Raw genomic sequence first — 144,179 nt, 5'->3', positions numbered from 1 at the left:
CTATTGTTTAGGCATACGTGGAGTAGGACAAGCAAAAGAGAAAAAAATTAAAAGAAGGGAAAAATATGCAACTGGTTCAGCCTGGGATTCGAACCCAGGGCTCCTGTACACAGCAACAGCACCAAGCCACAATGCCACTTCCACTTTGTCGACATGGTAGGGGGAGTAAACATGATAACCTATTCCTATTGCTACTGTGCAGTTTAATTCGAAAAACAAAAGGTGTGCCGAGGGGGGTCGAACCCACGCCCTCTCACCAGGCACCACACACTGCTACCACTAGGCTACCGCTCGACACTGAACTACATAGGGGCAGCAAATCGTAAGAAGCACCCCTACTGCTAACTCTGCTGCCGATGACTTGCCGGAACAGGGGAGGGACCTCGTCGGCGATCTGCTTGCAATTGGACTAAGCGCTCGCTATGGAAGGATGCAGAAGCACCCACGGTTCCATTCCTGCACCTAACTACGCCCGAGGGGCCCTACAGCGACGGATCCACGGTGAGCGGCGCTCCGGCGACAGAGACGACGAGCTCACCCATCTAGCAGCTACGGCGACCGATCCATGACAGGGAGAAGGAGGGGGAATCACTACCTCAGGTACAGGTCGAAGAAGGAACGCCCGTAGAGGAAGTAGTGGAAGCAGAGCAACGACGCGGCGGAGATCGTCGGAGAAGGGGAGCCTTCGGGAAGAAGACGAAGCAGAGCTGCAGCGGTCGATCCAACTGTGGGAACGGGCTCGTGAAGATGCCCTCGAGCTGCTGGTCCCTTCGACGAGGAAGAAGAGGAAGCAGAACCACGGCGACGACGACCTTCATCCTTAGGCCATGGCGGAGCCGAGCTTCTTCTTACCTTGCTGCGATGAGAGAGAGAGAGGGGGAACGAGATCTGGACGGAGCGGCGGCGGGGAGGAACCCTAGCGATTGCACGGACGCCAAGGCTCTTTATAGAGAGAGAGGGGGTTGTGAGGGACGCGCGACGGCACCATGTGTGCGGCTCTCTCTCTGGGGAACAGAGGGGAACGAGAGAGAGAGAATGACAGGAGGGTCCCACTGCCTCGCTGGAAAGGAGGTTGACGACGAGGGACGCGCACCGGGCTGCGAGGGGAGGGGAGATGGGCCTCTAAGTGGGAGTAAGCCCACTTAGGTGCGCGAGATAGAGAAAGAGAGCACCCTGGACATCTTCCTATTTAATTAAAAGGAAAATAGGCACAGGGCAGTATAAAAGGGATAAAATCAAATGGAAAATTGCCCTGGACCTGAAAATGAACCAGCTATTTAAATAAAATACTTCCAACATTTTTGGGGCTACTTTCATAAATCCAAAACAGCATTTATTTATTCTGTTTTGTGATTTATATGCACCCTCAAGTCCAATAATAAAACTCCAAATCATCACATCATCATCTCCACAATTTACTCTAAACCCAAGACATTTTTAAATCAGATTTGGGGAAGATGGAATTTTGAACATGAGATAAAAGAAAGAGAGGGCTTTGAATTTGCAAAGGTTTTTTTTTGAAATAATGAAACCACAAACTCTCTTATGCCACACACCAACACACATGTGATCACAAGACCATCATCACAACATCCCATCAAACACCATGACAAGACAAGCACAACAATATATCCACACAACCAAAGAAGAACATAGTGCCACATGAAATCATACATGCATTAGGATCAAAAATGTTCATGACAAGGTGGACCCACATCAATAGTTTCCAAATCTGGCAACTACACATCTGGGGCATCACATACATATTCTCTGAAGATCTTATCGGTTGAACCTCATTGTCAAGGATTCATATAATCCCGTATGTCATTCCCTTTGTCTTTCGGTATGTTACTTGCCCGAGATACGATCGTCGGTATCCGCATACCTATTTCAATCTCGTTACCAGCAAGTCTCTTTACTCGTCCCTTAATACAAGATCCCTTGACTTACACTTAGTCACATTGCTTGCAAGGCTTGTGTGTGATGTTGTATTACCGAGTGGGCCCCGAGATACCTCTCCATCACAAGGAGTGACAAATCCCAGTCTTGATCCATACTAACTCAACGAACACCTTCGGAGATACCTGTAGAACACCTTTATAGTCACCCAGTTATGTTGTGACATTTGATGTACAGAAGGTATTCCTCCGGTGCCAGTGAGTTATATGGTCTCATGGGCATAGGAACAAATACTTGACACGCAGAAAACTATAGCAATAAAACGACACGATCAATATGCTACGTTCATAGTTTGGGTCTTCTCCATCACATGATTGTCCTAATGATATGATCCCGTTATCAAGTGACAACACTTGTCTATGGTTAGGAAACCTTCACCATCTTTGATCAACGAGCTAGTCAACTAGAGGCTTACTAGGGATAGTGTGTTGTCTATGTATCCACCCATGTATTTGAGTTTCCAATCAACACAATTCTAGCATGGATAATAAACGATTATCATGAACAAGGAAATATAGTAATAACTAATTTATTATTGCCTCTAGGGCATATTTCCAACAGATAGGGGGGTCTCATACGTCTCAAACGTATCTATAATTTTTGATGGTGTCACGCTGTTATCTTGTCTTGTTTGGTTGTTTTATGTACCTTTTATATCTTTTTTGAGACTAACTTATTAATTCAGTGCCAAGTGCGAGTTCCTGTTTTTTCCGTGTTTTTGACTCTTTTCACATCTGATTTTGGAACGGAGTCCAAACGGAAGAAAAACCCCAAAATGATTTTTTCCCGAACGGAAGAAGACCATGGGCTTTTGGGCCAAGCCAGGTGGGCTCCAGGGAGCCCACAAGCCCCCACTCCGCCACCAGGGGGGAAGCGGCGATGGGCAGGCTTCTGGCCTCCCTGGCCGCCCCCTGACCTAGGTCTTTGGCTATAAATTCCCAAATATTCCGTAAAAAATCAGGGGAGCCTCGAAAATACTTTTCCGCCGCCGCAAGCTACCATTTCTGCGAGATCTCATCTGGAGATCCTTCCCGGCGCCCTGCCGGAGGGGACTTTGGAGTTGGAAGGCTTCTTCATCATCATCATCGCCCCTCCAATGACTCGTGAGTAGTTCACTTCAGACCTACGGGTCCATAGTTAGTGGCTAGATGGCTTATTCTCTCTCTTGGATCTTCAATACAAAGTTCTCCATGATCTTCATGGAGATCTATCCGATGTAATCTTGTTTGGCGGTGTGTTTGTCGAGATCCGATGAATTGTGGATTTGTGATCAGATTATCTATGACATATATTTGAGACTTTGTTGATTTCTTATATGCATGATTTGATATCATTGTAAGTCTCTCCGAGTCTTGGGTTTTGTTTGGCCAACTAGATCTATGATTCTTGCAATGGGAGAAGTGCTTGGTTTTGGGTTCTACCATGTGGTGACCTTTCCCAGTGACTGTAGGGGCAGCAAGACACACATCAAGTTGTTGCCATCAAGGGTAAAAAGATGGGGTTTTTATCATTGGTTTGAGATTATCCCTCTACATCATGTCATCTTGCTTAAGGCGTTATTCTGTTCTTATGGACTTAATACACTAGATGCATGCTGGATAGCGGTCGACGTGTGGATTAATAGTCATAGATGTACAAAGTATCGGTCTACTTGTTTTGGACGTGATGACTCTAGATATAATCATTGCATAGATATCGTCACAACTTTGCACGGTTCTATCAATTGCTCGACAGTAATTTGTTCACCCACCGTCTACTTGCTTTCATGAGAGAATCCACTAGTAAACACTACGGCCCCCGGGTCTATTCACATCCATTGTTTACACCTCCACTTTTACTTTGCTTTGTTACTCTGTATCTTTCAGTTCTCACTTGGCAAACAATCTATAAGGGATTGACAACCCTTCATAGTGTTAGGTGCAAGTTTTTGTGTTTGTGCGGGATCTTGAGATACTCCTCCACCGGATTGATACCTTGGTTCTCAAACTGAGGGAAATACTTACCTCCGTTGTGCTACATCATCCTCTCCGCATCGAGGGAACACCAACGCATAAGGATCCCTGGTGCCGTCGACACACCCTTTTCTGGCGCCATTGGAAGTTATTTTATGCAGTAGCATAACGGACATCAGAAACATTTCTGGCGCCGTTGTCGGGGAAGAGAAAACAAGATCTATCAAAGTAGGTCTCACGAACTCTTCTCTTGCATTTACTTTTGTTGCCAGTTGCCTCTCGTTTTCCTCTCCCCCACTTTACATTTGCCTTTCTCCTTTGCCTTTTTTGTTTGCCCTTTTCTCTCGCTTGCTTTTTGTTCGCTTGTGTGCCATGTGCCCTCAATATGCTTGCATCTTCGCTTGCTGAAAATCTAGTGATATGGATCCTCATCCACTTGCTAGTCTCTTTAAGAGACCACTCGTGTGGAACAAATTGCTATTGAGTTGAGGGCAATTGACTATTTCTTTGGAGTTTTCCGTAAGATGCGTGAATCTGAAAATTGTGAGGAAGAAATTCATGAAGTGATTCACGAGGGCTCCTTGGATGAAAAGCATGATTGCAATGATTTCACTATAAATCCTATTAGTGACAATCATGCTAAAAATATGCAAAACCCTAAAGATGGGGATGCTAGTTTTGCTTTGTCCACTACTTGTTGCAATAATCATGATTGGGGTGATGATCTTTCTTATGCTCTTGAAAATTTGTTCAAACCTCATGATGAATATGATATTTGCAATAATACTGAAAGTGGGATTGGAGAAGTCATGACTTTATTTGATGATAATCCCACTATTTTTGAAGAGCATCAACTTTGTATGCATGTGGATCATGAAAAGAATATCCTATGGGATAGCTATATTGTTGAATTTGAATATGATCCCACATGTAATTGCTATGAGATAGGAAAATATTTTGGTAGAAACTTTCATGTTACCAAATTACCTCTCGTTATGTTGAGATTGCTATTGTCTCTTTATTCTTCCTTGCATATGGCAACTATTGGTTGTCTTGACAATCTGTTTTCCTATAAAATGCCTATGCATAGGAAGTATGTTAGACTTAGATATGGTTTTCACATGCTTTAGGATGCTCTCGTTGTGCTTCAATTCTTGTCTTTTGTGAGAGCATCATTGAATGCCTAGCTAAGGGCGTTAAACAAAAGCGCTTGTTGGGAGGCAACCCAATGAATTTATCCTTTTTCTTTCTGTTTTGTGTTTTCCACACTTTTGTAATTTTGTTATGATTGTGTTTTTTGTGTTTCTTTTTGCGTTTGTGCCAAGCAAAACCGTTATGATTAGTCTTGGGGATGATCGTTTGGTCATGCTGGAAAAGACAGAAACTTTCTGCTAAGGAAAAGAATTGTCATTTTTAAGAGCTTTTGAGTTGATTCTTTTTGCTGCTGATTTCTACGCAACTTCTACAGACTGTCGTAATTTTTCAGAATTTGTGAAGTACCAGAGGTATACGAAATATACAGATTGCTATAGACTGGTCTGCTCTTAACAGATTCTGTTTTTTGTTGTGTTGGTTGCTTATTTTCATGAAACTATGGATAGTATCGGGGCGTATTAGCCATGGAAGATTAAAAGTACAGTAACCCAACATCAGCACAAGTAGAATTTAAGTTTGCTACAGTACCTAAGGAAGTGGTGGTTTGCTTTCTTGTACTAATGATATCACGAGTTTTTGTTTAAGTTTCGTGTTGTGAAGTTTTCAAGTTTTGGGTTAAGTTCTTATGGACAAAGAGATAAAGAGTGGCAAGAGCTCAAGCTTGGGGATGCCCAAGGCACCCCAAGAAATTCAACAATGCCGTAAAAGACTAAGCTTGGGGATGCCCCAGGAAGGCATCCCCTTTCTCGTCTTCAATCCATCGGTAACGTTACTTGGGGCTATATTTTTATTCACCACATGTTATGTGTTTTTGCTTGGAGTGTCTTTTATCGTAGGAGTCTTCTATTTTTGTTGTGTCACAATCATCCTTTCTGCACACCTCGAGAGAGATACATGCACACAGCGTGATTTTGTCGAGCTTCACATATATATTTTGGTAGACAATTCAGCTCACATGTGCTTCACTTATATCTTTTGAGCTAGATACTTTTGCTCTTTGTGCTTCACTTAGAACTTTTAGAGCACAGTGGTGCATGGCTTGGTAGTTGATCTATGCTTTGAAAGTAATCTCAAAAGGGGTAGTTATCCAAAGGGATACGAAAACTTCCACCATCATGTGCATTGAATAGTTAGTGAAGTTTGATTCATCTCAATTAGTTTTGAGTTGTGGTTGTGGTAATATTGAAGTTATGATAGTAAGGTGTTGTGGATCTAGAAATACATGTGTTGAAGTTAGTGATTCCCGTAGCATGCACGTATGGTGAACCGCTGTGTGATGAAATCTGAGCATGATTAGTATATTGATTGTCATCCTTTGCGCGGCGGTCGGGATCGCGCGATGGTTTACACCTACAAACCCTTTCCCTAGGAGTATGTGTTGAATGATTTGTTTCGATTACTTATAAAACTTTTGCAACAAGTATATGAGTTCTTCATGACTACTGATGAGTCCATGGTTTAGATGCACTTTCACCTTCCACCATCACTATCTTCTTAGTCTCGTGCAACTTTCGTCGGTGCACAAAACCCACCATTAGCCTCCCTCAAAACAGCCACCATACCTACCTATTATGGCTTTTTCAAAGTCATCCCGAGATATATTGCCATGCAACTACCACCATGACATGTGCCACCACGTCTACATTGCCATTGCACGATCGTAAGATAGCTAGCATGATGTTTCCATTAATGTCTATGCCATGCTAGATCATTGCCATGGTACACTACCGAAGACATTCCATATAGAGTCATAGTTCCTCTAAGTTTTGAGTTGAAAGTTTGATGATCATCATTAATGGAGCATTGTCCCTTGTGAGGAAATAAAAGAGGCCAAAGAAGCCCACCAAAAAAAAAGAGGCCAAAGAGCCCACCAAAAAAATGATGAGAGAAAAAGAGAGAAGGGACAATGCTACCACTTTTTCCACACTTGTGCATATTAAGCACCATGATCTTCATGATTGAGAGTCTCTTGTTTTGTCACCACCATATAGCTAGTGGGAAATTTTCATTATATAACTTGGCTTGTATATTCCAATGATAGGCTTCCTCAAAATTGCCTAGGTCTTCGTGAGCAAGCAAGTTGGATGCACACCCACTAGTTTTCTTTAAGAGCTTTCACATACTCGTAGCTCTAGTGCATCATTTGTATGGTAATCCCTACTCATTCACATTGATATCTGTTGATGAGCATCCCCACAGAGCATTGATATGCCTAGTTAATGTGACTATCTTCTCCCTTTTTTTCTTGCAACCTCCACTACATTCCACACCATCTATAGTGCTATAACCATGGCTCACTCTCATGTATTGTGTGAGAGTTGAAAAGGTTTGAGAAAGTAAAGGTGTGAAACAATAACTTGGCCAATACCGGGGTTGTGCATGATTTAAACTCGTTGTGAAATGATGATAGAGCATAGCCAGACTATATGCTTTTGTAGGGACAACTTTCTTTTGGCCTTGTTATTTTGAAAGTTCATGATTACTTTGCTAGTTTGCTTGAATTATTATTGTTTCCACGTCAATAGAAAACAATTGTTTTGAATCTAATGGATCTGAACATTCACGTCACATAAGAGGAATTACAAAGGACACCTATGCTAGGTAGCATGAAAGCATCAAAAATTCATTCTTATCACTTCCCTACTCGAGGACGAGCATGAGTTAAGCTTGGGGATGCTTGATACGTCTCAAATGTATCTATAATTTTTGATGGTTTCACGCTGTTATCTTGTTTTCTTTGGTTGTTTTATGTACCTTTTATATCTTTTTTGGGACTAACTTATTAATTCAGTGCCAAGTGTCAGTTCCTATTTTTTCCGTGTTTTTGACTCTTTTCAGATCTGATTTTGGAACGGAGTCCAAATGGAAGAAAAACCCTGAAATGATTTTTTCCCGAACGAAAGAAGATGAGGGGGCTTTTGGGCCAAGCCAGGTGGGCTCCAGGGAGCCCACAAGCCCCCACTCCGCCACCTGGGGGGAGGCGGCGGTGGGCAGGCTTGTGGCCTCCCTGGCCGCCCCCTGACCTAGGTCTTTGGCCTATAAATTCCCAAATATTCCGCAAAAAATTAGGGGAGCCTCGAAAATAATTTTTCCGCCGCCGCAAGCTTCCATTTCCGCGAGATCTCATCTGGAGACCCTTCCCGGCACCCTGCCGGAGGGGACTTGGGAGTTGGAGGGCTTCTTCATCATCATCATCGCCCCTCCAATAACTCGTGAGTAGTTCACTTCAGACCTACAGGTCCGTAGTTAGTAGCTAGATGGCTTCTTCTCTCTCTTGGATCTTCAATACAGAGTTCTCCATGATCTTCATGGAGATCTATCCGATGTAATCTTCTTTGGCGGTGTGTTTGTCGAGATCCGATGAATTGTGGATTTGTGATAAGATTATCTATGATATATATTTGGGTCTTTGCTGATTTCTTATATGCATGATTTGATATCCTTGTAAGTCTCTCCGAATCTTGGGTTTTGTTTGTCCAACTAGATCTATGATTCTTGCAATGGGAGAAGTGCTTGGTTTTGGGTTCTACCATGTGGTGACCTTTCCCAGTGACAGTAGGGGCAGCAAGGCACACATCAACTAGTTGCCATCAAGGGTAAAAAGATGGGGTTTTTATCATTGGTTTGAGATTATCCCTCTTCATCATGTCATCTTGCTTAAGGCGTTACTCTGTTCTTATGGACTTAATACACTAGATGCATGCTGGATAGCGGTCGACGTGCGGAGTAATAGTAGTAGATGTAGAAAGTATTGGTCTAATTGTTTTGGACGTGATGCCTATAGATATAATCATTGCATAGATATCGTCACAACTTTGCACGGTTCTATCAATTGCTCGACAGTAATTTGTTCACCCACCGTCTACTTGCTTTCATGGGAGAAGCCACTGGTAAACACTACGGCCCCCGGGTCTATTCACATCCATCGTTTACACCTCCGCTTTTACTTTGCTTTGTTACTCTGTTGCTTTCATTTCTCACTTGGCAAACAATCTATAATGGATTGACAACCCCTTCATAGCGTTGGGTGCAAGTTTTTGTGTTTGTGCAGGATCTTGAGATTCTCCTCCACCGGATTGATACCTTGGTTCTCAAACTGAGGGAAATAATTACCTCCATTGTGCTACATCGTCCTCTCCGCTTCGAGGGAACACCAACGCAAAAGGATTCCTGGTGCCGTTGACACACCCTTTTCTGGCGCCATTGGAAGGTATTTTGTGCAGTAGCATAATGGACATCAGGGTCCTTTCAACACGACCTAAAAACCGTGGGGGATAGGCCCTCCAGTCACACACGCTACACAAAATGAGCTCGTGTGCGATCTACCTAGCCATTGCATACAATCATACACGCCCAATCATTTTCGTTCATAAGTACATTCCACAAAGTGTATCCTATAGAAATGTTTCCCTTCATATGTACATCCCACACAGTCAATCCATGGAATAGGTTTCTGTTTGTACGTACAACCCACATAGTCAATCAAAGAATAATGTTTACGTTCATATGTGCATCCCACACAATGAATCCCAGAAAACGTCTCCATTCGGATGTACATCACACACAACTTTCCCCATCAAATCGTCTGTGATAATGTTGCCATTGCAAACGATATTAACAATTTTATCATTTGCGTTCTTGAATGCATCACGCACGGTACATAGAATAAACTATGTGGCATAGGTTGTCCATCACACACACTTTTTATGTGGAGAACATTTGCGCAACGTGGCATAACACAAATAGTTTTCAAGAGGAAATTGTGTGTCATTGTTCATTGATCCAACATGTTTTCTTCATAGAAACTATGTGTGTTGTCTTAGGTCATCGCCGATGGTGTTTTCTCAATAACCGTTTGCAATAGAAAGCCCAATTAGCCGGCCAATTGTCCTATTATTAACATCCATTTATTAATCAAATTGAAATTTCATATTAATCACACAATATATTTCATCGTATTATGGAATAAGGATTTCGTAATTGAAATACATCAGAGTACAACATCATATAGCTTCAGCACTCAGTTACACCATATAGGCATATAACTAGCTACCCCATTACACAACTGCACCACCACCAAGTTTCATATGCAACATCTATAATCTTGGGAAATTAGCATCATAGACGGTAGATAGATAAATGAACCTCATCTGGAAAACTACTAAAGTGGAAGGCGAATATTGAGCCTTCATTGATGCTGAAGGTCTTTGCAACTTTAGGATAGTGTCTGTGGATGATTGGCTATCCATCCTTCATCCACTTGAGGAAGACTTCAATATTGTACCGTGGGTGTTGTATGAATACCTTCCTCGCCTCCTGACCATACATGTGGTTTGAGAGGTAATCGTGAGTGAACTGCTTTGGAAAGGCCTGAAAACAAGGATATGCATAAATATCTTCTCTAGATTTGAAATGGCGCAAAGGAATTAAAAAGACAAGGTATAATACTTAGGACCATCCTGTAGTGCACTTATGTCTTCTTCATTGTGCACACAAAGATCTTGTTGTTTTTTGTCGCTAGTTTCTTTACCCAAACAATCTGTTTGATTTTCTTGACTTGACTGATATTCATGGACAACTCATTTCACCATATGTAAAAAGAGTCGAACAGTGGGTCAAAACCTCTAACAGCAGGACGTACATGTGCAAGACCAAATTGTTAAAAACCTAAATTTTAGAATGGTTCTTGTAATTGCACAATAGTGTGTTATTAGACAAAGGACCATGCATGTGCAATCCTCAATTATAAAGGTGAGTGCTTCCCATTGTTTCCCTGCAACATATATAAGGTAATTATTGATCATATTAAGTGAAGGTTGTCATGCTATCAGTAAAATATGTTGATGAAAAATAAACACATTGCAGATTCAGCAAATTAATTTGAGCCACATGGAAAATCCATTTATCCAAACCAAGCATGATTAAGAACTAGGAAATATAGCAACTGTATATGTCTCTCACGTATTAAGTGCAGTAAAACTTGATTTATTCCTCACATGCATAACAATACAAAATTGTACCCACAACAATTGGACATAGCATTGCAGAATTGAACCAACAGTTAACTAAACACCACAACAAATGAAACAAACATTAAGTGAGCACCACATTGCACAATATAACATACTCCTAATAGAAGATCAGCCATTTAACCAAACCAAGCATGCTTAACAACTTGGAAAACATCAATTATATTTTTTTCTCATGTATTTAGTACAACCAAATTTGATTTTTTTTCTCACATGGTAGACAAAAAAATTGCACCCACAACAATTGAACATCGCATTACAGAATTGAACCAAACAGTTAACTAAGAACCACAACAAATGAACCAAACATTAACTAAGCACCACATTGCACAATATATAACATACTCGAAGATCACACACTTAACCAAACGAAGCATGCTTGACAACTTGGAAATATATAAATTGTATTTGTTTCTCGTGTATTTTGTGTAGTCAAATGCGATTTATTTCTCGCATGGAAGACAATACAAAATTTCACCCAGATGAATTGAACATCTCATTATAGAATTGAACCAAAAAGTTAACTAAACACGACAAAAAATTAACCAAACAATTAATAAGTGAGCACCACATTGCATGACATATACACTGGAGGATCACATTACATGGTAAAAGTACATAGGAGAATTCACTAGAAATTTTTAAGGAAAGGCATGAGCAGCAAATGCAACGGGTAAACAGAACATGCTTAACCGGCGTAGCTAGCTAACTAAACATAGGTCCTTATAGTGAGCTAATAAAACAAGCTACTCCTCATCGTCGGAGATATCGGTGATGATTGGCTCCTTGGACATGGAAGAGGGCAAGGCCTCCACATCGTGGGTGCCCTCTTTGTAGTGGTGAGTTGCGTGAGTCACTCTGGACACCAACCTGCTCGCTCACGAGTTGAGGTAAGCATGAGCATGCTGAGTAAACACCTTGTTGTCTTTGTCGATGGCACCGACAGTGGCCTCGAGAAAACGCCACGAGCTGTCATTTAAAGTAGCCAACCGCATCGCGATGTCGGCACGCGAGACGTCAACGGTGGCCTCGACAGCGAGGTGGTCCTCCAAGATCTGGGGTCGGCATGAATGGAAACCATCATGACCTCATCCGCACGCGCAACCGCGATTTGCTTCTCCGCTACCAAATGCTCCTTGAGCTCCTGGCTATACTACATGCATGATACGTCCATTTTGCATCATGAATATTTATTAATATTTGTCTTATTATTATCCATTATTCCCTATTATTAGGTAATTCTTATGCCTCTTCTCTCTGAATATGCAAGGTACATTACGAAGAGTGAAGTATATGGAAACTATAATTATGGTCTGAGAAACCGAGAAAAAGGTAGAAAAGTCAAGTTGCTCCAAATGACCTGAAACTTCCCAGGGATTTTTTTTGGAATATATAAGAATTGTAGGGGAAAAATATACCGAAGAAGGGAAGCCATCTAGGCATAAGCCAACAGGGCATGACCCCTCTGCCCGCACCATGATGGCTTGTGGGTCCCCTAGTGGCCGTCTAATGCCCCTCTTCTCCTATATGGTGTGTTCTACCCTATAAAAAATCAAGAGGTAACTTTCGGTACGAAGTGCCGCCGTCTCGAGGCGGAAACCTGTGTAGAGGCACTTTTGCTCTCAGGCAAAGCACTTACGCCAGAGGAATTCCTCTCCACGATGGGGAAATCAAAGCTATAGTCTTCACCAACGCTTCCTCCTTTGTAGGAGGTCCAATCTTCATCAACATCTTCACGAACACCATCTCATGTCCAATCCTAGTTCATCTCGTGTATTCAATCTTTGTCTCAAAACCTCAGATTGGTACATGTGGGTTGCTAGTTGTGTTAATTACATCTTGTAGTTGATTCTAGTTGGATCACTTGGTGGAATACACTATGTTTAGATCCTTAATTATTATTATTATACCTCTAATGTTGAACATGTGTATGAGGGTGAGTAGCTACTATTGTTCCTCGGGACATGGGAGAAGTCTAGTTATAAGTAGTCATATAAAGTTGGTATTCATTCGATATTTTGATGATATGTATGTTGTTACTTCCTTTAGTGGTGTCATGTGAACGTCGACTATATGACACTTCACCATATTATGGGCCTAAGGTGAGTCATTGTGGAGTAACAAGTAGATGATGCATTGCGAGAGTGACAGAAGCTTAAACCCCAGTTTATGTGTTGCTTCGTAAGGGGCTGATTTGGATCCTCATGTTTCATGTTATGGTTATATTTATATTAATTCTTCTTTCGTAGTTGTAGATGCTTGCGAGAGGGGTTAATCATAAGTAGGTTGTTAGTTCAAGTAAGAACAAGTCCTTAGCATTGGTCCACCCACATATCAATTTATCAAAGTAACAAACGCGAATCAACTCAATATGATGAACGTGACTAGACAGATATTCCCATATTCATGCCTGTCCTTTGCTATAAAAATGATTGGGGTACCTTGTTGCACCGTTGCAAATATTGTTACTTGTCACTTGTTACGAATTATCTTGCCACAAAACTATCTACCACTTTTACTTATAGCACTTGCAGAAGATTCCTTGCTGAAAACTTCTTATCATTTCCTTCTGCTCCTCGTTGGGTTCAACACTTGCAAAGGACTATGATTTATACCCTATACTTATGGGTCATCGAGACTCTTTTCTGGCGCTGTTGCCGGGGAGTGAAACGACTTTGGTAAGTGGAAATTGGTAAGGAGACATTTTTGATACGTGCTGAATTTTATTGTTTGTCGTTACTATGAACGGTTACCCCTTGAGTGGCTTGTTCGGGGCATCTTCGCCTTGAACAGAAGTTGAGGAAATTGTCCTTCAACCTGCTGAACCTACTTAAAATATCTATTATGAGATTCTTTCTGGTATGGTAGAGAAACAGCTCGCTAATCCTTATAACGGTTCAACTTATCCTGATTATAATTTAATATATGTCGATGAGATTTGTGGATTGTTTTAGCTTTTAGGTCTACCCTGAGACAAAGTCAACAAGAAATTTTTCCCTTTATCTTTGGAGGTAAAACCAATATTGTGGTACATGCTATTGGATGATATTGAATCATGTGATTGGAATTTCTTGAAATTGGAATTTCATCAGAAGTTTTATCCTATGCATTTGATTCATCATTATCGGATTTTAACTTATAATTGCTAGCCTCGTGAAGGAGAAAGCATCGCTCAAGCTTGGGGAGGCTTAAATCTATGATGTTTAAACGCCCAAGATGCGATCCTATCTTTATTTTGGCATGAGGGCCTTGACAGGGATAGAAGCACATCTCGGTGTTTCACAAGAATGTATATCATTATATGTACATGTAAAGAAGATATGAGTATATGGAATTGTCTTACAATCATGATCATCTCAATACAAACATACATTCAATCACCATTCAAAAGAGCAAGGTCCGACTACAAACGAAATCAAACGATAATCATGACGTCCATCCTTGCTATCCGTGGCGGCCAGCTTGGAACCCATCCAATGATAGATGAATAAGAAGAAGAATAAGAAACTCCAAATAGAACAATCATCATGCACACGTCAAAGTATCACTTTACCTGTACCTGCAGTTGTTCTTGTCGTAATGTGTGAGGAACATGGATTGAGCAATTTCATTTCCAAAGGTATCAAGACTAGCAAAGCTTACTGGGTGAGGTATGGTTAAGTGCTGAGGTTGTAACAAGCACTAAGCATTTACTTGAGTGGCTAAATTACCAGTACAAGAATAAGAGGGGGTGATCTACACATAAATGGATGTGAACTAATAATGATCAAGAAATGATCCTGAACACCTACTTATGAGTCAAAGAAAACCCCACTGTGTCCTCTCTCGGATGCGGAACTCACAGTAGAGATAGTCACGATTATGCACAAGGCTGGCATATTTTAATGGAGTTCACTTCAAGTTTTCTATGACCGGGTGTTAAACAAAGTTTCCAAGTTTCCACATAACCGTGGGCACGACTTTTCGGAAGATTAACCCTGTAGGGGTGCTCAAACTAGTCCATCACAAACTAACACAAGATGCATGGAATAACCTCAACCACGAAAGACTCGTAGTCTCCTCGGAATTCTGATGGAAACCCTCAACCTTGAGATAGCCCAAAGTATCCTCGAAATCCCGTGCAGAAGACATTTCAGAAAGGTAAAAGAAATCCAGCAAGGCCGCCCGACGTGCCGACGATCCCGATAGGAGCCGCGTATCTTGTTCTCAAGGAACAAGCGGATTGTCCAAACTTCTGGTAGGTCAATCATAGATTTGCCCCTGGTGACCACCGGCGGTTGACATGTTGGACCAACACTCATGAGGAGCACTAGCCCGGGGGTTGATTAATTATCCACGGGGTGATCAATGCCCTATGCAAATTTTATTTTTTGTTATTAAGGAAATAGTACCAATGTTGGGCCTTGCCAGAAGAGTTCTATCTCAAAACGAAAATCAAGGGGGTCCCCATAATAACCCCAAGCATGTTAGGAGTGCTCAATATGGAACATAACACCGGTACACAAGTAACTAGGATGGAAAATGTGGAACAAAACACCGAGCGAAAAGACCAAGACTTCCGACTTTTACCAAGTATGTATGTGCGTTAAATTAAGTAGCAATAATATTGTGATATAACAAGCAATCCATGTTGTCACATGGATAGCAACCACACCTGCAAATAGTAACGCTATAAGAAGGGCTGAGCAAGCAGTAACATAGCCAAACAAAGGTTTGCTGGGATGTGGAGGGTGTTAGAGGCTTTTCATGGCAATGTTGGGAGGCTTGACATTTAAGTGATAGGTAACGAGACATAACGATAGAAGCAAGACAACTATCATAGCAATGATAGTTGTGGTATCCAGGGAAATCATCATCTTGCCTGAGATCCCACTTGGAAGAAGAACCGATTCATGAAGTAGACGAACCAACATAGTCGAACGAATCCTCACACTCCGAAGTGGTTTTGAAATTCTATCGAGAAGAAACAATCCGAAAACAAACAATCAACACACGATACTATTGAGGAATGTTCCATGGGAAACAAAAAAATTCCTACGCACACACAAGACCTATCATGGTGATGATCATCTATGAGAGGGGAGATCACATCCACATACCGTTGTAGATCGCTAAGCGGGAAGCGTTAAGAACCGCGGTTGATGTAGTTGAACGTCTTCGCGATCCAAATCGCAAGCGTCCCACGAACTTCGTCCCGATTTAGTACCAAACGGACAAGACCTCCGTGTTCAGGACATGTACAACTCAATCACGATCTCCACCTTCTTGATCCAGCAAGAGAGACGAAGAGGTAGCTGAATTCTCCGGTAGCACGACGGCGTGGCGGTGATGATGGTGGAGCTATTGTGGCAGGGCTTCGCTGTGCCGTACCGAACTAGCTACATAGTGTCATGAAGTGGTGGAGGGGGGAGGGATGCACTATGGCTTGGGATGCCAAAAGCCTCTCTCACCTCCACAATATATAGTTGGGAGGGAGGGGTGGCGCCCTAGGGAAAAACCCCTAGGGTTTGGCCGCCCAAGAGGAGAGGGATGAGTCCTCCTCCAACACAACTTGGAAGGAGGAGTCCTCCTTCCCCAATTAGGTTTGGCCTCCTCTCCTTTCCTTCCTCCTCCTTCGGCCAAAGTGGCCCTTCTTGGGCTGGCCTCCAGCCCACTAAAGGCTCGTGCACCACCCTTGGGCCTATTTGGTTCTCTCCTGGGTGGGTGGCCCCTCACGGTAGAACTCCGAAACCAATTCATCACTCCCGGTACTTTATCGATAATGCCCGAAAACTTTTCGGAAGCCAAATGGATACTTCCTATATGTCAATCTCCATCTCCGGACCATTCCGGTAACCCTCATGACGTCTGAGATCTCATCCGGGACTCCAAACAGCCTTCTATTACCAATATCAATAATTCAACTATACGGAAATGTCACTGAACCTTAAGTGTGCAGACCGTGCGGGTTCGAGAACTATGTAGACATGACCGAGACACTCTCCGGTCAATATCTAATAACGGGACCTGGATGCGCATATTGTATCCTACATATTCTATGATCTTATCGGTTGAACCTCTATGTCAAGGATTCAGTTAATTTCGTATATTGATGTCTACTACACAACGTTCTTCTTGTAGACACGTGTTGGGCCTCCAAGCATAGAGTTTTGTAGGAAAACAGCAAGTTTCCCTCAAGTGGATGACCTAAGGTTTATCAATCCGTGGGAGGCGTAGGATGAAGATGGTCTCTCTCAAGCATCCCTGCAATCAAATAACAAAGAGTCTCTTGTGTCCCCAACACACCCAATACAATGGTAAATTGTATAGGTGCAGTAGTTCGGCGAAGAGATGGTGATACAAGTGTAATATGGATGGTAGATATAGGTTTTCGTAATATGAAAATATAAAAACAGCAAGGTAACAAATAGTAAACAACGAGCAAAACATTGTATAAATGCGTGGAAACAAGGCCTGGGGTCCATACTTTCACCAGTGCAAGTTCTCTCAACAATACTAACATAGTTGAATCATATATAAATCCATCACGTGCGACAAAGAGTTCACTCCAAAGTCACAAATAGCATAGAACAAACAAAGAAATTATTGTAGGGTATGAAACCACCTCAAAGTTATATTTTCTTATCAATCTTATGAGCTATCCCTATAAGTGTCACAAACAGCCCTAGAGTTTGTACTAAAATAACACCTTAAGATACACATCAACCAAAACCCTAATGTCACCTAGATACTCGAATGTCACCACAAGTACCCATGGGCATGATTATACGATATGCATCACATTATTTCAGATTCATCATGTTCAATCCAACACAAAGAACTTCAAACAGTGCCCCAAAGTTTCTACCGGAAAGTCAAGAGGAAAACATGTACCAACCCCTATGCATAGATTCCAAAGGTCACGGAACCCGCAAGTTGATCACCAAAACATACATCAAGTGGATCAGTAGAACATACCATTGCCACCACACATATCCCATCGCAAGACATACATCAAGTGTTCTCAAATACTTAAAGACTCAATCCGATAAGAAAACTTCAAAGGGAATACTCTATTCATCACAAGAAGATAGAGTGGGGAAAACTCCATATGATTCATCTATATTAATAAAGCTCGCGATACATCAAGATCGTGCCATCTCAAGAACACGAGAGAGAGAGAGAGAGAACTTGTACACATAGCTACTAGTACATACCCTCAGCCCCGAGGAGGATTACTCACAAATTATCATTGTGAGAAACAGAGATTTGTTGATGGAGAGGTACATCCTCGAAGAGATGGAGGCGATGGCGGCCACGACACCAGCGACGGGCGGTGCCCCTTGCCCCTCCTTCTTCCTTGTTCTTGGTGCTGCAACGGAGGAGCCTATCCTCTTCTTGGCAGCTGCGAAGGGAGATGCAAATTCGTGGCTCTTGGTGGCTCTACCAAAATTAGGGTTTTTCTCTCCTTATATGTGAATCTGTGGTGCTCTATGGCCCTCCAATGGATGGACCCTTAATCCAATGGCTCTCGGGCACCTCTAGAACCTTCCTAGTGGATCCTCACAGCCCTCATGAGTCTTCAAAGTCGTGGCTTGGCCGAATATATCAGATATGTTAAGAGTTGGACTCAATCACGTCAACAATTCTCGTGATCCCGTAATCAGATATTTTCCTTCGGTAAAACGGGTCTCCATATCGCAATCGAACTCCGTTTTGGACGAATTTGTAGTCCAGAATCATTGACATAAAATTCCCCAAAATTTCCTAGTTTTACTCTTTTTCTATTTGATGTCGTCTTCGGGGGGTCAAATTGACGATCTATAAAAATTGTTTATGGACAGTTTTAAGGAGAGTCAGAGTCCTCAAACAAGGCTCCTTTTGCGTTTTTTCGACAATTTCTAGTTAATTCCTACAAATAAAAGTGTGAAACAAGAACTTATGAAATTTTGCAACCATTAATAGGTTAGTCCAAAAAAATAATATAAAGTTGTAGTAAAATGATTGTAAAACATCCTAGAATGATAATTTAACAACATGGAACAAGCAAAAATTATAGATACGTTGGACACGTATCATATATCATTCCCTTTGTCCTTTGGTATGTTAATTTCCGCTTATTTGTGATGTTGTATTATCGAGTGGGCCCGGATATACCTCTCATCATACGGAGTGACAAATCCCAGCCTTGATCCATGCTAACTCAACGGACACCTTCGGATGTACCTATAGAGCACCTTTATAGTCACCCAGTTACGTTGCGACGTTTCATACACACAAGGCATTCTTCCGGTGTAAGTGATTTACATGATGTCATGGTCATAGGAATGTATACTTGACATGCAGAAAAGAATAGCAACAAAATAACACGATCACATGCTACGTTTATAGTTTGGGTCTCTGTCCATCACATCATTCTCCTAATGATGTGCTCCCGTTATGAAGTGACAACACTTGTCAATGGGTAGGAAACCTTAACCATCTTTGATTAACGAGCTAGTTAACGAGAGGCTCACTACGGACATTGTTTTGTCTATATATCCACACATGTATTTGTGTTTCCATTCCATACAATTCTACCATGGATAATAAACGATTATCTTGAAACAGGAAATATAATAATAACAATTTTATTATTGTCTCTAGGGCATATTTCCAACAGTTTCCCACTTGCACTAGAGTCAATAATCTAGCTTCACATCTCTATGTGATTTATAATGTAACGAATCTAACACCCATGCAGTTCTGCTGTTGATCGTATTTTGCTCGTGGAAGAGACTTAGTTAGCAGATCTGCAATATTCAGATCCATGTACACTTTGAAAATATTTATGTCCTCCTCCTTGATGTAATCGCAGACTGCATTGAAGCGTCGCTTTATGTGTTTGGTCTTCTTGTGAAACCTTGGTACCTTGGGTAGAGAAATGGCACCAGTGTTGTCAGAGAACAAATTTATTGGATCCAATGCACTTGGCATAACTCCAAGATCTGTCATGAACTTCTTCATCCATACACCCTCCTTAATCTCCTCCGAGGCAGCTATGTACCCCGCTTCGCATGTAGAATCAACTACAACGATTTGTTTGGAACTGCACCAGCTTACCACACCCCCATTAAGAATAAATACATCTCCGGTTTGTGACTTAGAGTCATCTGGATCAGTGTCAAAGCTTGCATCGACGTAACCCTTTATGATGAGCTTTTTTTCACCTCATATATGAGAAACACTTTCTTAGTCCTTTTCAGGTACTTAAGAATATTCTTGACCGTTGTCCAGTGCTCCATTCCTGGATTACTTTGAAACATGCCTGCCATACTTATGGAAAGGCTGACATCTGGTATAGTGCACAACATTGCATACATGACAGACCCTATCCTTGAATCATAGGGGACGACACTCGTTGTTTTTCTATCTTTTGCAATCACTTGGCATTGTGTCTTACTCAACTTTATACCTTGTAACACAGGCAAGAACGCCTTCTTGGATTGTTCTATTAGGCGTCTTGATCTATCTCTATTGATCTTAATGCCTAATATGTAAGAACCTTCTCCCAGGTCCTTCATTTAAAAACTTTTATTCAAGAGATCCTTTACGCTTCCCAAAAGTTCTACATTGTTTCGAATCAGCAATATGTCATCCACATATAATATTAGAAACGCTTGATACATCCAAAACGTATCTATAATTTTTTATGGTTTCATGCTACTTTTATGCTTTTGATACATTTTTTCATATTAAGTTTGTGATTTATTTGGACTAACCTATTAATAGTTGCAAAAGTGCACAATGTTCTTGTTTTACACTTTCATGTGTAGGAAGTATCAAAAATATAAGAGCAAACCTTGTTGGAGTCGAATTTGGACTTTCCTGAAATCTGTCAGAAAAATCTTTCAAAAGATTGCCGCATTACAGGTCGAAGACGGCCTCAAACGGAAATATCAAACACGAAAAAAGTGTGGGTAATTGTATGCTGATAACTCTAGACATACAATTCGGCCCATTTGGAGTTCGGACACTCGAGGAAAGCCCGTTTTACTGGAGAACAAATATCTGATTACGGGATTACGGGAATCGGTGACGTGGTTGAGTCCAACTCTTAACATATTTGATGCATTCGGCCAAGCCACGACTTTGGGGCCTCATTAGGGCTGAGAGGTGTCCCTAGGAAGGTTCTATAGGTGCCCAAGATCCCTTGGATCAAAGGGGCATCCATCAGAGGGCCAAGGATGATCGTCCCATCTCATATAAGGAGAGGAAAACCCTAATTTCTGGGTCGCCATAAAAAGCCACGATTTTTGCCTCCCCCATGGCCTCATCTCCATGGGATAGGGCTCATCTACAGCACCAAGAAGCCATGGAGGAAGGGGGTTAAGGGGTGGCGCCCCCCCCCCCATGATGGCCGACCGGCGCAGGAGGAGCCCCCTGCGCCGCTGACGGCCGCCGGCGGCGCTGTGCACCTCACGTGCTGCCCCTTCTCCATCCTCTCCGCCATGATGCCGCCTGCACCAACACCTCCATCGTCATCTCCTCCATAGCTACAGTGGTCCACTCTCTCACAAACATCTATAATCCCCTATGTAAACATGGTGTTTGATGTTATAAATTATTTGCAAATGATCTATTGCATCTATGTCATGTTTGTGTAGTTCCCTTTTGTCATATGATTGATTGTTGAATTTCCATGGATGGTTTGAGCTATATATTGAATTTGTTACATCCCTATGGTGCCCATCATATGTTTATGGGCGCATGGATCACATCATAAGGTTTGTAGTATATGGAGAAAGCTAGAGGGTGGGTTGCTTGAGTGACAGAAACATGAGCCCCAATCTAGAGATAAAAGCATATGGGATAAAGAGGACCTTTTGATATTAATGCTATGGTTGGGTATTTTCACCTTAATATATCTTCTAGTATTTACGGATGTTTGCTAGAGTTCCAATCATAAGTACTTGCAATCATTGGATTGTGAGAGCTTGTTAGCTTTGCCTCTCCCATACAAAAGAGGAATATCAACCTTGTATTTGACTATTTGATCATGGACAATTCCATCACAATTACCACCACTTTTCCGCACTCATGGTACTATTAGTTTATGGTTAATTAGTATATTTTATCGCTGCAGCACTAACATTTACTTTCTTGTATTTATTATCTTGCAAAGCTTTCTCTCATACCCGTATTGTCACTCTAGTTTTATCTCCTAGATATTGCAAAACGTTTAGTATGCATAGAGTTGCTTCAATGGTTGATAGAACCTGAGACAATATTTATCCCACATTTAGCTCCTCGTTGGGTTCAACACTCTTGCTTATCGAAGAGGCTACACATGACCCCCTATACATGTGGGATATCAAGACCTTTTCTGGCGCCGTTGCCGGGGAGCAATAGCGTGGGGTGAATGTTCTTGTTTGCACTTGTTTGCTTTGTCTCTAAGTAGTTTTACTTTCATTTTTAAGTTGTTCTCTATCATTATATGGATAGGGAATGTACAAAAAAAATAGTTGTACTAGTTATCTAAAAAGATTTTTCAAAAAGGAAAGTGATTGGAAAGATGAGTAATGGTTAAGTGGGGGTCGACCTTAAACACTTGTGTTCATGCCTATGAAACCAAAACAATTCTTTCCATGGAAGCTTTTTAGTTAAAAGCTTGTATATATTGTGTATATATTGTACATATTCCTGTATACAATAAAAATAAAATGTATAGATAACTTCTAGTTTGTCTATGATGCAACTTTCCACTTTGCTGCCTAGAAACAGATTTCCGTGCTTGTTGACGTGCAACTATTCCTGACTTGATGCCTCCACGGCAACGGAGCCAGAAAAGAGCTGCTTCTAGTTTCTCAACAATTAGGAATTGTCTTGCAATAGCCCACCAGCGCGTGGGATCGCGAAAGTTTTCGAGGGAATAGTATTCAACCCAAATTTGTTGGTTCGCCCGACGGGAAGTGAAAGAATATTCTCAAGTATTAGCAGCTGAATCTGTCAGATTCAACCACACCTGAAAGATTAGTGTGTGCAAGCAAAGTAATATGATAACAACGGTGCCAGAAACTATCTGGTGACAAGGCAGACTATTTCTAACGGTTGTATCAATGGCGCCAGTAAGTTGCCCGTGGACAGGAATATTCTTTCCCGGCAACGGTGCCACAAAAAGTATTGTCGCAGGTAGCAGCAGTGTAACGACTAACAGTAGTGGCTAGGAACAGCAGTAGTGACAGCAGTAGCAAGTAGCAGCAGTAGCAAGTAACAGCAGTAGCAAGTAGCAACAGTAGCGAGTAGCAGCAGTAGCAAGTAACAGTAGCAGCAACAGTAGTAGTAGCAGCAACAGCAACAGCAGGACAAAGCAAGTAACAACAGCAGTGGGACAAACTCGTAGGCAATGGATCGGTGATTTGTTGGATGACAGTCATCATGCAACAGTTATAACATGGAGAGATATGTGGCTAGCTCTGGTTCGTCAATGTGATGTAGGCATGCATTCCGTGTGTAGTCATACGTGCTTAGGGAAAAGAACTTGCATGACTTCTATTGTCCATCCCTCCTGTGGCAACGGGGTCCAAATGGATACTACGGGATATTAAGGCTCTCCTTTTAATAAAGAACCGGACCAACGCATTAGCACTTGGTGAACACATGAACTCCTCAAACTATGGTCATCACCGGGAGTGGTTCCGGTTATTGTCACTCCGGGGTTGCCGGATCATAACACATAGTAGGTAACTACAACTTGCAAGATCGGATCTAAAACACACATATATTGGTGACAACATAATAATTTCAGATCTGAAATCATGGCACTCGGGCCCAAGTGACAAGCATTAAGCTTGGCAAAGTAGTAGCAACATCAATCATAGAACATAGTGGATACTAGGGATCAATCCCAGTCAAAACTAACTCGATTACATGATAGATCCCATCCTACTCATCACCTCCCACCGAGCCTACGAATAGATTACTCACGAACAATGAAGAGCTTCATGGAATTGGAGAGGGAAGAAGGTTGATGATGACGATGGCGATGATCTCCTTGATCCGGAGCCCAAAACGGACTCCAGAGCTGCCCTCCAGATGAAGAACATGATGTGGCGGCGCCTCCGGGTCGCAAACGCGATGAAATCTTCTCTCTTGATTTTTTCCGGGACAAAAGGGAATAAATAGAGCTGAGTTTGGGGGCGGTAGAGCCACGTGGGCCCCACAAGCCCTGACGCCGTGGCCTGGGGGGGTGGCCGCGGCCACACGGCTTCTGGCCCACTGGCTCACCCCCTCTGGTGGATCTTTGCGCAGGTATTTTTCATATTTTCTAGAAATATTTTCCGTAAATTTTCTGGACGTTCCGAGAACTTTCATTTCTGCACAAAAACAACACCAAGGCAATTCTGCTGAAAACAGCGTTAGTCCGGGTTAGTTCAATTCAAATCATGCAAACTAGAGTCCAAAACAAGGGTAAAAGAGTTTGGAAAAGTAGATACGATGGAGACGTATGAACTCCCCCAAGCTTAAAATCTTGCTTGTCCTCAAGCAACTCAGTTGACAAACTGAAAGAGAAAGAAAAACTTTGACAAACTCTATTTGATCTTGTTATTGCAACTATGTCTAACTCATAACCAGAATTTCAGCAAGGTCACAAGTTAACCACATAATCAAGTGACACAAAGGTCTCACGGTAAACTAATATCAATGGCATAATAAGCTAGCAAGCAAATAATAACTAGTTTCAGATACCAACAATTCAATCAAAACCAGCATGAAGCAATATGAATAGGTGGTATCTCGCTAGCTCTTTCTGAGACCGCAAAACATAAATGCAGAGCACTTTCAAAGATCAAGGGCTGACTAAACATTGTAATTCATAGCAATGAAGATCCAGTCATAGTCATACTCAATATCAATCAAAAGCGAAGCATAAAAATGACAGAGGTGCTCTCCAATTGGTGCTTATATAAGAAGAGGATGACTCAACAGGAAAATAAATAGACAGGTCCTTCACAGAGGGAAGCATTGATTTGCAGAGGTGCCAGAGCTCAAGCTTTGAAAACAGAGATAATAATTTTGGGTGGATGCTTTCATTGTCAACGCAATGACCAAGAGTTCTCAATATCTTCCATGCTACTCATGCTATAGGCGGTTCCCAAACAGAAAAGTAAAGTTTTAACTCCCCCACCACCAATCAATCACACTCCATGGCTAGCCGAATCCTCGGGTACCGTCCATACTAACATCAATCCGGGGGGAGTCTTGTTTTACAGTTATGTTTTCGATTTAAGAGTGGAACTGGGCATTCCAATTACCAGCCCCTTTCTCGTGAATGACAGTGAATAAACACATGTCGAGGATAACACGCCTAACATGGAAGATACGAATAGCCCCCTTTCAACACATGAGTGGTTCGGGCATGCAAAACAGATTATTTCTTGAGGGTTTAGAGAATGGCACATGCAAATTTATTTGGAACGACATGTAGATACCGCAAATAGGTAGGTATGGTGGACTCTCATGGAAAAACTTTTGGGTTTATGGAAGTGGATGCACAAGCAGTATTCCGCTTAGTACAAGTGAAGGCTAGCAAAAGCCCGGGAAGCGACCAACTAGAGAGCGACAACAGTCATCAAGATGCAATGAGTTTGACTAACATTGAGTGCAAGCATGAACAGGATATAAATCACCATGAACACGAACATCATAGAGGCTATGTTGATTTTGTTTCAACTACATGCATGAACATGCGCCAAGTCAAGCCACTTGAATCATTTAAAGGAGAATACCATCCTATCATACTACATCATAGTCATCTCAAAATCTATGTTGGCATTCAAGACAAACCATTATAAGCTCCTAGCTAATTAAGCATGGCATCAGAAACTATGATCTCTCAGTTGTCATTGCAAACATGGTTCTCTCTCAACAAAGATGAATCTGGGACGAAAAGCTAGTCATATGTACCAAAACAAAATAGATAGAGTTCATACCAGCTTTTCCAGTCTCAGTCACTTCATCATATATCATCATTCACTACTGGAATCCAGAAATTTGCCGTCAGCCAGTTCTTTACCGTCTGCTGGCTGACGGCAAAGAACCTCTTTGCCATCAGTTGACACAATACAGACGACAAAGAACTGACACATGGCAAAAATACTATTTGCCATGTGTGGGTCCTTTGCCGTCTGCGAGCAGACGGCAAAGAGCCCCAGGGCAGACGGCAAAGGGGACGCGTGGGTCCCATGCCTGCCGTGTCCGAAATCCGGGGGCCTTTGCCGTCCGCGGGCCTTTGCCGTCTGCCATACGGCCCTTTGCCGTCGGGGGGCGGATGGCAAAGGGGCAGCCCTATAACGGCCGTTACCCCCCCTCGCTCACTGTCTCTCTCTCTCTCTCACCCCGACCACTCTCTCTCTCCACGGCGGCGACCCCCTCCCCGCGAGATCCCCTCCCCGCGGTGAGCCCACCCCCCCGGCGAGCCCACCCCCCCCCCCCCTGGCGACCCCCTCCCCGTGGGATCCCCTCCCCGCGAGGGCACCTCCCCGCGGCGACCCACCCCCACGGTGAGCACCTCCCCTGTGCCGCGCCCCCTGCCGCCGCCCCCTGCCGCGCGCCCGCGCCACCTGCATTGCGCCCCCTGCCGTCGCCGCCCCCTGCCGCCGCCGCCCCCTGCTGCGCGCCACCTGCATTGCGCTCCCTGCCGTCGCCGCCCCCTGCCGCCGACGCCCCCTGCGGCGAGCCCCCAGCCGCGCGCCCCCTGCCGCCGCCGCCCCCTACCGGTGAGTTTTTCCTGTTTTTCTTTTTTTAAAAGTTAATTACTTTAGTTAGTTTATTAGGTTAGTTTTTTTATTATATATAGGGTAATTTAGTTAGTTTATTTGGTTAGATTATTAGGCTAATTAGGTTAGTTAGTTAGGTTAGAAGAAAAAAGCAGAAGGAAAAAAAGCAGGAGAAGAAGAAGAAGAAGAAGAAGAAGAAGAAGAGGAGGAGGAGGAGGAGAAAAAAGAAGAAGAAGAAGAAGAAGAAGAAGAAGAAGAAGAAGAGGAGAGGAGGAGGAGAAAGAGGAGGAGAAAGAAGAAGAAGAAGAAGAAGAAGAAGAAGAAGAAAAAGAATAGAAGGAGAAAAAAAGAGGAGGGGGAGTAGGAGGAGAAAAAAGAAGAAGAAGAAGAAGAAGAAGAAGAAGAAGAAGAAGAAAAAGAGGAGAGAGGAGAAGAAGAAAGAAGAGGAAAAGGGAACCCCGGCACCCCGAAACTGACCCTCGACCCTCGACCCCTGACGCCCGACGCCACTGACCCCCGACCATCGACCTCCGACGCCACTGACCCCCGACCCCCGACCCCCGACGCCACTGACCCCCGACGCCACTAACCCTCGACCCCCGACGCCACTGCCCCCGACCCAGACCCTCGGCCCACGACTCCCGACCCCCGACGCTCGACGCCACCAACCCCCGACCCCCAACGCCACTGACACCCGACGTCACTGACCCTGGACCCCCGACGCCACTGACCCTGGACCCCCGACGCCACTGACCCCCCACAACCGACGCCACTAACCCCCCGACCCCCGATGCCACCGACCCTCGACGGCACTTACTCCCGACGCCACTAAGCCCCAACCCCCGACACCTCGTCTGCCTTCTTTTGAACGAGAAGGTGCTTTTCGGCCTTCCATAGGCCCACGGGGTCATAGTTTTGTAAATTATGAGTTAGGTCACATATTTTCCGATCATGTTAATTATAAAACATCGTATTTGTGTTGACCGGGTGAATTTCAATGTGCAGTTGTTCGACAACCTCCACGTGCGTTGGACGAGCTCCGCCCTTGCGTTTGTTGGTGAGCACAAATGACTTCTCCTCCTACCCCCTTAATTTGCTCTGTCCCGGTCTTCGTGCCGATCAAACTTGCTAGCTATAGGTTTCTTCAATCATGAGTATGCGTGACCAGTATGTGTCTCCCGTTCGAAAGGGCGACGTCTATAAATATGCATTTCTTTGCATATTTATAACCGCCATCCTTTCGAATTGTCCAACATTATCCATGGACAGCCCGAGTATGTGTAGATTGGGTTTGTTTTCCCGTATGCTGTGCTCCTGATCCGATGCAGAATTTCGTCAGTGCCTCCCCTGTTGTTCTCCGGGTACACATCCTCTCTGCTTATTGCCGAGACGTGTATCAGGAGAACAACGCGGAGGTGCTGCCGAAATTCTGCGTCGCATCTGGAGCAGAGCATGGGAAAACGAACCCAGTCTACACATACTCGGGTGGGATTAGGACCTATCTTTACCTATTAGCGTGTAGGTTGCATGGACGTAATAAAACTGACAAACTTGATTAGTGTATGAATATAGATGATGAATTATGCATTTATTTCTTGTGCCCCCATAGGAAGCTAGGCAACATGAGTGATCGTGCTTGGATGTACACTGGTCACCCTAGTCAGAAAGACATGACCCATGAATGGTTAACAAAAACCAGGGGGTTTGTGAGAGCCGCATTTGCAAATGGCCAGCAAAAAACATGGTGCCCCTGTCCCAACTGCGACAACTGGAAAAAGCAGACAGAGTTTGAAATGGGTAAACACTTGCAGAAGTGGGGTTTTACGCCTAATTATACGGTGTGGACTTTTCATGGTGAGTCTGACCAACGTGCCAGAGCTGAGGTGATTCGTCGTCGCACCGACGAGCATGGTACCGGGATTGAAGACATGGTGCAAGACTTTGATGATGCTCGGGATTCGGACGATGAGATGGAGGAATCTGCAAAGGCCTTCTATGAAATGCTGGAGTCTTCAAAACGTCCTCTCCACGAGCAGACTGAGCTTTGTCAGCTGGATGCCATCGCGCAAGTAATGGCTCTGAAGGCTCAATTCAACCTAGGCAGAGAATGCTACGACGCGATGATGACGATATTTGGACGCTTTCTACCCAAAGGCCATGTACTGCCTGCAAACCTGTACCAGTCAGAGAAAATCCTCCGTGTACTTAAGATGCCCTATGAGAAGATACATGCCTGTGAGAATGGATGTGCCTTATTTAGGCTTGAGTATGCGGCCTTGAACTATTGCCCCATTTGCAATTCTTCCAGGTATATTGTGGTAGACAACGGCATGGGTGAGAAGAATCAGACCAAAATCCCCATTAGTGTTCTTCGATATCTGCCAATCGTACCAAGACTTCAACGTCTTTTCATGGTCGAAGAGACGGCCAGACAGATGACATGGCACAAATTGGGCAAAAGAACCGAACTAGATGCGGATGGGAACAAGATGCTGGTACACACTTCAGATGGTTTTGCGTGGAGGCACTTCGATGCATTACATAAGGATAAATCGGAAGATCCAAGGCAACCTAGAGTTGCCATCAGCACGGATGGGTTCAATGTGTATGCTATGACGGCAGCACAATACAGTTGTTGGCCTGTATTTGTCATTCCACTAAATTTGCCACCCGGAGAGATTATGAAAAGAAAGAACATTTTCCTGACGTTGATAATTCCAAGGCCCAACTATCCGGGGAAGAATATGAATGTGTACATGCAGCCGCTTAAGGATGAGTTACAAGAAGCCTGGGATAATGGGATCAAGACCTACGACGCGGCTACCAAAACAAATTTCAAAATGCATGTGTGGTACATGTACTCGACGCATGATTATCCGGCGTTTGCGCTATTCGCTGGCTGGTGTGTGCATGGAAGGTTCCCGTGCACCACATGCAAGGCAGCTCTTCAGTTCCGTTGGCTGCAGGCTGGTCGCAAGTATTCTTGCTTCGACATGCATAGACAATTCCTGGATCCTGACCATAAGTTCAGAAAAGACAAGAAGAATTTCATCAAAGGTAGAGTTGTCAAAAACACTGCACCAGCTGCGTTGACAGGCCAATAGACCCTTGATCAGTTAAACGCTCTTGAGCCCGATCCTTTGCGTCCAGGATACTTCAAAGGGTATAATACGTAACACGCCTGGACTCACAAGTCATGCTTATGGGATCTCCCTTACTTCAAAGACCTCCTTTGCCCACACAACACTGACGTGATGCACACTGAAAAGAATATTGCGGAGGCCATTTTTGGTACATTGTTCGGCATAGAGGGGAAGTCAAAAGATAATCCTAAGGCTAGAATCGACCTGGAGGCTCTATGTGATAGACCGTTGCAAAACTTGCGACAACGGAAAGGAAAGCAAAGCATAGCGAAGCCAAAGGCATGGTTCAATCTTGAAAGGCCAGCTATGAGGGAAATGCTATTGTGGGTGAAAATGCGGTTGATGTTCCCCGATGGGTATGCTGCAAATCTAAAGAGGGGAGCGAGTCTTGAGAAATTGAAAATATTTGGGCTCAAGAGTCATGATTGGCACATATGGATTGAGCGGGTAATGCCGGTGATGTTGCGTGGCTTTATCCCTGAGGATGAATAGCTAGTACTGGCAGAGCTGAGCTATTTCTTCCGTTCTCTTTGTGCGAAAGAACTATCGCCTGGCGTGCTAGATGAAATGGAAGAGTTGGCGCCGGAGTTGGTCTGCAAATTAGAAAAGACATTTCCACCGGGCTTCTTTAATCCAATGCAACATTTGATTTTGCATCTCCCGACCGAGGCAAGAATGGGGGGGCCCGTTCAAAATCGATGGTGCTACTCAACTGAGAGGATGCAGAAGACGCTTCGAGCTAAGTGTAAAAATAAACGTAGAATTGAAGCATCGATGGCCGAGGCATTCATTACTGAGGAGGCGGCAAACTTCGTGACAGCACACTACGAAGCCAAAAATTATCATTTGCATAACCCGAAGCCTCGGTACAATGATGGCGATCGAGAAAAAGTTTGATCCAACCTCAGCCTATTCAAAGGTAAGCTCGCACCATCCGGTGCTTCGAAAGGGAAATCGTTGGATGTCGAAGAATGGCGGACCATTTCATTGTATATCTTCACCAACCTAACAGAAGTGCGGCCGTACATCGAGTAAGTTCTCGGTAATTTATTGTTCCGCAACTTCTAATTGCTTTGAACCACTCTTATTCCCGGATATTTGATATAGTCGATACGTCGCCGAATTCTCGGATGGAGCGGTCATCGAAAAGGATTCCGTCGAAGAGTATGAGCTTCTCGCAAAGCATGGAGGCGACTATCCTGGTTTCATCTCTTGGTTCAAACAAAGGGTAATTAATTACCATTAAGGGCCCATTTGACTTATTGGTCTAATTTGCGGCTAATGCATCCATTCTTTCGTATTAAACTTGTAGGCTGATGCAGAGTCTATGGACGCCTAGTTGAGACAAGTCGCTAATGGTTTTGACTATAAGGTTAATTCATTTGACAAATACAACATCAACGGGTATCACTTTCGTACCTTTGGCAAAGAGCTATCTATGCCCGACCTAAAGACTACAAATTGTTCTGTCTCTGCTATCGGCGAAGGAGACACCGAGTATTATGGAAGGGTTGAAGCAATTTATGAACTTCTATTCTATGGTGAAAACCCACCGACCGTCGTAGTCTTCAAATGTTATTGGTTTGAGCCGAGGGAGACTAGAAGGACTCATGAACATATAGGACTAGTCGAAATCAACCAAAACACCCACTTAGATGTTCCCGATGTCTATATTACGGCTCAACAGGCGACACAAGTTTTCTATCTACCGTGGGCCTGCCAAACTGATCCAAATCTCAAAGGTTGGGATGTCGTTTATGAAGTGCCACCACATTTTAGACCACCTACCCTCAATGAAGAGGATTACGAACCTCACATTAACCCAGACACATATGAAGGAGAATTCTTCCAAGAAACACGTATGTCCAAGAAACGTTTCAAGAACCGCTCTACTTCACCCCAGAACATTGAAGTAGACAGCGACAGTGAATCCGTCTTAACCCCTGAGCCCGAACAGGAAGAGCTGGAAGAAGAAGAGGTTACTGCTGCGGATGACCTGTCACTTCTTGACCGATTACATAATGGTGGCCTTCCACATGTTCTTCTAGATAGTGATGATGATGATGCATTTATTGATGATAGTGATGATCATGATGCATTTATTGACCCCGAAGCATATATAGACGAGGACGATTGTTATTAGTTCATGTCAGGTATTCAACTATTATACTATATATAAATTTTGAGTTCATGTTAGGTATTCAATTTTTATTAGTCATGTTGGTATTTATGTTGTACTAATTTCATTTACTCTTTGTCATGACAGGTGTTGAAAGATGGTGGGAAAGGGTCGAAAGCATGTCGGGGCTGCTTCTTCGTCGACGGGTGATGGGATGGGTACTTCCATTCCTGCCTCGCCTCTTCGGAGAGTGTTGCTCTCTACTATGCAAGGAGCGGCCCCCGTGAGAGGAGGTCGACCACCCGCGAAGCCGAGAGGCACTAAAGGTACACGTTGTATTCATGTTGGTATTTATGTTGTACTCATGTTGTATGCATATTGGTATTTATATACATTTTATTACTCATGTTGGTATTTATGTTGTACTAAAGGTACACGTGGCCGCGGGAGAGGTAGGGCTACACAGTCTCCGCCACCACCCCAAGCTGATTCACCTGAGCACAGGAGGACTTCTAGGGTGGATTCGTCTGAGGTGGAGGCTACACGGTCTCCGGTTCACGAGCCTCGGGTCGACGAGCCTCAGGTCAACGAGCCTTTGACCCACGAGACTCGTGTCCCAGAGGCTTCCTTCCACACGACTGCGGAGCACAGCAGGGATGAGGGTACGTCCCAAGAGACCCAGTGGGATCCCTGGCCAGAGCCAACTGGCCATGCTGGTAGCGACGAGGAGCTGGGTGAGGGGGATACCGTCTACCAGCGTGGTAGTTCGGGGCTCCCGCTCGTGCCAGCGACCCCCGAGCAGAGGTGCTCGATTAGGCCAAATGGGGACAAGTAAGTTAATTTACTCTTATTTAACCTTTTGCCTTCGCGTTTTCTCAAATATCTAATGTTTTGGCTTTAATTTGTCATACTGTAGGGGTTGGATTGTTGCCAAGGGTGTCCGCAAGCCCAACAGCGTCCTCGGTGTTCTTTGCCGTCAAAACTTCCCAGGGTTTGTTACGTTGCCCGGTCGGGAGCGAGAGGTAGGGATGACCTGGGAGCACTACTTGGGTGCCCCGGCCCCGCCGGAGGTGGAGATCGACGGTGTTTTGTGTGACACGAGGGCGGACATGGTGATCCGAAAGTTCTGGGTAATTTCTCTTTCACACAATTATAAATTAACCATAGCTATTTATTGTACTAATTGGTGTTGTCTCGTTTGCAGACCTTCTATAGGTGTGAGGAGGGATACGAGGACGACGCGGCAAAGGTTATCGAAACCGAATGTCGCCGCCTACTTCAAAACTTTCGGCACGAGGCTCGGGTGCAGGCTGTTCGAGACTACTATGCCACGCGGCGTATTAGGATTGATAAGGCGAAGTGCTGTGATGCTAAGATGGAGAAGGAGCATTACATGAAGGTAATTACATATTATTAAGGCTTTGTAGTTAGTTTCCTTGATTTGGTTCTTACGCACTCAAATTTCTCTTTATTAACTTAGGTGCCCCCTAGATGGTGTGTGGATAAGATGGATTGTTGGGAGGCCTTGGTGGACCAGTGGTGCTCCGAAACGTGGGAGACCAGCCACAACAACGCCAAGGAGAGGCGTGGCAAAATGGTTGGCGTGCCACACCATCAAGGGAGCGTCAACTTAATCCAATTTGGCGAGAACTGGGTATGTGGTTTGCTTCATGCCTCATGCAATTCATTCTTAATGCTATCTTGAGCCCTTTACCAATACAATTTTCTGCTCTCTCTCTTTTAGGCGCGTCACAATAAGACGGAGGCGCCACAGATGTACGACCTGTATGCGATGGCCCATACTGCCTCGTACAAGAAGGTCAATGCATTCTGTGAGTCTGACCTCGAGCATCCAGAAAACTTCACCAACATCTCCTCCCACGACAAGCTCGTGAAGTACAGAGATCACGGGAAGGCAAGGAAAGGGGAGGACTTTAACCCGAGCGAGGGGCCTATTGATCCAGAGTTGGTGATGATAGCTGGCAACGGGAGGCCCCATGGCTCGATCGCCATTGGAGATGGCCTTATACGTTGTCCTAGCACTCTCCGGCAGATAAAGGCACGCCAAACGAGCTCTTGTCCGGAGATAACACGTCGTCCACGGCCAGTCGAGCTCGCCATCGAGGTTAGTTTAATGGACTCAACTATCTTTCCGCATTATGTTGTGCGTTGGAACCAATATGATTACATTGCTAACAATGAGTTGTGTTGCGGGCTGCTATTCAGAAAGAGAGAGCGGCAATGCAGGCGGCTATGGCGGAGAAGGATAGGGAAATTAGGGAGCTGGAGGAGAGGACGACTACATTGGTGGAGGCGGAGAGGGCACGGAATGAAGCGTCTACCAGGGCCATATACGAGCTCTTCGTGGTAAGTTTCTTCTTCATGTTATTTCAAATCTTGCATTTGAATGTCCGTTTCATTAATAAATAAAAAGTTTGACTTGTCGAAACCAAATGTACAGTCTATGTGCGAGAAGAACGGCCAAGTCCCTCCGCCGATGCCAGTCATTAACGTGGCGGGGACGATGAGTTTCATTTCAGTGGAGTGATCTTAAGAGTGTCCTCATGCTAACTACACATTGCAAACGATGTTTGGTGCAGAATATGTCCCGAAACGCATCGCACGACCCTTCTACAGTCGAGCCTTCTCCAGGGCAGCCTTCTCCAGGTGAAACAAGCCAGAGCCACCGTGCTTCACCCTAACTCAGGTATGTTATTTCTAGTGTTTTAATAAAAAATAGCTAGACTTCCATCTAATGACATAATTAGCTTAGTTAGCTCCAAAATAGATAGACTTCCATCTAATGACATAATTAGCTTAGTTAGCTCCAAAATGGCCTATTTAATAAAAAATGACCTATACTTAGCTAATTATCCTCGAAATGACATAATTAGCTCCAAAAAGGCATTCTTAGCCAATTTAGCCCGAAGAAGGGGACAAGAAGAGAAAAAGAGGAAAAATGAAAGGAGGGAAGAGGAAAAATGAGGATAAGAAGGAGGAGAGGGAGGAGGAGAAGAAGAAGGAGAAGAAGGAGAAGAAGGAGGAGAAGGAGAAGGAGCTCCTCCTACTCCTTCTTCTTCCTCCTTCTCCTTCTCCTTCTTCTTCTCCTTCTCCTTCTTTTTTTCTTCTTCTTCTCCTCTTTCTTCTTCTTCTCCTCCTCCTCCTCCTCCTCCTCCTTATTTTACTTCTTCTTCTCTATCTCTTCTTCTACATAGCTTAGACTCATCCAAGAAAGGCTAAATTAGCCAATTGTCCTACGAAATGACATAATTAGCTTAGTTAGCTCCAAAATGTCCTATTTAATAAAAAATGACCTATACTTAGCTAATTATCCTCGAAATGACATAATTAGCTCCAAAAAGGCATTCTTAGCCAATTTAGCCCGAAGAAGGGGACAAGAAGAGAAAAATAGGAAAAATGAAAGGAAGGAAGAGGAAAAATTAGGAGAAGAAGGAGGAGAGGGAGGAGGAGAAGAAGAAGGAGAAGAAGGAGGAGAAGGAGAAGGAGCTCCTCCTTCCCCTTCTTCTTCCTCCTGCTTCCTCCTTCTCCTTCTCCTTCTTCTTTTCTTCTTCTTCTCCTCTTCCTTCCTCTTCTCCTCCTCCTCCTCCTCCTCCTTATTTTACTTCTTCTTCTCTATCTCTTCTTCTACGTAGCTTAGACTCATCCAAGAAAGGCTAAATTGGCTAATTATCCTACGAAATGACATAATTAGCTTAGTTAGCTCCAAAATGGCCTATTTAATAAAAAATGACCTATACTTAGCTAATTATCCTCGAAATGACATAATTAGCTCCAAAAAGGCATTCTTAGCCAATTTAGCCCGAAGAAGGGGACAAGAAGAGAAAAAGAGGAAAAATGAAAGGAGGGAAGAGGAAAAATGAGGATAAGAAGGAGGAGAGGGAGGAGGAGAAGAAGAAGGAGAAGAAGGAGAAGAAGGAGGAGAAGGAGAAGGAGCTCCTCCTACTCCTTCTTCTTCCTCCTTCTCCTTCTCCTTCTTCTTCTCCTTCTCCTTCTTTTTTTCTTCTTCTTCTCCTCTTTCTTCTTCTTCTCCTCCTCCTCCTCCTCCTCCTCCTTATTTTACTTCTTCTTCTCTATCTCTTCTTCTACATAGCTTAGACTCATCCAAGAAAGGCTAAATTAGCCAATTGTCCTACGAAATGACATAATTAGCTTAGTTAGCTCCAAAATGTCCTATTTAATAAAAAATGACCTATACTTAGCTAATTATCCTCGAAATGACATAATTAGCTCCAAAAAGGCATTCTTAGCCAATTTAGCCCGAAGAAGGGGACAAGAAGAGAAAAATAGGAAAAATGAAAGGAAGGAAGAGGAAAAATTAGGAGAAGAAGGAGGAGAGGGAGGAGGAGAAGAAGAAGGAGAAGAAGGAGGAGAAGGAGAAGGAGCTCCTCCTTCCCCTTCTTCTTCCTCCTGCTTCCTCCTTCTCCTTCTCCTTCTTCTTTTCTTCTTCTTCTCCTCTTCCTTCCTCTTCTCCTCCTCCTCCTCCTCCTCCTTATTTTACTTCTTCTTCTCTATCTCTTCTTCTACGTAGCTTAGACTCATCCAAGAAAGGCTAAATTGGCTAATTATCCTACGAAATGACATAATTAGCTTAGTTAGCTCCAAAATGGCCTATTTAATAAAAAATGACCTATACTTAGCTAATTATCCTCGAAATGACATAATTAGCTCCAAAAAGGCATTCTTAGCCAATTTAGCCCGAAGAAGGGGACAAGAAGAGAAAAAGAGGAAAATGAAAGGAAGGAAGAGGAAAAATGAGGAGAAGAAGAAGGAGGAGAGGGAGGAGGAGAAGAAGAAGGAGAAGAAGGAGAAGAAGGAGAAGGAGCTCCTCCTTCCCCTTCTTCTTCCTCCTTCTTCCTCCTTCTCCTTCTCCTTCTTCTTCTCCTTCTTCTCCTTCTTCTTTTCTTCTTCTTCTCCTCTTTCTTCTTCTTCTCCTCCTCCTCCTCCTCCTCCTTATTTTACTTCTTCTTCTCTATCTCTTCTTCTACATAGCTTAGACTCATCCAAGAAAGGCTAAATTGGCTAATTATCCTACGAAATGACATAATTAGCTTAGTTAGCTCCAACATGGCCTATTTAATAAAAAATGACCTATACTTAGCTAATTATCCTCGAAATGACATAATTAGCTCCAAAAAGGCATTCTTAGCCAATTTAGCACGAAGAAGGGGACAAGAAGAGAAAAAGAGGAAAAATGAAAGGAGGGAAGAGGAAAAATAAGGAGAAGGAGGAGAGGGAGGAGGAGAAGAAGAAGGAGAAGAAGGAGGAGAAGGAGAAGGGGCTCCTCCTAGTCCTTCTTCTTCCTCCTTCTCCTTCTCCTTCTTCTTCTCCTTCTCCTTCTTCTTTTCTTCTTCTTCTCCTCTTCCTTCTTCTTCTCCTCCTCCTCCTCCTCCTTATTTTACTTCTCCTTCTCTATCTCTTCTTCTATGTAGCTTAGACTTATCCAAGAAAGGCTAAATTGGCTAATTATCCTACGAAATGACATAATTAGCTTAGTTAGCTCCAAAATGGCCTATTTAATAAAAAATGACCTATACTTAGCTAATTATCCTCGAATTGACATAATTAGCTCCAAAAAGGCATTCTTAGCCAATTTAGCCCGAAGAAGGGGACAAGAAGAGAAAAAGAGGAAAATGAAAGGAAGGAAGAGGAAAAAGGAGAAGAAGAAGGAGGAGAGGGAGGAGGAGAAGAAGAAGGAGAAGAAGGAGGAGAAGGAGAAGGAGCTCCTCCTTCCCCTTCTTTTTCCTCCTTCTTCCTCCTTCTCCTTCTCCTTCTTCTTCTCCTTCTCCTTCTTCTTTTCTCTTCTTCTCCTCTTCCTTCTTCTTCTCCTCCAACTCCTCCTCCTTATTTTACTTCTTCTTCTCTATCTCTTCTTCTACGTAGCTTAGACTTATCCAAGAAAGGCTAAATTGGCTAATTATCCTACGAAATGACATAATTAGCTTAGTTAGCTCCAAAATGGCCTATTTAATAAAAAATGACCTATACTTAGCTAATTATCCTCGAAATGACATAATTAGCTCCAAAAAGGCATTCTTAGCCAATTTAGCCCGAAGAAGGGGACAAGAAGAGAAAAAGAGGAAAATGAAAGGAAGGAAGAGGAAAAACGAGAAGAAGAAGGAGGAGAGGGAGGAGGAGAAGAAGAAGGAGAAGAAGGAGGAGAAGGAGAAGGAGCTCCTCCTTCCCCTTCTTCTTCCTCCTTCTTCCTCCTTCTCCTTCTCCTTCTTCTTCTCCTTCTCCTTCTTCTTTTCTTCTTCTTCTCCTCTTCCTTCTTCTTCTCCTCCTCCTCCTCCTCCTTATTTTACTTCTCCTTCTCTATCTCTTCTTCTATGTAGCTTAGACTTATCCAAGAAAGGCTAAATTGGCTAATTATCCTACGAAATGACATAATTAGCTTAGTTAGCTCCAAAATGGCCTATTTAATAAAAAATGACCTATACTTAGCTAATTATCCTCGAAATGACATAATTAGCTCCAAAAAGGCATTCTTAGCCAATTTAGCCTGAAGAAGGGGACAAGAAGAGAAAAACAGGAAAATGAAAGGAAGGAAGACGAAAAAGGAGAAGAAGAAGGAGGAGAGGGAGGAGGAGAAGAAGAAGGAGAAGAAGGAGGAGAAGGAGAAGGAGCTCCTCCTTCCCCTTCTTCTTCCTCCTGCTTCCTCCTTCTCCTTCTCCTTCTTCTTTTCTTCTTCTTCTCCTCTTCCTTCCTCTTCTCCTCCTCCTCCTCCTCCTCCTTATTTTACTTCTTCTTCTCTATCTCTTCTTCTACGTAGCTTAGACTCATCCAAGAAAGGCTAAATTGGCTAATTATCCTACGAAATGACATAATTAGCTTAGTTAGCTCCAAAATGGCCTATTTAATAAAAAATGACCTATACTTAGCTAATTATCCTCGAAATGACATAATTAGCTCCAAAAAGGCATTCTTAGCCAATTTAGCCCGAAGAAGGGGACAAGAAGAGAAAAAGAGGAAAATGAAAGGAAGGAAGAGGAAAAATGAGGAGAAGAAGAAGGAGGAGAGGGAGGAGGAGAAGAAGAAGGAGAAGAAGGAGAAGAAGGAGAAGGAGCTCCTCCTTCCCCTTCTTCTTCCTCCTTCTTCCTCCTTCTCCTTCTCCTTCTTCTTCTCCTTCTTCTCCTTCTTCTTTTCTTCTTCTTCTCCTCTTTCTTCTTCTTCTCCTCCTCCTCCTCCTCCTCCTTATTTTACTTCTTCTTCTCTATCTCTTCTTCTACATAGCTTAGACTCATCCAAGAAAGGCTAAATTGGCTAATTATCCTACGAAATGACATAATTAGCTTAGTTAGCTCCAACATGGCCTATTTAATAAAAAATGACCTATACTTAGCTAATTATCCTCGAAATGACATAATTAGCTCCAAAAAGGCATTCTTAGCCAATTTAGCCCGAAGAAGGGGACAAGAAGAGAAAAAGAGGAAAAATGAAAGGAGGGAAGAGGAAAAATAAGGAGAAGGAGGAGAGGGAGGAGGAGAAGAAGAAGGAGAAGAAGGAGGAGAAGGAGAAGGGGCTCCTCCTAGTCCTTCTTCTTCCTCCTTCTCCTTCTCCTTCTTCTTCTCCTTCTCCTTCTTCTTTTCTTCTTCTTCTCCTCTTCCTTCTTCTTCTCCTCCTCCTCCTCCTCCTTATTTTACTTCTCCTTCTCTATCTCTTCTTCTATGTAGCTTAGACTTATCCAAGAAAGGCTAAATTGGCTAATTATCCTACGAAATGACATAATTAGCTTAGTTAGCTCCAAAATGGCCTATTTAATAAAAAATGACCTATACTTAGCTAATTATCCTCGAATTGACATAATTAGCTCCAAAAAGGCATTCTTAGCCAATTTAGCCCGAAGAAGGGGACAAGAAGAGAAAAAGAGGAAAATGAAAGGAAGGAACAGGAAAAAGGAGAAGAAGAAGGAGGAGAGGGAGGAGGAGAAGAAGAAGGAGAAGAAGGAGGAGAATGAGAAGGAGCTCCTCCTTCCCCTTCTTCTTCCTCCTTCTTCCTCCTTCTCCTTCTCCTTCTTCTTCTCCTTCTCCTTCTTCTTTTCTCTTCTTCTCCTCTTCCTTCTTCTTCTCCTCCAACTCCTCCTCCTTATTTTACTACTTCTTCTCTATCTCTTCTTCTACGTAGCTTAGACTTATCCAAGAAAGGCTAAATTGGCTAATTATCCTACGAAATGACATAATTAGCTTAGTTAGCTCCAAAATGGCCTATTTAATAAAAAATGATCTATACTTAGCTAATTATCCTCGAAATGACATAATTAGCTCCAAAAAGGCATTCTTAGCCAATTTAGCCCGAAGAAGGGGACAAGAAGAGAAAAAGAGGAAAATGAAAGGAAGGAAGAGGAAAAACGAGAAGAAGAAGGAGGAGAGGGAGGAGGAGAAGAAGAAGGAGAAGAAGGAGGAGAAGGAGAAGGAGCTCCTCCTTCCCCTTCTTCTTCCTCCTTCTTCCTCCTTCTCCTTCTCCTTCTTCTTCTCCTTCTCCTTCTTCTTTTCTTCTTCTTCTCCTCTTCCTTCTTCTTCTTCTCCTCCTCCTCCTCCTTATTTTACTTCTCCTTCTCTATCTCTTCTTCTATGTAGCTTAGACTTATCCAAGAAAGGCTAAATTGGCTAATTATCCTACAAAATGACATAATTAGCTTAGTTAGCTCCAAAATGGCCTATTTAATAAAAAATGACCTATACTTAGCTAATTATCCTCGAAATGACATAATTAGCTCCAAAAAGGCATTCTTAGCCAATTTAGCCCGAAGAAGGGGACAAGAAGAGAAAAACAGGAAAATGAAAGGAAGGAAGACGAAAAAGGAGAAGAAGAAGGAGGAGAGGGAGGAGGAGAAGAAGAAGGAGAAGAAGGAGGAGAAGGAGAAGGAGCTCCTCCTTCCCCTTCTTCTTCCTCCTGCTTCCTCCTTCTCCTTCTTCTTCTCCTTCTCCTTCTTCTTTTCTTCTTCTTCTCCTGTTCCTTCTTCTTCTCCTCCTCCTCCTCCTCCTCCTTATTTTACTTCTTCTTCTCTATCTCTTCTTCTACGTAGCTTAGACTTATCCAAGAAAGGCTAAATTGGCTAATTATCCTATGAAATGACATAATTAGCTTAGTTAGCTCCAAAATGGCCTATTTAATAAAAAATGACCTATACTTAGCTAATTATCCTCGAAATGACATAATTAGCTCCAAAAAGGCATTCTTAGCCAATTTAGCCCGAAGAAGGGGACAAGAAGAGAAAAAGAGGAAAATGAAAGGAAGGAAGAGGAAAAAGGAGAAGAAGAAGGAGGAGAGGGAGGAGGAGAAGAAGAAGGAGAAGAAGGAGGAGAAGGAGAAGGAGCTCCTCCTTCCCTTTCTTCTTCCTCCTTCTTCCTCCTTCTCCTTCTCCTTCTTCTTCTCCTTCTCTTCTTCTTTTCTTCTTCTTCTCCTCTTCCTTCTTCTTCTCCTCCTCCTCCTCCTCCTCCTTAATTTACTTCTTCTTCTCTATCTCTTCTTCTACGTAGCTTAGACTTATCGAAGAAAGGCTAAATTGGCTAATTATCCTACGAAATGACATAATTAGCTTAGTTAGCTCCAAAATGGCCTATTTAATAAAAAATGACCTATACGTAGCTAATTATCCTCGAAATGACATAATTAGCTCCAAAAAGGCATTCTTAGCCAATTTAGCCCGAAGAAGGGGACAAGAAGAGAAAAAGAGGAAAATGAAAGGAAGGAAGGGGAAAAAGGAGAAGAAGAAGGAGGAGAGGGAGGAGGAGAAGAAGAAGGAGAAGAAGGAGGAGAAGGAAAAGGAGCTCCTCCTTCCCCTTCTTCTTCCTCCTTCTTCCTCCTTCTCCTTCTCCTTCTTCTTCTCTTTCTCCTTCTTCTTTTCTTCTTCTTTTCCTCTTCCTTCTTCTTCTCCTCCTCCTCCTCCTCCTCCTCCTTATTTTACTTCTTCTTCTCTATCTCTTCTTCTACGTAGCTTAGACTTATCCAAGAAAGGCTAAATTGGCTAATTATCCTACGAAATGACATAATTAGCTTAGTTAGCTCCAAAATGGCCTATTTAATAAAAAATGACCTATACTTAGCTAATTATCCTCGAAATGACATAATTAGCTCCAAAAAGGCATTCTTAGCCAATTTAGCCCGAAGAAGGGGACAAGAAGAGAAAAAGAGGAAAATGAAAGGAAGGAAGAGGAAAAAGGAGAAGAAGAAGGAGGAGAGGGAGGAGGAGAAGAAGAAGGATAAGAAGGAGGAGAAGGAGAAGGAGCTCCTCCTTCCCCTTCTTCTTCCTCCTTCTTCCTCCTTCTCCTTCTCCTTCTTCTTCTCCTTTTCCTTCTTCTTTTCTTCTTCTTCTCCTCTTCCTTCTTCTTCTCCTCCTCCTCCTCCTCCTTATTTTACTTCTTCTTCTCTATCTCTTCTTCTATGTAGCTTAGACTTATCCAAGAGAGGCTAAATTGGCTAATTATCCTACGAAATGACATAATTAGCTTAGTTAGCTCCAAAATGGCCTATTTAATAAAAAATGACCTACACTTAGCTAATTATCCTCGAAATGACATAATTAGCTCCAAAAAGGCATTCTTAGCCAATTTAGCCCGAAGAAGGGGACAAGAAGAGAAAAACAGGAAAATGAAAGGAAGGAAGAGGAAAAAGGAGAAGAAGAAGGAGGAGAGGGAGGAGGAGAAGAAGAAGGAGAAGAAGGAGGAGAAGGAGAAGGAGCTCCTCCTTCCCCTTCTTCTTCCTCCTGCTTCCTCCTTCTCCTTCTCCTTCTTCTTCTCCTTCTCCTTCTTCTTTTCTTCTTCTTCTCCTGTTCCTTCTTCTTCTCCTCCTCCTCCTCCTCCTCCTCCTTATTTTACTTCTTCTTCTCTATCTCTACTTCTACGTAGCTTAGACTTATCCAAGAAAGGCTAAATTGGCTAATTATCCTACGAAATGACATAATTAGCTTAGTTAGCTCCAAAATGGCCTATTTAATAAAAATGACCTATACTTAGCTAATTATCCTCGAAATGACATAATTAGCTCCAAAAAGGCATTCTTAGCCAATTTAGCCCGAAGAAGGGGACAAGAAGAGAAAAAGAGGAAAATGAAAGGAAGGAAGAGGAAAAAGGAGAAGAAGAAGGAGGAGAGGGAGGAGTAGAAGAAGAAGGAGAAGAAGGAGGAGAAGGAGAAGGAGCTCCTCCTTCCCCTTCTTCTTCCTCCTTCTTCCTCCTTCTCCTTCTCCTTCTTCTTCTCCTTCTCCTTCTTCTTTTCTTCTTCTTCTCCTCTTCCTTCTTCTTCTCCTCCTCCTCCTCCTCCTCCTTATTTTACTTCTTGTTCTCTATCTCTTCTTCTACGTAGCTTAGACTTATCCAAGAAAGGCTAAATTGGCTAATTATCCTACGAAATGACATAATTAGCTTAGTTAGCTCCAAAATGGCCTATTTAATAAAAAATGACCTATACTTAGCTAATTATCCTCGAAATGACATAATTATCTCCAAAAAGGCATTCTTAGCCAATTTAGCCCGAAGAAGGGGACAAGAAGAGAAAAAGAGGAAAATGAAAGGAAGGAAGAGGAAAAAGGAGAAGAAGAAGGAGGAGAGGGAGGAGGAGAAGAAGAAGGAGAAGAAGGAGGAGAAGGAGAAGGAGCTCCTCCTTCCCCTTCTTCTTCCTCCTTCTTCCTCCTTCTCCTTCTCCTTCTTCTTCTCTTTCTCCTTCTTCTTTTCTTCTTCTTCTCCTCTTCCTTCTTCTTCTCCTCCTCCTCCTCCTCCTCCTCCTTATTTTACTTCTTGTTCTCTATCTCTTCTTCTACGTAGCTTAGACTTATCCAAGAAAGGCTAAATTGGCTAATTATCCTACGAAATGACATAATTAGCTTAGTTAGCTCCAAAATGGCCTATTTAATAAAAAATGACCTATACTTAGCTAATTATCCTCGAAATGACATAATTAGCTCCAAAAAGGCATTCTTAGCCAATTTAGCCCGAAGAAGGGGACAAGAAGAGAAAAAGAGGAAAATGAAAGGAAGGAAGAGGAAAAAGGAGAAGAAGAAGGAGGAGAGGGAGGAGGAGAAGAAGAAGGGGACAAAAGGATAAGAAGAAGAAGGAGAAGAAGGAGAAGAAGAAGGAGAAGAAGGAGAAGAAGAAGGAGAAGGAGCTCCCGCTCCTTCTCCTTCTTCTCCTTCTTCTTCTTCTCCTCTTCCTTCTCCTTCTCCTCCTCCTCCTCCTCCTCCTTTTTCTTCTTCTTCTCCTCTTCCTTCTCCTTCTCCTCCTCCTCCTCCTTCTTTTACTTCTTCTTCTCTTTCTCTTCTCCTATAGTTAGCTAGGGTTCCACCTAAATGACATAATTAGCTTAGTTAGCTCCTAAATGGTCTATACTTAGCTAATTTCTCTCCGAAATAACCTATATATACACTACTTCATCTAGTATTATTTTTCTAACTTTCTTATTTGTCATTTTGCAGATTACCTTCACTTCACGGGAAGCTTGGTTGATGGAATGCTTGAAGATGATTTCTTGTACCATGGGTTGTATTGAAACTATTGTAGTATATGAATATATGAAACTTTGTATGCACGTGGATGAAACTGGTGTAATATATGGTTTGGTACGGATGTAACTTCCATAATATGTATGCACTATGGATGAGAGTTATTTTAATATGGTTATGAGTACGGAAAGAAATTTATTTATGTCAAATATATATATATATCCTGATTATTGTTAAAAATGCTGGATATAACAAAAAATAAAAAAAAGGGGCTGGTTCCCCTCTTTGCCGTCTGCCAACACATGGCAAAGGGGTGGAGGCAGACGGCAAAGGGGGAATCTGCCCCCTCTCTCTCCCCTCTTTGCCGTCTGCCCCCACATGGCAAAGGGGGGGAGGCAGACGGCAAAGAGAGAATCTTCCCCCTCTCTCTCCCCTCTTTGCCGTCTGCCCCCACATGGCAAAGGGGGGGAGGCAGACGGCAAAGAGAGAATCTGCCCCCTCTCTCTCCCCTCTTTGCCGTCTGCCCCCACATGGCAAAGGGGGGGAGGCAGACGGCAAAGAGAGGAGGCCTGCCGTTAACACTTAACGGGGACGTTGCAATATATGTCGTCCCACTTATTTTGCCGTCTGCCCCCTCATGGCAAAGATTCTTTGCCGTCCGCTTTGTGAAAGCAGACGACAAAGAGCCTCTTCACCGGATTTTTTTTTACCGTCTACTTTGCCATGAGGGGGCAGACGGCAAAGCCTTTGCCGTCCGTGGTTGCCCCCTTTGCCGTCCGCCTTGGCAGACGGCAAATTTCTGAATTTCAGTAGTGATTATTGCGTGTTACTTGGACGATCAAATGATGTGAACAATAATAAAGTGCTCGTGCATTGGACTAAGCTGAATCTGCAGGCAAACACAAAGGAGAAGACAAAGTAATATGGATCCTTGAAAGCTAAAAAGGTATGCATGCAAGAGCCACTAAACATTGTAACCAATATCTTCTACCTTGACCCAAAGAAAAAGAAAACTATATACACGGGAAAGCTCCCAACAAGCAAAATAAGAAAGGAAAATCTTTTTGGGTTTTCTCAAAAAGGACACAAAACAAGAAAACAAGAAAACGAAAGTAAACTAGCATGGATAATACAAAGGCAAAGTGTAAACACCGACTAACAAAGTGAAAGCATAAGCATGAATGTAAAGCTGGTGCAAACACGTACTCCCCCAAGCTTAGGCTTTTGGCCTAGCTTGGTCTACTCCCAAGGAGGGAAATAACCAGCTCCGGGATACTCCAGAGCGGACTGTGGATGCCACTGCTGTGTGAGCTCCTCTGGCTCTCACTGATAAACTGGCATCTGGTACTCGACTGGCGGCTCGGGCACGGGCACCTGTGGTTGGGCCAAGCCCCAATATGCGTAGATGTACGAGGGCATAATAATGTACCTGCCTGCATAAAGGTTGAACAAAGAACGAGCAGGCAAAGTAATAGTCTCTCTAGTACCCTGACTAAATACCAGGTTATAAATCATCCGTCTACTAGCATCTCTATCCAGAAAATCATGGCAAACCATGCTGTCATAATCCAGATATTTCTCAGGAAGAAGCATATCTTCTTCCTCCCCCAGTCTAACGGGTATCTCAAAGTGTCTGGAAAGATGGGTAGCATAGATACCTCCATAGACGACACATTTAGAACGGTTTGTGCTCAACCGCTGAGCTACTATAGCACCTAGGCTATATGTCTTATTGTTATAAAGGCCCTAGCGCAAAACCGCAATGTCTGGATAGCTAAGTGATCCAGCCTCCCCAAGGCCAATCAAACATTTTCCCACAAATAATGAGAAGTACCGAAGCAGAGAAAAATGTATGCTAGCAATTCTAGCGCGAGACACTCCTCTCTCCTCTCCAACAGCAATCGTACCTATGAAATCCTCCAAGTCCCGTGGACGAGGATCCTGAATATCCCCAACATAAGGTAATTTGCACACATTGCAAAAATCCTGTAGTGTCATGCACTGGGGGATATTGTATAACATGAACTCAACCATAGGAGGATTCTTTCTGAGATAAAAGTTGAAGCTTTGAACGAAAATATTGGTGAGGAAGAGGTATTGTGGGCACTTATCTTCAACGAACGCGGTAAGACATGCGTTCTCCACCAAGTAATAAAAGTCTTCATAAAGCCCAGCGGCGCGCAAAAATTCATCACTTGGCCACTCGCACGCTCGAACTTCTGTGACTCGAGGAACCACGTACTTGGGGTGGTTCTTCTCATCCTCCTTGGGGTTATGGCTTGAAGAGCCTCTCAAGAACCTCCTCATCTTTTCCTTTTTCTAGCTCTAAAAAATTCTGAAATTTTAGAGACTTCGGAAGAAAAGTGAGTAAGGATTAACCCAACTCGTAGCAACTACTCCTACTAGTGCCTAGATACCGTATCACGCGCTAAAACTACTTGGGACCAGCTAAAATCAACATTTCAAGGTAGCAAGAATACGCGAGGATAAAGCACTAGAGTAGAAACTAATTGGACCGATGGAGGAGTCACTTACCAAGGAGTAATTTCCCCAAAACGGTTCGGAGAATGGTGCTTTGAGCAAAGAGATCGAAAATCACAGCCAAATCAGCAAGAACATGGGTTTGAGCTGCGAAACGATTTTTTCTGGAGGTAGAAGAAGAGGATGGGAGCTGGAATGAGTGGAGGGGTTCCCTGTGGGCCCCACAATCTTGGTGGCCGCGGCCAGGGGGAGCCCACAGCGTCAGGGCTTGTGGCCCACTTGTGTGGCCCCTAGGCGAGCTCTCAGTCCGAGTATTTTTCAAAAAATCCAGAAAAAATCATATTTGATTTTCAGGACCATCGGAGAACTTTTATTTTCGGGGTACTTTTCTCCGAGACGCTAAAACAAAAAACAGGGACAACTAAACTAAATCTATCATTTTTCTTCTAAGCAACATAAAGCGAAAGCTTAAAACAGAGGCATGTGACTCGTTGATTCATCCATTTCATGGTCATCGAAAGAAATCCATCAATGGGGTTGATCAAATCCTCATGACAAAACTTTCTCGAATCGCAAAAGATAATGGAGAATTTTTTAATAGTCACTAGGTCACCTCAATGGGGATATGTATCTCCCCAACAAGCAAATCATACTTCATCTTGACACGAGGAATAGGGCATTCAGAGCTCTCGATAAGAATCGATGAAGTTTTTCGATAGCATTGATGCAATGTACTTGATATCGTTTCTTTGGAAAGTGCACTGTATGCTCATTACCGTTGACATGGAAGGTGACATTGCCTTTGTTGCAATCTATAACAGCCCCTACAGTGTTTAAAAAGGGTCTTCCAAGGATGACAGCCATGGCATCGTCCTCGGGAATATCCAAGATAACAAAGTCTGTTAAGATAGTAGTGTTAGCAACCACAATAGGCACATCCTCGCAAATGCTGACAGGGAAAGCAGTTGATTTGTCGGCCATTTGCAGAGAAATCTTAGTGGGTGTCAACTTATCCAGTTCAAGTCTACAATAAAGAGAGAGAGGCATAACACTAACACCGGCTCCAAGGTCACATAAGGCAGTTCTTATGTAGTTTCCTTTAATGGAGCATGGTATAGTGGGCACTCCGGGATCACCAAGTTTCTTAGGAGTTCCACCTTTGAAAGTGTAATTGGCAAGCATGGTGGAGATCTCAGGATCTGGTATCTTCCGTTTATTGGTCACGATATTTTTCATGTACTTGGCATATGGAGACATTTTGAGCATATGAATTAACCGCATCTGCAGAAAGATGGGTCTTATCATTTCAATAAAGCGCTCAAAATCCTCATCATCCTTTTTCTTGGATGGCTTAAGAGGAAAGGGCATAGGTCTCTGAATCCATGGCTCCCTTTCTTTACCATGCTCCCTAGAAGTGAAGTCATTCTTATCGTATCTCCTAGGTTGTGGGTTATCAGGATTAACCGCAGGTTCAATCTCCACATCCTTATGATTGCTAGGTTGAGCATTATTATGATCATCCCTGTCCATATTGTCACCGGGTTCATGTTCATCACCAGATTGTGTTTCTGCATGAGACACAGAAATATCATTTGGTTCTTCAGGCATGACAGTATTTGGTGAACTGACATGTAGGTTTCTATCATCCTTCTTCTTGTTAGAATGATTGGGTGTATCGGCATTAATTCTTTGAGAATCTTGATCAATTCTCTTAGGATGGCCTTCAGGATACAAAGGTTCGTGAGTCGTTTTGCCTCCTCTAGTAATGACTCTGACAGAGTTGTCATTTAATTCATTGAGCAAGTCATTCTGAGCTTTAAGTACTTGTTCTACATGAGCAGTAATCATAGAGGCATGTTTACTCAGAAGCTTCAGATCATTGACATTTCTGTCTACACAAGCACTTAAATGACTAAGCATAAGAGTACTTTGTTCCAAATGTCTGCTAACATAATCATTGAAACTCTGTTGTTTGGCAACAAAGTTGTCAATTTCATCAAAGCATAGGCTAGCAGGTTTGTCAAAAGGAATATCACTCTCATCAAACCTACGCAGAGAATTCACTTCTACTTCTTGTATCTGGTTATCGAGACCATGGATCTCTTTGATAGGTGGTAGATTTTTGACATCTTCAGATCTAATGCCGTTCTCTTGCATAGATTTCTTGGCTTCTTGCATATCTTCGGGACTGGGGAATAGAATACCTCTTTTCTTAGGAGTTGCCTTAGGAGGTGGTTCGGGAATAGTCCAAGAATTATCGTTGATCAAGATGTTATTCAGTAGGATCTCAGCTTCTTCTATAGTTCATTCCCTAAAAACACAACCGGCACAACTATCTAGGTAGTCTCTAGAAGCATTGGTAAGTCCCTTATAGAAGATATCAAGTATTTCGTTCTTCTTAAGAGGGTGATCAGGCAAAGCATTCTGTAGCTGGATGAGCCTCCCCCAAGCTTGTGGGAGACTCTCTTCTTTGAGTTGAGCAAAGTTGTATATTTCCTGCAAGGCAGCTTGCTTCTTATGGGCAGGGAAATATTTCTCACAGAACTAATAGACCATATCCAGGGGACTACCCACACATCCAGGAGAAAGAGAAGTGAACCAGGCTTTAGCGTAATCCTTTTGAGAGAAAGTAAACAACTTAAGGATATAGTAGTAGCGGATCTTCTCCTCACTAGTGAAAATGGTGGCTATATCGTGTAGTTTGGTAAGATGGGCTACGACCGTCTCAGTCTCATAACCGTGGAAAGGATCAGATTTGACTAGAGAGATTATCTGAGGGTCGACAGAGAATTCATAATCCTCATCGGTGATAAAGATAGGTGAAGTGGCAAACTTCAGGTCGTATTTCATCCTAGCTTTCAGAGATTTTTATTTCCACTTGAGAAGTAATTTCTCAGCTTCATAGGCATCCTTACACGCAAGAAAATCCTCAACTATCTCTCCCTCCATAATGTAACCCTCAGGTATATCAGGCAATTCATATCTAGGAGAGCTAGATCTAGCAGGAGCAAAAGTAGGTTCTATCTCAATAGTATCGGCAGTTTCAAAAGCATCACGAGCATTGGCAGTAACTCTAGCAATATGAGCATAAAGGAATACCCCTAGTGGTATTCCTAGCAGTATCAAGCATAGCATCATCAGGCAAAATAGCATCTCTAGCATCATTAGGCAAAGCAGTATCAAGTATAGCATCTCTAGAAGTATCAGGCATAGCATCTCTAGCAGTATCAGGCATAGCATCTCTAGCAGTATCACGCACAGCAGCATCATAAGCATCATCAAGCATAGGCGGCATATCAAGATTTCTAGCAGGAGGTGGTGCCGCAAACTTACTCATAACTGAAGGTGAATCAAGTGCAGAGCTAGATGGCAGTTCCTTACCTCCCCTCATAGTTGAGGGCAAGACTTTGGTTTTTGGATCTTTCATATTCTTCATAGTGATCAGCAGATATAAATCCCAAGTGACTCAGAGAATATAGCTACCCCCCCTCCCCGGCAACAGCGCCAGAAAAATGTTGTTGACGTGCAACTATTCCTGACTTGATGCCTCCACGGCAACGGAGCCAGAAAAGAGTTGCTTCCAGTTGCTCAACAATTAGGAATTGTCTTGCAATAGCCCACCAGCACGTGGGATCGCGACAGTTTTCGAGGGTAGAGTATTCAACCCAAATTTGTTGGTTCGCCCGACGGGAAGTGAAAGAATATTCTCAAGTATTAGCAACTGAATGTGTTAGATTCAACCACACCTGAAAGATTAGTGTCTACAAGCAAAGTAATATGATAGCAACGGTGCCAAAAACGATCTGGTGACAAGGCAGACTATTTCTAACGGTTGTATCAATGGCGCCAGTAAGTTGCCCGTGGACGGGAAATATTCTTTCCCGGCAATGGTACCAGAAAAAGTATTATAGCAGGTAGTAGCAGTCTAACGAGTAATAGAAGTGGCAAGGAACAGCAGTAGTTACAGCAGTAGCAAGTAGCAGTAGTAGCAAGTAACAACAGTAGCAAGTAGCAACAGTAGCGAGTAATAGTAGTAGCAAGTAACAGTAGCAGCAACAGTAGTAGAAACAGCAGCAGGACAAAGCAAGTAACAACAGCAGTGGGACAAACTCGTAGGCAATGGATCGGTGATTTGTTGGATGACATTCATCATGCAACAGTTATAACACAGAGAGATATGTGGCTAGCTCCCGTTCGTCAGTGTGATGTAGGCATGCATTCCGTGTGTAGTCATACGTGCTTAGGGAAAAGAACTTGCATGACATCTATTGTCCATCCCTCCCGTGGCAGCGGGGTCCAAATGGATACTACGGGATATTAAAGTTCTCCTTTTAATAAAGAACCGGACCAACTTGGTGAACACATGAACTCCTCAAACTATGGTCATCACCGGGAGTGGTTCTGGTTATTGTCACTCCGGGGTTGCCGGATCATAACACATAGTAGGTAACTACAACTTGCAAGATCGTATCTAAAACACCCGTATATTGGTGACAACATAATAATTTCAGATCTGGAATCATGGCACTCAGGCCCTAGTGAGAAGCATTAAGCATGGCAAAGTAGTAGCAACATCAATCTCAGAACATAGTGGATACTAGGGATCAATCCCCGTCAAAACTAACTCGATTACATGATAGATCTCATCCTACTCATCATCGCCCAGCGAGCCTACGAATAGATTACTCACGAACGATGAAGAGCTTCATGCAATTGGAGAGGGAAGAAGGTTGATGATGACGATGGCGAAGATCTCCTTGATCCGGAGCCCAAAACGGACTCCAGATCTGCCCTCCAGATGAAGAACAGGATGTGGCGGCGCCTCCGTGTCGCAAACGCGATGAAATATTCTCTCTTGATTTTTCTGGGACGAAAGGGAATAAATAGAGCTGAGTTTGGGGGCTGCAGAGCCATGTGAGCCCCACAAGCCCTGACGCCGCGGCCTGGGGGGGTGGCCGCGGCCACAGGGCTTGTGGCCCACTGGCTCACCCCCTCCGGTGGATCTTTGCGCAGGTATTTTTCATATTTTCCAGAAATATTCTCCTTAAATTTTCAGGACGTTCCGAGAACTTTCATTTCTGCAGAAAAACAACACCAAGGCAATTCTGCTGAAAATAGCGTCAGTCCGGGTTAGTTCCATTCAAATCATGCAAATTAGAGTCCAAAACAAGGGCAAAAGAGTTTGGAAAAGTAGATACGATGGAGACGTATCAGTGCTCCACCGCAACTTTTTTTAAATCAGCAGAACGTGATATTGATCTGAAAGTCCTTGAGTGCTAAGTACTGTTTATTACGTTAGTTTCATTAGTTTTTACTTTTCTGATTTGAGGTGCGTAGATAGGTCAAATAATTCGATCTTTACTGAATGTTCTGTTTAAACAGATTTCTTGTGCTTCATTGTAAACAATCGTGATAAATGTCAGAATAGTATTTTGATCTGAAATTTTTTGTGAATAAACCTGACATTATCATGTGTCTTCCATTAGTTTTGAGTTTTTCTATTTGAGTTACCTAACTATCTTGTTGAGTGTCATCTTTACAGACTGTTCAATTTTGAGAGTTTACTTAGTTTATTCAATATTGTACTTGGTGTTATTAGTTTCATTAGTTTTTTGACGGACAACGGAAATCATGAACACCTTAGTATATATAGCGTCTAATGTTAAGTAAATATTATGAAACTTGTCAATGCTTGAACATAAGTCGATTTTATTTAATGAGTACTAATCCTACTAATGAGTTTTTGTTAAGTTTTATGTGAATGTAGTATTTAAGATCCAATGGAGATGGTGATATGAGATGAATGAGAAGAGAAAAGCTCATTCTTGGGGACCCCAAGTGCACCTCACTGAAGTATTCAAGAATATTCAATCATCAAAGCTAGGGGATGCCCAAGGCATCCCTCCTTTTTCCATGCCTAGCTAAAAGTCGTTAAAGACAAACGATTGTGGGAGGCAACCCACTTTGTTTTCCTTATGTTTTCATGTTGTTTTCTTTCAGTTTCTTTTGTTTTCTTTGAGTCTTGGAACTTGGTACCTCTGTATAAACCTCTCCTTATCCTTTTTATTTCGTTTTGTGCCAAGTTTTAGCCTCCGATTACAAGAAAGTTCAAAAGTTATGACATGCTGTCCAGAAACAGATTCTGTCTGCTTGACGGAACAATTCGCCAAAAATCATCAGAGCATCTTTTTGATCTGAATGTTTCTGAAAGTATGCTCTATATAATTGGCTTTCTGGCTTGTTTTCTGAGTTTTTTATTTAAGTTGCAGAAGTGCCCCGAAAGAATTATTTACTACGTGTTAGTCTGTTTTTCCCAGATTCTGCCCTGTTTTGCGTTTTCATTGTTTTGCAAATCTTAAGCTTGATTTTTCTTTGCAAAACCTTTTGGAAATCTTGAGAAACAGTAGCTCTTCCTGAAAATATTTATTTCCAGTAGAGAATAAATTATTTTATTATGGGCACTATCCACTCTAATCAGCTTATGATGAGTTTCGTATGAAGAGAGTTTTCAAGTATGCGATGGAAGATGATGAAAGAAGATCCAGGAGTGTCAAGCTCTCAAGCTTGGGGATTCCCCCATGCACCCCAAGAAATATTCAAGGAGACGCAAGCGTCTAAGCTTGGGGATGCCCCCGTGCATCCCCTTCTCCATCAACAATCATCAGTTCGTCCGTCTCCATACTATATTTTTATCACTTCATATGTTATGTGCTATGCTTGGAGCGTCCCGCTCTTTACTTCTCAGTTTTTTTAGTTTTATTTGCTGTAATAAATGGTTAGATCCCATAATATTAGTTTGGAGAGAGACACACTTCGTTTTAATTTCCTAAAACACTCTAGTTTTCACTCTTATTGTTTTGTGAGTGTTCACTTTTTGTTAGTACTGCGTTTAGCTGTTGTTTTCCACTCATATTTTGTTTAGAGCTTGTTAGTTTGCTTCAGTTATATATGGTTTTCTCTATGGTCTTTAATTAATATTATATATGAGAGTTGTTTCAAGAAATTTGATTGGTGTTGGAGAAGAGTAAAATATATCATGCTTATAGTGGTGCAATCGGAAGCTCGTTTAGACTTTGGCTTAGACTTTAACCTCTCATGTTATATATTATCTTAATTATATGCTTAGCAGTTATTGATGTAGCATGACTTGTCTCAAATAGCTGAGAGTGCTTAATGTGCCATTGAAAGAATCATGTGTTGTTTTAATCATATCAAAGCATAATATTGTGGTATTCTCCTTTACTACTTCATTTGGGTTGACTTGGCGCATGCTCACACCATGTTATGACTACAAACCAGTCAATTATAGCCTCTATGATCATTTAGTTTTTGACTTGTAATACCATTTATGCTTTGACTTATAATGTTTTTGTCGCTATGCATGATTATGGCCATTATTGCTCTCTTAATTGGTTGCTCTCGGTCTTTTGCTATCCTCCACCTGTACTGAGTATGAGCTCTACTAGTGCATCCAACTCCCAGAAACCAAAGTTTGCCAAATGTGTCCATCATACCTACCTACATGTGGTATTTAACCGCCACTCCAAGTAAATTTATCATGTGCTACCTTTAAAACTTTCAAAATTATTCATGTTTTGTGCCTCTGTTTTAGCTCATGAGGAAGTAGTAGATAATTCATGATCTTCTCATATTGTACAAGCTTTATCTTGGGTCTGCATGTCTAATCTACGAACCCCTAATACGAGGAGGGATTGGCATGATTGCGCCGAGCTCGTAAAAGATAATAACAACAAACAAAACCTCCTTCACACTTTGTTCATGAGTAATCAGAATAGTGATAAACAAAGGAGACTAGTGATCATCCCCACTTTGGGAGATGTTCCTCAAAACTTGTCCAGCATGAGAATTATTGGGCTATCTGCTAGCATTCGTTCATGAATTATGCACCTCTCAAAAGCTTGTTTTACAATCTTATTGATTTCAGAAATCTCTAAAATCTCTAGCACATGAGTAATCGATGCTTCCCTCTATGAAGGGCATTTCTTTAACTTTTATGTTGAGTCTTCATCTTCTAACCTTATACACCAATTAAGAGAGCATAGTTGTCATTCTGAGTATATTGTGCATAGACCCAAAATTTATTATTGATTGATTCATGATGTGTTATTACTTTCTCTCAAATTATTTGTTCTAGTCATCCACTTGAAGTTTGAAGGTGTCGTGGCATTTATGTTTTGCCCCACTCTTAAGGACAAACGAAATACCACTTTGCTATGTTTTCTTTATGCTCGAAACAAACGTATAACTTTCAAGTGCATTATTATTCATGATCTTTTGTTTGTGTTACCTGATACGTCTCCATGATATCTACTTTTCCAAACTATTTTGCCCATGTTTTGGACACTAATTTGCATGATTTGAATGGAACTAACCCAGACTAACGATTTTTCAGCAGAATTGCCAAGGTGTTGTTTTTGTGCAGAAATAAAAGTTCTCGGAATGACCTGGAAATTTACAAGGATTTTTTGTGGAGTATATAAAAAATACTGGCGCAAGAATCAACCGGAGAAGTGGAGCGTGGAGCCAACAAGCCCACCAGGCGCCCCCCACCCCTGGCCACGCCTAGCAGGCTTGTGGGGCCCATGGAGCTCCACCGCCTCCAACTCCAGCTCTATTTAGTCCCTATCGTCCGGAAAAAAATCAAGGAGAAGAGTTCATCTCGTTTTACGATACGGAGGCGCCGCCACCTCTTCTTCTTCCTCTGGAGGGCAGATCTGGAGTCCGTTCTGGGCTCCGGAGAGGGGAGATCGTCGCCATCGTCATCACCAACCTTCCTTCATCACCAATTCCATGATGCTCTTCATCGTTCGTGAGTAACCTCATCGTAGGCTTGCTGGACGGTGATGGGTTGGAGGAGATCTATCATGTAATCAAGTTAGTTTTGACGGGGATTGATCCCTAGTATCCACTATGTTCTGAGATTGATGTTGCTACTACTTTGCCATGCTTAATGCTTGCCACTAGGGCCCGAGTGCCATGATTTCAGATCTGAACCTATTATGTTCTCGTCAATATATGTGTGTTCTTGATCCTATCTTGCAAGTTGTAGTCACCTACTATGTGTTATGACCCGGCAACCCCGGAGTGAAAATAGTCGGAACCACTCCCGGAGATGACCATAGTATGAGGAGTTCATGTATTCACTAAGTGCTAATGCGTTGTTCCGGTTCTCTATTAAAAGGAGAACCTTAATATCCCGTAGTTTCCATTAGGACCCCGCTGCCACGGGAGGGATGGACAATAGATGTCATGCAAGTTCTTTTCCCTAAGCATGTAAGACTACATATGGAATACATGCCTACATTAGATTGATGAACTGGAGCTAGTTACATATCTCTCCGTATTATAACTGTTGCATGATGAATATCATCCGGCATAATCATCCATCACCGATCCAATGCCTATGAGTCTTTTCCTACTGGTCCTTGCTACATTACTTTGCCGCTACTGCTGTCACTGCTGCTACTATTACTTTGTCGCTTTTGTTATCGCTGCTGCTACTGTTACTCTTTCACTACTGCTGTCACTGTTGCTACTGTTACCGTTGCTACTGTTCCTATCACACTACTCTGCTACTGATACTTTGCTGCAGATACTAAGTCTTTCAGGTGTGGTTGAATTGACAACTCAACTGCTAATACTCGAGAATATTCTTTGGCTTCCCCTTGTGTCGAATCAACAAATTTGGGTTGAATACTCTACCCTCGAAAACTGTTGCGGTGCCCTATACTTGTGGGTTATCAAGACTATTTTCTGGCGCCGTTGCCGGGGAAGCTTAAGTCAAGAATAGTCTCCCGTCAACGTGCTATTTTCTGGCACGGATGCCGGGGAGGCATAACACTATTCTCTGAGTCACTTGGGATTTACGTGTGCTGATCACTATGAGGAATCCGAGAGATCCAAAAACTAAAGTCTTGCCCTCAACTACGATGACAGGTAAGGAACTACCATCTAGCTCCGCACTTGATTCACCTTCGGTTATGAGTAAGTTTGCGACACCACCTCCTGCTAGAAATTTTGATGTGTCGCCTCTGCTGGATGATGCTACTTCTACTGTCCATGATGCTTGTGATGATGCTTTGCTTGATACTGCTTTGCCACTAGGTGCATTCCTTGATGCACAAATTGCTAGAGTTGCTGCTAGATGTGATGATACTTCTGAAACTGCTGAGATTATTGAAGTAGAACCTGCTATTTCACCTGTTAGAACTAGCTCTCCTAGATATGAATTGCCTGATATGCCTGAGGGTTATGTTATGGAGGGAGAGATAGCTAAGGACTGTCTTGCTTGTAAGGATAGCTATGATGTTGAGAACTTACTGCGCAAGTGGAAAGAAAAAGCTTTGAACGCTAGGATGAAATACGACCCGAAGTTTGCTACTTCTCCTATCTTTGTGACCGATAAGGATTATGAATTCTTTGTCGACCCTAAGTTAATCACTCTGGTCGAATATGATCCTTTTCATGGTTATGAGTCTGAAACGGTTGTAGCACATCTTACTAAGCTGCTCGATATAGCCACCCTATTCACGAGTGAGGAAAAGATCTGCCACTACTATATCCTTAAGCTGCTTCCTTTCTTGCTAAAGGATGATGCTAAGACTTGGTTCTCTTCTCTTTCTCCTGGTTGTGTGCGTAGCCCCCAGGATATGATCTACTACTTCTCTGAAAAATATTTCTGTTCCCATAAGAAGAAAGCTGCCTTGCAGGAAATATACAAGTTTGCGCAAGTTGAAGAAGAGAGTCTCCAACAAGCTTGGGGGAGGCTCGTCCAGCTACTGAATGATTTGCCTCATCACCCCCTCACTACAAGAATCGGCTATTTTGCCGACATGAATCCTCTTTGTCGTCAGCCTTTTATCGGGGCAGACGGCAATGGTCTTTTTGCCATCTAGGAACTGACGGCAAAACAAAACTTGCGGCAAAGATTTCAAAAGACATACGGCGAAAGAAGCTTGACGGCAAAGAATCTTTGCCGTCATGATTTAGGTACGCTGACGGCAAAAATAATGGTTTGCCGTCTGCTTTCCTAGCCGTTGACGGCAAACGTTGGATATAGACGGAAACTAAACGGGACAAGACTTTTGCCGTGTGTCGTCCACGCACCTCACGGAAAACACATCTTCTTTGCCGTCTGACGTCGTTCCAGCTCACGCAAAGACCCTTTGAACAATTAAAGAAAACCTCCACGCTCTCCTGAGAGAATAAAAAAGGAAGTAAATAAACAAAAGGAAAACTTCCACCCGGCCGCGTCGAAGACACTCTCCACGCAGCCACATCTCCTCTGCCCCCTCTCGCGACCTAGGGTTAGTCATCGCCGCCGCTGCCGTCGACGACTTTATCGGTGAGCTTCGGCAACCATGGCCGGTGCGCGGGACGTTGCCGAACTCACGTAGACATGTTGCGTTGATCCCTCCGCCCAGATCCGTCCATCCCTGCCTACAATGCTCGTGCCCAATCCACCCCCTGCGGTTAGGGTTTGGGGTGCGACCTCATCTCCGACACCTGCGTGCCTCTGGCGAGCTCCGGTGGCCATGGCCGGCGCACAGGACGCTGACGAGATCACCTTGTCGTGCCGTGTTGATCCATCCGAGCAAATCCTTCCCTCCACGGCTCCAACGCTCTCACCCAATCCATCCGCGGTTAGGGTCTGGGGCATGCCCTCGTCTACGCCACCGGCGGTCTTCTACGTCGCTTGATTTGGGAAGAAAAATTCATTTTTCCCTTGCACAATTTCTGATCTGAATGGTTTGTTTTTAGGGGCATCAGTTTGGTCCATTCCATGACCAGAGAAAATGAGTAGAAGGGGATGATGAAGGAGGAGAAGGTGTAAAAGGACGAGAAAGACGAGAAACAGGCAAGGGAGATGGGGCGATCTGCATCCCTATGGAGATCTAAATGTTTCTTATTTAATCCTTTTTAAGTTGCATGCTCTCTGATTTTAGAGCAGATTGCTTTAGAGCATGTTGAATAGATTTGGGCATGTTCATTTTTCTATGGTGACTTGGGTTTGACCAGAGAAAACAGGAACGCTTTCTTAGAAAGCAAATCTATGGTGCAACCATCGTCCAGGTCCATCAAATCAGCAGCAGCTTGGGTCTGTCATCTCTCTCTCTGCTCATCCTATGTTGTGGTACAAAAGAAATTGAGACTCAACACTTGTAGTAGCGGGTCTGAAGGTGCGCCTCATGTTTAGCTAAAAATAGTTAAGTGTTCAATATGCATTATTAGTGGAGGTAAAGCATTGCCGACCATGTGCAATTATAGAACTATGAATTCTCCTCTAGACACGTGATTGAAAATCTACCGGCATAGTATATTGTTCCATGTCGATCGGTATATGTCACTATCCACATTATTCACTTCAGTTCTGCATGGTCATGCACAAACATACATAATATATTTATGTATATGAACTGAACTTGTGCTTAGGTACCAATTCAGAAATCAACACTTGTAGTAGCAGCAGGTCTGAAGGCGCAGCTCATGTTTTTTGCTTAAATAGTCAAGTGTGTGATATGTTATTAGCTATGCACAAAACGTCTTTTAGTAGTGTAAAGAGAGTTTATATGTTATATTACCAGTAGGTCAATGTTTTGCTCCCCCTCCCCTGTTTTGTTCGATTTGGTAGCCCTGATGCATAAGCGATCATGGCTTGGTTCCCTGAAGCACTTTCTGATGCGCGCAGGTGGCGGTGCACGACACAGCCACCTTGTGATTCTTCTTCCACTCTGATGAATCCAGTCGTTCTTCTTCCTCTCCTGCATATCTGGTAAGCAACCAACTGCCCCTCTACTCTGCTTCACTCATGCTAACGCTCGTGCTCTGCGCGAGTCCACAACCATGGAGCCCTATTGCTAGAGAAATCATGTGCTGGCCATGGTGATTTCTAGTGTTTATGATGCGGAGTGCATGGTGTCATATTTGTTGAGCTCATTCAAGTAGGAGCAGAGATTACTAATTTTGTCATTTAGATTTCTCGTTTAGTGATGCCAAGTATTGAATGGGTATTGGATTTACATGTAAGAGGGACAAATAATGTTTTCCAAATAATTATTGTTCGAGCATGTTTACTTGGACCGCTTAATTTTATCTTGATTGATAAAACGTCACATGTTTCTTTTGCAAGATATAAACATGTCTTAATGGTTGAGCTTGTAGGTTGTTATATAATACCTATTGCTGCCTTTGCTAGTTATGAGTGAGATGTTCCAAATGCTCCAGGTCCAGTCTTGGGTATGCTATTAATGGTGATGGTTGTTAGTAGAAAAGTACTCATCATGATGGCACTACTATCCTGTGTGTCTGTCCCTTCAAAATATCAAACCCCAATGAGGCCCCACAAATAGTCAACTTATAAATGATTTCCTGTTTTCTTTAGTGTAATCCTATACAGAATTAATATTCAATTTGTGGTAGTCGAGCTTACCAAGGAGGTGTCTTACTTGTGAGAGTTCAATTGACACTAATATTTATGTTAGAAAGTACTCCCTCTAGTGATCTAAACGTCCTTATATTTATTTACACAGGGAGCACTATTTTTGATCCTGTAGGAGTAAGGATTAGTTTCCCAGCATCTTTGTCTTGTGATTATTAGTGAGAAACTGACTTGGTTCTTTCAATATTATTACAGGAGAGCATATCTACAGAAGAGAAAAAACTCGATGGAAATCATGGTCATTACAGGCCCAACGAACTTGTTACGTTCGAGGGGCACCAAGAGTTGGTTGTGCAAAGATTGTTTTTGGGTTTGTTCATTTTTCTAACAAAGTGTTCCTCTTTTCTCTTTACAATAGATAAAAATTGGTGACTTGCTTTTTAAGGAAGCGTTCCTTTTACTATTCATTTCACCACAGATTTGGTAGCACTTTTAGGTTGGTGCCATTGAACAAGCTATTAAATATATCCTATAATGTAAGCAAAAAAAAGTGAACTCTTTTTTATACTGCTGTTTCTCATGGTCCACAATGAATGTTCCCGTTGCTTCTTTGCCATGTTATCTCATGTGTAGGACTTGAGAATCTGGAAGAGTGAACTTGTTTACAAACATGATATGTAGTGCATCATCTCTTTGTGCAATAGTTTACTATTTCCTTGATATGCAATGACACGGTTGTACCGAAGCCGTACAAATCAATGTGAATGAGATGTGTTATATATTACTAGTCTGTACATATTTGAATGTGCTTTTGATGGACGCACGCATGTGCTAATTTTGTTTTTAAATTGCTTACATTGCTTGTGTATCTGCTCTTTAGTTGCATCTCATTTTTACATTACATTTAGTAGAGGTGTTGCATACTCTATTTGGAGGAGTCTGAAGAAAATGGTTGATCTTGTTGCACAACCCATCAGATAAAAGTATACAAGAAATGAGTGTACCACTCAGAGGTGCTTCTTTCTCTACTCCTATCTATTTATACATAGAAATCTCTATGATTTCCAAGTGTTGTAATCTGCTATGTTTATTTAACATGAGTTGAAAAGCTATAATATCAATCTAGGATTGTCACAACTCAAGAGATACTATTTTTATCTATTGCTCAACAATGATTTTATTTAATTGTAAGGTGTGCATTTCATAGGAAATAATCTCTTTCTTCTGCAAAACAGTTGCATTTCGTATCTCGAAACATGCAAATGTGTGTGAAAAGCTGAGAATAGAATTTTATGTTGGCAAACATATACCGTTAATTTATTGCTTTCGAGTCAATACGGTTTACCTTCAATATGTGTAGTACCACTATATATCTTTGCCTTACAATGTTTGGAAGGAAATATCCGGTGAAGTGTTTACATGTACATATTAGCGCATAAACACCTATCAGTACAGTACAGATTTCAGTCATCAATTCGTCACATGTGTTCACATGCAGTTTATGTAGATAAATATATATGCCTTGCAGTTTTATCATGTGCATGCCATTCAACTAACTTGCTCTTGTCCTTGCAGATGGAGACATGGAGTAGGAGGACGAGCAGCAGCTATAAATAAGCCTGATGATGGAGGGGGGTGGGAGGCAATGGTAATGATGCTTATGGCACGACCACAACTTGGACCTGTTGGCATCTAGAGGTGGCAAACAGAGGCGGCGCGCAGACAGGATCCTGGACCACCAGCCTCCCTTGCCTTTTTTGTTTTGGTTGTCGTTGCTGCATCATCGGCGGCATCGCGAATCAGTATGTAGTGCGCTTGTGGAGTTGGGGTATGTACTATAGTGTCCATGCAGTAGGTTAGGTGTTGTTGCTTCTAGATTCAATGATGTGTTTTGCCTTACGTGGAGGCCAACCTTTGTGATCTTATTTGTCAACACTTGTTATATTGATGTGGAATGGTGTGTGATATATATATATATATATGAATGTGTTATGGACTATATTGTTATATTGTCTATTTATGTTATATTGTCTATTTCTCCTGTTATATTGTTTATTTATATTGTTATATTTTCTATTATTTTGCCGTCTTGAACAACATCAACACACGGCAAAGATATGATGTGGTTTTGCCGTCTTGTACACGGTGGACAGACGGCAAATTTTTGAGGTGGTTTGCCGTCTTGTACATATGAAGAAGACGGAAAACAACACACTATTTTGCCGTTTGTGATATCGTCAAGCAGACGGCAAAAATGACTAACGTCGTCCGTTAGCTAGGCCGTTCCGTCTTCCTACCAAATATTTGCCGTCTACCAGCCCAGAAGACGGCAACATAATTTGACTAACGGCAAATTTTTTGCCGTCTGCTCTCGCGGCCGCTGACGGCAAAGACACCCTTTGCGGGCACATGGGATGACGACATTGTTTGCCATCATGGGCTGACGGCAAAATTTTTGTCGTCTGTAATTCTCTCTTTGCCGTCTGTAGCATCGTGACGGCAAAATGCCCGATTCCTGTAGTACTTTGAAAAGAATGAAATAATTGATATCATCTATAATGGACTAACCAATGCTTCTAAGGACCACCTAGATAGTTGTGCCAGTTGTGTTTTTAGGGAACGAACCGTAGAACAAGTTGAGATCCTATTGAATAATATCTTGTGCAATGAGAATGCTTGGACTATTCCCGAACCACCTCCAAAGCCAACTCCTAAGAAAAGAGGTATCCTATTCCTCAGTATTGAAGATATGCAAGAAGCTAAGAAATCTATGAAAGAGAAGGGCATTAAATCTAAAGATGTCAAAAATCTCCCACCTATCGAAGAGATCCATGGTCTTGATAACCTGACACAGGTAGTAGAGATAAATTCTCTTCGTAGATTCCATGAGAGTGATATTCCTTTTGATAAACCTGCTAGCTTATGCCTGGATGAATTTGATAACTTTGTTGCCAAACAACAAAGTTTCAATGACTATGTTAGCAGACAATTCGAACAAAATGCTCGTATGCTTAGTCATTTAAGTGCTTGTGTGGATAGAAACGTCAATGATCTTAAGCTCCTGAGTAAACATGCCTCTATGGTTACTACTCAGGTAGAACAAGTACATAAGGCTCAGAATGACTTGCTCAATGAGTTGAATGACAATTCTGTTAGAGTCGTCACTAGAGGCGGTAGAATGACCCAGGAACCTTGGTATCCTGAGGGTCATCCTATGAGAATTGAACAAGATTCTCAAGGAGTTAGCACTGATGCACCTAGTCATCCTAGGAAGAAGAAGAAAGATGATAGGACCTTGCACGCTAGCAACCCTGTTGCTGTTACACCCGAGAATCCAAACGATTTCTCTGTTTCTGATGCCGAAACACAATCTGGTGATGAACATGAGCCTAATGATAATATCAATAGTGATGTTCATGATGATGCTCAACCTAGCAATGATAAGGATGTGGAGATTGAACATGTTGATCTTGATAACCCACAGCCTAAGAACAAGAGATACGATAAGAACGACTTCGCTGCTAGGAAGCATGGTAAAGAAAGGGAACCATGGGTTCAGAAACCCATGCCCTTTCCTCCCAAACCATCCAAGAAAAAGGATGATGAGGATTTTGAGCGATTTGTTGAAATGATTAGACCTGTCTTTATACAAATGCGTTTAACAGATATGCTCAAGATGTCTCTGTATGCTAAGTACATGAAAGATATTGTGACTAATAAGAGGGGGATACCTGAGGTTGATATTTCCACCATGCTTGCCAATTATACCTTCAAGGGTGGAACTCTTAAGAAACTAAGTGATCCCGGAGTGCCCACTATACCTTGCTCCATTAAAGCCAACTACGTTAGAATTGCTTTATGCGACCTTGGAGCCGGTGTTAGTGTTATGCCTCTCTCTCTTTATCGTAGACTTGAACTGGATAAGTTGACACCCACTGAAATCTCTCTGCAAATGGCCGACAAATCAACTGCTTTCCCTATCGGCATTTGCGAGGTTGTGCCTCTCAGACTTTGTTATCCTGGATATTCCCGAGGATGATGCCATGGCGGTCATCCTTGGAAGACCCTTTCTAAACACTGCAGGGGTTATTATTGATTGCAACAAAGGCAATGTCACTTTCCATGTCAAGGTAATGAGCATACGGTGCACTTTCCGAAGAAACAATATCGAGTACATTGCATCAATGCTATCGAAAAAACTTCATGGATTCTTATTGGGAGCTTTGAATGCCCTATACCTACTGTTAAGATGAAGTATGATTTGGTTGTTGGGGATATGCACATCCCCATTGAGGTAACCTAGTGACTATTCGAAAATTCTTCGTTCTTTTTTATACGATTAGAAAAAGTTTGTCAAGGAGACTTGATCAACCTCTTTGACGTATTTCTTTTGATGACCATGAGATGGATGAATCTAAGAGTCACAGCCCTCTGTTCCAAACCTTTACCTTCGGTTGCTTAGAAGAAAAATGATAGATTCAGCTTCAGTTTTTCCTGTTTTCTGCTTTTTGCGTCCCGTAGAAAAGTGTCCCGAAAATAAAAGTTCTCCGAATGTCCTGAAGATCAAGTATGATTTTTCTGGAATTTTTGAAAAATTCTGAGACGGAGAGCTAGTCAGGGGGATGCACCAGTGGGCCACAAGCCCTGGAGGTGCGGGCACCCCCTGGCCGCGCCTACCAGGCTTGTGGGGCCCACGTGTCCCCCTTCCACTTATTCTAGCTCCCATCTTCTTCTCCTACCTCCAGAAAAAAAAAATTCGCAGCTCAAACTCGTGTTCTTGCTCTTCTTGCTGCGATTTTTGATTTCTTTGTGCAAAGCCCCATTCACCAAACTGTTTGGAGGAAATTGCTCCTTGGTATGTGACTCCTCCATTGGTCCAATTAGTTTTTGCTCTAGTGCCTTATTAGTTGTGTATTTTTTCTACCTTGGTGACCCTGTTCTTGAGCTTTGCATGCTAATTTTAGTTGGTCCCAAGTAGTTTTGATGTGTGATATGGCCTCTAAGCACTTCAAGGAGTAGTAGCTATGACTTTCGTTGGGCCTTGTTCACTTTTCCTTAGAGTCACTAAAAATTTCAGAAGTTTTCAGAGATAGAAAAAGGAAAATATGAGGAGGTTCTTAAGAGGCTCTTTAAGCTGTGACCCCAAGGATGATGAACATGAGACGAAGAAACCCAACTATCTGGTCCCTCAAGTTGCAGAAGTTCGAGCGTGCGAGTGGCCAAGCGATGTGTTCTTACGCGCCGCCGGACATTATGAGGACTTTTACAACTTGGAGGAGAACGCAGGTCTTACCGCTTTCGTTGAAGATAAGTGTCCACAATACCTCGTCCTCACTAATATTTTCGTGCAAAGCTTTAATTTCTATCCAAGGAAGAACCCTCCTATGGTTGAGTTCAAGCTATATCATATCCCCCAGCGCATGTCACTTTAGGATTTTTGCAATGTTTGCAAATTACCTTATGTTGGGGATATTCATGAACCTCGTCCACGGGACTTGGAGGCTTTCATAGACACTATTGTTGTAGGAGAGGAGAGAGGAGTGTCTTGCGCTAGAGCTGCTAGCATACATTTTCCCGTGCTTCGGTACTTCTTATTATTTGTGGGAAAATGTTTGATTGGCCGTGGGAAAGCTGGAGCCCTTAGCTCCCCAGATCTTGCGCTTTTGCGCGAAGCCCTTTATAATGATAAAACTTATAGCTTGGGCGCTATAGTAGCTCGACGGTTGAACATGAACCGTTCTAAAGGCGTTGTTTATGGAGGTATCTATGCTACCCGTCTTGCTAGACATTTTGAGATACCTATTAGATTGCACGAGGAAGAAGAGATTCGTCTTCCTGAGAGATATCTAGATTATGATAGCATGGTTCGCCATGACTTTCTGGATAAAGATATATATAAGAGGATGATTTATAACCTGGTATTTAGTCAGAGTACTCGTGAGACTATTACCTTGCCTGATTCTTCTTTGTTCGATCTTCATTTAGGCAGGTACATTATTATGCCCTCGGACATCTACGCATATTGGGGCATAGCCCACCCACAGGAGCCCATGCCCGAGCTACCAGTCGAGTACCAGACGCCAGTTTATCAGTGGGAGCCAGAGGAGCTCACACGGCAGTGGCACCCTCAGTCCACTCCGGAGTACCCCAGAGACGGTTACTTCCCACCTTGGGAGTAGACGAACTTAGGCCAAAAGCCTAAGCTTGGGGGAGTACGTGTTTCTCACCGACTTTATATTCATGCTTACGCTTTCACTTTGATAGTCGGTGTTCACACTTTGCCACTGTATCATCCATGCTAGTTTATTTATTTTTCTCGTTTTCTTTTCGTGTGTTTGCCTAGTTTGAGAAAACCCAAAAAGATTTCTCATTCTTCTTTTGCTTGTTGGGAGCTTTTCCGTGTAAATAGTTTTCTTTTTCTTTGGGTCAAGGTAGAAGACCATGGTTACAATGTTTAGTGGCTCTCGCATGCATATCTGTTTATCTGTCAAAGAGCCATATTACTTTGTCTTCTCCTTTCTGTTTGCCTGCAGATTCCAGCGTAGTCCAATGCACGAACACTCTTACTATTGTTCACATCATTCGGTCGTGCAAGTGAAAGGCAATAATGACGATATATGATGAAGTGACTGAGCCTGGAAAAGCTGGTATGAACTCGATTTATTTTGTTTTCGTAAATATGACTAGCTCATAGTTCCAAATTCAGCTTTGTTGTGAGAGAAACATGTTTAAAATGACAACTTAGAGATCATAGTTTCTGATGTCATGCTTAATTAGCTAGGAGCCTATAATGGTTTGTCTTGGATGCCAACATGAATTTTTGAGATGACTATGATGTAGTATGATAGGATGGTATCCTCCTTTGAATGATTCAAGTGGCTTGACTTGGCGCATGTTTACGCATGTAGTTAAAACAAATCAATATAGCCTCTATGATATTCATGTTCATGGTGATTTATGTCGTACTCATGCTTCCACTCAATGTTATCGTACTCATGCTTCCACTCAATGTTAGTTAATCTCAATGCATTTTGATCACTGTTGTCGCTCTCTAGTTGGTCGCTTCCCAGTCTTTTGCTCGCCTTCACTTGTAGTAAGCGGGAATACTGCTTGTGCATCCACTTCCATAAACCCAAAGTTGTTCCATATGAGTCCACCATACCTAACTATATGTGGTATCTACCTGTCGTTCCAAGTAAATTTGCATGTGCCACTCTCTAAACCTTCAATAAATAATCTGTCTTGCATGCCCGAACCACTCATGTGGTGACAAGGGGCGATCAGTATCTTCCATGCTAGGCGTGTTATCCTCGATACGTGTTTATTCACTATCATTCACGAGAAAGGGGCCGGTAATTGGAATGCCCAGTTCCATGATCAAATCGAAAAGATAATTGCAAACAAAACTCCCCCTGGATTGTTGTTGGTATGGACGGCACCCGTGTATTCGCCTAGTCGTGGAGTGTGATTGATCGGTGGTGGGGGAGTCAAAACTTTACTTTTCTGTTTGGGAACCGCCTATAGTATGTCTAGCATGGAAGATGGTCAAAAATCTTGGTCATTGATGACCCAAAAGTATAGGGGATCAATCATAGTCCTTTCGATAAGTAAGAGTGTCGAATCCAACGAGGAGCAGAAGGCTCTGATAAACGGATTTCAGCAAGATAATAATTGCAAGCACTGAAAGTAGCGGTAACAAGTGATTGTGTAGCGAGGTGAAACGTAGCAAGCAAAGGGTAACAAGTAACAAGTAGTAGCAACGGTGCAGCAAGTGGCCCAATCCCTTTTGTAGCAAGGGACAAGCCTGAACAAAGTCTTATAGGAGGAAAAATGCTCCCAAGGACACACGGGAATTTCTGTCATGCTAGTTTCATCATGTTCATATGATTCGCGTTCGTTACTTTGATAGTTTGATATGTGGGTGGACCGGCTCTTGGGTACTTCCCTTACTTGGACAAGCATCCCACTTATGATTAACCTCTCTCGCAAGCATCCGCAACTACAAAAGAAGAATTAAGACAAAGTCTAACCATAGCATTAAACTAGTGGATCCAAATAAGCTCCTCACGAAGCAAGGCATATACTGGGCTTTAAGCTTTTGTCACTCCAGCAACCCATCATCTACATACTACTTCCCAATGCCTTCCTCTAGGCCCAAATATGATGAAGTGTTATGTAGTCGACGTTCACATACCACCACTAGAGGAAAAGACAACATACAACATATCAAAATACTGAACGAATATCAAATTCACATGACTATTATCAGCACGACTTATCCCATGTCCTCAGGAACAAAAGTAACTACTCACAAAACATAATCATAATCATGATTAGAGGTATAATGAATAGCATCAAGGGTCTGAACATAAACTCTTCCACCAAGTAATCCAACTAGCATCAACTACAAAGAGTAATCAACACGACTAGCAACCTTACAAGTACCAATCGGAGTCGTAGGACGAAGATTGGTTACAAGAGATGAACTAGGGATTGGAGAGGAGATGGTGCTGATGAAGATGTTGATGAAGATGCCTCCCCTCCGATGAGAGGAGTGTTGGTGATGACGATGGCGACGATTCCCCCCTTTGGGAGGGAAGTTTCCCCGGCAGGATCGTCCTGCCGGAGCTCTAGATTGGATCTGCTCAAGTTCCGCCTCGTGGCGGCGGCAAAACCACGAAAAAGCTCCCGATTGATTTTTTTTCTAGACCAGGACGCTTCATATAGCAAAAGAGGGGGGCTAGTGGGCCATCAGGGAGCCCACAAGCCAACACTCCGCCACCAGGGGGGTGGCGGTGTCACGGCTTGTGGCGCCCTGGCAGCCTCCCTCCGGTAGTTCTTTCGCCCAGTATTTTTTATTTAATCCAAAAAAAATCCACGTAACTTTTCAGGGCATTTGGAGATGTGAAGAATAGTGGACTAGGATTTGCTCCTTTTCTAGTCTAGAATTCTAGCTGCCTGAATTCTCCCTCTTGAAATAAACCTTGCGAAATAAGAGAGAAAAGGCCTAAATATGGTACCACAAGTAATATAACAGCCCAAAAAGCTATAAATATCAACATGAAAGCATGATGCAAAATGGACGTACCAACTCCCCCAAGGTTAGACCTCGCTTGTCCTCAAGCAAAAACCAAGTTCCATAAACATGTCCACATGTTTGGGGACGAAGGTGTCGATAAAACATAATACGGACATGAGGGCATCATGATCACACATAGAACAATAATACATCATAAAGATTCTTATGGGAAAGTAACAATTCCTTCACAAAGCAAAGCATGAAGCAAAAACCTTACCGAGAAGTAACCAACAATAGTCCATAGTCATTGAAGCAATTGCAATTTATCACAACATCAGAAAGAGTCAAATAAGAGCTTGTAAGGCAAACCCACATACTCAATCATCTCTTTTGTTTTCCACAGTTGTTACAACTCACGTGGTACTCATGGGGTCAAAGTTTCAGCTGGACACAGAGGAAGATAGGGGCTTATAGTTTTGCCTCCCAACGGTTTACCTCAAGGGTAAAGTCCACAACAATAAAGCATAAGTACTCAACTCCAAGTTGATATATGAATATAGATCTTTCCCAAACATGTGACTGTAGCCAAGACAAAGGCAAAAAGGGAATTGGTGAAGATCACCATGACTCTTACAAGGGTAAAAAGGTAAAGGTACAAGATAGGCCTTCGTAGAGGGAATCAGAGGTTGTCATGCGCTTTTGAGGTTTGAATGTGTGTCCTCTTAGTGCGGAGGAACGTCACTTTATATTGCCTCCTGTGATAAAGAACTTTATTATGCAGTCTGTCGCTTTTATGTCTTCCTCACCACAGGTTCGTACAAAGCTTATTTTCCACACACTAATAGATCATACATATTAGAGAACAATTTTTATTTCTTGCACCGATGACAACTTACTTGAAGGATCTTATTCATCCATAGGTAGGTATGGTGGGCTCTCATGGCAAAACTGGTTGGAGGTTTATGGATGCACAAGTAGTATCTCTACTTAGTGCGGGGGTTTTGGCTAATATGAGGTGGAAGCAATCGTCACATGCTAAGGGATATCTAATCATATAACATTGTTTGGAACCAAGCAAACACAATCCATTATGTTCTCTTCCTTGTCCAACATCTACTCCTAGGCATGTAATAGTTTGGTGAATGACCACAATTGCAAAAAGTGTCTAAGATGATATATTTATATGTGAACCTCTATTTCCTTATTACTTCTTATTAATTGCAACAATGACTGAGGTATATGTTGATTTATTCTCAACAACTTCCAATCATCATACGTGTCATAAGTGAACTTATCACTTTCCATAAGATCATCTCATGATCTTTCATGCTATCGTTCTTTTCATACTTTTGATCATGGCACAAAGCAAAGCCCTTGACTAAGAAACTCTTTATTATATAGCTCGTAAGCTCAAATACATCGGGGGAGAGACAAAAGCAAAAGACTCAAACTAAAAACTAAAGACTTATTCCTCTAAAAGAAGAAATAAAAACTAAAAAGGAAAGAACTGAAACAAAGGTAAAAGCAAAAGATATAAAGGTGATACGATACCAGGGCAACTCCCCCAAGCTTGGCAGAAGCCAAGGGGATTGCCCATACCAATGCTTAGTTGTCTTCCTTTGGTGGTGATGGTGGTGTTGTTGTCGCCTTTGATTCCAAGAGAGCTATCAATCTTTGCTTTATACCTTTGAGATATGTGACATGGTTTTCCAGCAAAACAACTTCACGAGAAACAGAAATATTGCGAGCACGAGTTGTTTCGCAAAACCTCAAGAGTTCAATCAAGGATGGAGACAACACGTGGAGGAAGGGTTGGAGAAAATCTACTCCTTCAACGACTTCAATGTTGAACATAGGTTGAACTTCCTCCCTAGCTTGGGTTTTCTCCTTAGCTTGGTCCCTGGCTTCCGTGACTTATACTCTTTTCAGATCAGCATCTACTTCCTCATGAACTTGGTGAAGATCATTCTCCCCAACAGATTCTTGAGACATCTTTGCTCTAAATCTGCGGCAGACAACAAGCTCGAAACGAAAACAGAGGAAACCTGCGTGATACGGAGATCAACACCTTCGGGCAACTATATATTGCTTTTTCTGGGCCAGAAGGAGTACTCCGCAAGAAAACGGAGTCCGGGAGGCACACGAGGTGCCCACAAGCTTGCCCTCCACCACCAGGGTGTAGGGGGCTGTGGCAGGGCTTGTGGCCGCCTCGTTCGCTCTCTGGACTGCTTTTTATTTTTGTAATTTTTCAAAAATTCTAAAACGGAAGAAATTTCCTATTAGAAAAGTATCGGAGTCCAATTTCTTACCGAAACAGATACATCTTCATTTTCAAGGTCTGAAAGAGGCTGATAAACATCCCTTATGTACTCCTCTGGAGTTATGACATTGATGATATTGGTCTCAACATTTATGGGAGTACGAGAGATGTAATGTTTGATTCTTTGCCCATTTACCACTCTAGGAAAATTTCCTTCCGTGTTATTGATTTTGATGGCACCAGAATGATATACTTCCTCGACAACATAGGGACCTTCCCATTTAGAGAGAGCTTGCCTGCAAAGAATCTCAAACGAGAATAGTATAGCAAGACATAATCACCTACATTGAACTCTCGTTTCTGTATTCGTTTGTCGTGCCATCTCTTAACCTTTTCCTTGAACAACTTGGTATTCTCATATGCCTGGGCTCTCCATTCATCTAAAGAGCTGATATCAAACAACCGCTTCTCACCGGCAAGTTTAAAATCAAAGTTGAGCTCTTTGATTGCCCAATAAGCTTTATGTTCCAGCTCAAGAGGTAAATGACAAGCCTTACCGTAAACCATTTTATACGGTGACATGCCCATGGGATTCTTATAGGCAGTCCTATAAGCCCATAGTGCATCGTCAAGTTCGCTAGACCAGTTCTTTCGAGATCTATTGACGATCTTTTGTAGGATTAACTTGATCTCCCTATTACTCAACTCAACTTGACCACTAGACTAAGGATGATAAGGAGATGCAACTCTATGGTTGACATCATACTTAGCTAGCATCTTGCGGAAAACACCATGAATGAAGTGTGAACCGCCATCAGTCATCAGATATCTAGGGACTCCAAATCTTGGGGAAATGACTTCTTTAAGCATCTTAATAGAGGTGTGGTGATCAACATTTTTAGTGGGGATAGCTTCTACCCACTTAGTAACGTAATCCACAGCAACTAAGATGTGAGTGTACCCATTGGAACTCGGGAAGGGTCCCATATAATCAAAGCCCCAGACATCAAATGGTTCAATGACAAGTGAATAGTTCATAGGCATTTCTTGACGCTTACTGATATTCCCTATTCTTTGGCATTCGTCACAAGACAAGAAAAACTTACGAGCATCCTTGAAGAGAGTGGGCCAATAGAAACCTGATTGCAATACCTTATGGGCAGTTCTATCTCCAGCATGGTGTCCTCCGTAGGCTTCGGAATGACACTTCTGCAGGATCTGTCCCTATTCATGTTCAGGCACACAACGTCTAATAACACCATCTGCTCCTTCCTTATAAAGGTGAGGATCATCCCAAAAGTAATGTCTCAAATCAAAGAAGAATTTCTTCTTTTGTTGATAGGTGAAACTGGGTGGTATGTATTCGGCTACGATATAGTTTACATAATCGGCATACCACGGTGCACTAAGTGAAGTGCGGATGACATTTAATTGCTCATCAGGAAAGCTATCATCAATAGGTAGTGGGTCATCAAGGACATTCTCGAGCCTAGACAAGTTATCTGCTACAGGGTTATCAGCACCCTTTCGGTCAACAACATGCAAATCAAATTCCTGTAGCAGGAGAACTCATCTGATGAGCCTAGGTTTAGCGTCCTTCTTCTCCGTAAGGTACTTAATAGCAGCATGATCAGAGTGAATAGTGACTTTGGAGTCAACTATATAAGATCTGAACTTTTCATATGCAAATACGACTGCTAAAAATTCCTTCTCCGTAGTGGCATAGATTCTTTGGGCACTATCTAGAGTTTTACTAGCGTAGTGAATGACATTCAGCTTCTTGTCAACTCTTTGTCCTAGAACAACACCAACAGCATAATCACTAGCGTCACACATGATTTCAAAGGGCAAGTTCCAGTCAGGTGGTTGAACAATAGGTGCGGTTATCAAAGCCTTCTTAAGTATTTCGAAAGCTTCCTCACAATCCTCATAAAAAACAAAAGGAACATCCTTCTGCAAGAGGTTGGTAAGAGGCCTAGAAATCTTAAAGAAGTCTTTAATGAACCTTCTATAGAAACCAGCATGACCTAGGAAACTTTGTATACCTCTGATATCTATGGGGCAAGGCATTTTCTCAATTGCATCAACCTTAGCCTTATCAACTTCAATGCCTCTTTCAGAGATTTTGTGTCCTAAGACGATACCTTCATTAACCATAAAGTGGCACTTCTCCCAATTCAAGACGAGGTTGGTTTCTTCGCATCTCTATAAGACTCGATCAAGGTTGCTGAGGCAATCATCAAAGGAAGACCCATAAACGGAGAAGTCATCCATAAAAACCTCAACAATCTTTTCACAAAAGTCAGAGAATATAGCCATCATACATCTTTGACAGGTGGCAGGTGCATTACATAAAGCCAAAAGGCATACGTCTATAGGCAAAGGTACCTAAAGGGCAAGTGAAAGTGGTTTTCTCTTGATCAGATTGTGCAACAGGTATTTGCGAGAAACCTGAATAATCGTCTAGAAAGCAGAAGTGTGTGTGCTTTGATAGCCTTTCTAGCATTTGGTCGATGAACGGCAAAGGATAATGATCTTTCCTGGTTGCCTTGTTCAGTTTCTGGAAGTCTATCACCATCCTATAGCCGGTAATAATCCTTTGTGGAATTAGTTCATCCTTATCATTAGGAACGACGGTGATACCTCCCTTCTTAGGTACGCAATGTACTGGACCTACCCAATCACTATGAGCAACGGTATAAATGATTCCTACTTCCAGAAGCTTTAATATTGCTTTTATAAAGACCCCTTTCATCTTAGGATTTAATCTCCTTTGATGATCAGCAACTGGTTTAAAGTCAGGATCAGTTTTAATCTTGTGCTGACATAGAGTAGGACTAATACCCTTAAGATCATCAAGAGTATATCTAATAGCAGCGCGGTGCTTTGTCAGAGTTTTTAGTAACTTCTTCTCTTCGCGCTCTGAGAGGAGAGCACTAATAATGACAGGATATATCTCCTTCTCATCAAGATAGGCATACTTAAGAGTATCGGTCAACTGTTTAAGCTCGAACACAGGATCACCCTTTGGTGGGGGAGGATCCCCAAGCAGTTCAACACGCAGATTATTCTTGAGAATAGGATATTGTTCTAAGACAATTTTATCTATCTCATCTCTCTCCTCCATATGCATATCATTTTCATGCTCAAGCAGATATTGCTCTAAAGGATCCATAGGAGGTACGGCAATAGAGCCAAGAGCAATGATTTCATCCCTACCAGACGACTCTCTTTCATGGGGCTGTCTTCCAAACTTGGAGAAGTTAAATTCATGAGACACACCCTCGAAACTAACTGTGACGGTCTGCTTAATGCAATCAATGTGAGCATTGACAGTGTTGAGAAAGGGTCTACCAAATATGATGGGACAAAAGCTATCTTGTGCAGTACCAAGGACGAGGAAATCAGTAGGATACTTTGTCTTACCACACAGGACTTCTACGTCTCTCACAATTCCCAAAGTGCAGATAGTATCTCTATTAGCTAGCGTAATAGTGACATCAATGGGTTCTAACTCAGCAGGTGCAATCTCATCTTTGATTTCATCATAGAAAGAACGGGGTATCGCACTAACACTAGCTCCCATATCACATAAACAATGGTAACAGTGATCTCCTATCTGAAAAGAAACAACGGGAAGGCCAACTATAGGTCCGTGTTTTTCTTTCGCGTGAGGTTTAGCAATTCTAGCGGAGTCCTCACAGAATTTGATAACATGTCCGTCTATGTCTTCGGCTAAGAGATCTTTGATAATAGCAACACTAGGTTCAACTCTAATCTCCTCAGGGGGTGCAAGTGGTCTAATGTAACCCCTACGTATCACAGTTGGAGCTTTAGAATAATCCTTTATCCTAGCAGGGTATGGTGGTTTCTCAGTGTAAGCACAAGGAACAACAGGATCACTAAAAGCAATGACTTTCTCCACAACTAGATTGGTTTTGGCTATGTTGCTTTCTACAGGAGGATTGTATTTGAACCACTTCTCTTTGGGAAGATCAACATGAGAAGCAAAAGATTCACATAGAGAAGCTACTATTTCAGAGTCAAGTCCATACTTAGCGCTAAAATCTCTAGAAGTGTTTGTCTCAACAAAAGATTTAACACAATCAAACTGGAAATTTATACCTGACTCCTTACATTCCTCCAGCTCCCAATCTTCAGAGTTGCGTTTGATTCTCTCCAATAAATTCCATTTGTGATCAATATCCTTCTTCATAAAAGAACCGCCACAAGAAGTGTCAAGCATGGTACGATCTTCATGAGAAAGCCGAGCATAAAAGTTTTGAGTGATGATTTCTCTCGAGAGCTCATGATGGGGGCATGAATATAGCATTGATTTAATCCTCCCCCAAGCTTGAGCTATGCTTTCCCTGTCACGAGGCCAAAAGTTATAAATAAAGTTCCGATCATGATGTACTAAATGCATTGGATAGAACTTTTGATGAAATTCCAATTTCAACCGATTGTAGCCCCATGATCCAGTATCATCACATAGCTTATACCATGTCAACGCCTTATCCTTCAAAGATAAAGGAAAGACTTTCTACTTTACCTCATCCTCGGGCAAACGTGCAAGCTTAAATAAACCACAAACTTCATCTACATAGATTAGATGCAAGTATGGATGTGAAGATCCATCTCTTCTGAAAGGATTAGCCAGCAGTTTCTCAAGCATACCCAAAGGAATTTCATAAAAGATATTTTCAGTAGGTACCTCAGGTTGAGGAGAAACTCCTCGTGATTCCGTTCGCGGTGAAGATACCCCGAAAAAACTCCTCAAAGGAATAGTTTCCATAGTGACAAGTGACAATAAATTTCAGCACAGTATAAAAATGGTTCCTTACCAATTTCCACTTACCAAAGGAGCTTCACTCCCCGGCAACGGCGCGAGAAAGGAGTCTTGATGACCCACAAGTATAGGGGATCAATCATAGTCCTTTCTATAAGTAAGAGTGTCGAACCCAACAAGGAGCAGAAGGCTGTGATAAATGGATTTCAGCAAGGTAATAACTACAAGCACTGAAAGTAGCGGTAACAAGTGATTGTGTAGCGAGGTGAAACGTAGCAAGCAAAGAGTAACAAGTAACAAGTAGTAGCAACGGTGCAGCAAGTGGCCCAATCCCTTTTATAGCAAGGGACAAGCCTGAACAAAGTCTTATAGGAGGAAAAACGCTCCCGAGGACACACGGGAATTTCTGTCATGCTAGTTTCATCATGTTCATATGATTCGTGTTCGTTACTTTGATAGTTTTATATGTGGGTGGACCGGCGCTCTTGGGTACTGCCCTTACTTGGACAAGCATCCCACTTATGATTAGCCTCTCTCGCAAGCATCCACAACTACAAAAGAAGAATTAAGACAAAGTCTAACCATAGCATTAAACTAGTGGATCCAAATCAGCCCCTCACGAAGCAACGCATAGACTGGGGTTTAAGCTTGTGTCACTCCAGCAACCCATCATCTACTTACTACTTCCCAATGCCTTCCTCTAGGCCCAAATATGGTGAAGTGTTATGTAGTCAACGTTCACATAACACCACTAGAGGAAAAGACAACATACAGCATATCAAAATACCGAACGAATATGAAATTCACATGACTATTATCAACATGACTTATCCCTTGTCCTCGGGAACAAAAGTAACTACTCACAAAACATAATCATAATCATGATCAGAGGTGTAATGAATAGCATCAAGGATCTGAACATAAACTCTTCCACCAAGTAATCCAACTAGCATCAACTACAAAAAGTAATCAACACTACTAGCAACCTTACAAGTACCAATCGGAGTCGCGAGATGAAGATTGGTTACAAGAGATGAACTAGGGATTGGAGAGGAGATGGTGCTGATGAAGATGCCTCCCCTCCGACGAGAGGAGTGTTGGTGCTACCGATGGCGACGATTCCCCCCTCTGGGAGGGAAGTTTCCCCGGCAGGATCGTCCTACCGGAGCTCTAGATTGGATCTGCTCAAGTTCCGCCTCGTGGCGGCGGCGAAACCACGAAAAAGCTCCCGATTGATTTTTTCTGGACCAGGACGCTTCATATAGCAAAAGAGGGGGGCTAGTGGGCCGTCAGGGAGCCCACAAGCCCCCACTCTGCCACCAGGGGGATGGCGGTGTCAGGGCTTGTGGCGCCCTGGCAGCCCCCCTCCGGTAGTTCTTTCGCCCAGTATTTTTTATTTAATCCAAAAAATCCACGTAACTTTTCAGGGCATTTGGAGATGTGCAGAATAGTGGATTAGGATTTGCTCCTTTTCCAGTCCTGCATTCCAGCTGCCTGAGTTCTCCCTCTTCAAATAAACCTTGCAAAATAAGAGAGAAAAGGCATAAATATGGTACCACAAGTAATATAACAGCCCAAAAAGCAATAAATATCAACATGAAAGCATGATGCAAAATGGACGTATCAGTCATCGCGTTGAAAATGAAAGCATGCCACCCAAAATTATTTGTCTCTGTCTTCAAAGCTTGAGCTCTGGCACCTATGCAAATCAACGCTTCCCTCTACGAAGGGCCTATCTATTTATGTTTCTGTTGAGTCATCCTCTTCTTATAAAAGCACCAATTAGAGAGCACCTCCGTCATTTCTATGCTTTGCTTTTAATTGTTATTGAGTATGACTGTGACTGGATCTTCTTTGCCATGAATTACAATGTTCAGTCAGCCCTTGGTCTTTGAAGGTGCTCTGCATTTATGTTTTGCGGTCTCAGAAAGAGCTAGCGAGATACCATCTGTTTACACTTCTTCATGATTGTTTCGATTGAAGTATTGACGTTTGAAACTTATTATTATTGCTTGCTAGTTGATTATGCCTTTGATATGAGTTTACCATGAGACCTAGATGTCATTGCCTATGTGGTTTGCTTATGATCTTGCTAAAAATCTGAATATGAGTTAGACATAATTGCAACAACAAGATCAAACAGAGTTTGTAAAAGTTTTTCTTTTGTCCCTTTCAGTTTGCCAAGTGAATTGCTTGAGGACAAGCAAGGATTTAAGCTTGGGGGAGTTGACACGTCTCCGTCGTATCTACTTTTCCAAACTCTTTTGCCCTTGTTTTGGACTCTAATTTGTATGACTTGAATGGAACTAACTCGGACTAACGTTGTTTTCAGCAGAATTGTCATGGTGTTGTTTTTGCGCAGAAATAAAAGTTCTCGAAATGACCTCGAAATTTACAAGGATTTTTTGTGGAATATATAAAAAGTACGAGCGCAAGAATCAACCGGAGAAGTGGAGCGTGGAGCCCACAAGCCCACCAGGCGCCCCCCCCCCACCCCCCACTGGTCGCGCCTAGCAGGCTTGTGGGGCCCACGGAGCTCCAGCGCCTCCAACTCCAGCTCTATTTAGCCCCTTTCATCCGGGAAAAAATCAAGGAGAAGAGCTCATCGCGTTTTACGATACGGAGGCGCCGCCACCTCCTGTTCTTCCTCTGGAGGGAAGATCTAGAGTCCGTTCTGGGCTCTAGAGAGGGGAGATCGTCGTCATCGTCATCACCAACCTTCCTTCATCGCCAATTACATGATGCTCTTCATCGTTCGTGAGTAACCTCATCGTAGGCTTGCTGTATGGTGATGGGTTGGATGAGATCTATAATGTAATCGAGTTAGTTTTGACGGGGATTGATCCCTAGTATCCACTATGTTCTCAGATTGATGTTGCTACTACTTTGCCATGCTTAATGCTTGTCACTAGGGCCCGAGTGCCATGATTTCAGATCTGAACCTATTATGTTCTCGTCAATATATGTGTGTTCTTGATCCTATCTTGCAAGTTGTAGTCACCTACTATGTGTTATGACCCGGCAACCCCGGAGTGACAATAGCCGGAACCCGGAGATGACATAGTTTGAGGAGTTCATGTATTCACTAAGTGCTAATGCATTGTTTCGGTTCTCTATTAAAAGGAGAACCTTAATATACCGTAGTTTCCATTAGGACCCCGCTGCCACGGGAGGGATGGACAATAGATGTCATGCAAGTTCTTTTCCCTAAGCACAAATGACTACATACGGAATACATGCCTACATTACATTGACGAACTGGAGCTAGTTACATATCTCTCCGTGTTATAACTGTTGCATGATGAATATCATCCGGCATAATCATCCATCACCAATCCAACGCCTACGAGTCTTTTCCTACTGGTCCTTACTACGTTACTTTGCCGCTACTGATGTCACTGCTTCTACTGTTACTAAGTCGCTTTTACTGTCGCTGCTGCTACTGTTACTCTGTCACTACTGATGTCACTACTTCTACTGTTACCGTTGCTACTGTTGCTATCACACTACTCTGCTACTGATACTTTGCTGCATATACTAAGTCTTTCAGGTGTGGCTGAATTGACAACTCAACTGCTAATACTCGAGAATATTATTTGGCTTCCCCTTGTGTCGAATCAACAAATTTGGGTTGAATACTCTACCCTCGAAAACTGTTGTGATCCCCTATACTTGTGGGTTATCATTACTTTTCATGTCGCAACATGGTTGCTAAGTTTCATTGTTAGAATTATATCTATCATGCCTATGTTTAGAGTGCTACGATCTGAGCTTACATATCCTTTTACAAATATGATGATCGAGATTATGTTGGTAGCATGTCACCTCAAGAATTATTTTGTTTTTATCGTTGCACTCACTCGAAGACGAGTAGGAACCAAGCTTGGGGATGTTGATACGTCCAAAATGTATCTATGATTTTTATGGTTTCAGGCTACTTTTATGTTTTTTATAATTGTTTTTCTATTAAGTTTATGATTTATTTGGACTAACCTATTAATAGTTGCAAAAGTGCATAATGCTCTTGTTTTACATTTTTATGTGTAGGAACTATCAAAAATAGAACAGGAAATCTTGTTGGAGTCGAATTGGGACTTTCTTGAAATCTGTGTGAAAACTCTTTTTAAAGATTGCCACGTTACAGGTCGAAGACGGCCTCAAATCGAAATATCACAGAAGACAAAAGTGTTGGGAATTGTATGCTGATAATTTTGGAGATAACATTCGGCCCATTTGGAGTTCGGCCGTTCCAATAAAGCCTGTCTTACTGTAGAACAAATATATGATTACGGGATTACGGGACTTTGGGACCTCATTAGGGCTGAGAGGGATCCATAGGAAGGTTCTAGAGGTGCTCAAGATCCCTTGGATCAAAGGGGCATCCATCGGAGGGCCAAGGATGATCATTCCAGCTCATATAAGAAAAGGAAAACCCTGATTTCTGGGCAGCCACCAAAAGCCACGAATTTTGCCTCCCCCATAGCCTCATCTCCATGGAGGAGGGCTCATCTACAGCACCAAGAAGCCATGGAGGAAGGGGGATAAGGGCGGAGCTCCCCCATGATGGCCGGCCGCGCAGGAGGAGCCCCCCGCGCCGCCAACGGCCGAGGGCCGGCGGCGCCGCCCTGCACCTCACGTGCTGCCCCTTATCCATCCTCTGCGCCATGATGCCGCCTTCACCAACACCTCCATCATCATCTCCTCCATAGCTACAGCGGTCCACTCTCCCACAAACCTGTGTAATCCCCTATGTAAACATGGTGTTTCATGTTATGAATTATTTGCAAATGATCTATTCCATCTATGTCATGTTTGTGTAGTTCCCTTTTGTCATATGATTGATTGTTGAATCTCCATGGATGGTTTGAGCTATATATTGAATTTGTTACAGTCCTATGGTGCCCATCATATGTTTATGCGCGCATGGATCACATCATAGGGTTTGTAGTATGTGGAGAAAGCTAGAGGGTGGGCTGCTTGAGTGACAGAAACATGAGCCCCAATCTAGAGGTCAAAGCATAAGTGATAAAGAGGACCTTTTGATCTTAATGCTATGGATGGATATTTTTACCTTAATATATCTTCTAGTATTTACGGATGTTTGCTAGAGTTCCAATCATAAGTACTTGCAATCATTGGATTGTGCGAGCTTGTTTGCTTTGTCTGTTCCACATAAAAGAGGAATATCAACCTTGTATTTGACTATTTGATCATGGACAATTCCACCACAATTACCACCACTTTTCCGCACTCATGGTACTGTTAGTTTATGGTTACTTACTATATTTTATTTCTGCAGCACTAACATTTACTTTCTTGTATTTATTATCTTGCAAAGCTTTCTCTCATACCCGTATTGTCACTCTAGTTTTATCTCCTAGATATTGCAAAACGTTTAGTGTGCGTAGAGTTGTGTCAATGGTTGATAGAACTTGAGAGAATATTTATCCCACCTTTAGCTCCTCGTTGGGTTCGACACTTTTACTTATCGAAGAAGCTACACACGATCCCCTATACTTGTGGGATATCAAGACCTTTTCTGGCGCCGTTGCCGGGGAGCAATAGCGTGGGGTGAATGTTCTTGTGTGCACTTGTTCGTAGTCGACCTCCTCGATCTCTTACACTTCAGTATCATATTCATTCACTTTGCCATCCAACTTCGTGCATGTCTCAAAATCACCATGGGGGCACTCAAATTGACCGTGCTCTTGGCCAACAACTGTGTATATGTGTAGGGCACATTTTGGCTACAATAGATAACGGCGAAAGCAGGATTTTTTAATGATGAAACCTTGATACGTCTCTAACGTATCTATAATTTTTGACTGTTCCATGCTATAATATTATAGTTCTAGGATACTTTTTGGGTGTTCATTTACCAATTAGTATTATTTTTTAGCACTAACCTATTAATCCAGTGCCCAGTGCTAGTCGTTGTTTTCTACATGTTTTTGGCTTTTCATGGCATCTTGCATTGAGTGAGGGCGTGAGGAGATTACGGTGGACTTAGTGGCATCTTGGGGAGCATTATGACTCCACACCACTCCAAACGGAGATTAGCATCCGCAAGGCGATCAACTTCGGAATACATCATCGTCTCCTCGTGCCTCGGTTCTCTCTTACCCGAGCCCTTTACTTATGCACTTTACTTTGTGATAGCTATATTGTTTCTTGTTATATATCTTGCTACCACTTAGTCGTTTATCTTGCTTAGCATAAGTTGTTGGTGCACATAGGTGAGCCTAGTTGTTTTAGGTTTTGTGCTTGACAAATTAAATCTTAGTTTTATTCCGAATTTGTTCAAGCCTAAACCGTAATTATTATAAAGCGCCTATTCACCTCCCCCCTCTAGGCGACATCCACGTCCTTTAAATTAGCGCACCCAATTCTTATGAACAAAATAAAGCTTTTACTCAACATATAGTAGAAGCCATGGTAAAAGCCTATGATGAAAAACTTGAGTTAGAAGTCTCTATTCCTAGAAAGTTGGATGATGAGTGGGAACCTACTATTAAAATTAATATCAAAGAATATGAAAGCAATGCTTTGTGTCACTTGGGTGCTAGTGTCTCAACTATAGCTAAATCTTTATGTGATGTACTTGATCTCAGCGATATGCATGAGTGTTCCCTTTATTTACATCTTGCGGACTCTACTACCAAGACACCTTTAGGAAGAATAAATGATTTCCTCATCATTGATAAAAGAAATATGCACTTGTATATTTCATAGTTCTTGATACTGAATGCAATCAATCTTGTCCAATAATACTTGGGAGACCTTTTCGAGGAACTATAGATGTAATAATTCATATGAAAGAAGGAAACATACAGCTTTAATTCGCATTAGAGAAAGGAATGGAACACTTTCCTAGAAAGTGAATTAAAACACCTTAAGAGTCTATCATTATAGCTACCTATGGGTGAAGTGTCAAAGATGACAACACTTGAATCGTATGCATTATGCCTAGCTAGGGGCATAAAACAATAGCGCTAGTTGGGAGGCAACCCAATAGTTATCTTAATATTTCTTTTTTTACTTTATGTTTTGTGTGTGATAACATGATTATTGACTTTGTAATTATTGTGTTTTATGCATTAATTAGTGTTTGTGCCAAGTAAAGCCTTTGAGATGACTTGCATGATAGGTAGAATTGATACGGTGTAAAAACAGAAACTTTAACGCCTAGTGCAAAATTTCTATGATTTTACTGGGATGTATTTTTTATCTAAAGTTTTTACATAGTATTGCCACACAAATTACTCAGGTTGTCCTAATGTTTCAGAAGCTTTTGAGTTACATAAGTATGGTACTTAACTATATCATTACAAATTGTTCTGTTTAAACAATTGTTTTTGCTTCCATAGTTTGCTTGTTTTGATGATGCCATGGATTGTACCGGGAGGTATAAGTTATCAAGAAGTTATAATACAGTACCTTATGCAATAATAAAATATTAACAAATTTATAACAGTACCTAAAGTATTTGATATGTTTATTATACTAACGGATCTCACGAACTTTCTGTTGAGTTTTGTGTGTTGAAGTTTTCAAGTTTTGGGCGCTATCATGGTGGATGAAGGAATAAGGAGAGGCAAGAGCCTAAGATTGGGGATGCCCAATGCACCCCAAGATAATATTCTAGGAATAATCAAGCATCTAATCTTGGGGATGCCCCGAAAGGCATCCCCTCTTTCGTCTCAATCCATCGATATGCCACTTGAAGCTAATCACATGATATGAGTTTTGCTTCAAGCATCATGTATCTTAGTTTTCTTTTGTTTTAATTTTCCATAGTCATTTTTTGATGGAAACACCTACTTCATAGAGACACAATATTACCATGATTTATTAGAATACTCTTTGTGCTTCAGTTATGTCTTTTATGCTTAGTAGTTGCTCTAGTACTTCACTTATATCTTTTAGATCATTGTGGCGTATAGATTTTATAGAAATAATTTCACTCTCGTTCTTCACTTATATTTATTTATGAGTTAATAAATAGTGACGGTAATTTTAATGGGTTATCATACTAGTCCAAAAATAATAGGTATTCAATGAGTGCATAATCAAAACCTTCATGTAGAACATAAAAGCGAAACTTTGGGTTAAGGATATTAATGTGGTAATGTGAAAGGGCATGAGTGCATGATCATTGGTTAATAATAATATCATAAATTACAGGGTGATAACTTGTTGTTGATCTAAAAAATTTAAGGCATGGTGATGATGTGTGAGCATTCTTATTCCCTCTTGAAATCCTAGTGTTGTTTAGGTTCGTTGCACACGATAGTTAACTCCTACTAACATCCTCCCTAGGGGTATGTGAGTAGTACTTTGCTTCAAGAAAGCTAATGAATCTTGCAATAAGTATGTGGGTTCTTTATGCTTAATGTGAATCCATGAATATACACATTCTCACCTGCACATATTTGCTAGCCTCTTCGGTACCGTGCATTGCCAATTCTCACCTTGAGGATCGATGCAACCTTCGTCGGTGCATCCAAACCCCATGACATGATATGTTGTGTTGCACATAAGTTTCATTATATCTTCCTCAAAACAGCCACCATACCTACCTACCATTTCATTTCCATAGCCACTCCGAGATATATTTCCATACAACTTCCACCGTCACATCATATGACTAGTACTTTCATTATCATATTGCTTTGCATGATCGTATAAACTAACACAGTATTTATGGCAAAGCGACCATTCATCGTTTTTTATACATGTTATGCTTGATCATTGCACATCCTAGTACACCGCCACAGGCGTTCATGTAGGTTAGTCTATAGTTTTCATATTGAGTTGTGAGTAAATAAAAGTGTGATGATCATCATTACTAGGGCAGTGTCCTAGTGAGGAAAGGATGATGGAGACAGTGATTCCCCACAAGTCGGGATGCAACTCCAGATGAAAAATAAAAGAAAAAGAGATAAAAGAAAGAAAGAAAAAAGGAAATAAAAAAAGATGGAAAAAGGGGAGAAAAAAGAAAAAAAAAGTGAAGGGACAGTGCTACTACCTCTTTTTCCACACTTGTGCCTCAAAGTGGCACCACGTTCTTCATATAGAAAATCATGCTAGTTGGAATTTTTCATTATAGGACTTGTCCTGTATATTCCGATGATGGGCTTCGTGAAATGCACGGGGTCTTGATGAGCAAGCAAGTTGGATGCACACCCACTTAGCTTCAGTTGAGCTTTCATACACTTATAGCCCTAGTGCATCCATTGCATGGCCATCCCTACTCCTCTCGTTGATGTCTATTGATGGGCATCTCCATAGCCTATTGATACGCGTCGTTAATATGTGAATTTCTTCTCCACTTTTACCCCTTTAAAACCTACCACCGTATTCAGTTCCACCTTTATGCTATATCCATGGTTCATGCTCATATATTGCGTGAGTAAAAAAAGATGAAGCGTGTTAAAAAGTACGATCCAATTGCCTAACTTGACACCGCGGTGCTTGACATTTGTATTTATGTGGTGAAGATGAAGCCATGTCATGCTAATATGATAAAATGAATAGGGGTGAAAAAAATTTAACGATCGTATATTTTGAAACTTGATGATTATGTTATTTATGTTCATAAATATTACTATGTTGATGTTTATTAGTTCATCATTTCGCAATGATCAAACTTGCAACTGATTACATGTTGGGTGGCATGTCACATCAAAAAATTTGTTTTACCATTTATCTAGTCGAGCACGAGAAGAAATTAAGCTTGGGGATGTTGATACGTCTCTAGCGTATCTCTAATGTTTTATTGTTTCATGCTATAATATTATCAGTCTAGGATAATTTTTTATTGTTTATTTACCAATTAATATTATTTTTAGCACTAACCTATTAACCTAGTGCCTAGTGTCACTTGTTGGTTTCGACATGTTTTTGGCTTTTCATGTTTACACTACTAGACGAAGTCCAATTGCCATGAAACTTTTATACTATTTTTTCTGCACCAAAAGAAGACCTAGAAGCTTCATAAGGAGACCGAAGGCTGCACGAGAGACGCAGCACATATGAGGGCGCGCCCAGGGGGGTGGTCGCGCCCTGATGTGTCCTGCCCCTCCCCCCCTGGCATGTCCTGACCTCCCTCTATGTCCTACAAATTCCTAAATATCCCAAAAACCCTCGGGAGCCTCCCGACACACTTTTTCTACAGCTGCAACTCCCTATTTTGCCATGTGTCGATCTCGAGCCCTGTTCCGATGCCATGACGGAGGAGGGGTCGATCACGGAGGGCCTCTATATCAACCTTGCAGCTCCCATTGTGATGTAAGAGTGGTTCACCTTAGGCCTACGGGTCCATAGTTCGTACCTAGATGGTTATATCTCTGTGTATCTTCATTACAATGCTCATCGCATTATCACTTTCATCTATCCAATGTAATTCCTTTGTACGGTGCGTTTGTTGGGATCCTATGAAAGTGGGTTTATGTTTAGATTATTTATGGTAAAATATTTGAGTATTATCTGAATTCTATATTTTATTCTTATTTGCTGATTACTACAGCTTCGTAAATCTCTCCGATCTATTGATAATATTTGTCCAACTAGAATAATATTTCTTCAGTGAGAGGTGTGCGTTGTCGTGGGTTCAATCTGGCGGTGCTCTATATCCCAGTGACATCGTAGGGGACAAGACATGTCTTTTTACTATTGCCACTAAGAATAAAACGATGGAGTTAATTCATATTAATTCAGTCTACATCATGTAATTGTTCTCCAAGCATGGCTCAGTTTTACTTAATAATCTAGATGCATGCAGGATAGCGATCGATGGGTGGAGTAATAGTAATGGGTGCAGGCATGAGTGAGACTATTTGGTTATGGACATGATGCCTATATACACATGATCATTGCCTGAATATCACATAACTATGCGCTTTTCTATCAATTGCTCAACGGTAATTTGTTTACCCACCGTATGCTTACTACATGGGAGATGTCACTAGGGAAACTTTGGCCCTGGGGTCTATTCCCTAATATATTTACAAATTATACCATTATGTTGTTGTCTTTATTTACTTTTTATTTATTTTTTAATTATAAACTATCATCTGCACACTTCATTTGCTTGCAAATAACGAGTCCAAAGGGATTGACAACCCTCTTGCCCGCGTTGGGTGCAAGTGTTTGCTTCTTTGTGTCCAGTCGCTGAAGACGGGGGTTGCATGTTATTCCTATTGATTCCAGAACATTGGTTCTCACTGAAGGAAATACTTATCTATATTGTGCTGCATCACGCGTTCCCCTTCACGGAAACCCAAACACACATCACAAGTATCAAAGCTCAATCTCGAACGACCGAAAAATGGAGTTGGGCCGGAGAAAATCAAGTTTTTTACCTCCCGGACGTTTCATCAAACACGTTGTGGGCATGGCCCGTGGCTTTGGCATCAATGTGGTTGCCGGGGTCGACCGAAGGAGGAGGAGGATCCTGACCCCTTGATGCAATCGCCTTCTTCCTCGGGGCCTTCCCCCACACACCGGTAGACCAGGTCGAGCTAGTCTTCTTATTCTTCATCGGGGCGCGTGGGACCGGAGCGGGGTCGAAACTCAGTGGTGTCATGACAGCTGCTATAACCCCTTGCACGATAGGGCTTCCTTGGTAATATCTCTTTATGATGGTGGAGGCGGCGGGAGGAGTTGGACCTATGTCGGGCGGAGTCGGAGGAGTGGAAGGCCCAAGTGGACGGGCTGGCGGCGGCAGAGGTGGCAGAGGAGATTACGGGGGACTTAGTGGCATCTTAGGGAGCATTGTGCCTTCGCACCGCACAAATGGAGATTAGCATCTGCAAGGGTGTCAACTTCGGGATACATCATCGTCTCCGCGTGCCTCGGTTCTCTCTTACCCGAGCCCTTTACTTATGCACTTCATTTTGTGATAGCCATATTGTTTCTTGTTATATATCTTGCTATCACTTAGTTGTTTATCTTGCTTAGCATAAGCTGTTGGTGCACATAGGTGAACCTAGTTGTTTTAGGTTTTTTGCTTGACAAATTAAATGTTAGTTTTATTCTGCATTTGTTCAAGCGTAAACCGTAATTATTTTAAAGCGCATATTCACCCACCCCCTCTAGGCGACATCCATGTCTTTTCAATTAGTGCACTCAATGCCTATGAACAAAATAAAGCTTTTACTTAACATATAATAGAAGCCATGGTAAAAGCCTATGATGAAAAACTTGAGTTAGAAGTCTATATTCCAAGAAAGTTGTACGATGAGTGGGAACCTACTATTAAAATTAATATCAAAGAATACGAATGCAATGCTTTGTGTGACTTGGGTGCTATTGTCTCAAATATACCTAAATCTTTATGTGATGTACTTGATCTCACCGATATGCATGAGTGTTCCCTTAATTTGCATCTTGTGGACTCTACTATCAAGAAACCTTTAGGAAGAATAAATGATTTCCTCATCATTGATAATAGAAATTATGTGCCTGTAAATTTCATAGTTCTTGATATTGGATGCAATCAATCTTGTCCAATAATACTTGGGAAACCTTTTCTAGGAACTATAGGTGCAATAATTCATATGAAAGAAGGAAACATACAACTTCAATTTGCATTAAAGAAAAGGATGTAACACTTTCTTAGAAAGAGAATCAAAACACCTTATGAGTCTATCATTACGGCTACCTATGGGTGGAGTGTCAAAGATGACAACACTTGAATCATATGCATTATGAATAGCTAGGGGCATAAAACAATAGAGCTAGTTGCGAGGCAACCCAATAGTTATCTTAATATTTCTGTTTTTACTTTTTGTTTGTGTGTGATCATGATTATTTACTCTGTAATTATTGTGTTTTTATACATTAATTAGTGTTTGTGCCAACTAAAGCCTTTGAGATGACTGATGACTTGCATGATAGGTAGAATTGATACAGTGTAAAAAATAGAAACTTTAACGCCTAGTGCGGACTTTCTATTATTTTACTAGGACGTATTTTTGATCTAATGTTTTTACATAGTATTGCCACACAAATTCCTCAAGTTGTCCTAACGTTTCAGAAGTTTTTGAGTTACATAAGTGTGGTACTGAACTATATCATTACAAATTGTTTTGTTTAAACAGTTGTTTTTGCTTCCCTAATTTGCTTGTTTTGATGATGCCATGGATTGTATCGGGAGGTATAAGTTATGGAGAAGTTATAATATAGTACCTTATAAAATAATAAAATATTAAGAAATTTATAACAGTACCTAAAGTATTTGATATGTTTATTATACTAACGGATATCACGAAGTTTCGGTTGAGTTTTGTGTGTTGAAGTTTTCAAGTTTTGCACGCTATCATGATGGATGAAGGAATAAGGAGCGGCAAGATCCTAAGCTTGGGGATTCCCAAGGCACCCCAAGATAATATTCTAGGAAGACTCAAGCGTTTAATATTGGGGATTCCTGGAAAGGCATCCCCTCTTTCGTCTCAATCCATCAATATGTCACTTGAAGCTAATCACATGATATGAGTTTTGATTGGAGCATCTTGTATCTTAGTTTGCTTTTGTATTAATTTTCCATAGTCATTGTTTGATGAAAACACCTACTTGAGAGAGACACAATATTTCCATGATTTATAAGAATACTCTTTGTCCTTCACTTATCTCTTTTAAGCTTAGTAGTTGGTCTAGTACTTCACTTATATCTTTTAGATCATGGTGGCGTATAGATTTTATAGAAATAATTGCACTCTCGTTCTTCACTTATATTTATTTATGAGTTAATAAATAGTGACGGTAATTTGCATGGGTTATGATACTAGTCCAAAAATAATAGATATTCAATGAGTGCATAATCAAAACCTTCATGTAGTACATAAAAGCGAAACTTTGGGTTAATGATATTAATGTGGTAATGTGAAACGGCATGAGTGCACGATCATTTGTTAACAATAATATCATAAATTAGAGGGTGGTAGCTTTATGTTGATCTAAATATTTTTAAGGCATGGTGATGATGTGTGAGCATTCTTATTCCTTGTTGAAATCCTAGTGTTGTTTTTGGTTGGTTGCACATGATGGTTAACTCCTACTAACATCCTCCCTAGGGGTATGTGAGTAGTACTTTGCTTGGAGAAAGCTAATAAATCTTGCAATAAGTATGTGGGTTCTTTATGATTAATGTGATTCCACGGATATACGCATTCTCACCTACACATATCTGCTAGACTCTTCGGTACCGTGCATTGCCCATTCTCACCTTGAGGATCGGTGCAACCTTCGTCGATGCATCCAAACCCCATGACATGATATGTTGTGTTGCACATAAGTTCCATTATATCTTCCTCAAAACAGCCACCATACCTACCTACCATGGCATTTACATAGCCACTCAGAGATATATTTCCATACAACCTCCACCGTCACATCATATGACTAGTACTTTTATTATCATATTGCTTTGCATGATCATATAAACTGACACAGTATTTATGGCAAAGCCACCATTCATCTGATTTATACATGTTACGCTTGATCATTGCACATCCTAGTACACTGCGAGAGGCATTCATGTAGGTCAGTCTATAGTTTTCATATTGAGTTGTGAGTAAATAAAAATGTGATGATCATCATTACTAGGGAAGTGTCCCATTGAGGAAAGGATGATGGAGACAATGATTCCCCACAAGTCGAGATGCGACTCGAGACAAAAAATAAAAGAAAAATGAGAAAAAAGAAAGAAAGAAAAAATAAAATAAAAAAGGAAAGAAAAAAGGGGAGAAAAAAAGAGTGAAGGGACAGTGCTACTACCTCTTTTCCACAGTTGTGCCTCAAAGTGGCACCACGTTCTTCATATAGAGAATCTCATGTTTTTTCACTTCCATGTGCTAGTGGAATTTATCATTATAGGACTTGGCTTATATATTCCGATGACGGGCTTCCTCAAATGTCGGGGGTCTTCATCAACAAACAAGTTGGATGCACACCCACTTAGCTTCAGTTGAGCTTTCATACACTTATAGCTCTAGTGCATCCGTTGCATGTCAATCCCTACTCCTCGCGTTGATATCTATTGATGGGCATATCCATAGCCCGTTGATACGTGACTTTCTTCTCCACTTTTACCCCTTTAAAACCTACCACCATATTCAATTCCACCTTTATGCTATATCCATGGTTCACGCTCATATATTGCGTGAGTAAAAAAGATGAAGCATGTTAAAAAGTACGATCCAATTGCCTAACTTGACACCGTGGTGCTTGACATTTGTATTTCTGTGGTGAAGACGGAGACATGCCATGCCAATATGATAAAACGAATAGGGGGTGAACATTTTTAAAGATCGTATATTTTGAAACATGATGATTGTGTTATTTATGTTTATAAATATTACTATGTTGATGTTTATTAATTCATCATTTCTCAATGGTCAAACCTGCAACTGATTACATGTTGGGTGGCATGTCACATCAAAAAAATTGTTTTACCATTTAGCTACTCGAGCACGAGGAGGAATTAAGCTTGGGGATGCTGATATGTCTCCAGCGTATATATAATGGTTTATTGTTCCATGCTATAATATTGTCAATCTAGGATAATTTTTTTTATTGTTTATTTACCAATTAATATTATTTTTGAGCACTAACCTATTAACCCAGTGCCCGGTGTCAGTTGTTGTTTCGACATGTTTTTGGCTTTTAATGTTTACCCTATCAAACAAATTCCAATTGCCATGAAACTTTTATACTATTTTTTCTGCACCAAAAGAATACCTAGAAGCTACATAAGGAGACCGAAGGCTGCACGAGAGAGGCAGCACATATCTGGGCGCGCCCACGGGTTTGGTCATGCCCTTATGTGTGTTGGTCCCCCTAGCATGTTCCGACCTCCCTCTGTGTCCTATAAATTCCTAAATATCCCAAAACCCCTAGGGAGCCTACCGACACACTTTTTCTACCGCTGCAAGTCCCTGTTCCGCCGTGTGTCGATCTCGAGCCCTGTTTTGGTGCCCTGTCGGAGGAGGGATCGATCACGGAGGGCCTCTACATCAACCTTGCTGCTCCCATGGTGATGTTTGAGTGGTTCGCCTTAGGCCTACGGGTCCATAGCTCGTACCTAGATGGTTATATCTCTCTCTCTCTTGATCTTTAATACAATGATCATCACATCATCGCTTTGATCTATCTGATGTAATTCCTTTGTACGTTGCGTTTGTTGGGATCGGATGAAATGTGGGTTTATGTTCAGATTATACATGATAAAATATTTGAGTATTCTATGAATTCTATATTTTATTCTTATTTGCATGATTATTATAGCTTCGTAAATCTCTGGTCTATTGATTTGATTTGTCCAACTAGATTAATCTTTCTTCAGTGGGAGGTGTGCATTGTAGTGGGTTCAATCTGGTGGTGCTCTATATTCCACTGCCATAGTAGGGGACAAGACATTTCTTTGTATTGTTGCTACTAAGAATAAAACAATGGAGTTAATTCATATTAATTCAGTTCTCTTTGTCTACATCATGTCATTGTTCTCCAAGCATGGCTCGGTTTTACTTAACAATCTAGATGCATGCACGATAGCGATCGATGGGTGGAGTAATAGTAATAGGTGCAGGCATGAGTGAGACTATTTGCTTATGGACGTGATGCCTATATACACATGATCATTGCCTGAATATCACATAACTATGCGCTTTTCTATCAATTGCTCAACGGTAATTTGTTTACCCACCGTATGCTTACTACATGAGAGATTTCACTAGCGAAAACTATGGCCCCGGGGTCTATTCGCTAATATATTTATGTAGCGACCCGACTCAAGATGAGCCGAGCCTCTGGTGTTTCTGTACCATCCCAAGATCATGCTGGTACACACACAGTACATAATGTATATATTCAAGAGTGCAATCACACAGCTTTATTAATCGAATCTCATAAAGGGTACTTTATTACAATAAAGGATTACAATAAAGTGGTTGAAGGCCAACTCATGAGATATCTAACGAAGACTAAGCGGAAGCATCAGGTAGACGAGTCCATCCGACTCCAAGGGCATGTCGCTGAGTGTAGATCGTAGCCTCACTCCTGGTCGGAAAAGTACTCTGCAACATCATACGTTGCAGCCGTGTAGGTCAGCATATTGAATATGCCGGCAAGTCATCAAAGAGAGGGGGTAAAATAATAATCAACTATCTCTACATGCATATTTGGCCGGTGGAGCTAAGTTTTGCATAAAGCCAGTTTTATCCTACAACAAAAGGGGTTGGAAGCAAAGTATTACTACAATGTTTGTTGTTAACGAGATGGTTCCGCCAACCAATTCTAGTACCCGAATAGTTGTTAACACCCACATCATTATTAAGTTGTGTCGAGAGTTCAGGGGAAATTCAATGCCTTCGGCTCAAGTTGTCCATGACCGTGGACACGGCTAATCGATTAGGTTGGGCACTCTGCAGAGTTTTGCACACGTTCCCCACAAGATTTGATCACCTCCGGTTTTGTCCTCGCACTTCAGGGTGTTTGAAGACCGGATGATCAAAACATGGTCTTTCAACGGGTCCCTCTGAATCCCTGTCGGTGCCCATCCATTCCTACCGTTCGTCTACATCTGCTAGCACCGCCTGTCCAGAGTCGCCACGTTGTCCAACCAAGCCAGAGCCCATAATGACTTGTGGCTGTGCAGGTAAGCCTTGAGTCTTGAAGTCTCCGTCCGTCTCTTCGAGCCTGGGTGAAGCTTTCCGCAGGATGACATGGCCTCTCCAGCATCCCGGGCATCCACTGGGTTCTCCAGGGAGCCGATCAACCGTCCTTCACCCAGAGTTGCATTGCATCCGAGGTCTTGAAAATCTTGTCTTAGTCCGGTCTTGATTATTATATCAACCTTGCATCACTCGTGGTATACACTCAACCGATAACCCGTCTACTCAAGCATAGCATTAAGAAATTTTCGTCCCGGGGCCAAGTATCGGGGTGTTGTATTCCTACCACATGATACTACAACTTAAGCTAAAGTTTCCAAGTACCTAGGCAGCATGCAATTGGGCAAAGAAGGTGATCTACCATGCATCGAAAACATAGGTAAAATAACATGGTCAAAATGACTTGCCTTGATGATAGTTGTCTTGCTCGAGCGCCTCTAAGTAACACGCTTCGCACTCCGGATGATCTACCTATACAAACACAAAGCACACCATAAGCACTTCAATCATGCCACAAGTAAAAATAACATCATAAGTAATGATTTGCGAAAGCCTAAGCAAAAGAATTCAACACGCGCCGGTATGGCAGAAACTTGTTTCTGTTGAAAACACCAGTAACAATACTTTAAAAATTCTGAAACTTCTACCACAGTAAGATTTTATCACCAGAAAGCAGTAGCAAAAAGAATCAACTAAAACTCATTTTTTAAACTCCTGGAATAGACAAAACAAGGTTTTAACTAAATCTGCTCTAACTCATATTTCAAAATTTCAAACATAGACAAATTATATGTTTTTACAAACTACAGGAAATTTGTGAGCTACTGGAAAAAGAATCAATGTCATTGGACTTCGGGATAAAAAGTTGTGGCCAAAACAAAACATAAAGTTTCTGTTTTTGTAATTTTTGACAGAAAAACTGAAAACAACTAGCTAGCTATTGGGGTACACATGGCAAGTTGCTATTGGCTGCGGAGGGTGTTTGTTTCATGGTTTGGAGCAAACGGCCTAAGCTAAGCAAAAGCTACTGGCTAAAACCTAAGTGGAAATAAAACCATTGGTTTTCTCATATAGACCGAAGAGGTATTCCTAGTTCTAATCTAAACCATCCACTAAGATCTAAGGGCTAGGAAGAGAACAAAAGAATAATAGAGAGTAGAGGGGGGAGAGCTACCGTGCTGGGCAGTACTCCGGCGAGTCACGTCGCCGGCGAGGGGAGGGAAGCTCCGGGGCGGTGGGGAAAAATGGGGAGGCGGCGGCGGGGCAGTACTCCTCCTCCTCGGGGGAGGCGCTCGGAGGAGAGGGGGCTCCGGGGGGGTGCTCCTGTGGGGGTGGCCGAAGGTGGCAGCACTGCTGCTCCGGCGGGCGGCAGTGGCGAGGGGACGGGGCGGCGGCTCGTCGGGTAGGGGTGGGAACGGGGTCGGCTCGGGGCTGGGTTTATATAGGCCATGGGGCGAGGTGCTAAGGAAGGGAGGGAGAGAAGATTAGGGAAGGAAATCCCGAGCTTGGCTCGGTCTCGGCCTCGAGCAGCAGAATAGGAAGGGGAGGTAGGAGATGGCCGCTCGGGGAGAAGGTTCGGTCGGGTGGGGCTCCACGGGCAGAGAGAGGGGGGAGGTAAGGCAGGGGCGGTTGGCCGGTTTCTAGGGATTTAGATCCCAGGGAAAGGGGGATCTCGGCCTAGGCTATCTAGCGCCCAGGGGCGGCGGTTAAAAAAACAAAAGGTTTCCTAATTAAAACCTTTTCCGAAACAGAAATAAAAACGAAAAAAAGGAAAGTAAATCAAAATATTTATATAGGGTATTATATACCAAAAAATCAGAAAAAAAATCTCTACCCGAATAACATTTTTCCAAAGCAAAAATAAAAACTAAAAAAAATGTTTTTTTCAGAAATTCCCAAATTTGCTTTATTTCTTTTTGCAATTATTTTTGCAAAAGAACTTTGGGTTTTCTTGGCTCCAACATTTCAAAAATTACCCGCACTTTTGGAGTGTCATTTTCCTCCGCTCTCTCTCTCTCTCTCTTGCGTGCAAGAGAGTTTTCTCCGAGCATTTCTCGTGCGAGGAAAAATAGAAATGCAAATCAAAGACAAAGGAAAATTCACGTGCTAGAATTTATTTCACTCAATATGCATAGATGCTTAGCTACATTGTAAAACATTTACAATTATGAAAATTGGGATGTTACAATTTACAAATGATACCATTACCTTGTTGTCTTCATTTACTTGTTATTTAATTTGTAATTATTAGCTATCATCTACACACTTCATTTGCTTGCAAAGAAAGAGTCCAAGGGGATTGATAACCCTCTTGCCCGCATTGGGTGCAAGTGTTTGCTTCTCTGTGTGCTGTCGCTGAAGACGGGGGTTGCGTCTTACTCCTATTGATCTGATAACCTTGGTTCTCACTGAGGGAAATACTTATCTATATTGTGATGCATCACCCGTTGCCCTCCATGTAAACCCCAACACAGATCACAAGTATCAAAGCTCAATCCCGAACGACCGAAAAATGGGGTTGGGCTGGAACAAATCAAGTTTTTTACCTCCTGAATGTTTCATCAAACACGTTGTGGGCGTGGCCCGTGGCTTCGCCGTCAATGTGGTTTCTGGGGTCGGCCGAAGGAGGAGGAGGATCCCGACCCCTTGACGCAATCGCCTTCTTCCTTGGGCCCTTCCCCCACACATCGGTAGATCGGGACGAGCTAGTCTTCTTATTCTTGGCCGGGGCACGTGGGATCGGAGCGGAGTCAAAACTCGGTGGTGTCGCACCGGCTCCTATGACCCCTTGCACGACATGGCTTCCTTGGTAATATCTCTTTATGATGGTGGCGGCGACGGGAGGAGTTGGAGCTACGTCGGGCGGAGTCGGAGCTGTGGGAGGCCCAAGCGAACGGGTTGGTAGCGGCACAAGCGGCAACGGAGATTGGTATGACGCGCCAGGGCCGGGGGTACTGCATCCGGCATAATGCCCGCACGGCGAGGCCATGGGCGAGTGTGGAGGTCGGGTAGGCTGTGACATCCTTGACTTTTTCTACAGTGATGATTGTAATTAAGCGACAGTGATCCCGCGCTAATGATGCCACGTCACCGTTAATTATATCAATGATCTCGTGTTAGTTGAAACCGAAACAAAATTCAAAACTTAAAATTAAAGGCGAACGAGAAAGTTTTTATGTTGTTGAAATAAAAACGTCGGGGAGTTATAAAAATTCTCTAACGAATTATAAATGGGAATCGGGCACTACTGAAATTATTAGGTGATCCCTACATATTTAAAAGAGAAGCTTTAGGTAAAATAAATAAAGGAATTAAAGTAATAAAAATTAAATAGTAAAAGGATATAATAAATAAAAATAAATAATAAAGAAAAAAAGAAATTAAAAAGAAAAGAAAAACCACCTGGCCTAACTGGGCCAAAATTGGCCCAGCTAGGCCACGCCTTTCGGCCCACCCCCCGTGGGGTATAAAGACCCCCACGGGGCAACCCTAATTCGTGCCTCTCCCCTTCCCCCCTGGCCGCCGCCACCTTCCCCCACTACCGCACCGAGAGGCCCACCAACCCACGACCCCCTCGCACCAGAACCCCTCCCCCCGCAAGGCCCCTCCTCTCGGTCTCCCCACTCCCCTCGAGCGCATCGAGCCCTCCCACCTACCGCAACCCCCACGTCCCACCTACCGAGGCCCCTGCCTCCCCACCGAGAGCATCCCCCTCGGCTCCTTCCCCATGAGCACTCCCTATCCTTGCGGCTCCCTTCACACCACCGAGCCCCTCGCCCCAGATCTCTCCCGTCGGCCTCCCTTCCCCTCGTCCCCTTGGAGGCCCGAACCCTCTCTCCACCCCACACGCGGCCGGAACCCCCCCCCCCCCCCCCGCAAACCCCCCTTCACCGGCGGGCCTCCTCCTCCTCGGCGACCACCTCCCCGGTGGTCGCGCCTCCCCACCGGCACCTCTGCCGGGGCCCCGCCGGCCACGGCGGCCCCATCACCGGGCCCCTCCACACCAGTCCTCCTTCGGTACGCCACCGGCCGCCCCCGCCGACCTCCACCGGCCTCTCCCCTGGCCCCTCCTTCCTCCGACCGGGTATGGTCGGGACGACCACCGGTCGGCCCTCCCCTCGCCGGAGCTCCTCACCGTCGCCGGCCTCCTCTAACTACGCCGCATCGCCGGTTCCCCACCGCAGACCGATTCCCACGTCGCCTCACCCCGCCTCCGCTCCCTCACCCCCTCCCCCCCCCCCCCCGCGTCGGTCTCACGTCGCCACCAACCGCCGCGTCGGGGCTGCGTCGCCCCTCACCGCCGCGCCACGTCGTTGGTCGTCGCCCCTCCCCACGCCCATTGCCTCCTCCCTACGGCCTCGTTTGGTTAAGGGGGATTGGAGAGGGATTGAGAGGAAAATCCCCGGGGGGGCACAGAAACCCCACAGATCCTCGGGCGTCCATTTGGTAGGTGGGGTTTGCTTAGCCCAATCCCCTCCGTTTCCCTTCAATCCCTTCCTATCCATGTGTTTCAAAACCCTCCTTGGGGGACTAGTGGAAGCAAAACCCCGAAGATTTGAGAGGATTGGGTGGAACAAAGGGATTCACCCAATCCCCTGAAATCCCTCCCTCTCGAAACCTCCCCAATCCCTCTTAACCAAACGAGGCCTACAGGAGCTGTGAGCCCCCTCTCCTCCTCCATTTGGTCTGGCGCCCCCCTGTGAATTGAGTATTGGGGATACCCCCTTTGACGTGCGGTTGTGTATGTAAAGAACAAAAACAAAAAAAGAGTATTTAGGTGAATGTATGTGTATAGGCATGTATACGTAGGTATGTATATGCAAAATATGTATGTATGCATGTGAATATGGTTGTGTATGTATGTATAATAAATATTACTGGATGTGTGGGTATGTGGGTGCGTGTAGTGTTTGTGTGCTCGTCGTCTCAATGACATGCGGGGCCCATGTCCCGAAAAATAATAATAATAAAGAAAATGAATAATTAGTATATTAATTAATTAGTTAATTATTAAAATAGATATATAAGTTAATCTGTTAATTAGGATAAATAATTAACCTAATAGGGTATGACACGTGGGTCCCCCACTAAATTAATATGATTTATTAGTATTTAAACTTAGTTAATAAATTGTGTCTATGACACGCGGGACCCACTGGTCAGTTCACCAGTCAACTGCTGATGTCAGCATGACATCATGCTGATGTCATAATTGCATTTATCCATTTAATTAAATCTGTTTTTAATTCCTAAATATTGAATAAAACATTAAGAATTAATATTAATTAATCTGTAAGTCAGATCAAAATATTTTCAACATGAAAGTTGATCAGCACAACGAGACGAACCCGGATACACGGTCCATTCATGTGTCACACGTCCCTAGCATAACAAACATGGAACTTTTCCATTATTTTCCATCTGACCGGTAGTAGCCAAAGACCCGGAAAATATCGTCAGATATTCTTCCGACCCGTCTATGACGGATGTTGTTGCATTAGCTCATGTCTAGCCTGCATCTTGCCATGTCATGCATTGTGTTGCACCATTGCTATTATTTATTGTTTCTTCCCCCTCTTCTTACCGGTAGACCCCGAGCCTGACGCTGCTGCCGGGTACATCTCTGACCCTGTCGACCAGCCTTTGCCGCAGAGCAACAAGGCAAGTAAACCCCCTTGATCATCCCTATATCGCCTATGTCTTTCTCCCTCTTGCTTCCATTAGTATTTTGCTACTGTTGTAGATAGCTCCTATATCTGATACATAGCCTAATTTTGATGAACTGCTACTTTCAGTACTGTACCTTTAAACTGCTTAGTATAGGTGGAGCAGTCATCCCTTCTGACCCCGTAGTCCAGTTGCCCCCCTTTATTTTCAAATCTTGATCTCTGATCGACGAGCCAGACCCGGCACAACACATACACCCCTCTTAGTTGTACGACGCTACAGAGATACTATCGAGTACCGAGGGTGATACCTCGCTAAGTACTCCTAATGAAACCTCTATAGTATAGCTAGTCGATCGTCGTTATCGAGGGTGATTCCTCTTTCACCATTCCCGACGATGCCTCTGTCATGCAACCCCTCAAGTGTGGGACCCCCGAGGGTGATTCCTCTAAGCCCACCTTGACGGATACATCGTTCGGAATCCAACGAGGGTGATACCTTGGATTCCCCCCGATGTTACAACCACACAGTTACTCGACCATGTTACTAGGATCATTGGTGATTAGTTGACAGACGGGTGGATTCCCGCGAGATTGTGTAGATGGCCTAATTAAAATGATAATGGATTTGGGTATTTGATCTGGTTGGTTGGAGACCTTTTCGCACTAACAGGCTACGCGGGAAGAATTATGGGTACTCGATGTCGCGGTATCAGCCAAAGCTTTTCAGGTGTCAGCAATGTAGCGGCGTTCGCCCGAGTGGTCCCGAGATGCATCACGCTTGTGATTAAGGGATGCTAGGACTGACGTCGGCCGCCCACGCCTCATGCAAGAGCACAAAGGGGAACTAGGCCCATGAACCCTTTGTGCTTAGGAGTTAGACCGGCGGGCTGGCCTCTCTGTTGAGTCTTAGGTGGGTCTACGACATGTCAATATTCCGAGGTCGGGCATGACCCAGAAAAGTGTGTCGCGCTAGAGTGTTATCGAGCGTGACGGGACATGTGGTGCACCCCTGCAGGGATGAAAATTAACTATTCGAATAATCGTGTCCACGGTTACAGGACGACTTGGAGTTGTGCCCTGATCTTATACAACTACAATTGTTACTTAACTGGAATTAGTTGCCTCGGGATTGCTTCCTCGCAGGGAGTCGAGGGAGGATCTCTGGGCGTGACCTCACTTTAATACTGCTGCAACAATATGACTATTAATTTTGTTACCTTGATCTATTCTCGTCTATTGCTGCAAGACTCTCAAGATGCTAGTCTTTGATGGGACTAGGCCTTCTCTCTATTTTCTCGCATTGCTGCAGTCAGTCCACATATAACCCCCCTTCTTTGATACTGATGCATAATTAGAATAGTTCTGATGTAAGACTTGCGAGTACTTTGGATGAGTACTCACCGTTGCTTTGCTCCCCCTTTGTCCCCTTGATTCGTTGCTGCGACCAGATGATGGAGCCTAGGAGTGGAGTTTTCTGCCGATGTCTGCCACCCCGATGGTGTCTTCTATGTGGAGGCCGCTTAAGACCAGGAGTAGTTAGGAGGTTCCCAGGCAGGAAGCCTCGCCTCGTTCGATCGTTGTATCTTTTGGGCTAGCCTTCTCTAAGGCACCCCATGGTTTATGTCTATACTCAACTATTGTTGCTTCCGCTGACTCGTGTGTTTATCGAGCTTTCGTATTCTAGCCCCCGAGGCCCCTGGCTTGCAATATGAAGCTGATATTGTTTTATTTGTGTCTAGAGTTGTGTTGTGATATCTTCCCGTGAGTCCTTGGGTTTGATCGTACGCATTTGCGTGTATGATTAGCGTATGATTAAATCGAGGGCGTCATAAGTTGGTATCAGAGCCGACTGCCTGTAGGTAGCCCCCTTTCCAACTCCTTGGCCGAAGTTCAGTCTAGTGTTTGAAAATCTTTACTAACACTAATGTTGTGGCTTACGGGCCCACATATCAATTGGGTGGTATTAGTATCTTTTACTCCTTTTCTATACTCTGGGCTCTACTCTCTCTTCTCTTTCGGGTTAAAGATTTTGCTAACTCTAAATACTTCCTCCCGGAGAGCCCCATATTTGAGATGATGGCTTGATCCATCAGAGAAATCCGATGATACTCTCTCATGTTTCTCTCGAGAACTTGTGCCCATCGCTCTTGCGATTTCCCTTCCTTCGTCAACCCTTATGGATGACGACATACAAATGTCGGCCATACTTTCTTTTTCAATTACTCTTGTTTTACAAGATGCAACGAATTATCTTATGGAGATTCGTCCGTCATCAGTTGTCATGGGTTTCGAAAGTCCTTCGAATTACTTTTCGATCTTTCGGAATCCCCAGTAGCCTATTGTTTTTTACCTTTCTCACCTCCTTGCACTATGGTTAAATCCATATGTCTAGCAGCATTCGTTAAAATCCTTTGTGATTTTTCTATGATCTTATTGATTCTACCTTGGGGTGAATTCACACAATCATCTGTTGTGACTCATAAATTATCTTCCGGTTCAGACGTCCTTCCAGACAGAGCTGGTTCTCGAAAAATCAACTTTGGTTGGTTGTCCATCTAAGTTCATTCAACTTACTGGTATTTGATCGGAGCATCTGATTGTGATATACCAACCTGGAAATCCTAATTCCCTTGGTATTTAAGTATCGATATTTTTCAGATGTTCTATAACCCGATGCATTGCATCCTATCTCCCTCTGATTGAGTACCAATACACACATGAGGTCCTTGTGGATCGTTAGACCCATTGCTGGGTTATTATCCGACGGCATCCTTTGCTTTCGAAAATTCTTGTGATTGCTTCCCCTCACATGTGATGCCATTGGTAAATTGTGTCTTCTCCCTCTGATAAGTTGTACCCTACGCTTTTGTTAGCCATGCCCTTCAAGCTTGTGCTAATTACTCTTGCAGTTTGTGGTATATGCTCCTAAGATGCCCCGATGGGTTGAACATATGCCTTCTTAAATCAATAAGCCCCGAAGAGTGTTTCATGAGTCTTACTCTTGTGGTGCTTTGCCGAATATCCTTTCAAAGCTACAACCTTATCAAAGGCGAGGATTAAATGGTAGGTGATGCATTGATGAAGTGGGAGTCGACCTTGAACTTTGTGTTCATGCCCATGGAAACGACATTGATCCTATCATAGAAACTTCTCGTATCAATAATCAATTCATTATGTGGTTTAAATCTGGGATCTGGGATCTTGTCCTTTGCAATCGTGGTTCTGACCATGTTGTCCTACCTTGATTTCATTCTTAGACGAGTTAAAGTACTTGTCTTCTTCAGATCAACACACCGGTCCAAACCTTAAAGTTGATCTACCTCCGAGTATTATTCCTTGTAGCTCGAGGATATTGCGGAGCTATGAAACTTCTTATGAGCTCCTCATCAAATATGATATTTTCCTTAATTCCAATTGCCTTGTGTTTGAGTTGTTGGACACACGAGTACATCGATACCTGAATCTAGTATGCATTGCGATTCAACAACATTTAGCAATCTTCCTTGTTTATGAGTTTTTACTCGATCATGTCATTCCAAGTTGTTAAGATTACATCAATCTTTCAACATCATGCTGGTTGTCTTAAAAGGCGATCTCAATTCTAAGCTAGCAGTCTTATCTGTGATTCCGACAACCTCTTGCTTCATCATTCCCTTGCTTGATGTCGTCGTTCATCGATTACATCTTCGTGAAGCTTCTCGACAAATGTGTCGTGATCATCATCAGCATCCCGAGCTCTTGCAGGGTATCGACCGAATGCATGATGAGAAATACCATCCTTGCCTCTCGATGATATGTGTTATCGTCGACAACCTTCTTGCCTTCCCTCCTACACAAACATGTTTGTGTTTTGTGTTGCCCCTTGTGTTCCTCGCTATCCAACTTATGTTATCTTCTACCTTGGGGTATTACCATCTTTATGTCAAGAATGTTGTGAGCATCATTGCACCTCTTAAGAATCCTTGACATAGTAATACTTCCTGCGATCACCATTCATTTCTTGGTCCCGTGTTGTTTATCGTCGGTATACCGACAAGTGAACTCTAATGTGTGATTCCAATACTTCTGGCTACCCTATTGCCTTGAGGTTAACAACTGATTATTTCATTCTTAGTGTGTTGGGTGTTTACTCATCATTTTTGACATTGGTTGTGCTACTCCATCTGTATTTCCGAGTGCACCCTTCGACCAATGTTTTATTGTTGTTGTTCCCTTGAGCATACGACATTATATCATTTGTTTTGACGAATGCTATCTCCTCGATATTATAAATTCTGGGAATTCAACCCTGTCAAAACCTTGAGGGATTGTTCTTGAGCCCATCGTCCGCACCCTCAAGTTCTCCATGGTTCGCGATGAAGCTCTTGGAAGCATTATCCTTGTGCCTAGCTCATGAAAAATAGTCTTGGTAGGAGAAATGTTTCCCCAAAGTTTACGTGCATTTTTGCCACCGTGAATATGTGGAAGTTTTGTTTTGCTTTCTCTAGGATCTTCCCAAATCATTCACGCATGTGCGAAGTGTTATATGTTTCGAAGATTTGCTATCTTCACTTCATATAACTTCTCCTAGCACTCCAAGCCACTGACTGATTTGATCAAGGAAAAGAAGTTCCTTCATAAGAGCTAATCCATACTTACACATGGAGCCTTGATATCCTCGATAAGGGTTCGCAAATCAGAACTCGGTTGCATTTTTGGCGTAAAAATTCTTTGTGGGCACGAATGTTTTGACATTGTGTTCATATGTCTTACAATCAAACTCATGATTCAAGAATTGCTTGTGTAGCTCATATCATGAGAATCTTGCGTCTTCATCTTGCTTCTCGGGCATCTTGAGTCTGAGGTGTCCCGACACCAATCAGATCTGAATCTCGGGCAGATATGATGGTTGGAACATTTTCCCAATAATTATAACTTTGGTCTTATGTAACCCGGTACGGTGATGTCTTGTGTGGCACACCGAGCCGAAGGACCTATTGTTATAAATTCTTCCGTATGTAAGGTTAGCCATTCTACTATGCGGAAAATATATGACTTATTTCATAAGTTGTTCCTCATGAATACTCTTTGTGTACCCATTGGTCCGACCTTTATCGGGTGACCATGTCGATGCTACCCCGAAGCATAGATGTGGTACTTCAAATGTCAACAGGAACATTGGAAGCACAATGCTAGATTGTTCCTGATCAATTAGTATGTTTTCCTTAGGAATGGTATACTTTATATTCTTATGTGTGTGCCCACATTCTCATTCTCATTAGTATGTTTGACCTTTCTTGTGGCATAACTTATCTAAGCAGTGTTAATTCCCTGCTTAGGTAAAAATCTCAGTATACAACTCTGTTAGTAAGACCCCGTTAGTATTGTTGATAACATTCCGGTAACCGCCGGTGGAAGAGAACCTTGCCTATTGGTCTGCCTCGTTTCAGCGAGGAGGAAAATGGTTCTAGCAGTCCCCCGCCCTTGGTACCAATGTTGTTGCCAACATAACTGACAGGCTATCCTCTGACACGTCTTACTACCAAGACCGTATAATATGTCACCCCTCTACCTACTCTCGGCCCACAGGGTGGACCCATAACCCAAAGCTCCACAGGATTGAAACCTGACTCTCATGTACATATTTGACTCCAAGGTATCCCTTACAGTTGGCTTCGTATGAAATTCTCGAGCCATCATTCAATGGACCGATCACTCTTCGGTCCGGATATTTATCCGACATGTTGAAGATCAAATCCTCGTTGTTCTGGAGAATCTGAAGGCTGCTCAGTCTCGTCAGAAGAGTCAGTATGACCGTCATCATCAAGATATGGTCTATCAACCTGGCTAAAAGGCTTATCTTCGTGTCACACCAATGAGAGGTGCACATCGTTTTGGAATCTAGGGCAAGTTAGCTCCTCGCTATATTTGTCCTTTCACTATTCTCAAAAGGCGTGGAAGAGTGGCTTATTTCTACTGCAACAAAAGACCTTCCAACGGCGCCAGAAATACTTCTGATGTCAGCTGTGTATCCCCGGCAACGGCGCCAGAAACAGTCACGTCGACGGGAGAATACTTGGCTTGATCTTTCTGCTACGGCTATGCCTTAAGGGGCTTCCTAGGAAAGTATGCAAAGTATTTCCCCCATGGCCTTGGAGCCTTGCCTTGGTGTTCCCTCGAAGCGGAAAGGGTGATGTAGCATAGCGGTGGTAAGTATTTCCCTCAGTTTGAGAACCAAGGTATCAATCCAGTGGAGGAGTATCTCAAGATCCTGCACAAACACAAAATCTTGCTCCCAACGCTATGAAGGGGTTGTCAATCCCATATACATTGTTTGCCAAGTGAGAACTGAAAGCAACAAAGCAACAAAGCAAAGTAAAAGCGGAGATGTAAACGATGGATGTGAATAGACCCGGGGGCCGAAGTGTTTACAAGTGGCTTCTCTCATGAAAGCAAGTAGACGGTGGGTGAACAAATTACTGTCGAGCAATTGATAGAACCGCGCAAAGTTGTGACGATATCTATGCAATGATTATTTCTATAGGCATCACGTCCAAAACAATTAGACCGATACTGTCTGCATCTACTACTATTACTCCACATGTCGACCGCTATCCAGCATGCATCTAGTGTATTAAGTGCATAAGAACAGAGTAACGCCTTAAGCAAGATGACATGATGTAGAGGGATAATCTCAAACCAATGATAAAAAGCCCATCTTTTAACCCTTGATGGCAACTACTTGATGTGTGCCTTGCTGCCCCTACTGTCAATGAGAAAGGTCGCCACATGGAAGAACCCAAAACCAAGCACTTCTCCCATTGCAAGAATCATAGATCTAGTTGGCCAAACAAAACCCAAGATTCAGAGAGACTTACAAGGATATCAAATCATGCATATAAGAAATTAGCAAAGACTCAAATATATATCATAGATAATCTGATCACAAATCCACAATTCATCGGATCTCGACAAACACACCACCAAAGAAGATTACATCGGATAGATCTCCATGAAGATCATGGAGAACTTTGTATTGAAGATCCAAGAGAGAGAAGAAGCCATCTAGCTACTAACTACGAACCCGTAGGTCTGAAGTGAACTACTCATGAGTCATTGGAGGGGCGATGATGATGATGAAGAAGCCCTCCAACTCCAAAGTCCCCTCTGGCAGGGCGCCGGGAAGGGTCTCCAGATGAGATCTCGCGGAAACGGAAGCTTGCGGCGGCGGAAAAGTATTTTCGAGGCTCCCCTGATTTTTTGCGCAATATTTGGGAATTTATAGGCCAAAGATCTAGGTCAGGGGCGGCCAGGGAGGCCACAAGCCTGCCCACCGTCGCCTCCCCCTTGGTGGCGGAGTGGGGGCTTGTGGGCTCCCTGGAGGCCACCTGGCCTGGCCCAAAGGCCCCCTGACCTTCTTCCGTTCGGGAAAAAATAATTTTGGGGTTTTTCTTCCGTTTGGACTCCGTTCCAAAATCAGATCTGAAAAGAGTCAAAAACACGAAAAAAACAGGAACTGACACTTGGCACCGAATTAATAAGTTAGTCCCAAAAAACATATAAAAGGTACATAAAACAACCAAAGAAGACAAGATAACAGCATGAAACCATCAAAAATTATAGATACGTTTGAGACATATCAAGCATCCCCAAGCTTAACTCCTGCTCGTCCTCGAGTAGGGAAGTGATAAGAATGAATTTTTGATGCTTTCATGCTACCTAGCATAGGTGTCCTTTGTAATTCCTCTTATGTGACGTGAATGTTCAGATCCATTAGATTCAAAACAATAGTTTGCTATTGACGTGGAAACAATAATAATTCAAGCAAACTAGCAAAGTAATCATGAACTTTCAAAATAACAAGGCCAAAAGAAAGTTATCCCTACAAAAGCATATAGTCTGGCTATGCTCTATCATCATTGCATGATGAATTTAAATCATGTACAACCCCGGTATTGGCCAAGTAATTGTTTCACACCTTTACTTTCTCAAACCTTTTCAACTCTCACGCAATACATGAGCGTGAGCCATGGTTATAGCACTATAGATGGTGTGGAATGTAGGGGAGGTTGCTAGACAAAAAGGAGAAGATAGTCACATTAACTAGGCATATCAATGAGCTGTGGAAATGCTCATCAATAGATATCAATGTGAATGAGTAGGGATTGCCATACAATTGACGCACTAGAGCTATGAGTATGTGAAAGCTCTTAAAGAAAACTAGTGGGTGTGCATCCAATTTGCTTGCTCACGAAGACCTAAGGCAATTTTAAGGAAGCCTATCATAGGAATATACAAGCCAAGTTATATAATGAAAATTTCCCACTAGCTATATGGTGGTGACAAAACAAGATACTCTCAATCATGAAGATCATGGTGCTTAATATGCACAAGTGTGGAAAAAGTGGTAGCATTGTCCCTTCTCTCTTTTTCTCTCATTTTTTTATTTTGGTTGCCTCTTTGGCCTCTTTTTTTTGGTGGGCTTCTTTGGCCTCTTTTATTTCCTCACATGGAACAATGCTCCATTAATGATGATCATCACACTTTCAACTCAAAACTTAGAGTAACGATGACTCTATATGGAATGCCTTCGGTAGTGTACCGTGGCAATGATCTAGCATGGCATAGACATCAATGGAAACATCATGCTATATATCTTACGATCATGCAATGGCAATGTAGACGTGGTGGCACATGTCATGGTGGTAGTTGCATGGAAATATATCTCGGAATGACTTTGAAAAAGCCATAATAGGTAGGTATGGTGGCTGTTTTGAGGGAGGTTAATGGTGGGTTTTGTGCACAGGCAGAAGTTTCACGGCACTAAGAAGATAGTGATGGTGGAAGGTAAAAGTGCATCTAAACCATGGACTCAACATTAGTCATGAAGAACTCATATACTTGTTGTAAAAGTTTTATTAGTAGTCGAAACAAAGCATTCAACGCGTACTCCTAGGGGAAGGGTTGGTAGGTATAAACCATCGCGCGATCCCGACCGCCACGCAAAGGATGATAGTCAATATACTAATGATGCTCAGATTTCATCACATAGCGGTTCACCATACGTGCATGCTACGGGAATCACTAACTTCAACACAAGTATTTCTAGATCCACAACACCTTACTAGCATGACTTCAATATTACCATAACCACAACTCAAAACTAATTGAGATGAATCAAACTTCTCTAACTATTCAATGCACATGAAGGTGGATGTTTTCGTATCCCTTTGGATAACCTCTTTTTGAGACTACTTTCAAAGCATAGATCAACTACCAAGCCATGCACCGCTGTGGTCTAAAAGATATAAGTGAAGCACATAGAGCAAAAGTATCTAGCTCAAAAGATATAAGTGAAGCACATGTGAGCTGAATTGTCTACCAAAAGATATAAGTGAAGCTCGACAAAATCACGGTGTGTGCATGTCTCTCTCTCTAGGTGTGCAGAAAGGATGATTGTGACACAACAAAAATAAAAGACTCCTACGATACAAGACGCTCCAAGCAAAAACACATAACATGTGGTGAATAAAAATATAGCCCCAAGTAACGTTACCGATGGATTGAAGACGAGAGAGGGGATGCCTTCCCGGGGCATCCCCAAGCTTAGGCTTTTACGGCATCCTTGAATCTCTTGGGGTGCCTTGGGCATCCCCAAGCTTGAGCTCTTGCCACTCTTTATCTTTTTGTCGATAAGAAATTCACCCAAAACTTGAAAACTTCACAACACGAAACTTAAACAGAAACTCGTGATAACATTAGTACAAGAAAGCAAACCACTACTTCCTTAGGTACTGAAGCAAACTTAAATTCTACTTGTGCTGATGCTGGGTTACTGTACTTTCAATCTTCCATGGCTAATACCCCCAATACTATCCATAGTTTCATCAAAATAAGCAACCAACACAACAAAAACAGAATCTGTTAATAGCACACCAGTCTGTAGCAATCTGTATATTTCGTATACCTCTGGTACATCATAAATTCTCAACAATTACGACAGTCTTAAAAATTTGCGTAGAGATCAGCAGCAAAAATAATCAACTCAAAAGCTCTTACAGAAGAAAAAAAATGAAAATTCTTTTCGTGAGCAGAAAGTTTGTGTCTTTTCCAGCATGACCAAACGATCATCCCCAAGACTAATCATAACGGTTTTGCTTGGCACAAACACAAAAATAAACACAAAAACACAATCATGACAGAATTATGAAAGTGTGGAAAACACAAAACAGAAAGAAAAATGATAGATTCGTTGGATTGCCTCCCAACAAGCGATTTTGTTTTACGCCCTTAGCTAGGCGTTCAATGATGCTCTCACAAAAGACAAGAATTGAAGCACAACGAGAGCATCCTAAAGCATGTGAAAATCACATCTAAGTCTAACATACTTCCTATGCATAGGCATTTTATAGGAAAACAGATTGTCAAGACAACCAATAGTTGCCATATGCAAGGAAGAAGAAAGAGACAATAGCAATCTCCACATAACGAGAGGTAATTTGGTAACATGAAAGTTTCTACCAAAATAGTTTCCTCTCTCACAACAATTACATGTGGGATCATATTTAAATTCAACAATGTAACTATCACAAAGGATATTCTTTTCATGATCCACATGCATGCAAAGTTGACGCTATTCAAAAATAGTGGGATTATCATCAAATAAAGTCATGACTTCTCCAATCCCACTTTCAATATTGTCGCAAATATCATATTCATCATGAGGTTTGAACAAATTTTCAAGATCATAAGAAAGATCATCACCCCAATCATGATTATTGCAACAAGTAGTGGACATAGCAAAACTAGCATCCCCAAGCTTAGGGTTTTGCATAATTTCAGCATGATTATCACTAATAGAATTTATAGTGAAACCATTGCAATCATGCTTTTCATCCAAGGAACCCTCGTGAATCACTTCATAATTTTCTTCCACACAATTTTTAGATTCACGCATCTTAAGCAAAACTCCATAGAAATAGTCAATTTTCCTGAACTCACTAGCAATTCGTTCAACAATAGTGGGTCCCTTAAAGAGACTAGCTAGTGGATGAGGATCCATATCAATAGATTTTCAGCAAGCGAAGATGCAAGCATATTGAAGGCACATGGCACACAAGCGAACAGAAAGCAAGCGAGAGAAAAAGGCGAACGAAAAGGCAAACGAAAAGGCAAACGAAAAAGGCAAATGAAAACGGCAAATGTGAAGTGGGGGAGAGGAAAACGAGAGGCAACTGGCAACAAAAGTAAATGCAAGAGAAGAGTTTGTGAGACCTACTTGGATAGATCTTGATTTCTCCTCGTCGGCAACGGTGCCGGAAATACTTCTACTACTGCAACAAAAGACCTTCCAACGGCGCCAGAAATACTTTTGATGTTAGTTGTGTATCCCCGGCAACGGCGCCAGAAATAGGCACGTCGATGGGAGAGTACTTGGCTTGATCATTCTGCTGCAGATATGCCTTAAGGGACTTCCTAGGCAAGTATGCAAAGGATTTCCCCCGTGGCCTTGGAGCCTTGCATTGGTGTTCCCTCGAAGCAGAAAGGGTGATGTAGCGTAGCGGTGGTAAGTATTTCCCTCAGTTTGAGAACCAAGGTAGCAATCTAGTGGAGGAGTATCTCAACATCCTGCACAAACACAAAAACTTGCTCCCAACGCTATGAAGGGGTTGTCAATCCCTTATAGATTGTTTGCCAAGTGAGAACTGAAAGCAACAAAGTAATAAAGCAAAGTAAAAGCGAAGATGTAACTATGGATGTGAATAGACCTGGGGGCCGTAGTGTTTACTAGTGGCTTCTCTCATGAAAGCAAGTAGACGGTGGGTGAACAAATTACTGTCGAGCAATTTATAGAACCGCGCCAAGTCGTGATGATATCTATGCAATGATTATTTCTATAGGCACCATGTCCAAAACAGGTAGACCGATACTGTCTGCATCTACTACTATTACCCACACGTCGACCGCTATCCAGCATGCATCTAGTGTATTAAGTCCATAAGAATAGAGTAATGCCTTAAGCAAGATGACATGATGTAGAGGGATAATCTCAAACCAATGATAAAAACCCCATCTTTTTACCCTTGATGGCAACTACTTGATGTGTGACTTGCTGCCCCTACTGTCACTGGGAAAGGTCACCACATGGCAGAACCCAAAACCAAGCACTTCTCCCATTGCAAAAATCATAGATGTAGTTGGCCAAACAAAACCCAAGACTCGGAGAGACTTACAAGGATATCAAATCATGGATATAAGAAATCAGCAAAGACTCAAATATATATCATAGATAATCTGATCACAAATCCACAGTTCATCGGATCTCGACAAACACACCGCCAAACAAGATTACATCGGATAGATCTCCATGAAGATCATGGAGAACTTTGTATTGATGATCCAAGAGAGAGAAGAAGCCATCTAGCTACTAACTACGGACCCGTAGGTCTGAAGTGAACTACTCACGAGTCATTGGAGGGGCGATGATGATGATGAAGAAGCCCTCCAACTCCAAAGTCCCCTCCGGCAGGCCGCCGGGAAGGGTCTCCAGATGAGATCTCGCGAAAACGGAAGCTTGCGGCGGCGGAAAAGTATTTTCGAGGCTCCCCTGATTTTTTGCGGAATATTTGGGAATTTATAGGCCAAAGATCTAGGTCAGGGGGCGGCCAGGGAGGCCACAAGCCTGCCCACCATCGCCTCCCCCTGGTGGCAGAGTGGGGGCATGTGGTCTCCCTGGAGCCCACCTCGCCTGGCCCAAAGGCCCCCTGATCTTCTTCCGTTCGGGAAAAAATCATTTCGGGGTTTTTCTTCCGTTTGGACTCCGTTCCAAAATCAGATCTGAAAAGAGTCAAAAACACAGAAAAAACAGGAACTGGCACTTGGCACTGAATTAATAAGATAGTCCCAAAAAAGATATAAAAGGTACATAAAACAACCAAAGAAGACAAGATAACAGCGTGAAACCATCAAAAATTATAGATACGTTTGAGACGTATCACTTATCTATTGGAACTGCCGGCGAACCTTTCTCAGGTTCACGGTGTCTTCCATGTTTCTCACCTCTGCCCCTGCTTCAAGGATCCTATTTGAGCAGTGGATCATGGTATGCTTGAGCTGCAACAAGACCTCTCTTATAAAGAGCATCCGGTCCGCATTCTTGACCAAGCTGAACGTAAGACTCGTCGCAAAGTCACCAAGTTCCTTAAAGTGCAGTGGTCAAATCATTCTGAAGTTGAAGCCACTTGGGAACGCAAGGATCATCTTCGTGATGAATATCCCGAGCTCTTTCCTTCTACCTCTTAATTCTCGGGACGATAATTCTTGTTAGTAGGGGACAATTGTGACATCCTCGACTTTTGCTACAGTGATGATTGTAATTAAGCAACAGTGATCCCACGCTAATGATGCCACGTCACCGTTAATTATATCAACGATCTCCTGTTAGTTGAAACCGAATCAAAATTCAAAACTTGAAATTAAAGGTGAACGAGAAAGGTTTTATGTTGTTGAAATAAAAACGTGGGGGAGTTATAAAAATTCTCTAACGGATTATAAATGGGAATCGGGCACTATTGAAATTATTAGGTGATCCCTACATATTTAAAAGAGAAGCTTTAGGTAAAAAAATAAAGGAACTAAAGTAATAAAAATTAAATAGTAAAATTATATAATAAATAATCAAGAAAAAAATAAATTAAAAAGAAAAGAAAAAAACCCTGGCCCAACTGGGCCAAAATTGGCCCAGCCAGGCCACCCCTTTCGGCCCACCCCCCCCCCCTCGGGTATAAAGCCCCCACGGGGCAACCGTAATTCGTGCCTCTCCCCGTCCCCCCTGGGCGCCGCCACCTTCCCCCGCTACTGCATCGAGAGCCCCACCAACCCACGACCCCCCCACCAGAACCCCTCCCCCACGATGCCCCTCCTCTCGGTCTCCCCACTCCCCTCGAGCGCACCGAGCCCTCCCACCTACCACAACCCCCACGTCCCACCTACCGAGGCCGCTGCCTCCCCCCTCGGCTCCTTCCCCACGAGCACTCCCTCCCCTCGCGGCTCCCTTCACACCACCGAGCCCCTCGTCCCAGATCTCTCCCGTCGGCCTCCCTTCCCCTCGTCCCCTTGGAGGCCGATCCCTCTCTCCACCCCACACCCGGCCGGAACGCCCCCCTGCAAACCCCCTTCACCGGCTGGCCCCCTCCTCCTCGGCCAGCACCTCCCCAGTGGCCGCCCCTCCCCACCGGTGCTTTGGCCCGGGCCCCGCCGGCCACGGCGGCCCCGCCACCGGGCCCCTCCCCGCCGGTCCTCCTTCGGTGCGCCACCAGCCGCCCCCGCCGGCCTCCACCGGCCTCTCCCCGGGCCCCTCCTTCCTCCGACCGGGTCAGGTCAGGCCGACCACCGGTCGGCCCTCCCCACGCCGCCGGAGCTCCTCACAGTCGCCGGCCTCCTCTAACTACGCCGCATCGCAGGTTCCCCATCGCAGACCAATTCCCACGTCGCCTCACTGCGCCTCCGCTCCCCCCCCCCCCCCGCGTCGGCTCGCGTCGCCACCAACCGCCGCGTCGGGGCTGCGTCGCCCCTCACAGCCATGCCACGTCGTCGGTCGTTGCCCCTCCCCACGCCCATTATCTCCTCCCTACAGGAGCTGTGAGCCCCCTCTCCTCCTTCTCCATTTGGTCTGGCACCCCCTGCGAATTGAGTATTGGGGATACCCCGTGTGACGTGCGATTGTGTATGTAAAGAACAAAAACAAAAAAAGAGTATTTAGGTGAATGTATGTGTATAGGCATGTATACGTAGGTATGTATGTATGCATGTGAATATGGTTGTGTATGTATGTATAATAAATATTACTGGATGTGTGGGTATGTGGGTGCGTTAGTGCTTGTGTGCTCGTCGTCTCAATGACATGCGGGTCCCATGTCCCTAAAAATAATAATAATAAAGAAAATGAATAATTAGTATATTAATTAATTAGTTAATTACTTAAATAGATATATAAGTTAATCTGTTAATTAGGATAAATAATTAAACTAATAGGGTATGACACGTGGGTCCCCCACTAAATTAATATGATTTATTAATATTTAAACTTAGTTAATAAATTGTGTCTATGACACGCGGGACCCACTGGTTAGTTGACCAGTCAACTGGTGACGTCAGCTTGACATCATGCTGATGTCATAATTACATTTAACCAATTTAATTAAATCTATTTTTAATTCCTAAATATTGAATAAAACTTTAAAAATTAATATTAATTAATCCGTAAGTCAGATCAAAATATTTTCAACATGAAAGTTGATCAGCAGAACAAGACGAACCCGGATACACGGTCCATTCGTCTGTCACGCGTCCCTAGCATAGCAAACATGGAACTTTTCCATCATTTTCCATCGGACCGGTAGTAGCCACAAACCCGGAAAATATCGTCACATATTCTTCCGACCCGTCTATGACGGATGTTGCTGCGTTAGCTCATGTCTAGCCTGCATCTTGCCATGTCATGGATTGTGTTGCACCGTTGCTATTATTTATTGTTTCTTCCCCCTCTTCTTACCGGTAGACCCCGAGACTGACGCTGCTGCCGGGTACATCTACCACCATGTCGACCAGCCTTTGCTGCAGAGCAACAAGGCAAACAAACCCCTTGATCATCCCTATATCGCCTATGTGTTTCTCCTCTTGCTTGCATTAGTATTTTGCAACTGTTGTAGATAGCTCCTATATCTGATGCATAGCCTGTTTTACATGAACTGCTACTTTCATTATTGTACCTTTAAATTGCTTAGTATAGGTGGAGCAGTCATCCCTTCTGACCCCGTAGTCCAGTTGCCTCGCTTTATTTTCAAATCTCGATCTCTGATCGACGAGCCAGACCCGGCATAACACATACACCCCTCTTAGTTGTACGACGCTATAGAGATACTATCGAGTACCGAGGGTGACACCTCGCTAATACTCCTGATGATACCTCTGTAGTATAGCTAGTCGGTCGTGGTTATCGAGGGTGATTCCTCTTTCACCATTCCCGACGATGCCTCTATCGTGCAACCCCTCAAGTGTGGGGTGCCCGAGGGTGATTCCTCTAAGCCCTCCTTGACGGATACATCATTCGGAATCCAACGAGGGTGATACCTCGGATTCCCCCCCGATGTTACAACCACACAGTTACTCGACCATGTTACTGGTTTCATTGGTGATTATTTGGCAGACGGGTGGATTCCCGCGAGATTGTGTCGATGGCCTAATTAAAATGATAATGGATTTGGGTATTTGATGTGGGTTGGTTGGAGACATTTTCGCACTAACCGGCTACGCGGGAAGAATTATGGGTACTCAACGTTGCGGTATCAGCCGAAGCTTTTCAGATGTTAGCAATGTAGCGGCGCGTGCCCGAGTGGTCCCCAGATGCATCACGCTTGTGATTAAGGGATGCTAGGACTGACGTCGACCGCCCACGCATCATGCTCGAGTGTGAAGGGGAACTGGGCTCATGAACCCTTTGTGCTTAGGAGTTAGACCGGCGGGCTGGCCTCTCTGTTGAGTCTTAGGTGGGGATGCGTGTCGGGGAACGTCGCATGGGAAACAAAAAATTTCCTACGCTCACGAAGGCCTATCATGGTGATGTCCATCTACGAGAGGAGATTTGGATCTACGTACCCTTGTAGATCGCACAGCAGGAAGCGTCAATAAACGCGGTTGATGTAGTGGAACGTCCTCACATCCCTCGGTCCGCCCCGCGAACCGTCCCATGAACCGTCCCGCGATCCATCCCACGATCCGCTCTGATCTAGTGCTGAACGGACGGCACCTCCGCATTCAGCACACGTACAGCTCGACGATGATCTCGGCCTTCTTGATCCAGCAAGCAAGATGGAGAAGTAGATGATTTCGCTGGCAGCGTGACGGCGCTCCAGTGGTGGTGAAGGATCTACTCCTGCAGGGCTCCCCTCGAGCTTTGCAGAAATACGATCTAGAGTTAAAACCATGATGTTTTTTGGTCGGGCTGTCGTGGCAAAGTTGTCTCAAATCAGCCCTAGACCTTCACTATATATAGGAGGAGGGGTGGGGAGACTTGCCTTGGGGTACAAGACCCCAAGAGCCCGCCGGCCAAGGAGGTGGAGGATTCCACCTCCAATCCTAGTCCAACTAGGATTGGAATGTGGAGTCCTTCCCTTCTTTCCCACCTTTCCTTTTTTTTTCTTTTTCCTTTGATTTTCTTCTCTCCTGCACATAGGGCCTCTTGGTCTGTCCCACCAGCCCACTAAGGGCCGGTGCAGCACCCCTAAGGCCTATGGGACAAATCCCAGTCTTGATCCATACTAACCCAACGGACACCTTCGGACATACCTGTAGAGCACCTTTATAGTCACCCAGTTATGTTGTGACGTTTGATACACACAAGGCATCCCTCTGGTGTCAGTGGGTTATATGATCTCATGGTCATAGGAACAAATACTTGACACGCATAAAACAATAGCAATAAAATGACACGATCAATATGCTACGTTCATAGTTTGGGTCTACTACATCACATGATTCTCCCAATGATGTGATCCAGTTATCAAGCAACAACACTTTCATATAGTCAGAAAACCTTGACTATCCTTGATCAACTGGCTAGCCAACTAGAGGCTTGCTAGGGACATTGTTGTGTCTATTTATCCACACATGTATCTATGTTTTCATTCAATACAATTATAGCATGGATAATAAACGATTATCTTTAAACAGGAAATATAATAATAACTATTTATCATTGCCTCTAGGGCATATTTCCAATAGTCTCCCACTTGCACTAGAGTCAATAATCTAGTCCTCACATCGCCATGCGATTTATATTGTAATAAATCGAACACCCATACAGTTCTGGTGTTGATCATGTTTTGCCCGTGGAAGAGGCTTAGTCAGCGGGTCTGCTACATTCAGATCCGTGTGCACTTTGCAAATATTCACGTCCTCTCCTTCGACGTAGTCGCGGATAAGGTTGAAGCATCGTTTGATGTGCCTGGTCTTCTTGTGAAACCTTGGTTCCTTTGCTAAGGCAATGGCACCAGTGTTGTCACATAACAGAGTCAATGGATCGAGTGCACTTGGCACAACTCCAAGATCTGTCATGAACTGCTTCATCCAGACACCCTCTTTTGCTACCTCCGAGGCAGCCATGTACTCCGCTTCACATGTAGAATTTGCTACGACGCTATGCTTGGAACTGCACCATCTTACCGCACCCCCATTAAGAATAAATACGTATCCGGTTTGAGACTTAGAGTCATTTGGATCGGTGTCAAAACTTACGCCGACGTAACCTTTTACGACGAGCTCCTTGTCACCTCCATACACGAGAAACATTTTCTTAGTCCTTTTCAGGTACTTCAGAATATTCTTGACCGCCGCCAGTGATCCACTCCTGGATTACTCTGAAACCTGCGTGCCGTACTTATGGCCAAGCTGACGTCTGGTCTAGTGCACAGCATTGCATACATGATAGAACCTACGGCTGAAGCGTAGGGGACGGAACGCATTGTCTTTCTATCTTCCGCAGTTGCTGGGCACTGAGTCTTACTCAATTTTATACCTCGTAACACTGGCAAGAACCCCTTCTTGGACTGATCCATTTTGAACTTCTTCAAAACTTTATCAAGGTATGTACTTTGTGAAAGTCATATCAGGCGTTTCGATCTATCCCTATAGATCTTAATGCCTAGAATCTAAGCAGCTTCTCCTAGGTCCTTCATAGAGAAACTTTTATTCAAGTAACCTTTTATGCTCTCCAAAAGCAATATGTCATCCACATATAATATTAGAAACTCCACAGAGCTCCCACTCACTTTCTTGTAAATACAAGATTCTCCAACCACTTGTATAAACCCAAATGCTTTGATCACCTCATCAAAGCGCTTATTCCAACTCCGAGATGCTTGCACCAGTCCATAAATGGATCGCTGGAGCTTGCATACTTTGTTAGCATTCTTAGGATCGACAAAACCTTTGGCTTGCATCATATACAACTCTTCCTTAAGAAAACCGTTAAGGAACGCCGTTTTGACATCCATCTGCCAGATTTCATAATCGTAAAAGGCAGCTATTGCTAACATGATTCGGACAGACTTAAGAATCGCTACCGGTGAGAAAGTCTCATCATAGTCAATTCCTTGAACTTGTGAAAAACCCTTTGCCACAAGTCGAGCTTTATAAACGGTCACATTACCGTCTGCGTGTGTCTTCTTCTTATAGATCCACTTGTTCTGAGTAGCCTTGCGGCCTTCAGGTAATACTTCGAAAGTACACACTTTGTTCTCGTGCATGGATCCTATCTCGGACTTCATGGCCTCCATCCATTTGTTGGAATCCGGGCCCACCATTGCTTCTTCATAATTCACAGGTTCATTGTTGTCCAACAACATAATCGTCAAGACAGGATTACCGTACCACTCGGGAGCAGTACGTGATCTAGTCGACCTGCGAGGTCCGACAGTAACTTGATCCGAAGTTTCATGATCATCATCATCAACTTGTTCCTCAACCGGTGCCGCAGCAACACGGGTTTCCCCTTGCCCTGCGCCACCATCAAGAGGAATTAGAGGTTGGACAACCTCATCAAGTTCTATCTTCCTCCCACTCAATTCTTTCGAGAGAAACTCCTTCTGAAGAAAAGCTCCATTTTTAGCAACAAACACTTTGCCCTCGGATTTGAGATAGAAGGTATACCCAACTGTCTCCTTTGGGTAACCTATGAAGATGCACTTTTCCGCTTTGGGTTCCAGCTTTTCAGGCTGAAGCTTTTTGACATAAGCATCACTGTGATGCCCTCGGTTTAATCGTACGCTAATCATACATGCAAATGTGTACGATCAAACCCAAGGACTCATGGGAAGATATCACAACACAAGTCTGGACACAAATAGAACAATATCAGCTTCATATTACAAGCAAGGGGCCTCGAGGGCTAGAATACAGAAGCTCGATAAACACACGAGTCAGCGGAAGCTACAATATCTGAGTACAGACATAAAACATGGGGTGCCTTAGAGAAGTCTAGCACAAAAGATACAACGATCGAACGAGGCGAGGCCTCCTCCCTGGGAACCTCCTAACTACTTCTGATCATCAACGGCCTCCACGTAGTAGTAGGCACCATCGGGGTAGCAGTCATCGACGTCGGCGGGGACCTCCATCTCCTGGGCTCCATCATCTGGTCGCAGCAAACGGATCAAGGGGACAAGGGGGAGCAAAGCAGCGGTGAGTACTCATCCAAAGTACTCGCAAGTCTTACATCAAAACTATTCTAAATATGCATCAGTATCAAATAAGGGGGGTGATTATATGTGGACTGACTACAGCAATGCAAGAATAGATAGGGAAAGCCTCGTCCTATCGAAGACTAGCATCTTCAGGGTCTTGCAGCAATAGACGAGAGTAGAACAGGGGGTAAACATTAATAGTCATATTGTTGTAGCATTATTAAAGTGAAGTCACGCCCCAAGATCCTCCCTCGACTCCCTGCGAGGAAGCAATCCCGAGGCAAACTAATTCGAGTTAAGTAACAATTGTAGTTGTATAAGATCAGGGCACAACTCCAAGTCGTCCTGTAACCGTGGACACGGCTATTCGAGTAGTTAATTTTCATCCCTGCAGGGGTGCACCACATGTCCCGTCACACAAGATAACACTCTGGCCGGACACACTTTTCTGGGTCCTGCCCGGCCTCGGAATATCGACACGTCGCAGCCCTACCTAAGACTAATCAGAGATGCCAACCCGCCGGTCTAACTCCTAAGCACAAAGGGTTCGTGGGCCCAGTTCCCCTTCGCGCTCCTGCACGTGGCGTGGGCGGCCGACGTCAGTCCTAGCATCCCTTAATCACAAGCGCGATGCATATCGGGACCACTCGGGCGCACGCCGCTACATTGCTGACATCTGAAAAGCTTCGGCTGATACCGCGACGCCGAGTACCCATAATTCTTTCCGCGTAGCCAGTTAGTGCGAAAAGGTCTCCAACCAACCCAGATCAAATACCCAAATCCATTAACATTTTAATTAGGCCATCAACACAGTCTCGCGGGAATCCACCCGTCTTACAACTAATCACCAATGATCCCAGTAACATGGTCGAGTAACTGTGTGGTTGTAACATCGGGGGGAATCCGAGGTATCACCCTTGTTGGATTACGAACGATGTATCCGTCAAGGTGGGCTTATACGAATCACCCTCAGGGGTCCCACACTTGAGGGGTTGTACGACAGAGGCATCATCGGGAATGGTTAAAGAGGAATCACCCTCGATAACCACGACCGACTAGCTATACTACAGAGATATCATCAGGAGTACTTAGCAAGGTGTCACCCTCGGTACCCGATAGTATCCTTGTAGCTCGTACAACTAAGGGGGTGTATGTGATGTGTTGGGTCTGGCTCATCGATGAGGGATCGAGATTTGAAAACAAGCGAGGCAACTGGACTACAGGGTCAGAGGGGATGACTGCTCCACCTATACTAAGCATATTAAAGGTACAAGATTGAAAGTAGCAGTTTATCAAAAACAGGTTATGCATCAGATATAGGAGCTAACTACAACAGTAGCAAAATACTAATGCAAGCAGTAGGAAGAAAGACATAGGTGATACAGGAATGATCAAGGGGGTTTGCTTGCCTTGCTGCTCTGCGGCAAAGGACTGATCGGCACGGTCGTAGATGTACCCGGCAGCAGCGTCAGTCTCGGGGTCTACCGGTAAGAAGAGGGGGAAGAAACAATAAATAATAGCAACGGTGCAACACAATGCATGACATGGCAAGATGCAGGCTAGACATGAGCTAACGCAGCAACACCCGTCATAGACGGGTTGGAAGAATATCTGACGATATTTTCCGGGTCTCGGGCTACTATCGGTCAGACTGGAAACAATGGAAATGTTCCATGTTTGCTATGCTAGGGACGTGTGACAAACAAATGGACCATGTATCCGGGTTCGTCTCGTTCTGCTGATCAACTTTCATGTTGAAAATATTTTGATCTCACTTACGGATTATTTTATATTAATTTTTAAAGTTTTATTAATTATTTATGAATTAAAAACAGATTTAATTAATTTAAACAAAAGCAATTACGACATCAGCATGATGTCATGCTCACAGCAACAATTGACTGGTCAACTGACAAGTGGGTCCCAAACGTCATAGGCATAAGTTTTAATTAAGATTAAATATTAATTAATCAGATTAATTTAGTGGGGGACCCACGTGTCATACTCTAATTATTCTAATCATCCAATTAATTAATTAACTAATATATCTATTTTTTTATTTAATAAAAACATTATTTTTATTTTTTATATTTTTATTTTCACATTTCTTTAAAAGAGGTTGTGGGGCCTCCCTGTGAAAGTGCGTTATATCGACTAGAGGGGGGTGAATAGGAGATTTTTAGAATTTCATCACTGAGGAAATTCCTCACTAATGACTAACTTACAGCGGAAACAGTAAAGGATGAGGAGTCCAAAGTTTCACTACAGCAGTTTTTCAGTATGAGGATTGTGAAAACAGATTGCACAGTAAGCAGGCACGCAGAAAGCAGATGAGGATTAACTTGCGTGAAGAATTTGGGGTTGAGGAATTTTAGAGAAAGTCTTCAGCAAATTCTTCAAACACTGACAGTGAAAATCATCAACACATAATCTGAGGAATATAAGGAGTTGAGGAATTAGAACCCGTTTCACAGCGAAGACAGTAGTTGATGACCCAGTTCCAACTGTTGTGACAGTTGTACATCTGGTTTGGAGCGGCTTGGTATTGAAACCAAAAGACACACAGTCCCTACTGTATTATCCTTGGGCTAAGAACACACAGTCCTCGCCCAACACTCGTGGTAAGTCTTCAGGGCAGACTTCCAAACCCTCACAAACTTGGTCACCCGACGATCCACAATTGACTGCTGGATTGCTCTAGACCATGACGCCTAACCGTCTGGAGGATGCACAGTCCTCAAAGATAAAAGGCTTCAGTCCCACACAGGAACAACTTCTTCAGTGATGCTTAATCACTTGGTTCTCGATTTGTGGTTTGGTGTTTGGGGTATTTCCTCACTGATGAATTACTCTCGAAGACTCCTGAGGAATTGGGTTGCTCTTATGACAAGTGTCAGTTTCTAACGGAGCAGCCAACCAGCTAATGGTTGTGGGGGGTGGCTATTTATAGCCTGGGAGCATCCCGACATGATTTGACACTAATGCCCTTAAATAATATGACCGTTGGTGTGGATAGGACCAATGATGTGGTGTGGCTATCGAAACGGTCGGGACCCTCAACTGTGAGAGTCCTCATGTCACTCATATTCCTCACTTGAGGCTTTTGGTAGGATTAGGCTTGGGTTGAGCATCATGAGGAAATTCGTTCCAATGTGTTACCTCGACCCCCTTTAACAGTACGGTGTTCCTATTACTCAAGTGTGAAGAAAACAAAACAGAAAGAGTAAATCTTCATGCTTCAAAGTCTTCAGAGTGATTTTCTTCAGGACACACCGAATTCCTCAATTTCAATATCTTCATGAGGAATATCAATTTCATCGCAGATTCTCCGTGATTCAAATCTTTAGCTTCAGATCAATTTCTTCAACCAAAGATATACATTTTTAGGGGTTGATATTCATCGACTATTTCAAACTCCTCAGCGACTTATAGATCCTATGTACACTCATGAACACATTAGGTACTTAACCTATAAGTATTCAAACCACCAAAATCACTAAGGGGCACTAGATGCACTTACAATCTCCCCCTTTTTGGTGGCTGATGACAATTAGGTTAAGTCTTCAACAGGGATAAAAATATGAAGTGTAAGGACTCATTTGAGGAATTTGAAATCAAGATTCAAAGAGACTCACACTGAAGATGTGCATATCTTGAGGATTTTGCTTTTCACAGCAAATGCACATTGATGATTTATATCATGGAGATCTCCCCCTGAGTCTTGTAAATCATGCATACACATGACATATAGTAGGAAGAAATTGAAGATGCATGATGACAAATGGTATCTGACGAATTCCAGCATGCGTGCATTAAAATTTTGAGGAATAAGCATGCGAAGAAAAATGTTCAAAAGAGTCAGAGTACCATCGGGCTTAAGTTAGAACTCATTACATAAACACTTCAGAAGTGCCAAGAGTTTGTAACTTAAATATAGTTCATAAGCCCCAAAATATCCCGCGTGAAGACTAACTCTCAAGTTTCTCCCCCTTTGTCATCAAGTGACAAAAAGGGACAAACTGAGGACTAACGTCCGTGAAGACTTCACTCATTGGCGGTTGATGAAGATGCGTGAGGATTCTTTGGCGCAGTCTTCTTCCTTGGACCGGTGGCAGTGTCTTGTTGTTCTTCATCAGATTCAGCAGTGCGGAATGAAGAAAAAGAACTGTCCTCAAGGTCTAGAACTGGAATTAGCCTGAATTTCTTCTTGGGTGGCCACGATCAGTCAAAGTCACGCACAAACTCCAATTCTTCAAGTTCTGCTGGAGTCTTCAGATGAGAAAGTGTAGCCCAGGTGCGATCAAAAACCTCATGAAGATAATGATGATTGAGCTCCATAGCATTCTGCGTTTCATTAAGGGTTTTCACAATGGCGCCGAACTGGCGTTTGACCCACTTGTGATTTCGATCCACCTTCTGATGAAGACTGAGAAGAAGCTCTCTGGTATTGAGCACACGAGGAGCAACAGGGCTTGGAGGAAGAGTCTCGGTGTCATCCCATGAAGAATATGGTTCAGGCTCTCTGAACTGGCCATCAAGGGGCCTACGGCCTTCATCAATGACAGACTTGCCTTTTCCTTCAACAGGCTCGAAAGTCTTCTTGTTGACCCTGATAGGAGGCATATAACCAACATGGTTATTGCAATGAGCATGAAAGTTGATGCATGTCCTTGTCCTGATGAATCTCATGATCCATGGAGCATATATCTTGTGGTCAAAAGGACACATTGCATTGTCGGTCAAAGTCATCAAGAAGAAATCATGTATGTTGATAGGAATACCACGAATGATGTTGAAGAGGATATTCTTCATGAGGCCTACGACATCTTCTTCATCATCATGGCCCTTGATTGGCCCGAGAATGCTGCAGAGGATTCTGTAAACGGTCCTTGGTTCATATTTGAGCTCATGGACGAGGAAGGTTTTTCTCGGTGGTTGCCCTTTAGCCAAAGGCTTCATGAGGACTTCCATCATCCCGTTGGGCAGCTCACGCTCATCATAAAGCTTCATGGCTTGCTCTGAGGAAATTGACACTGGAGGTTCACGCAGGAGCTCAATGGCAGGAGCCTTGTTGTGTGTTGTTTGCGTCATCCAGTCAAACACCTAGGTGTTGATGTCTGTGGGATCTCCAGAAATGTGAAGAGTGGCATAGAATTGAAGAATAAGCTCACTATTCCAATCACAGATATTTGAGCACATTGGGAGAAGTCCAGCTTCATGAAGGACGTTGAGGACTGGAGCCAGGCATGGTATTGCTTCAAGCTCAACATGAGGAATATGCCTCTGCTGGAAAATCTTGTTTCGTCCACACAGGACAGAGGCATAGTAATTGAGCTGTGTCCTCGTCCAAAACTTCATATGCCTGATTTGAGGCTTGTCATAGGGATTTTCTCCGATGAAGAACATGCATTCTTCAAAGAAGGACTCCTTTTGAAACTTTGGCCGCTTGGAGAACGGCTGACGTTGCATTGGCTGAAGATTTTGCTGTTGGGCTTGAGGGGATACAACAATTGCAGACTCTGGGTTGAGCACGACGAAAGCATTGTCTTGGTTTGGTGCATTTTCCTCAACATGGTCATCAGGGTGAGGAATTTCATCAGCTTGAGCTTCAGGCTGAGGAGCATGCTCTTGTTGCGCTTCAGGCTGAGGAATGGGATTGGGTTGAGCTTCAGGCTGAGGAATGTCGTCAACTAGAGCATCCTGTGGAGGATTTTTCTCCAGAGGAGGAATGGGTTCATCCTGAGCCTCAGTTTGAGGATCTTGCTCAGGAGGAGGAGTTGGGTCAGCCTGATCCTCAGGTTGAGGATTTTGCTCAGGACTCTGAATTTCATCAGCTTGAGGATTTTTACTTTGTTCTTCCTCAGCTTGCTTGGTGACAGAGCCAGATTCATCAGCTGGTGCAGCTGATCCTTGTGCAGTTTCGACATGAGGAATGGAGGGCTGAGGACTATCGTCAATGCAAATTTCTTCATCAGTATGTTCCTCAGATGCAGCATCCTTTATTTCCTCATCTGGCCCTTTCTCCTGGTCTTCAAAGGTGACCATTTCATAAGATGGAGCGATGTTAAGAGGTACAGGATCCAGTGGAGTATTTTCTTCAAGTGCTTTGAGGCGCTTGGCCTCAGTGTGTTCTTTTGCTGAAGAGGCCTTTCTCTTCTTGGCTTCCTTTTCAGCAGCCCTTGTCTTCTTCACGTCTGATGCAGATGGAGTCATCTTCTTCACCTTTGAAGCTTTTGGTGAAGGTGTTTTCTCAGCAGATTCATCAGCTGGCTTTCAGGAACCAGCTGGAGCAGAGTCATCAGCTGGCTTTGAAGTAGCAGCTCGAACAGATTCATCAGCTGTCTTGGAAGCAGCAGCTCGAGCAGGGTCTGTCTCACCAGCTATAGCAGATTCATCAGCTGGATTTTCAGTCGTGATTTCCTCAATTGCCGGTTCATCCACACAGCTTTTCTTGAGGGATTTCCTCAGCTTGAGCAGTTTCATCAGCTGGTTCTTCAATCAGAGGCTGGGGAGTTGGTACTGGAGGGGAAGCCTTCTTGTTGTAGTCGTTAACAGCTTCAGTAGCAAGTTTGATGAAATTTCTTTTGAGACTTTGATGGTTAGAAATCTTGGAGTACTTATCTGTCAAAGTCTTCAACTGCGCCTGTGTTGACACAAGGTCATCAGGAGTGAGGTTGAGGAGATTCTGTTTGAGGAATTTCTCCTTCTTGAGCTTGGCCACCTTGGCCTGTTTAGCTTGCTGCTCCTTCCACTTGGCCTCGTTGATGAATGTGGCCACCATGTGGCTGATGCTAGGGGGGATTTTCAAATCATCAAGTGGAGTGTTGGGGTCCTCATACCAGATATTGATGTAGTCTAGGAGGACTTTTGGGTCCATGGCCAGAGGAATGGAGCTGCCATAAGCTTGAGCTACCCTCTCTTGCTTGTTTCTGATCATTGCTTGTAAAGTTTCATCATCAAATTCATCACTACCCTCTGATGCAGAAGGGACCGTGATGATTTTGCTTGGGATGGGTCTTGTTCCTCTTCCAACAGACACCTTAGTCTTCATAGGAGTTGGTGAAGACTTTGTCTCCGAGCTGGTTGCAGCTGGGAGTGAGGAGCTGGAGGTAGCGGGCAGTGGCTTCATGACCGGCTTCTGTTCTGGTTTTGAAGCCTGTGGTGGTGCTGAGGATTTTGGTGCTGAGGGTTTTGGCGCTGATGGTTTTGGAGCTGATGCCAGAGCTGGTTTCTCTTGACGCTTTGAAGCCTTTGATTTTGATGGCACAGACTTTTGTTGAGGAATTGCCAAACCAAAGGTCTCAGCAGTAGAGGAAGTAGCTGCAGTTGATGTAGCTGCAGATGATTCATTGAATTTCCTCATAGCAGCCCATGCCTGCTTCTGGAGCTTTGCCAAGTGCTTTTCCTTTTCATCGGGATAGCCATCAAGGGTCTTGAGGCTTGGGGAATGTGCTTCTTGATAATCCTCAAGTGGAGCCCGTTTGCCATGAGGCTTCAAAGCGACTTTCTTCGCATATTTTGGAGTGACGAATCTATACTCCTTCCACTCCTTAGCCCATCGGCGTTCTATCTTCTGAAGCCGAATCTTTCTCTTGGCCATAGTTTCGTTTTCATCAGGAGTGCAGTAGTCCAAGTATATATCCTCAGGGATATCTGCGAATGTATTCTGCTCAAGTTTCTTGCCTCCCTTTTGCTTCCTGTCATCCTCCATTTTCTTCATCTGAGGATTTTGCTAATGAGATTGAACTCTTGAGGATTCTGATGAGACTTGAAGATTTTCTTCAAGAAATGCTGCAAATGAGTTAATTTGATGAGAACTGAGAGATTCATCAGCTGACATGTGTGTACCTGTGAACAGAGTATAGTTGCGAGGAATGTGGAGAGGTCATATGCGTTCTCAGATTTGAAGAAAATGAAAAAAATTCACAGTTGAGGAATTTGACCGGTGGTTGAGGAATTTGCCTAAGCATACTGTTCTTGGGTTCCAGAGTTGTACAGATCCGAAAATTCGCACAATTGAGGAATCTCGTGAAAATCTTAGATGCATAGTGAAGTTCATCAATAGTGTGGTGACATGGAGTGTTTGAGGAAAAGAAACATATGGATTCTTGAGGAAAAACAGATTTCACATCTCAGAGGTAAAATACTAGATCAAACTTGTTGTAAAAATAGGGTTTTTATTTACCCTAGATGGCGCGCACGAAGAACAGAGAAGAGTAGCAGGGAGAAGCTCTTTCGATGTGTGTCCAATGCGCCCTAACCCGGCAGCAGAGGACGTCTACGGCGGCGGCAGACGAGGATGGTCCAACTCCGGCGTGGTTTCGGCGACGGAAAAGTCGAGGCAGTGAAGCTCTTCTTCGCCGACGTCGAGACTTCTAGCGGTGGCGCTAGGGTTCGGGGCTTTGCTGTAGCAGGAGAGCGATGGAGCGAAGAAGTGTTTACCGAGGGGGATGGTGACATATTTATAGCCAGGCAGTTACTGTTGGTGCGAAGAAATCGGACCAAATAGCCCCTGCCTCTACGTCTCCGCAAGACACGTGTAGCTTACGAGCAAAGCAGTGGAGATCGTGGTTATCTGAACGAGGAAAGTGGGGTTCAGTTACTGTTCATTTTAAAAATATTTTTGAAGATTTGAGGATTTTGTTACAAAATCATCAGCTGACAAGGACGCAGTGAAGATTTTGAACAAGGTTTCAAGTAGAACGCATATGAAGAATTGAATAGACTGGATGAGAATAGCATAGAGGGAAAGTAGGGTCCGATCACATTCACTTAGATGAAATATAAACTTGAACAAATAGCTATAAGTGAATGTTGTTGAGGACTTGAAATCACAGTCTATCTAGGTAAACAAAAATCATCAAGTGTTTTTGAAGATTTGACTAACTTGAGGATTTTGTGATAAATCGTCACAATGATGAAATTCAGTTTTTGAAGAAAAATGATTTTGAAGAACAACTGTTTTGAAGAAAATCAAATTTTGAGGAAATTGAACTTTGAAGAAAATCAACTTGAGGAATTTCACGTTGGGCGGTGGCGTGACCCACCATATAAGAATGTTGATTACAGACGCCGCATACAATTGTCGTAGGGCCCTGAGAATCAATTTCTTTGTTGATTTCTTCACATTCAGAGTGATATTCTTCATCAGTTGAAGAAAATCGATTCATCATGTGTTGCACATCTAAGTCATCAATTTTGCATAAGTGTTAGGATGTGTGCATGTTTTTACAAAACATTTGAAGATTCTAAGATATTTAGCTCACACTGCAACTTGCAAACCTTTTCTCATCTAAGGTCTTAGTGAAGATATCTGCCAGTTGATCATCAGTCTTCACATGGTCGATGAGGATATTGCCCTTGAGGACATGGTCCCGAAGAAAATGATGAAGAATCTGGATGTACTTGGTCTTCGAGTGATGTATTGGGTTGTATGCAATCTTGATTGCACTCTCATTGTCGCAGTAGAGAGGCATATTCTTCATGTTGATGCAGTAGTCCTTGAGGGTTTGCTCCATCCACAGCAATTGAGCACAGCATGAACCAGTAGCAATGTACTCAGCTTCGGCAGTGGAGAGTGATACGCAGTTGTGCTTCTTTGAGGACCAGCAAACTAGTGATCTTCCAAGGAAATGGCATGTACCAGATGTTGACTTGCGATCCACACGGTCACCAGCATAGTCAGAATCAGAATACCCTACCAGATGAAGATTTGAGCCCTTGGGGTACCATAATCCTAGTGTTGGTGTGTGAGCTAAGTATCAAAGAATATGCTTCACAACCTTATGGTGTGATTCCTTCAGTTTTGCTTGAAAACGTGCACACATGCAAATACTAAGCATTATATCTGGCCTAGATGCACATAGATACAATAAAGAGCCAATCATAGAGCGATATACCTGCTGATCGAATTCTTTACCATTTTCGTCAGTACCGAGGTGGCCGTTGGTAGGCATTGGAGTCTTGGCACCTTTGTATTCATGCATGTCAAATTTCCTCAAAACATCCTTGAGGTATTTCTCTTGCGATATGAAGAATCCATTGCGCTGTTGACGAATTTGAATACCTAAGAAGAATTTCAGCTCCCCCATCATAGACATCTGATATTCTTCACTCATCATGTAAGCAAATTCATCACTGTATCATTTCTCAGTACAGCCAAATATAATGTCATCAACATATATCTAGCACACAAATAGCTCATTATCATAGGATTTAGTGAAAAGAGTTGGATCGAGTGAAGCAGTTTTGAAGCCTTTCTTCATGAGGAATTCCTTTAATGTATCATACCACGCCCGAGGGGCTTGCTTGAGACAATAGAGCGCCTTCTTGAGTCTGAATACTTTGTCTGGATTCTTTGGATCCTCAAAACCTGGGGGCTGAGCAACATATACTTCTTCCTCAAGCTTACCATTGAGGAATGCACTTTTCACATCCATTTGATATAATATGATGTTATGATGATTAGCATAAGCAAGTAGTATTGGAATAGCTTCAAGTCTAGCAACAGGTGCAAAAGTTTCATCGAAATCTATTCCTTCAACTTGGGTGTAGCCTTGGGCTACAAGTCGTGCCTTATTCCTCACCACTTGACCATCCTCATCTTGCTTGTTTCGGAAAATCCACTTGGTTCCGATGATATTGTGCTTGCGAAGATCTGGTCGTTTGACGAGCTCCCATATGTCATTTAGCTTGAATTGAAGAAGTTCGTCTTGCATAGCTTGGATCCACTCCGGTTCCAGGAAAGCCTCAGCAACTTTTGAGGGTTCTGTGATAGATACAAAGGAGAAATGCCCACAAAAGTTGACTAAATGTGAATCTTTTGAGCGAGTGAGAGGACCTGGCGCATTGATGTCATTGAGGATTTTGTCAAGTTCTACTTCATTTGCAATCCTCGGATGAGCTGGTTGAGGATTTCGTCTGGGCTGAGGAAGTGGTTCTGGAACAATTTCCTCAGGAGCACCTTCTTGATTTTCATTAGTGATGGGGATGGTTTCTTCATAAATTTCCTCAGTGGGAACAATGTCTTCAGTAGATTGGAGCTTTATTGCTTCCTCAGGAGACAACTTATCTGGATCAGAAGGCAATTGCTCTCTTTGCGAGCCATTAGTTTCATCGAACCGCACATCTACAGTCTCAACAACTTTGTTGTGATAGTTGTTGAAGACTCTGTAGGTGTGCGAGTCCTTTCCATAACCGAGCATAAAACCCTCATGTGCTTTAGGTGCGAATTTTGAGCTATGGTGAGGATCTCTAATCCAACATTTTGCACCGAAGACTTTTAAATAACTTACATTGGGTTTCTTATCAGTGACGAGTTCATATGAGGTTTTCTTGAGGAATTTGTGAAGATATACCCTGTTAATGATATGGCATGCAGTGTTGATTGCTTCAGGCCAAAAGCGACGAGGAGTCTGATATTCTTCAAGCATGGTTCTTGCCATCTCGACGAGAGTCCTGTTCTTCCTTTCGACGACACCGTTCTGTTGAGGAGTATAAGGAGCAGATAATTCGTGAGTAATACCAGGTTCATCAAGATAATCATCAAGACCAGTGTTTTTGAACTCTGTTCCATTATCACTCCTGATATGTTTGATCTTGCTGCCGAAGTTCGTCGAGGCCCTTGAAGAAAATCGTTTGAAGATTTCCTGCACTTCAATTTTATATAAGATGATATGCACCCATGTATATCTGGAATAATCATCAACTATGACGAAGCCTTATAAAGATGCTGCATTTGTTAGTGTGGCATAGTGAGTAGGTCCAAATAGATCCATGTGAAGCAATTCGAATGGACGAGTAGTAGTCATGATAGTCTTCGAGGGATGCTTGGATCTGGTCATTTTCCCAGATTCACATGCACCACAGAGATGATCCTTGAGGAATTTGACTGATTCGACGCCGATGACATGCTTCTTCTTCGCGAGCGTGTGCAAATTCCTCATGCCTACATGACCTAGTCTTCGGTGCCACAGCCATCCTTCTGAGGCTTTTGCTAGTAAGCAAGTGGCTGGTTGAGGACCTGTAGAGAAATCAACAATGTACAAATCCCCTCTTCTTACACCTTCGAAGACTTTGGATTTGTCAGATTCCATGATCGCAACACATCTATATCTACCAAAGATAACAATCATATCAAGATCACAAAGCATTGAGACTGACATGAGGTTAAATCCAAGGGATTCAACAAGCATCACTTTGTCCATATGCCTATCCTTGGAAATAGCCACTTTGCCAAGTCCCAATACCTTGTTTTTACCTTTGTCAGCATATGTGATTTGCTTCGGAGGTGATGGAGTTAGTGGCATATTCATCAGCATGCTTTTATCACCAGTCATGTGATGTGTGTAGCCACTATCAAGAACCCACTCAGTACTCTTGGGTTTGTCATCCTACAGATGAATTAGTACAGCTTACCATCTCATATGCTTCAGACTTGAAGAATACGATATCAATTTCATCACATAGGAATTTCATCATAACAGAATTATAAGGACGTGTGAAATATTTCTATTTCATCAATATTAGCTTGCGTCCTATCAAGCATTTCCTCAGGTCTCCAGCAAATTCTTCAGATGATGATTTTCATCTGGAGACCTGTCCTGCAGAAGTGATTAGTTCAATTTCTTCACCACCCACATCTGAAGGGGTGGTAAAGCATTCATCATCCTGCGAGCACCATATGAGAAAGGAGGCATTTGTGGCGCCCTCGATTTAATCGTACGCTAACCATACATGCAAATGCGTACGATCATACCCAAGGACTCACGGGAAGATATCACAACACAACTCTAGACACAAATAAAATAACATCAGCTTCATATTACAAGCCAGGGGCCTCGAGGGCTAGAATACGAAAGCTCGATAAACACACGAGTCAGCGGAAGCAACAAATATCTGAGTACAGACATAAAACATGGGGTGCCTTAGAGAAGGCTAGCACAAAAGAAACAACGATCGAACGAGGCGAGGCCTCCTGCCTGGGAACCTCCTAACTACTCCTGATCATCAGCGGCCTCGACGTAGTAGTAGGCACCGTCGGGGTAGCCATCGTCAGCGGCGGGGACCTCCATCTCCTGGGCTCCATCATCTGGTCGCAGCAAACGGATCAAGGAGACAAGGGGGGGAGCAAAGCAGCGGTGAGTACTCATCCAAAGTACTCGCAAGTCTTACATCAGAACTATTCTAATTATGCATCAGTATCAAAGAAGGGGGGGTTATATGTGGACTGACTGCAGCAATGCGAGAAAAGAGAGAGAAGGCCTAGTCCTATCGAAGACTAGCATCTTTAGGGTCTTGCAGCAATAGACGAGAGTAGAATAGGGGGGAACATATAAATAGTCATATTATTGCAGCAATATTAAAGTGAGGTCACGCCTAAAGATCCTCCCTCGACTCCGTGCGAGGAAGCAATCCCGAGGCAAACTAATTCCAGTTAAGTAACAATTGTAGTTGTAAAAGATCGGGGCACAACTCCAAGTCGTCCTGTAACCGTGGACACGGCTATCCGAATAGTTAATTTTCATCCCTGCAGGGGTGCACCACATGTCCCGTCACACTCGATAACACTCTGGTCGGACATACTTTTCTGGGTCCTGCCCGGCCTCGGAATATCGACACGTCGCAGCCCCACCTAAGACTAATCAGAGAGGCCAGCCCGCCGGTCTAACTCCTAAGCACAAAGGGTTCGTGGGCCCAGTTCCCCTTCACGCTTCTGCACGTGGCGTGGGCGGCCGACGTCAGTCCTAGCATCCCTTAATCACAAGCGCGATGCATCTCGGGACCACTCGGGCGCGCGCCGCTACATTGCTAGCATCTGAAAAGCTTCGGCTAATACCGCGACGTCGAGTACCCATAATTCTTCCTGCGTAGCCGGTTAGTGCGAAAAGGTCTCCGACCAACCCAGATCAAATACCCAAATCCATTAACATTTTAATTAGGCCACCAACACAATCTCACGGGAATCCACCCGTCTTACAACTAATCACCAATGATCCCAGTAACATGGTCGAGTAACTGTGTGGTTGTAACATCGGGGGGAATCCGAGGTATCACCCTCGTTGGATTCCGAACGATGTACTCGTCAAGGTGGGCTTAGAGGAATCACCCTCGGGGGTCCCACACTCGCGGGGTTGCACGACAGAGGCGTCATCGGGAATGGTGAAAGAGGAATCACCCTCGATAACCACGACCGACTAGCTATACTACAGAGATATCATCAGGAGTACTTAGTGAGGTGTCACCCTCGGTACCCGATAGTATCTCTGTAGCGTCGTACAACGAAAGGGGGGTGAATGTGCTGTGTCGGGTCTGGCTCGTCGATCAGAGATCGAGATTTGAAAACAAGCGGGGCAACTGAACTACGGGATCAGAGGGGATGACTGCTCCACCTATACTAAGCATATTAAAGATACAGGACTGAAAGTAGCAGTTCAGCAAAAATAGGCTATGCATCAGATATAGGAGCTAACTACAACAGTAGCAAAATACTAATGCAAGCAGTAAGAAGAAAGACATAGGCGATATAGAAATGATCAAGGGGGGGGTTTGCTTGCCTTGCTGCTCTGCGGGAAAGGACTGATCGGCAGGGTCATAGATGTACCCGGCAGCAGCGTCAGTCTCGGGGTCTACCGGTAAGAAGAGGGGGAAGAAACAATAAATAATAGCACCGATGCAACACAAAGCATGACATGGAAAGATGCAGGCTAGACATGAGCTAACGCAGCAACATCCGTCATAGACGGGTCGGAAGAATATCTGACGATATTTTTCGGGTCTCGGGCTACTACCGGTTATACTGGAAACGATGGAAAAGTTCCAAGTTTGCTATGCTAGGGACGCGTGACAGACGAACGGGGCGTGTATCCGGGTTCGTCTCGCTTTGCTGATCAACTTTCATGTTGAAAATATTTCGATCTGACTTACGGATTATTTAATATTAATTTTCAAAGTTTTATTAATTATTTAGGAATTAAAAACAGATTTAGCTATTTTAAATAAAATCATATTATGACATCATCGCGATGTCATGCTGATATCAACATTTGACTGGTCAACTGACCAGCGGGTCCCGAACGTCATAGGCACAAGTTTTTATTAAGATTAATTATTAATTAAACAGATTAATTTTGTGGGGGACCCACGTGTCATTCTCTCATTAGGTTAATTAATTATTATATCTATTTGTTTATTTATTTAATAAAAACATATATTGCTATTATTTATATTTTAATTTCCATTTTCTTCAAAGCGAGTGTGGGGCCTCCCTGTAAGTGGGTGTGGAGGTATGGCCCCACCGGTAAGTGGCATAGGCCATATACTCGATTTTTTCCATAGATATAAACATGCAAATATCGTATTCCTCCAATATTTATATACGCAATACATACATAAATACGGGTATCAAATACATACATACATACATACGGAATACAACATTTGTTTTTTTTATTTCTCTCAAAACTCTCATCTCCCTCTCTCTGTTAACAAATAAACAGAGAGGTTCTTTGCTAACTCCACCTAGAAGAACCAAAAGTTCAATCCTTCCTACCGGAGTCTACCGTCGACGGATCGAGGCCTCGTTTGCCGGAACGGAACCGGGGCGGCGAGGAGAACGACATGGTGGGAGGAGCCCGAGGAGGGGCTCACCGACGGTGACGAGACGGCCCGATGGAGCCGGAGTTCGCACGAAGGTGAAGGTGACGACGGTGAAGCGGTTCCGGTGAAGACGGGCGTGCCGGCGAGGAGGAGCCGGCCGGAGGTTCGCCGAGAGGGGCCCCAGTGAGGAGGGGCCCCCGGAGATGGAGCCGGCCGGAGTGGGTGAGGCCGGCAAGAGGGACCTCGAGGAGGCCGGGGCCCCTGCCGGCGGGGTGGAGGCCGAGGGGGGCGGCTGGCCGGCGGGAAGGAGGAGGCCGTGGGGGGGGCTCGCCGGCGGGAAGGAGAGGGGAGCGACGGGGGGGCTGGTGCCGGCGGGGTGACCAAGGGGCCTCGGCCGGCGGGGGATCTGGGGGCCGCCGGCGGGAGGGGGAGGAGGTGGAGAGGAGGGGCACGGGCGAGAGGGAGAGAGGCGGCAGGGGCCGCCGGCGGGAGGCAGGGGGCCGACGGGAGGGGAGCCGAGGTGGGAGGCGAGGTGGGGAGGGATCTGGGGGGGTGGGGGCTCTCGTGGGGGGAGGGAGTTACGGGACGTGGGAATGTGGGGGTCTCGGTGGGGTGGGGTCTGTCGTGGGGGGGAAGGGAGACCGAGAGGGGGGAGGGAGAGGTGGCGGCGGCAGGAGGGGAGGGAGCGAGAGGGGCTCCCTCGCGAGGGGGGGAGGCGCTAGGGTTTGGAGGGTGGGGCGCGGGGGGCCTGGCCGGTTGGGCCTCTTGGCCCAGCCAGGCCAGGGGGGTGGGGGGTTTTCTTCTTCCCTTTTTTTTGTTGTTTTGTTTTGTTTTATTTTGTTTTCTTTCCTATTTATTTTACTAACTGATTTTTCTTTTTAAATACTTTCTTTTATTATACTTTCTTTTACATTTATTATACATACTTTTAATTCTCTCTTTCATATACATATTCTTTTAATATTTGTAATGAACTGATAAAGTACTTTTTCTTTTGTTTTCAAATTTTGAATCCGGAATGACTTGAATCAACGCGGGTCTGAGATGGGAATTCGATGACGTGGCATCATTAGCGGTTGATCACTTTAGCTTAATTACAATAATTACTGTTGCAAAAGTCGAGGATGTCACAATTCTCCCCTACTAACAAGAATTCTCGTCCCGAGAATTAAGAGGTAGAGGGAAAGAGCCCGGGGTATTCATCACGAAGATGATCCTCGCGTTCCCAAGTGGCTTCATCTTCAGAGTGATTTGACCATTGCACCTTAAGGAACTTGGTGACCTTGCGACGAGTCTTACGTTCAGCTTGGTCGAGACTGCGGACCGGATGCTCTTTATAAGAGAGGTCTTGTTGTAGCTCAAGCATATCGTGATCCACTGCTCGAATAGGGTCCTTGAAGCAGCGACGGAGCTGAGAAACATGGAAGACATCGTGAACCTGAGAAAGGTTCGCCGACAGTTCCAATTGATAAGCCACTCTTCCACGCCTTTCGAGAACAGTGAAAGGACCAATATAACGAGGAGCTAACTTGCCCTTGATTCCGAAATGGTGTGCACCTCTCATTGGTGTGACACGAAGATAAGCCTTTTCGCCTGGTTGATAGACCATATCTTGATGATGACGGTCATACTGACTCTTCTGATGAGACTGAGCAGCCTTCAGATTCTCATGAATAATGCGGACTTGATCTTCGGCATGTTGAATAATATCCGGACTGAAGAGTGATCGTTCCCCAGTTTCTGACCAATTCAGAGGAGTTCGACACCTTCGCCCATACAATACTTCGAAAGGGGCCATCTTCAGACTAGCTTGATAGCTATTGTTGTAAGAGAACTCGGCATACGGGAGAGATTCCTCCCATTTCTTACCGAAAGAAATGACACAAGCTCGAAGCATGTCCTCGAGAATTTGGTTGACTCGTTCAACTTGTCCCTGGGATTGAGGATGAAATGCAGTGCTGAAGGACAGATGAGTCCCCATAGCCTTCTGAAAACTTTCCCAGAATTTTGAACTGAACAAGCTGCCACGGTCCGAACTGATTACCAATGGAATACCGTGAAGTGAAACAACTCTTGACATATAAAGATCTGCCAGCTGACTAGCATTAATCGTTTCTTTGACGGCCAGAAAATGTGCAACTTTGGACATTCGATCAATGACGACTAGAATAGCATCATTACCTTTCTGAGATCTGGGAAAACCAGTGACAAAGTCCATTTCAACATGGTCCCATTTCCACTCGGGAATAGAGATAGGTTGCAGAGTCCCAGCAGGCTTTTGGTGTTCTGCTTTGATACGCCGGCATATATCACATTCTGCCACATAGCGTGCAATGTCTTGTTTCATATTGGGCCACCAGAATCTTTGCCGGATGTCTTGGTACATCTTGGTACTACCCGGGTGAATAGACAGTGGTGTGTCATGAGCTTCTTCCATGACCTTCCCAGTCATCCTGAGATTTTCCTTCTTATTTGGGACGAATAGGCGACCCTTGAAATACAAGGCGCCACCTTCATCAACAGTGAAAAAGGAGGGTTTACCCTTCGCAATATAGCTCTTAATCTTGTCGACATCATCGTCAAAGTCTTGTATATTCTTTATGGAGCTCACAATATCTGGTTCAACCACTAGGTTACTGAGGGAACCCTGATTAACAACACCAAGGTTCATCTTTTGACAATCTTCAGGAGGGGGAACAAGGTAACCCTGAGGAACAATGTGGAGGTTCAGCTTACGGAATTCCTCTTGCAGAGGATCGTGGACCTGATGAACCTAGAGGTGGTTGCAGTATGACTTGCGACTTAAGGCATCAGCCATTACATTAGCCTTGCCAGGGGTATATGATATACTACAGTCAAAATCTGCTATACGCTCCATCCATCTTTGTTGACGCAGGTTCAGCTCCGGTTGAGTGAACAAGTACTTCAAACTTTGGTGGTCGGTGTAGATTTCACAGCAATTACTGACAAGGTATTGTCGCCATTCTTTCAATGCATGAATGACTGCGGCAAGCTCGAGATCATGAACTGGGTAGTTCTCTTCATGAGCACGCAGTTGACGTGAGGCATAAGCGATCACCTTGCGATCCTGCATTAGGACACAACCTATTCCTTGACGAGAAGCATCACAGTATATGACGAAATCCCTTTTAGTATCTGGAGGAGCAAGTACTGGAGCGGACGTCAGTTTGTCCTTGAGTTCCTGGAAACTTTCCTGACATTTATCAGTCCATTCATACTTAACACCTTTGTGAAGAAGGTTGGTTAAGGGCTTCGCAATCTTGGAGAAGTTCTCGACGAATCGACGGCAATAGCTGGCGAGTCCGAGAAAACTTCTGACTTGTTGACATTCTTCAGGGGAGTCTAGTCAAGAATAGCTTGAATTCGTTCGGGGTTGACCGCAATACCATCCTTGGAAATCACATGACCAAGGTAAGTCACTTCGTCTAGCCAGAACTCACATTTGGAATATTTCGCATAGAGTTTATGCTCCCGAAGCTTCTCCAGTACAAGACGAAGATGCTCAGCATGCTCTTCTTTGTTCTTCGAAAATACCAGAATATCATCCAGGTATACCATGACAAATTTGTCGAGGTAGTCCATGAATATATAATTCATCAATCGAGAGAAGGTTGTCGGTGCATTGGTTAAGCCGAAGGACATGACGGTGTACTCGTATGATCCATATCGAGTAACAAAGGCGGTCTTTGGAATATCTTCCTTGCGAACACGGATCTGGTGGTATCCCAATCTCAAGTCGAGCTTAGAGAAAACGGTGGAACCAGCAAGTTGATCATACAAATCATTTATCCGAGGGAGAGGATATTTGTTTTGAATAGTGGCCTGGTTGATAGGACGAGAGTCTTGGACCAATCGATTTGTCCCATCCTTCTTCTTAACAAAGAGAGAAGGTGCTCCCCAAGCAGAGGAACTCGGACGGATGAAACCCAAACGGAGCGAGTTGTCAATTTCTTGCTTAAGTTCAAGGAGTTCATGTGGCGGCATTTTATAAGGACGCTTGGCAATAGGAGTGGTACCGGGTACCAAGTCAATGACAAACTCGACAGCTCGAGCAGGGGGAATCCCCGAAAGTTCTTCTGGAAAGACATCTTGAAATTCTCGGACCACTGGTATGTTTTCAATCCCTTCCAGAGGCGACGCATTTAATGCATTCAAAGCATACAGCCGTGCCTCAGCATTACGGACGAGATGCGCATGGTAGATTATTACTTCATCTGAAGGGTGTAGGAGGTGGACGGTCTTGGTGGCACAAACGATCGATGCCGTATGAGTTTTCAACCAGTCCATCCCCAATATGAGATCAATGTTGGATGACTTTAGTAGGATGGGGTTGGCAAGGAATTCTAATCCTTCAATTTCAACTGGAACATGGGGGCAAACCACAGAGGTTCGGCATTCGCCCCCAGGGGTGTTTACCACTATCGGGATGTTCATCTCTTCGCTCCTAATGTCATGCATGTATGCAAAATTTTCCGACATAAAGGAATGCGATGCTCCTGTATCAAACAATACAGAAGCAGGTATTGAGTTAACATGAAGTGTACCCATCACGGTAGCAGGCTGGTCTTGAGCTTGACCCATATCAATGTTGTTGGCCTGACCACGAACATAAGCAGGCTTAGCGTTGAAGTTGCGGTTCTGGTTGTTGCCACTGCCAGTTGCGGGAAGTGCCAGCTGATTCGGATTCTGCCTGCAGTCTCTAGCACGGTGACCTGGACGGCCACACTTGAAGCACAACCCGTCCTCAGGGCGGGAAGGAGGAACTCGAGGCGGTGGAGCTGGAAGCCTCGGCTGCCTAGGCGGTGGAGGAGGCAGGCGAGGTGCAGCATAGGACGGCCTCGGAGTAGGAGCAGGTGCATGGTACATGTTGTTGGGAATCCAGATCTTCCGCTTCTGTGCAGATGAGTTCGAAGATGAGCCCATGTCACGGTTGCGCTTGCTGCTATCTTTGTATTCCTGCAGACCAGTCTCAACCTGAATAGCCTTGTTCACGAGGGTGGCGAAATCAGCATAGTCCTGAACGAGGAATGTCAGCTTCATATCAGGGTGGAGGCCTTCACGGAACTTCTCCTGCCTGCGTGCATCAGTCGCAATGTCTTCTTCAGCATAGCGAGATAATTCTAGAAATTCCCGCTGATAAGCATCCACAGTCTTGTTGCCCTAGACCAAGTTGCGGAACTCACGCTTCTTCCGGTCCATGATTCCCTGGGGAATGTATCGAGCACGGAAAGCAGCCTTGAACTCTGCCCAAGTGATGATAGTTCCATCGGGCTGAGAGCGCCTGTGGCTGTCCCACCATTGAGCAGCGGGACCCTTCAGAAAGTAGGCGGCAAAGTTGACATAGCTCGCCAGGGGCACATTGGCAGACTCTAGCTCATAAGAAATGTCATGGAGCCAGTCATCAGCATCTAGAGGCTGAGTTGAGCTGCGGTAGATCGCAGGGTTGAGACGGCAGAAGTCTTGCAGTGTCACGCCTTGCGGTTGGTTCATGTTCGGCCTTTGGAACTGATCCATGAGCCCTTGCATAAACTGGCGGTTCAGCTCAAACTGTTGGATCATCCCTGCCATATACTCAGGAGGCGGGTGTGGTGCATCGTTGGTAGGGCCACACGGGCGGCCAGCTGGTCTAACCATCCTGTTAAATATTTAGCAGGGGTAGTTTAGCTTAAAGTAATTGAAAGGCATCGCACGCATTCATGAAGTAATCAAGCATAAAGAAAGGGAAATGCGATAGATACTCCATAGTAGTTGAGTTCGACATACAGACCCATACATAAGTTCGATTACAGACTGACGATTACAAATTCGAAATTTGGCGATAGCCCGGACGCATTAGACGATACCCTGGACTCACTAGGCGGCGCGCAAGCACGCGGTGGAAGAGTACCACAACGAGATGTAGCGATAAGGCTACATCAACGTCGGAGAGGACGATCGAATCCTAGTAGCTGGCGGTGATAGAAGGTAGGGACAGGACCCTGTGTCCCGTTGTGACTCTGGTGACGGTACCGCATCGAGTCGAGGAGCTGAGGTCCAAGTGCAGGGGTTCTACCCCCAACATCAGTCCACTCGAGAGCTGATGGTAGCTCTGTCCTGCTCGGCTCGCGGATGCGCATAGGTGGGACCCTCAGACAGTGTGATGGTTGTAGCTCTGTCAACGCGTCGTAAAGACGAGCGCGCGTAGCATACAACTCCACAGTCAGAGCTCGGAAAGCACGATCCATTGCCTCAGTGTACTGCACCAGAATCCACGCGTCGTAGCGACGCGTCACGTAGGGGGCGCAAACAGCGACGTAGGAACGGTCGCTGCGCTCCCGAACGTCAGAAGCGTAGGCAGTGAGATCAGATCCTGTCTCATCCCTAGCAGGAGCATGCGGGATGTATCTGAAAGGGCTCTCCTCCAGGTGAGGGTACGCTCCACGGAGACGGGTGATGGCGATGTAGGCCTCATCATGGACGGCCATCTCGACCGACACTCCAATACCACAGAACACGTGGCCTCGAGGGTCTTGCCGCCCCTCTGGTCGAAGATGCGAACCTCAGCCTGGTACTGGTACTGGTTGTACTCGCGGAAATCCTCGAACACAGTGTACTCGGGGTACCAGCGATATCCCAGCCTGGTCAGGAGATCGACCAAAATGGCCGGGAACCCAGTCGTCTCAGTGGCCTGTGTCAGGCGCACGTGCTGTCTTGCGGGACGCATCTGAAAAATAAGATTGACGGATGTCAATGACAGTGTGTGTAATACATATTCAGGAGAAAAAGAGTAGATAGTCCAGCGCTCCGGATCGATGTGATTCGAGAACCTAATGTTAGAGTTAGTAAAATCTTTGACCCGAAAGAGAAGAGAAAGTAGAGCCCAGAGTATAGGAAAGGAGTAAAAGATACTAATACCACCCAATTGAGATGTGGGCCCGTAAGCCACAACATCAGTGTTAGTAAAGTTTTTCAAACACTAGACTCAACTTCGGCCAAGGATTTGGAAAGGGGGCTACCTACAGGCAGTTGGCTCTGATACCAACTTGTGGCGCTCTCGATTTAATCGTACGCTAACCATACACGCAAATGCGTACGATCAAACCCAAGGACTCACGGGAAGATATCACAACACAACTCTAGACACAAATAAAATAACATCAGCTTCATATTACAAGCCAGGGGCCTCGAGGGCTAGAATACGAAAGCTCGATAAACACACGAGTCAGCGGAAGCAACAAATATCTGAGTACAGACATAAAACATGGGGTGCCTTAGAGAAGGCTAGCACAAAAGAAACAACGATCGAACGAGGCGAGGCCTCCTGCCTGGGAACCTCCTAACTACTCCTGATCATCAGCGGCCTCCACGTAGTAGTAGGCACCGTCGGGGTAGCCGTCGTCAGCGGCGGGGACCTCCATCTCCTGGGCTCCATCATCTGGTCGCAGAAAACGGATCAAGGAGACAAGGCGGGAGCAAAGCAGCGGTGAGTACTCATCCAAAGTACTCGCAAGTCTTACATCAGAACTATTCTAATTATGCATCAGTATCAAAGAAGGGGGGGTTATATGTGGACTGACTGCAGCAATGCGAGAAAAGAGAGAGAAGGCCTAGTCCTATCGAAGACTAGCATCTTCAGGGTCTTGCAGCAATAGACGAGAGTAGAACAGGGGGGAACATATAAATAGTCATATTGCTGCAGCACTATTAAAGTGAGGTCACGCCTAAAGATCCTCCCTCGACTCCCTGCGAGGAAGCAATCCCGAGGCAAACTAATTCCAGTTAAGTAACAATTGTAGTTGTAAAAGATCGGGGCACAACTCCAAGTCGTTGTGTAACCATGGACACGGCTATCCGAATAGTTAATTTTCATCCCTGCAGGGGTGCACCACATGTCCCGTCACGCTCGATAACACTCTGGCCGGACATACTTTTCTGGGTCCTGCCCGGCCTCGGAATATCGACACATTGCAGCCCCACCTAAGACTAATCAGAGAGGCCAGCCCGCCGGTCTAACTCCTAAGCACAAAGGGTTCGTGGGCCCAGTTCCCCTTCACGCTCCTGCACGTGGCGTGGGCGGCCGACGTCAGTCCTAGCATCCCTTAATCACAAGCGCGATGCATCTCGGGACCACTCGGGCGCGCGCCGCTACATTGCTGGCATCTGAAAAGCTTTGGCTGATACCGCGACGTCGAGTACCCATAATTCTTCCCGCGTAGCCGGTTAGTGCGAAAAGGTCTCCGACCAACCCAGATCAAATACCCAAATCCATTAACATTTTAATTAGGCCACCAACACAATCTCACGGGAATCCACCCGTCTTACAACTAATCACCAATGATCCCAGTAACATGGTTGAGTAACTGTGTGGTTGTAACATCGGGGGGAATCCGAGGTATCACCCTCGTTGGATTCCGAACAATGTACCCGTCAAGGTGGGCTTAGAGGAATCACCCTCGGGGGTCCCACACTCGCGGGGTTGCACGACAGAGGCGTCATCGGGAATGGTGAAAGAGGAATCACCCTCGATAA

Source organism: Hordeum vulgare, chromosome 7H, assembly GCF_904849725.1.
Source record: "Hordeum vulgare subsp. vulgare chromosome 7H, MorexV3_pseudomolecules_assembly, whole genome shotgun sequence".
Lineage (NCBI taxonomy): Eukaryota > Viridiplantae > Streptophyta > Magnoliopsida > Poales > Poaceae > Hordeum > Hordeum vulgare.
This window is presented reverse-complemented; position numbering follows the sequence as displayed.